The sequence below is a fragment of the Setaria viridis genome, chromosome 3 (assembly GCF_005286985.2).
Source record: "Setaria viridis chromosome 3, Setaria_viridis_v4.0, whole genome shotgun sequence".
NCBI lineage: Eukaryota > Viridiplantae > Streptophyta > Magnoliopsida > Poales > Poaceae > Setaria > Setaria viridis.
Genome location: NC_048265.2, coordinates 9789343 through 9926463, shown reverse-complemented (window position 1 = coordinate 9926463; position 137121 = coordinate 9789343). Strand labels below are relative to the sequence as shown.

Genomic DNA, 137121 nt, shown 5'->3' with positions numbered 1-137121 from the left:
AGGGGCGGATCTAGGGCCCGGGCTGCAGCCTGGGGTGAGCCCATGTAGTCCCTTTAACATATGTGGTATTTAGCCTAACAAAAGGAGGTTTATGAGGCAAGATTAGACTGTTTTATCTATGATTCAGCAACTTAGCCCGAGGTGCAGCCCCATTTTGGATCCGCCCCTGGTCTCACGAGCGGGTGAAATACAAGCCGTGGAACACCTAGCTCTGAGCCTACCAGCTCCCTCCACCGTGTCCACCCCCCACCGGAGGCCACAGCCTCCCACCAGCGGCCACTCCAGCGTCGGCGGGCACCCACCCACTAGGCCCCCACCCTTCTTCCCCTGACCTCACCCTCTCCGCGTCCATGCCGGAGTTCATCCAACTGGATCTAGATTCGAAGGATTTGCCCCCCACCGCCCCCTCCCTTCGCGACCCTCACCTCCGGCGGGACGTTGGGGTCGCCGGGACTTGGGTCCTCTGAGGCAGGCCCCTCCATTCCGTCGGCTTGGGAGATCTGGGCGTACGCCGCCTCTGGATCACCCACCTCCGGCTCGCCGTCAGCCGCCTCCCCATCACGCTTTGCTCCGGGTCGCTCTCTCTCCCCCACCTTCAGCGAGATCTTCCACGGCTCGGGCATCGCCGTCCCGAAGTGGATGCCCTTACCTTTGCCGGCTCTCATGAGACATGCTGCTCCCCCCCCCCCCCCGGTGACGTCTGCTCCGAGGGCCGCAAACCCCCACGCTGCAAGGTCCTCGGCTGCCGCCCCCACGGGGCGCTCACCCCTCTGGTCACCCGGACAACCTGTCGCGCTGACCGGCGGGCGCCAAGGTCATGCCTTCCCATCATGATGAACCTTCTACGAGGCGTCAGGTCGCTCCACAGTCGTCCACGGGTCACCCAGGGGACCAGGTGCGTCGGCAGACGGCTGCACGCTCTAAGGTCGTCCCTTTCTGCCATGGCGAGCCCTCCCGATGGCATACCTCCCCGCCGTCGCCTCGCCACGTCGTTCCACCACTGGTGGGTGGCTTCATGGCTGATGCCAGAAGGAACCACCCAGCTCGGGTCGCCAATCCTTTCGCGGCTGAGGATGGCTAGGAGGACAAAGGTCCTCGCAAGCGTAGGCCCTCCCGCTCACCTCCGTGGCTATGCAGGCCGGTGCCGGCAAACTTGGGTGGGCTCTGCTTCAACTGCTTTGGAGACGACCACATCGCCACCAGGTGCCCCACCGCTGCACGATGCTTCCCTGCCACTAGATTGGGCACCGCTTCGACGAGTGCCGATGGCCGCGCATCCCGCTGGCTGCTTCGGCTCATTGGGGTCACCGCACGCCGGCCAGGGACCATGGCGGGTGCTGGGCATGGACGGGCTCCATCGTCCCTCCTCCCGACTGGACTTGCCGCCGCCACCATCGCCACCTCCCGCAGGCTGGGCTCCTGGGGCGCCTCAACAACGCTAGCCCCAACATTCTATGGCGCGACGGGAGTGCTCCTCTTCGGCTTCCACGGCGACTGGCTCGGCCGCTGTAGGACCTACCCCGTCTCCACCCAACTCTCCTCCTGGTGGCGCAGGATACTCAACGAGCCATGGCCGAAGATGGTGGGCACTCCTCCACCCATTGGCGTGCCATGCCGATGACTAAGGGTCGAGCTTTGCGTCATCCCATGCATGGTGGAGGTGGTTGCAAGTGAGGTCACACTCGAATGATCTTTGGCCGCTGTGGTCGCAGGCACCTGACCGGCTTCGTCAACAGCTAATGTCCAGGATTACCTAACAGGTTGCGTTGGGATTGAACCAAGCTCCTTCCTAGTTCATCCTCATTACCCTGAGGATTTCCACATCATGTTCAGGGATTTTGACACAATGATCCAAGTTCTCCATGCGCCGGTGCCAGAGGCCACCGTGAGATTTATTTTCCAACGATGGCAACACGATAGCTAGGCAAGCGCGGCCTCCATGAACTATCGCTTGCGGATTGTCATAGTCGGGGTGCCGATGCATCTGTGCCTGCATAGTAAAGCCCTGGAGATCCTCAAGTCTTCCTACAGTGTCATCGCCCTCGCGTTGGAAATGGAATCCAAAGCCACTCTCAAGGAGTTCTTCATCACTGTTGGGTGCATCCACCCCGACCTCCTGCCGGTCAAAAAGGTCACAGTTGCGCCAGTGCCGACTTCCTCTCCTGACGTTCAGCCCTGCCTTCGGTACAGGGCTGTCATCAACATCTTGGAGGTGATGGACTTGAGCCTGACTGGGGGCTCCTCTACTTCGGTTGCTAGCAACGCGACCCCGCGGCATGGCCCACCCGCTGACCACACGTCAGGTCTTGCTCTTGGTGGCGCTGGGCTACCCCTGCCGCTGGGCCACCGCCCGCTGGTGGCTCGGCCGCGAGCTCTGCGGGCGGCCCTGATGCTGCCTCCGCCAGATCTCACATCCATGGAAGGGCCAACTTTGGGGCTATGCTTCCCCCGTGCTATCGACCCATAGCCCAAGTCCTTCCCCACCTGGGGCCTCCAAGGGATCCACCAGCCAGTGGCGGCACAGGGATGCCCCACTCGTCTGTCCGCCACAGCGCCGCCATTCACCCCACCCTCCTCGACCACGGCCTCTTCTCCATTGTCGTGGCAGGTTGTGCCGCCCATGATGAGGCCTCCCCGCATTGCCGCCCGCCGGCGCTCACGGCTGCTGACACTGATGGTTTTTTCCCCCGGATTCTGATTCCCGAGCGGGAGGCTAACCCAATGATCTGGGAAGCCGGCATTGCTTACCACCCCCATGAGGTCACTGTGTTTTCTCCCCCCACGGACACGGCTCCCTCAAGTGGATGACGCGATGCGGTGCACGGATAGGTTGACACCCCGTGGCGTGCGGTCGACACCCCGCGGAGTGACATCCCTATGCGCGTGATCTTCTCCAGGTTGTTGGCACCCCTCTGTGCACCCCTCGTCGAGCCCAGCAACCCGGCTCGCCTCTCCACAGCTGGGCCGACGCTCGAGACAGTGCGCTTCCCGGAGGTTGCTCTACCGCTTGGGGATCTGACACAGCAGCCGGAGGAGCCGCAGGTGGATGACCCGCTGGTGGACCATCCTGCTCCTCTACCCCTTCCTCAAGCAGGGGTCTCGCCAATGTCACTACTTCCAGAGGTGGCTCCCCTACTAGTCGGAGAGCTCTGGTCACAGACTTCTCCTCCTCTCTTCAAAAGATAACACCAGCACCGATTCTGCCGGTGCGGCCACAGCGAAGGTGCGCTAAAGCCATGCCACCCCTCTCCTCCCTACGTTGCAGCAGCCGGATTGTGGCAGCCTCCAAGAATCGACGCGCAAATCCAAACACGGCAGGGCAGAATGTGATCATGCGCTGATTGGGCCTGGTCGAGCGTGATGAAGCGCTAGATGCCACCTCATTCCTAGAATACATCAGGCTGTTTGCTATTGGCCTCTCTGATGATCACTGTGTGGCTATCCAGGAGCTTTTTGGGGTCAAGATCAACGGGTCTTTTTAGGGCACTATCCTGGAGGACGACGAGCTACTTGCCACGGCTAAGGAGCTTTTTCCCGAGGAGCCTGTGGTCGATCGGATCCATCGGGAGTGACTCAGTCCTGTCTTAGGTCGTTCTGGTCATTTTTTAATTGGTTGTAATGGATGTGAACTTAGCTGCCTGGAATGTTAGAGGATTAAACCGTCGCGCTCGACATACCGTTGTACGTGAGCTTATAAGGTCGGAGAGAGTTTCACTTCTGTGCCTACAAGAGACGAAATTGGATGATGTAAATAAGACTATGATTCTGGACATGTTAGGCTTGGATTTTGACTATGTTGCGCTCCCAGCTGTTCACACCTGTGGTGGTATTTTGGTCGCCTAAGACACCGGTGCGGATGTCTCATGTCCGATTATAGGAACCCATTCGCTCACTGTTAAGGTTGCTACCCGCAATGACTCAACACAATTCTGGTGGCTCACTACCTTCTATGGGCCGCTGGTGGATAGTGAAAAGGTCGCTTTCCTCCATGAGATGCGCTCCCTCTGTGGAGCACTATCCGACCCTTGGGTGCTCTGAGACGACATTAACTTAATCTACTAGGCGGTAGATAAAAATAATGGCCGCCTCTATAGACGCATGATGGATCACTTTAGATGTTTTCTTAATGATTTAGAGCTCCTTGAGCTCCATTTGCATGGTCGCCTCTTTACTTGGAGCAATGAGCACACACACCCAACCCTGGAGTGCATTGATAGGATGTTCGTCTCCACCGACTAGGAGCAACTTTTCCCTAGATGCTCCTTACATGCGCTCGCGACGAGCTGCTCAGATCATGCCCCCCTGCTTCTTCAGTTTGACGATGGCTTCCACCCCAAGAAGCATTTTCACTTAGAAGCGTTTTGGCCGCAATTTGACGGGTTCTTGAGCGCGGTCCAGTTCGCTTGGAAGGGTTCGCGATCGGACGCCGACCCACTCCAAACCATTGACCATCTTCTTCGCGAAACTGCCAAAGATCTTAAAAGGTGGAGTGCCAAAACTGTGGGTAACATCCGTACCCAGATTCAAGTCGCAAGGGAGGTGGTCTTCAGACTGGAAGCTGCACAAGACTCGATGTCACTTTCCCCGGCAGAACAGTCTCTCAAAATTAGATTCCTCAGCCTCACCTCTCTCGAGCGTACTATTGCTCGGCAGAAATCAAGCATGAGATGGCTACATGAGGGTGACGCTAACACTAAATTCTTCCATCTACATGCGAATCATCGAAGGCGTAAGAATCACATCACATCGCTAGAGGTCGAGGGGGCTATTCTGGTCCACGAGGAGGACAAGGCTGCAGCAGCTTTTGACAACTTCAACGCGATCCTAGGGAACAGACACATCCGTGCCTGTGCCCTGGACTTCCAGGCTTTGGGCCTCCCGCAGCTAGACCTCTTGGACCTTGATCGGCCCTTCACGGAGGTAGAGATTTGGGAGGTCATTAGAGACCTCCTCCTAGATAAAGCACCCAGCCCCGATGGGTTCACGGGCCGCTTCTACAGGTCGTCTTGGTCGATCATAAAAGGGGGTATGATCAGGGCCTTCGATGCACTATCCTCGATGGACTGCAGGAGCTTCCATTATCTGAATGATCCGCTACTAACTTTGATTCCTAGGAAGACAGACCCAACCTCCTTGGGAGATTACCGACCCATCAGCCTAATCCATAGCTTCAGGAAAATTTTCTCCAAGGCCCTAGCTAACTACTTCACGCCCCACCTCCATGACCTTATTTCACCTAACCAGAGCTCTTTCATCTAATGTTGCCTAATCTGCGATAACTTCAGATATGTGCTTGGGACGCCTAAAGCGCTAGCCATGAAAAAAGTTCCAAGATTAATGTTTAAGATTGACCTAGCAAAACCATTTGACTCTGTTAACCGGATATTCCTCTTTGAGCTCTTATCTGCGGTCGGGTGCCCACGTACGTGGACTAATTGGATCTCTACTATCCTTGCCACGGCAAGCACTAAAATCATTCTTAATGGGGTCCTGGGGAGGAGGATTTGTCATGGTCGAGGCCTGAGACAAGGGGACCCCCTATCACCGATGCTCTTTGTCCTGGTCATGGAATGCTTTCAAGCCTTGATCAAAATGGCTGACGATAAAAAGTTGTTCTAGCCTCTTGGGCGAGACACGATAAGATATCGTGTTTCTTTGAATGCAGACAATGTGGTCGCTTTCTTCTCTCCGATCACCCAGGCTCTTATCGTCATTAGAGAGATCCTCTCCCTGTTCGAGAAAGCCACAGGGCTAGCTGCTAACTATACCAAGAGTCAGATTTTCCCTATTCATTGCTTGAAGGACCACATTGCTTTGATCAAGGATACCCTAGGCTGCCAGATCGCGGACTTCCCCTGCACATATCTAGGTGTACCACTATCAATCAACAAGATCCCTAAAATAGCGATGCAACCCTTGGTCGACAAGGTCGCTAGGCGCCTTCCACCTTGGAAAGGGAGATTGCTGAACAGGAGCGGCCACCTTATTCTTGCTAAGTCCACCCTTGCTGCCATCCCTATCCACATCTCCATGGCAATCTCGGTCGCAACTTGGGCTACTAGAGCCATTGAAACTCTGATCCGGGGATTCTTATGGTGTGGTACAGAGGTCGCTTCTGGTGGCAAATGTGCGGTCGCTTGGATAAACGTTTCTTGCCCCACTGATTTTGGAGGGCTGGGCATCCCAAATCTTCAAATCATGGGGACGGTGCTGAGGTTAAGATGGTTGTGGCTGGCCCATACTGACTCGACAAAAACATGGTCGGGCATAAAATTCTCGCATGGAGCATCCGCCAAAGCTTTCTTTGATGCTTCGGTCTTGGTGGATGTGGGTAACGGAGAACGCGCCCTCTTTTGGATGGACAACTGGATTGGAGGGTGCTCCATAAGGACCCTTGCGCCAAACCTTTGGGAGGCCATGTCGACGCGCATTAGGAACTCCAAGACATTGCAAGATGGTCCCCTAGGCAAACGCTGGGTACGGGACATCACTCATGCCCGTACGGATCAGGTCGTAGTTCAGTTCCTTTGTGTATGGGATCAGATACGTGGGTGGTTGTTCAACCAAGAACAAGATAGATTCATCTGGAAATGGTCGAGTTCAGGTGAATTCTCCTGGGCATCCGCCTACCATGCCCTCTTCCTGGGCCGCTGATGCTAGGGGCCTGACAATTATGGAAGGTGCAAGTCCCAGGGAAATGTAGATTTTTTGGATGGCTGGTATTTCACGGTCGCTACTGGACCAAAAACCGACTACACCCATGATCTACGTGATAGGGATGACTGCGTGCTATGTGCTCAAGAGGTCGAAACCTTAGACCACCTACTAACAGGTTGCGTGTTTAACCGGGAAACTTGGTTCCGCATATTGAGGTGCTTTCAGTTGGATGGGCTGGCTCCCCAAGCTGAACAGCCGTTCGCCGAGTGGTGGACCGACACTCGAAAACAGGTCGCTAAGGTGCGCCGCAAAGGCTTCGACTCCATTGTCTGGTTGGTGGCTTGGTTGATTTGGCGCGAAAGGAATAGAAGAGTCCACGAGCGATCAGCCCTGCAGCCGGTAGCTCTGGCGCCGGTGATCATGGAAGAGGCAAGACTGTGGGCGCGCGCAGGATTCGTTGCCTTAGCTTCTTTGTTAGGGATTAGATTGTTTTAGGGACAGCTTTTGTTCTGTTTTTTTTCGTCGTTGTATCACCATTGTACTCGAACTTTGTACTCTAACTCTCTCTTTTTAATGAAAAACGTGCTATGCACATCTTAAAAAAGGCAGGGTCTCACAAAGAAAAAGTTTGTAGGCAAGGTGTCTAGCCAGGTCCAGTGTCTAACAAACCTTCTGGACTGGCACAGACAGGCCGCAAAGCTATCTGCTTTGCGTCAGCGTCCTACTTTTCTTCAGATACGGTCATGAGAGTACTGCATAACCACAATGATATGCTACATGTCTATAAAATGTAAAGAACATATGTGCGCTCTTCGTGAATGAAATGTGGTGGCGTGAATTTCTGACAAAATATCATGTATTCATAAGCCTGCTCATTTTTGTTTTTCGTCTCATGTGCACAACTAGCAAGAATAGTGTAAGATTTCGTGATAATGATCTGCAGATCTCATCATGATTCAGGCATTGTAGGATTAGGTCACCACTCAAAAGAGACCACTTTATTCTGATTACAGTATTATTATGTTATCATATCCTAATCTGCCCATTTAAGCTAAAACATTCGCAGCCGCAGTTGCAAACATTTTCATTTGCCCACGATGGATCAGTTGAGATTGCTTGAATAGCGGGCGAGAATACAAAGATTATGGACACCACCACCTCGATCCTCGACGTGAACTAGTGAGATTTCGGTCCAGCAGCTGGGCGTGTGTCCTCCCGGCCCGTCACCCACCAACTCCATGCCTGCATGTTGGACACCAATAATCTCTGTGCATGGAGATGTGCAAGATGCCTCCCCCCTCCTACAATGTCTGCTCGCAAGTTGCCATCTCACTTCAAAATTTTCATCTTTTTTTTTCCTTTTTTTAGTGAAGTAGCCATCGCTTTAGCTCATGTGGTTCTCACTGGAAAAGCAGGAGCCGGGGAGGCAAAAGTGTTGGACAGGCTGACCAAGCTGATGAGGGAGGGATTTGCATGGCTTAAGACGATGATCTGAAAGCTGAAAGAAAGGTTGTAGTAGTTGGTAATGGGAGGATCTGTTAACGAGTCCCTGTCAGTCGCAGACAGGGATGGTCAAGAGAGTTTTGCTGCACCGTCGGAAAGCAAACAACTTTGGCACCTTAATCGAGTGCCCAATCGATCGAGCATCTCTTGTTTGTTCGGTTGCCATTGGATTTTGTGTGTAGCGTGTTTGAGGTTTCTCCTTGCAGAGCTATGCTACGTGCCTTAGGTGCCGTGACATGCCGGATACGGTATCTAGATTTGGAAATGAGACCGTACCCCTGTATTTTTATGTAGTATAGGCGAATTATTGGCTCTGAGATAACTGAAGCACTAGTGATGCCACTGCACGCAGTCTTATTGTAATGGCCAACCGGCCGACCAGCTCAGCCTTCTTTTTAGTCTTTTCTCTGAATGAGATAGAGGGATCATGCTGCACATATGTGCAGTGGCCACATGCAGGACCAAGCAACAGCTCAGACTTCAGAGACTGGAGAGGAAATGAATCCAGAAAGGACATGGATTTGTGTCGATGCGCTGCGTTTGTTTTCTGCGAGTGCACTCATTGGTGATGGGCCAGCGCGCACTCGAGTCCACCCCAATCGAGTGAGAGGAAAAGAAAAGGCGATGGACTTGGGCGGCCATGCGATTTCCATGCCGTGTGCCACTATTCTCTGCCGACCCTCTTTCAACCTTCAAGTGGTGCTGAACTGAAACCACCCCTGTGAGTAGAACAGTGCCCCTTTTACCTCGCAGGAGTTTGCACAGACAGAGTTGACATTTCAGAATTCCAGTGCTACGTACGCCAAGTGATCATTTCACTGCAGGAAAAATCACGCTTGTCTGGTGTACAGTTATACCGATCTCTCATCTCGCCTACATGGACCATCTCGCTACTGCGGCTTCACCATGACCATACCACTCTTTGCCAAGTTCGTTACAGCTGGGTCACTGCTAAATGGAATCACCTGACTGTTGTCACCGCAATCATGCCTCTAATCTGCTTTCCAGCAACCACCATTGGGCCAATTATCAACGCGAAAAAGGCGCCGGAATAACTTAAAGAGGTAGGAGTAGCTGCTAAATAAAGCCAGCGAAGGATCACCTGGATATGCTTCCGCAAGCAGCCCGAAACCAAACCGTGGACGTATCATCAGTGCACCCTGATTAGCCGTGGATGAGCTTTGCTAGCTTTCGGGTGGTGGTTAGGTAGTGCTATGGCCTGACGTAGGTAGCAGCCTCTAGTGCGCCCGGCTGCCATGCACATGAGCACATCCGTCCGCCGCTGATGTCGCGTTGATGGGATGCAAACGTGTTGCACGTCCAAAGGCGCATCATTTTAGCAGGAGCTCTCAACCGTGCTCCTCTGCCTGCCGGCAACAAGCGGCATCACCGGGGCCTTCCAGCTTCCCACCTTGGGTTCAGCAGCAACTGCCTGCAGCTTCGTCCATGGCGAATTGGCGGTGACGGCGACCTGTAGCCGCTGCCAAAACGGTGCGTGCCTCCGGCGACGGGGATGACGGCGAGCTTTCACGGTTCCTAGTGTCCCTCCAGAACCACCAATTGCCTCTTGCGAGGACCACGCCCCCGCGCGCCTGAACGGCGGCGCCAAACCACGGCAGGCCGGCGCGCCACTACGGCGCCGCCCGGCCTGACGATGATTGGGGGTTGGCAATGGCGGAGGGAGGCGGGCGCATGCAGCAGGAGAGATTCGGCGGGGGAAGGGGAACGGGGATTGGGAGGAGGAGCGTAGCTCCGTACGCGACGGCGAGGCAATCGCCGGAGCGGCGCGGGAAGGGAACCCATCAGCAGCCACGGCGGAGGGACCATTATGAAAATAAGTAGGGGAATTTATGTAAATAATTGAATCGCGATTGTTAATCGCGATCCAGTTTAGGGGATTTTATGTTTTATGTAAATGTTTGGATCGCGATTGTTAACCGCGATCCAGGGTTATGTAAAGTTTTGGGTCGCGACTATTAATCGCGATCGTTTTCGGAAAAACATTGAACGCCGCCGCGACGGGCTGTCGTCCGATTCCGGCGGCCTCCGCACCCATCTCCATTCTTGGGTTGCCTCCGCCCGACGCCCCGCCTGCCAGGCTCCACCCTCAAACCATCGGTTGCACACTCGAATGAGGAGACGGCAGCCATGGAGGTGGAGGAATGAACTTCCACGCCGCGAGCTCCGGCCCAGGCGGCGCGCGTCAACGACGCACGCAGCAGCATGTAGGCATGGATGAGCAGGCTCTCCAGCCTTCCTCCCTCCCCTCCGGTGGTGATTTCGTGGCCAACAGGAGGGTCAGCGATAGCAGATGAGGATGCACGGCTAGCGGAGCTTGCACGCAAGAGGAGACCATGGAGCTTCACCGAGGTTCTTCCACTTCTAGCCACGGCCTAGCGCATGTCCGCGGACGGGCGCGACGCCGTGGCGCGCACCACGTGGACGGCGGCCCTGGCGTAGACGTGGCAGCCGTCCTCGACGTACCGGGCCATCTGGCTCGTGGTGCGGCGCACCTACCGCGGCGTGTCGGCGCCTGGGCCCTGGCTCCGGCGCGCGTGGTGGAGCCGCTGCGCCTCGTCGTGGAGGCGGCGCTGTTACGGCCGGCGGCACGGGGAGGAGAGCGACCAGGAGGCGGTGGCGCTTCATAAAAGGAGGAGCAGCAGCAGCAGATGATGGATACATTGGCGGAGGCGGGCCATTGGAGTGTCAGCAACAATGGTATGCTCCGAAGAACAGAGAGTAAATCACTGCCGGGTCAACAAAATTGTTGGGGATCGCCAAAATGTTGATCACCCTCAAACGACGTTCGTAGGTTTCGAGCCTTAACCTCGCAAGTCGTGCACCAAGGATAAATGGAATGGAGTTCCTTAGCCTCGCATGTTCACACAAATACAAATACGGAGACGATCCTTAGAATAAGCTTCAAATCCTCGCGCGTTCTCAGTCTCCGAAATGTTTCGAGGGTAAGGAGTAACAGCAATAACGGCTAGTCCCTCTTAAACTAACCCTCGAGTGTTCGGGAACACTTCGAAACACCGGTTTGTCCTATTTTGCTCTTTACACAGGAATCGACATGGAAGGGAGTTAACTACTCGAGGTCAAGGATTTTCCTCAAGGTGATGCGAGGCTGGTGTCTCGAGGGTAGGCGTTCGCTTCAAGTTGCATATGAAGTTCCAAAGTTAGGCGGCGTGAGAAACGTGAACATGTGGAGAAGTTCAATTTGTACATGTGTTCCTTAACGACCTTTATGTACGGCATATTATAGAAATATAGTGGTTGAGTAAGGGTATTTTAGGAGTGTAAAGTAGGCCAACCGTCACTACAAAAGGGGAGCCCTACTTCATTGTAAGGGGAGATCACCTTTTCAATTGAGAAGGAGTATTGTTTCCATTGTAACCCTAATTCTGTTTCGTGTCAAATTTATTTGAGATCAACAGAGGCGCCCTCCGTGTTCTTAGCCACAAAACAACCCACGATGCCACAGATGAAGAAGAAGAAAACTGTGTTGGCACATGGAGCCATCGAGGGTGAATGGGAGAACCCGGCGGCTCAAGAGAAGAGACTGATTGTCGTCGATCAAACAAACACCAAGACTGATTGTCGTCGATCAAACAAACACCAGCGATAAAGAGAAATTTGAAAGAATCGAAGCTAACTTGAGAACAAGAAGTAAGAAAAGAAGAGCCGAGGCCGAGGCAGTGAACCAAGAACAGCCCGAACCTAGCACAAGAAACGATCAAGTCGGTGCAGTTGAAAAGGAGTTAGCCTTGGTACTAAGGCAACTCTGAGACCTTAAGACAAGCAAAGGAAAAACTTGCTCAAGAACTAAAGGTGCAGCATCAAGCAGCACAAAAAAGTAGCAAAACTAAACCAGGCAAAACAACAGCTCGCAGCATTGCAAGAAGAATTGGATGAATTGTACTACTTGCAAAACACGCCTCAACAACCACAACGACAACCTATACCCTCAAGACAGCAGCATGCTGTGAATCCCTCAAATATCCTGCAAGTAAACCCAAGCTTTGTAGGGCACAACGTGCCAGTGATGATAGGGCCTACGTGGCAATCGACTCAAGCTCACCACTATCATTAGGCCTGCAAATGGCTTTGTCTTGTTTCACAGCCAAAGTTCAATGGCCAGAATGACCCTTGTCAGTTCCTCGTGAGCTACAAAGTTGCATTAGCATCAGCTGGAGGAGACGACGTAGTCTTAGCCAAGTCCCTAATCATAGCCTGCGAGGGTGCAGCGCTAAACTGGTACTCTTTGCTTCCACTGCAGTCAGTATACAGCTGGATCGATCTCAAAACAAAGCTAATACAAAATTTCCACGATTTCCATCGTGTAACGACAGACTCACATGACTTGTTCCATTGCATCCAGAGAGACAAAGAGCCTCTAGCAAGTTATGTCAAAAGATTTGTCTAGTTGAAGTCCCAAACCCCAGAGATGTGGATGAAAGTACAGCTATAGCAGCTTGCATCAAGGGGTTGACACCAGGGCAGACAATCTCGCATCTAACGAGAGAAAAACTTAAAACCATGGAAGCTCTATTTAATGAGTTGGAAAAATACTGCAGGTCAGATGAGAACCACAGGAAAAGAGTAATGGAGAGAAATCAACAAAGGCAAAGCCAGAACAATCAAAATTGGCCAGCTCCAAAATACAATTTTCCACAGCACCAACAGCCATATCCAGCTCACCACGTACTACCGATCGACGGTGCTCAACCCTTGCAACATCAAAATCAAAACCAAAGTGGGCACCCATCGCAGCGACAGCAAGTGAACCAAGGCAGTGGGTAGAGAGGAGGCCACACTGGCAGGGGAAGAGGCCGAGGCAGACCTCCGAGGCCAAGCAATCAAAGCAGCCAATCTCGAATGTTTTATTGCACCTTTCATGGCAAGTAGCTAGATCATGCAACCGATTTCTGCCCAGAGACAAAAAAATAGAGGCCGAGGAGAGAGGAGACCACACAGGCAGGGGAAGACGCCAAGTGGTTAAAATGTACAAGATCCTCTGGAGAAACCACACCGAGGATGAAGCAACGTGGGAAACAGAAGAGTACTTGAACAAGCTTTTCCAAGGTTTCCTTTCCAACCAAGGAGGTAAGGACTGCACACCCCCACCGGTTACTTCTACATCCGAATCTCGGGATGAGATTCTCTTTAAGGGGGGTAGGCTGTGACGACCGACCCCAAATCTCATGACTTAATCTTAATCCGAGTCCCAAGTCCCCCACCTCAGCTCCCCGAGTTGCAACGCTCAACCTCCAGTCCGGTCCTGACCCCTGAGATCCGACCCCTCTCCGCTGGTTCCCCGTTCCGACCCCGCCGACCCCAACTCACCCGCCGAATCCTTCTAAGTTTCCCGCAACATCTCTCTCTCTCCATCTGAGCAGTGGACCAACCGAGACTGACCGGTGGACCCACAAAATCTCTTCCCCAGATCTCCCGCGACAGACGCACTCGAGTAGCATGCCCGCTTCAGAGTTTCCCTGCCGCGTGGCTCAACTTCTCCGACACCCGCCGCTCCGCCTCGTCGCCGGCCACGACTGGATGGATTCTCGCGCCCCCTTCCCGAATCGCAGCGGAAGCCCTCTGCAACCCTTTCTGCAGCACCTCGCCGCCCGCGCCCATCATCACCCCGTCGGACCCCCGGCTGCGGAGCCCGATGCCTCTCGCCTTTTTCGCCGCCCCTCCACAGTCGCGCTGCCCCGACTGTGCTACGCGACGATTCCTCCGTCGCCAATTCAGACCCCGGCCGCGACAGTCCCTCTCCCGCCTTGTCAGAGTAGTGCCCCGACAGTCTATTGCTTCGCGCTCGCCCGCGCGACCACAGCCGCATGTCTTCTCACCTGAGCAACCTCGCTTCTAGCGCCGTTTCCCCGGTCACTTCCATCAGATCCACCGCACGACGACGCCCGCCTTCGCCAAATCTCAACCACCGGCAAAACCGCGCCTGCGCCGCCCCGTCCCTGGTGCCCAATGACCGCCGGTGTCATCCCCGAAGCCCTGCTCCGCCGCACCGCTGCTCAATCTCCGCCCCGGCAGAGCACTCGATCGCTTCTTCCCGATCTTCGCGCCGCTCCAACCTTCTCACTCCTCCGCGCAGCTATAAAAGGGAATGCCAGAGCTCCGTCGGAGTTTCCTTCGCCATCGCTGCCCTTCCGCCTTGCTCTCCATTTCGTGCTCAAGCGCTACAGCCTAAAGTCCCTGAGGAACTCTCCTCTCCGCTCCACGACCCGTCCTTCCAATCCACCCAGCCGCTTGCTTCTCCGTGCTGCGCAAGAGCTTGCTTGTGGTCCACAAGAAGCACCGCCATCGCCGGAACCCTGCCGGACCTCGCCGCTGTCCAAAGCCTTAGTCCTTCCGCCCAAGACTGCTTCTTCCCGACCCCAAGCTTCACCTGTGAACTGAAGGTAAGCTGCCGACCCTTTTTCCGTCTCGTCCGACCCCTCTGTTCGTCCGACCCCTTTTTCCATCTCGTCTGACCCCTCTGTTCGTCCGACCCCTTTTCCGTCTCGTCCGACCCCTCTGTTCGTCCGACCCTTGGTCTTGTTCTCTATCCACTGAAGCTTGAACCTCCACACTTTTTCTGTAGCTTTTGCTACCAGTTTCTGGGCTAAAAACTTGCAAGTGTTGCTGTTAAAATAACCGTCTAAGTGCTAACTCTTGCATTTGCATTCGTGTAGAGTTGAATCTCGCCGACGGCGTCTACGAACTGCACCCGGTGCAAGAAGACGGAGCAGTAGCTGAGCCGCCGACCGCAGGAGCTATAGCAGAGCCCTTTGAGGACCAGTTTCCCTCCCCTCCGCTTGAAGGCAAGCCCTGGAGCATGAACCCGTTTTCTCTAAACTTACACATGCCTTCCTTGTTGTATGTGCATTTAAGTGCAGGAGTTGTGTGAAACCATAGATGCATGACTTAGTTTCCCTTGATCTGAACACTAGCCGATGAGTCCGAGTAGTGGCATTGCTTAATAGGACTCGGTAAAAGTCGAGTGATTTCCTGTCACTCGCGAGTTATAGGAGTTGGTTGTTCTTCTTCTGGTTACAACTATAAGGACGATGGATGGGGCACGGCATGTTGAACTCTTTTGGTGGTCGGTGGATTGCCCTGTCTATCTATATGAAGTTGCTAAGGTCGGAAAGTGTTGGTGTTCGTGATCAAGTGTTTGAAAGTACTAATCTCATACCTAGTATGGGATGGGGAAGCCTAGTACCTGATTGAACTAGGGCGTGGCTTATACCCCTGCTGTCCCTGGAACGAGGTTCCCATGGTGCATCATGTGGGTGCAAGTGCGGTCACAGTACGGTAGAGACCGGGACTGTGGAGCATTGTATGCCAAGGGAAGTTTGGACCTGACACGCGCCTGGGAATTGATGGGCACGGCCAACACAGGAAGCGACCTTTCTGGTGCGCGGATGTCGTGAGATTAGGTTCGCCATGCATGGTTAAGAAACTCGAATCGATTCGTCTGCCTCTCACAGTTTGAGATTGCTTGATCGCTGTGCTACACTGAGTAAAAAGATGGAACATGGTGATGCTATGAACCTGATGCTTGTTCTATACATTGTTGTTGAAAAACTATGGTTGTTTAGAGTAAGTTGCCAACATAGACCGGTTAATGAACTTAGAACTTGAGCTAAAACTTGAAAGCAAGGACCCACTGTAGCGCTTTTGGCAAACCAGCCCCTCGGCCAGAGAACCTTGCATGTCTAAGTGTGGTGAACTAGTTCACCACCGGTCGGTTAAGTGTTGTTGAGCTTAGCAGCTCAGCCTTGTTTGTGGCTTTCTTTTCAGGTGAAGTTGCCACTCCCGAGCTTATTCCTGTTGGCACTTGGCCGCCCCAGCTCCCTCCGGGTTGGACGGTCGAGTGGGATCCCTCCTCGGACGGCGAGGAAGGGGATCACTGATGTCTTGGCTGGCCTCACCAAGGACGTTTGACCCCTACGTTTAGCTTCCGCTCGTTTTACCTTTTGTTGTTTTCTTTCAGAACTTGTTAAACTCTGATTTGCAACCAAGTGTGTATCAACTTGTTAATCTTTGGTGGACCTGCTGTATTCTCTGGAACCGCTCACCTTCGTGTGAGTTTGCTAATTCGGTCCTGTTAAGTGGTCAAATCGGATGAAATCCGATGGCATCTCGAGTTAGCCTGACTAAGGCATGAGTGTCGCATATTACGCGACTTAACCGTACCTTAATCAGGCTAATCCGAGGTGGATCCGCCACACCGAGGCAGACCTCCGAGGCCAAGCAATCAAAGCAGCCAACCTCGAATGTTTTATTGCACCTTTCATGGCAAGTAGCTAGATCATGCAACCGATTTCTGCCCAGAGACAAAAAACAGACCTTCGAGAGAATAGCTGAAGAAAAAAAGAGCAGCCGCAGCTATGGCGGCAGTGGCTAAAACTATCAACCACACTTCATTCTGGCCACAACAGCCTTATTGCCCAGTTTACCCTTAGCTAAACTCCAACGCGGTTCACACATCTACCTCGCAAGTTGATTTACCAATCCTTCATTCAACTACCAACCCACCATGATGTGGCAATGTTGACAGCTATTAGCACGCCAATTTGTGAACCGCAAGCGCACGGATCAGTTGTAACTCTTCCCTCAGAGTACCCCCAAGGTTTATCATTCCGTGGAACTTATAGCACAAGATCTATTTTAACTAGCAATGTTAGTATGGACTTGGTGTTTATGAGAGATTCAGATCCAATATACTAAGCATGTATAGACAGATAACAGATAGAGCAGAGATAACCAATCTAGAGCAACCTAGACTATGCATATGTTGTAATTCCGAGCATGGATAGCAAAGCAACACAGATATGATCTTAGTAAAAAGCATCTTTAAATCTACACCTCCGGTCAGTCTCCCGAAACCACCCACCTTACACAAGCCAGATCCTGTCACGATCCTCTTTATCAGCGCAAGCAAGTTAAGGGCACGATCAAAAGAACATGTTATACTCATCGGTAGATCAGGCATGCAAATCCGGTTACCACGACCACAAGAACACCCTAAGCAATCTATCATCGATTCATAGATTGAAAAGTAAGCAAATCAGATGGAGCATAAAACCATAGAAGGAGATACTTATATCGTTAAGAATATGAACACATCTAGTACTTCACTATGAATGATTGTACATTATAAGATCACCACCGGGATCCTACCTTAATCTTGATGACTCCTAGCTCCAGAACTCCGACGTAATCTTGCTCGCAGGGTGAAAGAAATCCATTCTTTCTCTGTTGCTCTTTGTGATTGACTTGCTGGTAGCATTGCCGAGTTATGCCATTGCCTTTTCTCTGTTTGAGACCAGCATCATATATGCCGACCGGACTGAGAATATCCCCTTTCTCTGATAGTGCCAGGCCCAGAAATCTTCTTGCCGCCGTGTGCATATCGGGATGTTGCTGATCACCTCCCTGTCCAGCGGTGCAAAAAACTTTTCGAGCATCTGCTTATCCCATGATGCTGTCGTGGTCCGTGGAGTCAATCGAGTTCGCTCACAAACTGTGGTGGATTCTCAGCTGCACACGCCACCGGCTTGAGCATCCCGTCTCTCGGCAGCCAGTTAGCTGACCAGATATTGGTCGCTTCTCCGGTTCCGATCCTTCTGATGAGACCCTGAGCTAGAACGTCCCTTCCTTCAATAATCGACCTCCACACCCGCGAAGGCGCAGACCCCAACTCTGCTTCCATAAAATCATTGTCAGGAAAGTAAATTGACTTGAGCACCCGGGCACTCAACGAAACAGGGTCTTGTAATATTCTCCAAGCTTACTTGGCGAGAAGGGCCAAGTTGAAAAGCTCTATATCCCTGATACCCAAACCACCCAGAAATTTTGGCTTGGTCATGTCCTCCCAAGCAACCCAGCATGTCTTCCTTTTGCCTTCCTTGCTGCCCCACCAGAAGCTTCGCAGCAAACTGTCGATGTGCTGTTGGGCCTGTTAATAATTCAAAAAATAGAATTGACAAGACAAGCGGAACACAGACAACTGAGCTACAAACACATAACTGAGCCACAAACATGTGAAAACAAGCCGTAACTTGGGCCACAACGCCAGCAGCAAACAGGTTGAAGCAAATCAAAACCCGTTATTGGGCGCGAAACAGAAAGCAATGCCCGACCCGGCCTCGCTGTTTGCGCAGAAAAGCAGAGATTAATATGTTCAGTTGATTCACCATCTAACGGCTGACATAGGTGACTTGTACAAAAGCTAAATTTCAGTCACCTTAGGAGGAGATACACCCATATAAGTACTATATACCAAGATAGGGTTGTGGATCCATGAAAAGATAAGGCTAGCTAAATACTAAAGTCGTAGTTTGTATAGATCAAGTTCGACTAGTCATAACTGTGTGTAGCCAATCAGTACTAGGTGATCAATTAGCTGATCACTTGATAATACTATGTATATAAATTAACATTCATTTATATTGCTACAAAGAAGTGTTTACATGATCTTTCATGTGCGACAAATGCTTCAAGTGCAACTATTTGTATATAACTGAGTACAAACCACATGTAAAGCATCCCATACATCGATGAGTTCAGTTAAGTGACTTGTTTCGACCACTAGTACGTACGTTATTAGGGATCTCCAAAGATAAAAAAAAAATGGGGTCACACCAAGATAGAGTAGTAAAGAGAAGGCTAGCTTCTCATCTCCAGTAGTAATTTGTACGTATAGATCAAGTTCAACTGGTCATAAACCATGTATAGCCAACCATTAATAGGTGACTTTTTTTATAGAGAAGTCATAGGCGGGACAAAAAGTCCCCGTCTGAATAATTTTCTACTAATACCGACAGGGCTGGAAATGAAGGCGCCAGGGGCCAATACATGGTCAGGGCACAACCCTAAAAGATACAAAGTATGGGAGATGGGAGGAGCACACAAAACACCAGAGTACAACCATGGCGCGCAACAAGAATAGGTGATTAATTTTTAGCTGATCACTTTGATAATATTATGTATGTATAAATATTCATTTAGGTTGCTACAGAATATTTACATGATCTTCGACAAATGCACCAAGCACAACTATATATATATTTGTGTACAAACGAAGTACAACCATGTATGTAAAGCATCCGATGCACAGGTGAGTTCAGTTAAATGACATATTTCGACCATTGGAATCCTATGTTACAAATCATCAGCATCCGACGAATGAATTACACGGTGTCGCTGTTCTCAAAATGACGATCATCAGCGTCTGAACCTGAACTTACTGCTGCTGGTCTGAACCGAGAGCTGCAACACTGGTACGTACGTGGGCGTGTGGCGTGTGGTCTGTAGTCGCTCCTGTTCCGTCCCCTTCCAGGGTAAAAACAAAACACACGATGATTATTTATGTTCTTTCCTTAGTTTAAACCGATTGCAAGATTAAAGTGCGCCTTCTGAAGTTATCAAATCAATGTTGACTCTTACAAAATGAAAATCTGATGATTTTGCTGAGTTTTAAGAAATTCTGCCAAATCCTTCGCGGAAACGTTGATGATGAGAAACTTGAGGCTGACAAATAAGATGGGATATAACTTCGACAATGATTTCTTGCTCACCAGTAAAAGTTAGCTATCTTGAAAAAGAAGACAGAAGATTCAGAATCAACTAACAGATTGCTGTCAGCCGAGATTGAGAATTATAAGAAGGTAGCACATGACACTAAAGCACACATTCATCAACTGCTAACATTTACAACAGGTTAACATCAATACTTTACTTTGTGGTTTGAGCTTATGTCATGGTTGTAGATTTATTATGCTCTGTTCTTTGTAAGACAAATATTTTGTAGTCTCTAGAGAGAACAATAATTTATTATCTTGTATACATAAATATGTGTGTTACATTTATTATTTATTTATGTGTCATAATATTTATATGTCTGTATTTTGCCAACAAGATCGGAAATGAATTGAAATCCATTCCCTTCCCCGATCACAATTTATTAGTAATGTGAATTAGATTAAAATATTCGTAAACATTATTTGGGCTTAGCCCACATATAATTTGGCCATACCCCATCTGCCGCCACCCCTCTTGCCCTTTCGGTAAGACCGTTTCAAACTAGATTCTCTAATTAATTAGCCAAGATCAAAGTCATGTAGTCCTTGTGGTTGCACTATTTTCCTGGGTATTTCTCCATATTCCAATGAATGCATGCATGATATTCTTGTAAATAAGCACAGATAGAAGGATGGTTAGGGACACTTACCTTTCTCCCAAGAAAAGTTACTCTTACTGCTCTTCAACTCTTGCTCTCTTGAAACTCTTAATCTTCAAATCTTTCGAACAGCGATCCTTTTATGCGCATCAAACAAGTACACACAAGCAAACAAAATACTAAAATAAGAAAACATTACATTAGCCAGTAGCAACAGCAAAACTGGACCATAAAAGTGTCAACACGAACTTGTAGGCCCAAGAATCGCTTAAAACGGATTTAAAACGCTAAAGATAAGAGCTAAACCAGGTTTAGGGGCATAATTCTGAGAAAACTAAACTTGCAGGGACTAAACTTAAAGAAACGAAGGGCTAAAACCTATTATACATATAAATAGAAGGTCTAACGTGTAAAAGAATAGACCTACGATGGCGGGCAGGATTTTATAAAAGAGCAGGGGCCTAAACAGAAGAAAAAGGAGTTAGATCTAATTACTTTTGAACTACGCAGGACCTTGGGTGCAAAAACTATAAAACTCAGGGATTCTTTAGCAAAAAGAACAGAGCGACGGCGGGGTTGACCGGTATTGACTCGGGTCGGATCCGATCTGGGCTGTCGGCGCTCGATCGGACGGCTGCGGTCGGCCGGGATGGTGGTAGCGGCGTTGCAAGCTGGCGGTGCGCGGTGGCGACGAGCGGCGGCCTCGCCGGAATTCGCTCAAAAACGAGCGTCCGGCCACCGTTCGTGATGGGGTTTGGCTCTGGAGCGAGCTAGGGAGATGACGAACGCGACTAGGGTGTCCTTGCGGTAGTTTTGGTGGCGACGGAGACACGCGGCTCGAAGAGGTGGCTCGGCGCGGCGGCGGCAACTTCGGCAAGCTCGGGGATGCGATAGAGGGAACGGGAGCGCACGAGAGGACCTCCGGCGGGTTCCTTACCACGACGCGAACCTTCAGGTGACGATCTCGTCGACGGCAAGGTAGCGGCGGGAGAGATTGATGGCGGTGGGTGTGCGCTAGGGTTCGAGCTCGGGTAGCGGCGGCGCTGGGTGTGAGGCGAGGGGTTTAGGGTTTGGTGATGGGGGCTTCGGAGGTGGTGGGTTTTATAGGTCCGGGAGGCGAACCTTGGCGTGCGTGCCAAGAATCGAAGGTGGGCACGCGAGTAGCCGGGACTCGAGCTCGAGTCCAACTCGGTGCAGGCGAGAGGAGGGGGATGATAGGCCGGCCCCGGCGGTCAGTGGGACAAGCAGAGGTAGGCACGGGAGTGGGCTGGTGGAGGAAGCGGGCCGCTGCTAGGTCGGCCTGGCATACGAGCTGCTGCTGAAAGAAGAAATGGGCCAAAAGAAGAAAGAGAAAGAGAAAGGTTGTCCTATTGTTTAAAAAGGATCAAACAAATGAATTCAAATACAAATTTGAATTCAAACAACAAAAATCAATGCACCAGCATGAATGCAACACACACAGAACAACCTTATTTGATTTAAAAAATAACCAATTGTTTTCCTATACTAAATTTTCTGTCAAGACAATAAATGTTGGAAAAATTTTAAAATTATGAAAAATTATTGTTTAATTGTTCTTTCTAATCACATCATGAAATTCAAAAATTTCAGGGTGTGCATCTAGATACGTAGCAAAAATCATGTACCTAGAGAAGACAAAACTAATAGTAATTTGTGCATCCAGTATTCTTTTAAAAGTACCATGGTAGTAGAGAAATTACACTTTCATAGAGCTAAGGTATCTATTGTAGCCAAACATCTTACCATTTTTTATACTATTGTGCTGTATTAGGAGAAACCAGGGTATCGACCAAACACTTTTTAAAGTTAAAATACCTTGCGTCCAAACAAGCAACTTCTGCGATCCCCCCCTCCTGCTCTCATTCTAAGTTGTGCTTCCTTTTCAGGTTTAAGAAGGACGGTGAAATGTGCACTTTCTACCCATCCAAAATTTCTTGGCTGAAAGAACGAGGATGCCCCAAGTTAACTGTCGACTTCAATCATATGCTTCAAGATATGCAGGACTGCGATTTGGCTTTTGCTTTATGCAACTACAAGGAAATGATCCAAAGCAGTGTGAAGGAAGCTGCAGCAGCAGCAACAACAACATAGCCTTTCAATCCCAAGCAAGCTGGGATAGGCTAGAGTTGAAACCCAACAAGAGCCACAAATTAGGGTTCGGGCATATGAATAGCTATTTTCCAAGCACTCCTATCCAAGGTTAAATCTTTGGGTATATTCCATCCCTTCAAATCTCTTTTTATTGCCTCTTCCCATGTTAATTTTGGTCTTCGTTTGCCTCTCTTCACAATACTGTCACGTCTTAGGGTTTCACTATGCAGCGGTGCCTCTAGAGGCCTTCGTTGGACATGTACAAACCATCTCAGCCGGTGTTGGATAAGCTTTTCTTCAATTGGTACTACCCCTAACCTATCATGTATATCCTCATTCCGTACTCAATCCCTTCTCATATGACCACAAATCCAACGCAACATACGCATTTCCATAACACTTATCTGCTGGACATGTCGTCTTTTTGTATGCTAACATTCTGCACCATACAACATTGCAAATCTAATCGTCGTCCTATAAAACTTGCCTTTTAGCTTCAATGGTACCCTCTTGTCATATAAAACTCCTGATGCTTGGCGCCACTTCATCCACCCCGCTTTGATTCTATGACTAACATCCTCATCAATATCCCCATCTCGTTGTAGCATTGATCCCAAATATCGAAATGTATCCTTTTTGGGCACTACTTGCCTTTCCAAACTAACATCTCCCTCCTCATGTGTAGTAGTGCAAAAATCACATGTCATATATTCAGTTTTAGTTATGCTGAGTCTAAAACCTTTTGACTCTAGGGTCTCTCGCCACAACTCCAGTTTCCTATTTACTCCTTAACTTTCATCAACTAGCACTACATCATCCGTGAAGAGCATATACCAAGGGATATACCGTTGAATGTCCCTTGTTACCTCATCCATCACCAAGGCAAATAGATTAGGACCCAAAGCAGACCCTTGATGCAGTCCTATTCTAATCAGAAAGTCATCTGTGTCACCATCACTTGTTCGGACTCTAGTTACAACATTGTTGTACATCTCCTTAATAAGTCTAACGTACTTCGTTGGGACTTTATGTTTATCCAAAATCCACCATATAATATTCCTTGGTATTTTGTCATATGCCTTCTCCAAGTCAATGAAAATTATGTGTAGGTCCTTCTTCTTCTCCCTATATCGCTCCATAACTTGTCTTATTAAGAAAATAGCTTCCATGGTTGACCTTCCAGGCATGAAACCAAATTGGTTCGTAGAGACCCATGTTGTCCTTCTCAAATGATGCTCGATAACTCCCTCCCATAGCTTCATAGTATGGCTCATCAACTTAATTCCTCGATAATTAGTAAAAATTGAATATCTCCCTAATTCTTGTATATTGGTACCAGTATACTTCTCCTCCACTCTTCTGGCATCTTGTTCGACCGAAAAATATGGTTGAACAACTTGGTTAGTCATACTATGGCTATATCTTCAAGGCATCTCCACAACTTAATTGGGATACCATCCGGGCCCATTGCCTTACCACTTTTCATCCTTTTTAATGCCTCTCTGACCTCAGATTATTGGATCTTCCGCACAAAGTGCTTGTTGGTGCCATTAAAAGAGTCATCCAACTGCAAGGTTGTGTTCTCATTCTAACCATTGAACAATTTGTCAAAATACTCTTGCCATCTATGTTTGATCTCCTCCTCCTTTACCAAGATGTTCTCCATTTCATCCTTAATGCACTTAACTTGGTTAAAGTCCCTCGTCTTTCTCTCATGAACCTTAACCATCCTATAGATGTCCTTCTCTCCTTCCTTCATACCTAATCGTTGGTAAAGATCCTCATACGCCCTACCTTTTGCCACACTAGCCCGCTTTGCGATCTTCTTTGCCTCATTATACTTCTCTATGTTGTCCACACTCCTGTCATGGAACAATCGCCTATAGCATTCTTTCTTCTCCTTAATAGTCCTTTGGACTTCCTCATTCCACCATCAAGTATCTTTATTTACGCCTCTACCCCCCTTGGTCACTCCAAGCACCTCCGAGGCCACCTTCCAAATGTAGTTTGACATCTTCTCCCACATGTTGTTTGCATCCTCTCCTTCCTTCCAAGAGCCCTCTTTGATTACCCTTTGCTTGAAGATCTCTAACGTCTCCTCTTTCAGTTTCCACCACTTTGTTCTTGCAATCTTGGCTTGTTTATCCCTGCATGCATGCATCTAAAAATGAAAGTCCGCCACCACAAGCTTATGTTGAGAAACAACACATTCCCCTGGTATCACCTTGCAATCCAAGCATGCCCGTTTATCCTCTCTTCTTGTGAGGATAAAGTCAATCTGGCTATAGTGTTGGCCACTACTAAAAGTCACTAAATGGGACCGTCCCTTCCTAAAGAAAGTGTTCGCTATCATCAAGTCAAAAGCTACTGCAAAGTCCAAGACTTCCTCTCCTTCCTAATTCCTACTACCATACCCAAAACCTCCATGAACCACCTCGAAGCCTACACTTGTTGTACCTACATGCCCATTAAGATCTCCTCCTATGAAAAACTTCTCACTAGAAGATACAGTTCTAACCAGGCTATCTAAACCTTCCCAGAAAAGCCTCTTAGCACTCTCATCGTGGCCTACTTGGGGGGGCATATGTAATAATTACATTCAGGACTGAAAGGATCTAGAGTGTTGCCTAGAGAGGGGTGAATAGTCGAATCTGAAAAATTTACACTTAAAAACAAGTTGATCAGACAATTCTGGAGATTTCCGGAGGTTGTTCCGGATTTCAGAAATTTCTGGAGAAATCTCCGGATTATTCCGGATTCCTCCGAAAACAACTACAGCTCAAAGAAAAACCTGTTAGAATTTAGATCGATGAATATAGGTTGTTCAACAGGTTGTTCTAAGTCTATTCAGCAACAAGGAACAGCTCCAAGCAACCTAGAAAATTAGATCGAGTACAAACCCTAAATGTGCGTTCTATGCAAAAATATGTATGAAAACAAGAACAATAAGCAAGAGTGACACAAGGATTTGTTACCGAAGTTCAGCTTCACACCGCGAAGCCTACGTCTCTGTTGAGGACCCACAAAGGGTGGGCTTATATCATCAAGCCACTTTCCTCCCTCTAGCGACCACAAAGATCAAGCTAGAGTTACTTACTCAATTGTAGGGGTAATACAAACTTCCCGGGGCTGCCACAAGCTTGGATGCTCATCCGGGGGATGCCTAACTGGCTAGGAGCTTGAAGCTCCAAGAGTAACAAACACGAATCACCGGCTTGACGAAGAACGAAGGTGATCAAGAGATGGAGTTGCAGCTCACTAGCACAATCCCTTGCCCACTCACCAATCTCTCCTCAAATCCCCAACAAGTCTCACAAGAAAGCTAAAGAGGAGCAAGAGAGGAGCTCTAGAGTGTTTCTGCACCTTAGAACAGTAGAGAGGCAAGAGAGGGCGCAAGGAACGGGGTGAGGGGGTACTTATGCCCCTTCACTCCAGAACTAGCCGTTATAACAAAGATTCCGGAATTTTCTAGAACTTTCTCCGAAGATTTCCGTAATCTTCGGAATTTTTTGGAAAAACTTCTGGAAAGATCCAGACCTCCGGAATTTTCTGAAAAAACTTTCGGAAACATCCGGACCTCCGGAGACTCTCCGAAAACTCTCGACTTCCGGAATATTCCGGGAAAACTTTCGGAAAATTTTGAATTTCTTTGGTTAGCACTTCTAATTATCCCCATGTGATGTTCAAGTACAAATGGTGTCTCTCATAGGTTTTGTTAGGTCATCTTTAGCACCTTTTTCATCATCAAAAATAGTGCGGCTTTCCTATACTCAAAATCAAACCGAAAATAAATTTAAACTAGATAGGATGCCGCTTCATATTTCATTTCCTTTTGAGGGGTCTGTCACAAGTGCTCCATGACCAATAATCAATTTAAATCTGCTCATGCACTTGAAACTTTATTAGTTACTTAAGCTTTTGTCATAAATCACCAAAATCCACTTAGGGGGCCAAGATACTTTTCAAGGACCATATAACCAACGACAAGCCTAACTAAGATAATCCTATCCCCTTGCCTTCTCAAGTCCACCACTCCATCCTTAAAACTCTTGTCAATTAAAACTCCCGCTCCATTTCTATTTGCAGTTGTCCCTATGTACCAAAGTTTGAAACCGGTATTGTCAACCTCCTTCACCTTCTAACCCTTCCATTTTGTCTCTTGAATGCATAAGATATTTACACGCCTCCTAGTCGGTACTTCAACTAACTCACTTAACTTACCTGTAAGAGACCCTACATTCCAACTACCTACACAAATCCTAGTTGGTTCGACTAGCTTCCTCGCCCTTCGCACTTGTCAAGAGAGATGTGAAGACCCTTGCTCATTTTTCACTGCACCCGGACGCCGATGTAGCGCGCCACTAAGGAAATGATGACCCAATCCTTTCTCACTTGACACCATGCCCAGATCGTGACACGACACGTCACTAAGGGGGAGACGACCCGGCCCTTGCCTATTTAACACCATACTCGGGCTCCGATATAGCGCGTCGTTTCGAGGGTTACGCCCCAACGAATTTCTCTTGGGTTTCATGTAACAACCTAGCCTAATTAAACCATGTTTAATCTTAAGTAAGGTCATTAGAGCATAAGAGAACAATTGGCAGCTGTGAATACAAGTAAAAAAAAGACACTTTTGCCCTCACAACCTAAATAACTGTTTATGCCATAACTCAAATTTTTGCTAAAGAACTTAAAAATCTGTCCAACTAAGAGTTGTATAACTCAACTTCCCTAACAACTTCCCGGGTGAGCGTTTGAAGGTTCACCACCGGGCTCACCGGCGAACCGGTCTGACCGGTCCATCAAACCGGGTTGATCGGCATGTGCAAGGCGCTGCATCAAGCTCCTCCACGCGCTGCACACTCGAGTGCTTTCGTGTGTTGGCCCCAAAAAAGCGTCAACACATTTTGGCAACTCCGTTGGGGAAGAAGGAAGATCAATCAGCTGCCATGGCCGGTGAGATACCTAAACCTGCTGAGATCGACGCCGAAAACATACAAAGGCCGAAGGTGGATCAACTATTGGCCGAGGATCAGAAACCACTGGATGAGATCAGAAGGAAGATCCGTGAGAACAAGGAGCAGGATATCCGGGAGCTGGAAGAAGAAGCTACGAGGCAATACATGTCATAATTCTCCATGGATTGACAAGGGAACGTCAAGAAGGACAAGGATGTCATCATCGATCTTCCCCAAACCAAGGTTCGATCCGATGCATCTCCTAGTGTTAATTAAAAAAATTGCAAATTTAGTTGACACTAGTGTTGCTGCTCACATGAACAATAAGTTCGATGCTATGAATGAAAATTTTGCAAAGCTTGTTGGTCAAATAGATGCTAAAGTTAACCTATTGATTTCTGGCAAAGATCCTAATGGTTCTACTTCCAATGCCGAAAACAATAAGGATAGTGATATTCTGAATACTCTGCCTATACCTAAGATTCCCATTGGTGCATCACCAATAAATCACATACATAGCCGTACTACCATTGGTAATTCGGCTGGTGGAGGGAATGCAATGAATGTTACTAATGCCTTGATACCGCATACGGTTGAGTATGGTATGCCCCCAGTTAGTACATATGTTCCTTTGCCCAATGCTAATGGTTCGTTGCAATCTTCAATGTCGAATCAATCGCAGCAGCATGGTACATATAGTACAACGCCTTCTAATATTGTCGGTGCTCACAACGTTGCTTCTAATCGGCCTAGGGCTGATTTGGAAGAATTAAGGGGGAGATGTTTGAGATGTTTAAGCAAATTTTCGGTAGAGATCCTAGGATCCCAAAAAGAACATATCAAAAGCCTTACCCTTTGACTTATGAATGTGTGCAATTTCCGCAAGGGTTTAGGACTCCAGAATTTACTAAGTTCACCGGTGATGATGATAGGACCACATTAGAACACATAGTACAATTTATCATACAATGTGGTGAAGCCAGCTGCAATGATATTTATAGGATAAGGTTATTTTCTTTATCTTTGTCGGGTGCTGCATTCACATGGTTTGCTTCATTGCCACCTAATTCTATTCGCAGTTGGGCTGATTTAGAGCAAAAGTTCCATGATTATTTCTTTACCGGTGAATCTGAATTAAAGTTGTCACATCTTACATCGGTTAAGCAAAAGTTGCATTAAATTGTTTCTGAATACATTAGAAGATTCAGAGATACTAGAAACCGATGCTATGGTCTGACAATTTCTGATAGAGATTTAGCTGATTTAGCTTATTTTGGTTTACTTGAATTTCATAAAGAAAATCTAGAAGGGCAAGATTTTCTAGATGTTGGTCAAGTATTACAGAAGGCTCTGGCTAATAAAAGCCGAGGTAAGCTCGCAAAAGGCTAATGAAAAGGCCAGTCATCCTGTTTATGCCGTTGATTATGCATCTGGTGATTCGGACGATGAAGGCAATGATGTTTTAACTATTGAACTTGTATGTCCACACAAGGGTAAACCTAGTCCTTGTGCTTCTCTCAAGCTGGTCCGAAAGAATCGGCAGGAAGATGTGAAATTTACTTATGATATAGCCAAGTGCGATAGGGATTTTGATGAGTTGCATACACGTGGGGAGATTAAGATAACTCATACCATGCCATCGCATAAAGAATTGAAAAGGCGTGCATATTGCAAATGGCATAATTCCTATTCTCATGCAACTAATGACTGTTATGTGTTTTGTCGGCAAATACAATCAGCTATTAATGAAGGTCGTTTGGTTTTTCATGAAATGCAAGTTGATTGGAATCCTTTTCCGGTAAATACTCTTGAATTGATGAATCCCAAGGTGCTTATTCAGCCGGATCAAGCCGAAAATGCTAAAGGGAAGAATGTGGTCGTTGGTGAAGAAAGGCCTGAGGAAAAGGTGCCACTAGAAAAGACCCCTCAAGTCACAACAAAGACCTCTACGCTCAGATTTGATTTGCGCGACTGGTATTTGGCCGAGTGCAACAGGGCCATGTCGCGCGCCTCATCGAGCTGATCTTGTGCGTCTTCGAGCGATGCCTGGTTCCCTTGTTCGTCGTATGCCTTGACCCTCGACGATCCGTATTCCAGGTCGGTGGGCAGGATGGCCTCGGACCCGTAGACCATGAAGAACGGGGTGAAGCCAGTCGCCCGACTGGGGGTTGTCCTCAGGCTCCAAAGGACCGCGGGAAGCTCGGCGACCCACCGTCCGCCAAACTTTTTGAGGCGGTCGAAGATCCGTGGCTTGAGTCCCTGGAGTATCATGCCGTTGGCTCGCTCGACCTGCCCGTTCGTGCGGGGGTGTGCCACGGCCGACCAGTCTACCCAGATGTGGTGGTCGTCGCAAAACTGCAGAAATTTCTTCCCAGTGAACTACTTGCCATTGTCGGTGATGATGGAGTTGGGGATTCCGAAGCGATGGATGATGTCGGTGAAGCACTGTACCGCCTACACGGATTTGATTTTCGCGACCGGTCTTGCTTCGATCCACTTAGAGAACTTGTCAACAGCGACAAGTAGGTGGGTGAAGCCCCCGGGCGCTTTCTTGAAGGGCCCGACGAGATCCAGCCCCCAGACCGCGAACGGCCACGTGATGGGGATGGTCTGGAGTGCCTACACGAGCAGATGGGTTTGGCGCGCAAAGAACTGGCAGCCCTCACAGGTGCAGACTACTTGGGTGGCGTCGGCGACCGCCGTCGGCCAGTAGAAACCTTGCCAGAAGGCGTTACCAACGAGGGTTCTTGGCGCAGCGTGGTGGTCGCAGGCTCCGGCGTGGATGTCCTGGATCAGTGCCTTTCCCTGTTCGATCGGGATGCAGCGCTGGAGGACACCGGTGTGGCTTCTCTTGTAGAGCTACTGATCGATAATGGCGAAGGATTTGGCGCGACGTGCGATCCTACGGTCCTCCGTTTTGTTCGCCGGGAGCGTGTCGCGGACGAGGTAATCGAGGTATGGGGCTCTCCAGTCGATTGGGGGGTCGGGCCCCACCGCGGGGTCTGTCGCGATTTCCATGACCATGGGGCTGGAGGGGTCGGCTTCCGGGGCCGAGTCAGGCAAAGCGGTGCCAACCCTGTCGGGGCTGGCACCCGGGCCTAGGACAAGTGGCGCGCTGCCGACCACCCCTAGGTCGGGACCCGAGCCCGGAGCTGGTGGCGCTTCGCCGACCCTCGCCGGTTCTTGGTAACGAATTGAAGGCTTGAATTGGTCGCTGATGAAGACGCCGTCGGGGACGGGCATTCGGCCGGATGCTGCCTTCGCCAGCTCGTCGGCGACCTCGTTGAAGCGCCTTGCGACGTGGTTGAGCTCCAGCCCGTCGAACTTGTCTTCAAGCTTGCGAACCTCGTTGCAGTAGGCTGCCATCTTGGGGTCGTGGCAGCTCCACTCCTTCATAACTTGTTCGACGACTAGTTGGGAGTCACCCCGGATGTCTAGCCGACGGATGCCCAGCTCAATGGCGATGCGAAGCCCGTTGAGGAGGGCCTCGTACTCGGCGACATTGTTGGACGCAGGAAAGTGGAGGTGGATCATGTACCTGATGCGCACGCCTAGAGGAGAGACGAAGACGAGGCCTGCTCCGGCACGGGCCCTCATCAACGACCCATCGAAGTACATTGTCCAGTACTCCTGCTTCTCCGGCGCCGATGGCGTTTGGGTCTCCGTCCACTCTACTACGAAATCGGCGAGTACCTGGGACTTGATGGCGGTGCGGGGGGCGTAGGTGATGCCCTGGTCCATGAGCTCGAGCGCCCACTTCGCGATCCGTCCCGTGGCGTCCTGGTTCCAGATCACTTCGCCTAGTGGGAATGACGAAACAACCGTTACCGGGTGGGAGGTGAAGTAGTGGCGCAGCTTCCTCCTCGTGATGAGGACGGCATAGATGAGCTTCTGGATCTGCGGGTAGCGTGCCTTGGACTCGGACAAGACTTCGCTGACAAAGTACACCGGGCGTTGCACCTTGAGAGCGTGTCCCTCCTCTTCTCGTTCCACCACTAAGGTCGCGCTAACCACCTGGGTGGTCGCCGCGATGTAGAGCAGGAGGGGCTCGCCGTCGGTCGGCGGGACCAGGATCGGGGCCTTCGTTAGGAGGTCCTTGAGTTGGTCAAGTGCCTCTTGGGCCTCGTCCGTCCATTCGAAGCGGTCAGTCTTCTTTAGGAGTCGATAAAGAGGAAGCCCCCGTTCGCCAAGGCGCGAGATGAAGCGGCTCAGGGCCGCTAAGCATCCCATGACGCGCTGGACTCCCTTTATGTTTCGGATTGGCCCCATGTCGCTGATGGCCGCTATCTTCTCCGGATTGGCTTCGATGCCGCGCACGGAGACGATGAAGCCTAGCAGCATGCCCCTTGGAACTCCAAAAATGCATTTTTCGGGATTGAGCTTAATACGCTTATCCCTCAGCCTTTCGAAGGCTAGTTCAAGGTCAGGGACAAGCTGGTCACCCCTCCTGGATTTGACTATGATATCGTCAATGTAAGCCTCAACGGTCCGCCCGATGAGGTCCCCGAAACATTTCAGCATGCATCGCTGAAACATAGCCCCCGCGTTTTTGAGGCCGAATGGCATCTTAATGTAGCAGTAGGGGCCGAAGGGGGTGATGAAAGAGGTAGCGAGCTGGTCGGATTCTTTCATCGCAATCTGATGGTAGCCGGAATACGCGTCAAGGAAGCTAAGGGTTTCGCACCCGGCAGTCAAGTCGACTATCTGATCTATGCGTGGCAAAGGAAACGGATCCTTTGGGCACGCCTTGTTGAGGCCGGTATAATCAACACACATCCTCCATTTCCCATTCTTTTTTCGTACAAGAACAGGGTTAGCTAGCCACTCGGGGTGGTACACTTCCTTGATGAATCCGGCCGTCAAAAGCTTCTGGAGCTCCTCGCCGATGGCCTTGCGCCTCTCCTCGTCGAAGCAGCGCAGTCCTTGCTTCACTGGCTTGGAGCCGGCCTTGATGTTCAAGGAGTGCTCGGCGACTTCTCTCGGAATGCCGGGCATGTCTGAGGGCTTCCACGCGAAGACGTCGCTGTTTGCGCGGAGGAAGCCGACGAGCGCGCTTTCCTATTTGGGAGATAGAGTAGCGCCGATCCGCACGGTCTTAACGTTGGAGCTGCTGGGGTCGAGGAGGACCTCCTTGACGCCTTCGGTGGCCTCGAAGGAGGTGGCCGACTGCTTGGAGTCGGGCTGGTCCTCGGCGCCCTCCACGAGCTGGACCGCCAGATCCCCCGTGAAGGTGATGGCTGCGGCGTACTCGCAGCATTCCACGTCGCACTCGTACGCCTTTTGGAAATACGTGCCGACGGTGATGACCCCGTTGGGCCCCGGCAGCTTGAGCTTAAGGTAGGTGTAGTTGGGGATGGCCATGAACTTCGCGTACCATGGTCGCCCCAAGATGGCGTGATAGGTTCCATGGAACCCCACCACCTCAAAGGTGAGGACCTCCTTCCTGTAATTGGAGGGGGTCCCGAAAGTGACGGGAAAGTCGATTTGCCCAAGAAGCATTGCCTATTTTCCCGGAACGACGCCGTGGAACGGCGCCTTGCTGGGACGGAGGCGGGAGCGATCAATCCCCATAGCGTCGAGGGTCTCGGCATAGAGGATGTTGAGGCCGCTGCCTCCAACCATGAGAACCTTGGTGAGGCGCGTCGTGCCGACGATGGGGTCGACGACAAGGGAGTAGCGTCCTGGATGCCGGACGCGTCCTGGGTGGTCAGATCGATCGAAGGTGATGGCCGATCCCAACCAGTCAAGGAAGGCCAACGTCGCAGGCTCGGCTACGTAGACCTCGCGGCGCTCCAGCTTCTGACGGCATTTGGAGTCGTACGCCGCCGGGCCGCCGAAGATCATGAAGCAATCGTCCACCTAAGGGAAGCCGTCTTCCTTCTCTTCGTCGCCCTTCTTCTCCTCATCGGGCTTCCGCTTCCGGTCGCCCTTCACTGGGTTGCCTACAAAGTACCTCTTCATGAGGTTGCAGTCCTTGTAGGCGTGCTTCGCGGGGAACTCGTGGGTCGGGCACGGTCCCTCGAGCAACTTATCGAAGAAACCAGGAGTGCCCTCTAGGGGCGATTGTCCTCGCTTGCGCTCGACAGCAGCTACAAGGGGGGCCTCGCGCCGCTGCTTGCCTTTCTTCTTCTGCTAGCGGTTGGAGGTGCCCTCGTCAGCATCCTCCTCCCGCTTTGCCTTGCCTTTGGAGCGGTCGAAGATCGCTCCAACAACCTCTTCGCTCGAGGTGTAGTTGGTGGCAATATTGAGGAGCTCCTCCGTGGTTCGCGGGCCTCGGCACCCTAGCTCGTGGACGAGGGGTCGGCAGGAGGTTCCCGCTAAGAAGGCCCCTATGATGTCGGCGTCCGCGACGTTGGAGAGCTCAGTGCGCTTCCTGGAGAAGCGTCGGATGTAGTCCTGGAGGGACTCGTCCGATCCCTGGCGACAGCTCCGGAGATCCCAGGAGTTGCTAGGGTGCGTGTACGTGCCCTGAAAGTTTCCTATAAATATCTCCTTCAGGTTGTTCCAGCAGTGGATCCATCCCGAAGGGATATGTTCTAGCCAGGCTCGTGCCGAGTCGGCCAGGAAGAGTGGTAGGTTGCGGATGATGAACAAATCATCGTCCGCCCCGCTGGCTTGACATGCGAGCCTGTAGTCGCTGAGCCAAACCCCAGGGTTCGTCTCCCCCGAGTATTTGGCTACGTTCGTCGGTTACCTGAAGCGCGGCGGAAAAGGCGCGTTCAGGATGCGCGCGGAGAAGGCCTGGGGCCCCGCCGGGTCGGGGCTCGGGCTGCGGTCTTCCTCGCTGTCGTAACGCCCGCCGCGGTGGACGTGGTAGTCGCGATCTACCCCGTCCTCCCTATCCACGCGGGAGCGCCTCCGCGCGTCCAAGGTGTCGCGGGCGTCGCGGACAGGGCCGACGCCTCGATGAACGGATCGAGCCCCGCCTCCTGCGGGTGGTGGTGTCCGCCGGGCGGACGCGGCCTGGTTTGCCCTAGGAGGAGGTTGGTGGACAGACTCCCCCCGTCTCTCCGGGGGCGCGTCGGGCGCCGCCCTGCTGGCGTTTTGTCCGCGTCGCCAGGACGCGGAACTTTCCGCCTGCTGGACGGCGGCGCACTCGAGCAAGTCGTGCACCTCTTGGCGCGCCCGTCACTCCTCGGGCGTCGCCGGCTCGGGGAGTCGCCGGAGTAGGGCCGCCGCGGCAGCGATGTTCTGGCTGGCGTGAGCGAAGAGATAAGGGCGCTCTTCGTCCCCGCAGATGCGCTGCTGGACATCGCGCGCCCGTAGTCGCGCTCCGCCTTCGTGGCGGGGGCGTTCGACCTCTTGGCGGGATGCCGCGCGCACCTCCGGCTGCCGAGGGTGCTCCGGAGCCTTGCCAAGAGCCCCGGTCGTAGCCGCGGCGCGCGGAGGAGGAGTCCTCTGTCTCCCTCCGGCGCCGTCATCGTTGGACCCCTCGGAGTGCACGTCGGCCATGAAGCACTCACGTCAGGGGTGGTGGCTCCCGCTGTCGGAGCCGGCGTCGGAGATTGTCCTCGCCACGCCTGCGAGTTTGTTGCTCGCGGGCGACATGGTCATGGACCGCGTCAGGAGGCAACCGTAAGTCACCGCGGTATTGCGCAGCCCGAAGAGCCGACCACCTGGGAAGGGCCCTCCGGCGCGCGCCTGGCCGCTCGCCGCTATCCCAGCGGTGGAGCCGGGGATGGCGGGACGAGCGGGCAAGACGAGGAGAGGGATCAGCTCGATCCCCTCCCCGGTGGCGAGGAAGTCCAGACTCCCGAAGCGGATCAGGGAGCTCGGAGCGAAGCTGGTGTCGTGGCTGGCCATCCGAAGCTGGAGATGTACGAGCAAAGGTCCCCTACCTGGCGCGCCAACTGTCGTTGTCAAGATTTGCGGATCAAGACTCTAGACTAGTAAAGAAAAGACTCTAGACTAGTAAATTTGTTTTATGCATGTAAGGCTTCGGATGGTAGCGTGGGAGACACGGGGTTAGACTGGTTTGGGCAAAAGGAGGCCCTACGTCCAGTATCGAGGCTGCTCGTGTTACCCACGCGGGGTTCTGTTGTAGGGGTTACAGATGGGTGAGAGAGGGAACTGATCCCAGGTCTCTTGAGTGTGCTTGTGCTCTAAGGGAGTGTGAGTGTGTACTGTTTTCTTGAGAAAAAGAGTCCCCGTCTCATGACCCCCGGTCCTCCTTTTATAGCGCAAGAGGGAGCTCGGGGTTACAGTTGAGACAGGCGTCAGGAGAAGAAGCAGGAAGGATAAGCCAAGTAGAAAAATAATACAAAGGGAGGGTCCCAAGGCCGCCGCTCTTGCTCCGGCCTTCGGTCCCTGTCAGCACGTCCAGCGAGGGAAGGCGATTTCTTCCTGATCTTGTCAATGATCTCCCTGGTCGTCGTCGCCATCGTGCATGATGATGAGCCTCAGCCTCGGCATCCGTGCCCGCCGGGGAGGAGGTCTGATTCTGTTGCCCTGCCGATTACCGTAAGACCCGGACGTCGCATCCCTGAAACTATCGTTGGGAGCACGGGACGCGAGAGCAAACGATGCGCCCTCCTGTGTCGTTCGGCGCAGCTCATGAGTACTCTGTGGCGAATCAGAAGGAGCCGCGGCCACTGCAGCTCGCGCCGCACAGTCGTGCACCGGTATTCGGGATTGGTTACGTTGGGGACGCCGCTCCCTTTCGGCTTGACAGGCCCGCGGCGCATTTATGGCGAGGTCGATAGGGGGACCCATGAGATCGTCATCCTGATCCTCCAGTCCGCGCCCAAGGCAAATATTCGTCTTGTGGACCCGAGCGAGTCCGACCCCCGCGCCAAGGGTCGGGCGAGGCGGAGTTTCTGTGGTGGGGGTCGGGCGAGGCGGAGTTTAGTCTCCAAGGGGTCGGGAGCGTCCGACCCCGGGACTCCGGGTCGGGCGAGGCGGAGCGTGGCCTCTCCCTTTCATATTGGGCTGACGGCAATTTTGCCACCCTAGATGGGCCTGGGCCTTTAAGTTCTGTTGATTTCGTGGGCTGGGGGAGATCGTTGATATTTCCCCCCAACACGTCGTCACTTCATCGTCGACACTCCCGAAGACGAGGTTGTCGTTGCGCCCTTCAGGCTACTGCGGCAACGCTCGTGATCAAGCCATCCTCGTCGGCGACGCCACCTTTTCAGGCGGTGGCGCCACCCATGCTACTAGTCCTCGTCACACTGGCTCTCGGTCTGAGTCTGCAGCTATTGCCGCACGCTCGTGGACACCGCCGCCAATGCTGCTGAAGGAAGATGCAATTGCGCTCTTTAGCTGCACCATCTATCATCACACTCGACTCATTGTCCTGCTGACCCTGTCGACAGGAAGCTGCTGCTTTTGTGTATTCGGACGCCTTCACTGATGCTTCAAACCCGCGCCCCCAACCACAACATCTGCGACGCATTGACGGTTGCGACTGCAGAGGAATGTCATCTTTTCAACTTATTCTCCAGTCTCATCGTATGCACGCTCCCGTTGTGACTGCAGGGAGATGTAGTATATTAGGCAATCTGCGACGTATTGACGGTTGCGACTGCAGAGGGATGTCATCTTTTCAACTTATTCTCCAATCTCATCGTCTGCGCGCTTGCGGGGAGATGTAGTATATTAGGCAACTCCAGATATGGTTAGTTTAGGATTGATTCTAATTATGGGATAACCTTCCTTATCTCTAGAAGATGCTAAGCCATGTACTCCTGTATAATCAGCCCAAGAGGCTCAAGCTACATATCACACACATTATACATAATCTTTCACATAAACCTGCCAGTAAGCATAGGGTTTCTTTTTAACCATGATAGGGTTACCTTGCAAAAGATACTGACAATTCCATCGATATAGATTATAGAAACATATGCACGATAATTTACATCACTGAAAACCACCTCGATACACAATTCCTCGAAGGCTAGACACTGCAAACACCAGGTATTACTACCATGTCGAGACTTGCAACAGAAACCCTATCATCAGTGCCTACAGGTACGATGAAATTTACATCAACCAGACTTCCAGGACTATAGGAGGCAGCATAACAAAACTGGTGACTGGCCTAAAGACACAGATCCCGCAAGTTGGAACGAAATCACTTCCGGCCTGTCGCGATCCGCGGCTTTCCTTTGACCTCAGATTCCTATTTGAAAAAGGGGATGTTCAATGCCAAAATAAATAAACCTTGCAGGGATGAATGCTGTAAGCAGAACTTACCTGTGGACTGTGGAGGTAGATGGATGTCTTTGCAGCTGCAGGGTTGTGGTTTTCGGCCCCACGGCTCCAATCATAGCAGACCTATTTTGTAATAGTGATGGTTACTCCATTGAAGATGTAAAGCAGATAATGGAAATACGTTGGTGAATGCTAGCATTGGTAGCCATCGAAAAATGTTGCTGCATTACCTTCTCCGAAATACTAGAACAGAATTATTAATACACACTAACATCCCAGTTTGTCTATCGATAACTTTTTACCCTATTAGATTTTGGAGTATTTATCTTGATTACAGTAGCATCATTAGTCCTACATAAAAAAAATATGGTAGAAGGGCTAACAGCACTTCATTGCATTGATTCAAGTACGATAAGAAAAAAAATTCTCACAACACCAAACCAGTGCAGAAGTAAAATCCAAAAATTCAATTCGATCACACAACTTAGTTTTGTAACTTTATACTCCCTCCGTCCTAAGTTACTGTTCGTTTTGGCTTTTCTAGGTACATAACTTTTGATATGCATCTAGATATATAATATGTCTAGATACATAGCAAAAGTTATGTATCTAGAAAAGCCAAAACGAATAGTAATTTGGGATGGAGGGAGTACATGATATGATATTAACTTTCTAACAATAGTGTCAAAATTAGCATTATACTAGATTGTAAGCTACAGGGCATAAATATATGCGTTTTAACGGTCTCTAGCATCTTTTGGAATCATGATGATTCTACACATCTACTGCAATAAGGGTCTCTTGCCAAATCAACCGCTACATGATCTGTAATTGGACACAAAATTTGTGTAACTCTTCCTACCTTCCTCCTTTTATGTTTCAGCCATGTTAACCCCACTAGGAACACGAACTGAAACTATGACCAGAGAACACATTTTAAAAAGCAATTAAACTGGAACATTTATTCAGCCTAACCCTAAACATGAACTTCGGACTGAAAGGCCATGAATTGATTTGTGCGTATTTAATACATGTATCAGGTTGTCTAAATCAAAGGCAGATATTTTAAAGCTCAAAACTCATCAAAAACATGGTGTGAAATGTGGTGGAAAAAACCTTAGTTCTTACAGATAGACACTCGATCATCATTTGCATAGTAGACTTACCGCATAAGCAAATATGGAACCATCGCTGTTGAAGGTGCTGCAAGGAATGGGAAGTGGGCATCTACTAAAAGCCTGTACAAAAATGGTATTTTTATGAAATGAATGAATGTCCTCTAGAAAATAAGGAAATGAAATGTATGAGAAACTGTCAAACTGAGCATAAAAAAAACAACCGATTCCTAGGCACCAACAAAAAGGCAAAACACTCACATGATAATGGATTCATGCCATTAGGTGAAAATGTAACTTGCTTTCATTAAGATTAAAAAAAGTACTAATAGATATACTAAGAACAGGAAAAAAAATAGGATGTCATTACAAGATTGGACAAGTGGGTAGGGCGAACCCTATATAACCCTACTAATAAATGTTCTTGCTCAAGATTTCATTGTTCTTGCTCATGACCTGACCACAGTTTCATTTTCCCGCTCTACAATAAACAAATACAACAACAACAACATAGCCTTAAAAAGTCCCAAGCAAGTTGGGGTAGGCTAGAGTTGAAACCCAACAAGAGCCACAAATCAGGGTTCAGGCACATGAATAGCTGTTTTCCAAGCACTCCTATCCAGGGCTAAATCTTTGGGTATATTCCATCCCTTCGCTCTACAATAAACAAATATGGTAGGACATTAAAGGGTACGAATCAAAGTTGCCAGAAACTCAGGGTCAACGAGCAGTGCCCTGGGATGTGGGTTCTGGGTGGCTTAAAATGTGGGTCAAAGAAGGGCACTGTCCTTTGAGATGCTAGTTCAGGAAACTGGACAAATCTGAGTTGAGGAATCCAGGTTAATGGATCAACTGCAAATATTTATTGTTAAAGATTAAAAAATATGTTCATGTAATCAAAGTATATCGGAAAAAAAAGAGAGAGAACCAATGAAGAAAGGGGGAAAGACAAAGAAGTAAGCCTGGCCCACTCTGCACCAATCTGTTTCTTTCCCTTCCCTCTGCTCTCCCAATCCCTTGACAACTCACTTGTTACTCTTGACCACAACACTGCCCATACCTCAATCCAAGAACTTTCACTCTCACCACTATCCCTCAATCTCCATCCCGTCACCTCTCCCCCATCCTCCTTTCTACCCCAACAGGTCACAACCATGGTGCATTCGGCAAACAGCAGCAGCAGCATCGATGGCCACAAGGAGAAGCAACAATAGCAGCTGAGGTCAGTTTCTTCTCCCCATGTTTTCCCTCATAACCACCTCCCTCTGTCATCCCTAAGCCCATTGATTCATGAAATCATGAGCCATCGTGTGGTGGCATTAAAGCTGCTTACCAAGATCACATAACCTTGATCAAGGATGTCGGATCTAAGGTCATGGATCACAGGGGCGGCCCACTACCCGTTACTAAGGTACACACACTTCACAGAAACAAGCCGCAAACCATCATGAGATCAAGAACAATCAAGATAATAGAAATCAACTGCTATCCAACAAAACTGAAAATCAACAGAAAGAGCCATGGAAATTGTTGTACCTTCAGCCTCTGCTTGCTGTCCTTATCCCAGAAGTTGAAAGCACCATCAGATCCAGCAGTTGCAAATGTGTGATGGACCTGCAGCAAGTGGTATAACAGATATGAATCCCTAAATTTAACATCAGCAACTACAATGTCTAAGCTTTGAACCAACTGCTATTCCCAAATTTGGAAATTCTCATAAGAAAGTGGGTGCTGCTTGTTTCATTGAAATGCCTACAAGCACAACCAACTCAATTGGTATACTATATCATTAATCAGCCATACCAATCCAATGGTCAAATAGCAAAAAAAGAACATAGCCAAACAATCAACACTGTTCTTAGATGTATATTCAACTGGTATGATAAAAACTGCTCAACTAAAGTAAAAATCTGTTGAAATGTTTTTGGCAGTCCGCATAAATCTGTATGGACAGTGAATACTTTGCATCATTCATATGCCTATGATTGCAGTGTATGGTTGTAGATAACTTAAACTGCAGCATAACACTGATTTTTAGGCTTTAGCTCAAGACATTTTGTGGAAGGCAAGAATTTGAGCTTATGCTATTCAACAAATCAACTGAGAATGGAGACAAGGTACTAAAACCCAGCATGTCTATTGCATCTGTACGCTTTGTAACAACATATGTTAAGCAATATAAAAAAAGAACCATAAGCCCCACATATAATTAACAAATGAGTAAGGAGACCAATCTTACAGGATGGAAGTTCAGTGAATTGACAGAGAATATATCATTTCCTTCCCTGTGACATTTGAAAGTGAAATTCTTGCTTTGTTGTGAATCATCGATATGATGAACACCAACTCTTCCTTCTATCGAACCAACCTTTAAATGCAAACAGTGGGTCAGTCACATGGAAATCTAATGTTCTTAAAGTCATATGGAAAGTATTTAAAGAAATAAAAACAGTATGTCTTGACAAGTACCAACCATTTTATCCAAGATGGTAACACCCAATGTAAAATAAATCAAGCACAAAAAAAGGAAAGAATCGAAAGTCAGCACAAAAAGGAAAAATAATTTTATATCCAAATTGACTCTAACAGAAACAATCTAAGACACCTTCTAGTGACCAATATTGCGTCAAAAATAGCCGGTTTCCAGGTATGGTCAAGAGTACGAAATATACACTTTCATGAAACTATCTCCAATTAGAATAAAGCAAATCTATCATGTAACTGTGTGCATCATGAACATGTACATTTAAGGGTGGTTTAGATATGTTTTAGTTCATAGTTTGGTTTTTTATAGAAGTCCAGTTCGGTTGTGATCTGGTTCTAGGGATGAGTAAGAGCACAAACTAGGCAGCGTGGATGGTAGGTAAGTTTAGGTACAGTTTGCTGCCAGTGACAGACTAGGAGACTAAATCCAGGCCCTCTAGTGAGTCATCCCAGCAATTCAAAACACAACAGCAGCAGTAATATTGATATATAATTTATACTTCAAGTAGTTAGAAAGTCCACATGCAGATTTCTGAGATATGCAGCACTCATTAGGCCAGGAAAGTGAAACTGATATGGGGTCAAAATCGCAACCCCACCCATACCAAGCGCTGATTTGAGTAAGGTATAGGTTCTGCAGAAAAATTTTGAGTGAAGAAACTCAAGGACTAGATGAAGACAAATCAAATGAGTATATATTTGTCTTCGTTTAATAGAAATTGTGATGCACAAATGATAAATAAATGATTTGCTGGTGAAGAACGGTAAAAATAGGCATATTCAGTTCAAACAGAGGAGTGAGAGTAAAGGACATGCAAATAATTAAGCATTACCAGAAATCCTTGTTGATCAGGGAATGCAGCAAGGCACCGTGTCTGGTATTTTAGTGGTGACTGAATACGCTTGAACTCCGTCTAATGATCCAAACATAGCACAATAAGTCAGTTGAATAACACAAATCATCAATGCCCAACTGAAATTAAAGGAATCAACATGTGCATAACTAGTAATGACAAGACAATCACCTGAGGATTCTGCAAGTTGAAGACTACAAGGTTACGATCAGCAGTTCCCACAATCATAAGGGGGTAATTCACTGTAAGAGCATAGCAACGCTCTGGAAGTTGCTGGATATGCACAGGATTTGCTTGTCTTGTGTCCCAGTACCTATAATGAGCGTATTGATCAGCATTGAAGGTAGATAAGAATAAATCAGTCATCATAATTAGAGGGTATAATGTCTAGGGATCAGAATTAATAGACTCCACAATAACAGGATGAAGACTGAATTTCACAATGTTTCCTAAAACAAATCTGAAACACATGATGAAACCTACGACCACGAATGCTAAAAAATCTGAAATAATATTATAACAGCAATCACATCATGTAAACTTCATATTAGCACTAGCTACGAAGTCAATGATTACTTATATATAGCCTCTAACATGGAGCATAAATGCATAATACATTGCAGCTGCAAACATAACATATGATAGGATCACAGGAAATAAGCATATGATGGTAGTTAAACCTTGAGGTTTATAGAGGGTATTGAGATTAGAATGCAAAGATAAACAGGAGGGGATGCATAAATCATTTGCGGTAGTTGACATAAGGAATAGCGGTAGTATCTTCTCAATTGTGCAAAACTAGTGTTCACAAACTTAGGCAACATAATATTCCTTTTAAAGAACATGTTATAATGATAACCAGCCATTGCTAACAACATAAGAGAATATGAATCAGCGATATGGATTAAACTTCCAAGTGAAAAAAAGATAAAGTTAAGAGAGCAACACAGTGGACTTGTGCACCTTAGAGTCTTATCCCAGCTTCCAGAGACAAGAAGATTCATCTGAGGAATCCATGCGATCTCCTTGACGGGCGCATCATGCATCGCAACCGTCTGAGGCTGACCACCTGACAGCAGAGGCCACATTTTGACCTGCTTGTCACAACCTCCAGAGAAGACAGTAGTTCCATCATCCTTCCAAGCGGAGCAGAGGACCTGAAATAGGAAATAAATCAATTGGCACACAAGATACTAACTACTTGGAAGTCAAATACTACCAGATCAAGGAAAACACTGAGACTGTACCGGCTGATCATGCGATATGGACGCCTTCGGCTGACTGTTCCCGCCAACAATCTCCCAGCACCTCACCTGCACAAAACACAAAGCCAGCCAATCCAAGTAAGATACATTATGCATCACATTAACAAACAACAACTGCGAATTACAGCATAAGCAAAGCTACCTGGTTATCCCAGGAGGTTGCCACCAGCAGGTTGCTCTTGGGGCTGAAGCTGAGGCTCGAGACTGAGTCACCCGGGTTGGGCAGGATCTGCATTTCACAAGCAAACGTTAATGATTCCAGATTCTACAGTAGAAACGTACCCTTCGTAGTATCACATCGAAATTCATAGAGCAGCACACCTCGAATGACTTGTTCGGATTAGGGTTCGCGGCGAGGCCGGTTAGACTAGCCATCTCTCTCTACGCCTTGTTCCTGCAAGCACTAAAGTGCATCACAACCACAAAAAACACAAATCGGCAGCAAACTAGGCGGATCGGAGCACCCACGCGGCCCAGGAGCCAGGAGGAAACGAAAATCCAGTCTCGGATTCGAGACCTCGCCACAAGGTCGAAACCCCCGCGGACCGTACAAGCGGCCCGCCCTTCCAAACCAAGCAAGCAAGCTAAGCTAGGGTGGGGCTGGTCGGCTGGGCGTTCTTACCGAGTCGACAAGGCAGAGCCGCGTGCTTCGGCGTGGAGGGTACGGAGTGGAGGGAGGATCCGTCGGCAACGCGGAGGGGCGTCTCGGTCGATTGGTCGCCTCGCCGGTTGCCGCGCCGCCGAGGAAGGGGAATGGGGAGGTTCTCGAGGTTTCCTGGACTGGATGGGACAAAGTTCTGCGTGAGATGTGAGATGTGAGATGCACGCGGGAAGGCGGAGGTGGCGTCATCGCCTCCGTCCAAACCAACGCGAGCTTCCCGTGCGGAGCGCGGAGTACGTGTTCCTTGCAGGAAAGCGGAGAGTGTGAATCCGTATGCTATCGCAGGAGGCGGTGTCCGCGGTTAGTGTTAGCGTTTATTTTAAGCCGGACTTGCGTCGTAGGCACGCAGCACGCTGCCACGCTTTGTTGTTTGTTCAAGCCTAGAAATTTTTTCCCCGAATCACACAGTCTGTACTTAGATTCTCACATATACGAACGCACAATCGCCCCTATAACCACAGGTCTACTACTTTGTATACATACCCTCTTTCCAAATCCACACCCACTTCAAATGGAGAGTGTATGGGTAAAAAATTATATACCCATTAGAAATGGTCAGGGTAGGGTATAGGAAGGGTACAATTAATCAATTAGATATGTTTATACATGTAGCATAAAGTTAATTATCCATTGGATATGGGTGGGATTGGGGAGGGTAAGGAATGGATAATAATTATTTAGATTTAGTGGATAATAATTATTTGGATTTGGGTGTGAACAAGAGTGGGTTTACCCATACCCTCTCCAATGGCAGGCCTATACGAACACGTGCGCGCAACCCTACCCCTATGAGCACCTCCGAAAAATGAGCTGGTAAATTCTCGAGATTGACAAAGTCACCACCGACACCTCCCTGTCGACGGGTACGTCGCCTACCACTGAAAGAATAGCGCCGGTTAATAGAATAGCGCTGGTTAATTCTGAAATAAATGCAGAAAAATACGAGTAGTCTATAAAAAGCCTAGAACTTTATACCGAAAAGGTGAAGATTTTTAAAATAGATAAAATGTATCTTTTTCATTTCAGAAAAGGAGAAAGATGATCTTCACCCTTCATATAACTTCCTACCGTTGAACTGCTATTAAACCGACTCCGCTATGCTATCATGCCATAAGTTTGCAACTTGATCACATAGTCACATAATCCACGATGCCATGCAATGGCGGTTGCACAAAAGCTCTATGATGCTATCAAAAAAGGAGAGGAACATCACGTGTCAAATTAATTGAACGTGCTCTAGGCAAGGCCCCTCCATCGTACATTTTTTTAAAAAATGAAAAGTGTGTGGTCATACAATTTTCTTTCCGTTTCCGTGCTTTCCTCACTTGTCCCACACTCCAAACAATTTTTTTCAAAAATATTCTTAAAAGGTACTTTAAATATTCTCGTACTGATCTTTTTCCAAATAAAATTTCTAGATCATTTTAAAACTTTTTAAACAAAAGTTTTAAATACGTTTTGGACTTGTGTTCTAAAAACTTGTCTAATTTTTTTTAAAAAATATATAAAAATACCAGCTTAGTCATTCTCGCTAAGTGCATATATCACGATTCGTTGACCTCCGACATATGAAGCACATTCTCTGTCACGTTACATCCAGAGAGAGCTGAGTGCCTCGCCACCGCCGTCGCTCCAAATGTTGCAGTCGCCGTCACCTGCGCCTGCCCAGAACGGACACTACGATGGTTGCCTGGTTCCCACGGGCGCGCCGCCTAGAGCGAGCTAAGCGCGCGCAGCCGCTGGCAGTAGTCGGGAAGCGGCCAGGAGCCCCCGCGCCGCCAGCGGCAGCGTCAGGATCTTGTTCATGTTCTGCAGCGTCTGCTGCCAGAGATGATCCGCCTGTGCCGACAACGCAGAGGTTCAGAACTCAGAACAAGGACGACCCAGATTTGCTTGCTTGCAAGTTGCAACTAGCTAGGCAGCGGCCGGCTAGTCACCTGCAGCTGGTCCACGAAGCTGACGAGGTCGTCGAGCTCACCGACCGCACTGGCCATCTGCCGCGCCGTGTACCCGCCGCCGGCACCGGCGGCACCATCGTCCGGCGCGTCGACGGTCAAGAGGGCGTCGACGAGCGTCTGCTGCAGCTTGCCCGTGCCCTGCGATAGCGTGTTCTCCAGCAGTCCAGCTGCCTCGCCGTGATCTGCAGGCTGCAGCGCATGCACCGCCGACGCCTGCCACTCTGCCAGCGGGTCCAGCTGCAGCGCCAGGACCTTGAGAAGCTCCCTCCAAGGGCGGAACGGCGGAACCCGCCGGCGCCGATCCAGAGGAAGAAGCGCTCGGTGACGGACCAGGTGGGTTGTTGACAGAAAAATCAGAACGCCCTTTGCGGGGGGCACGCAAAAGGTGACAGGGAAGCTAAGTACGGAGTATCATGCAATCTTTTGGATTGCAACATTACCAGGCCAAACATCAGGCTATATCAGTACATACTTTTCGGACTATATAACAGATCAGTCTTTTTTGGGGGAAAGGAACTAGGAAGACTGAAAGGATGTTGCATTACAAGTTTTTTATTTATCCATCATTCCATGCACAATGAGGGGCAAACTCTTGCCAACCTAATCCAGATCAGAATAGCAGCATTAAGGGGATGACTGTGATGCAGATAATGGCCAAGGTCGCAATAACCGATCCCTGCTCAAATGCTTTGCCTAGACCTCCCACCCTGGTGAAGTGCTGAAATGCGAGATACCCAGCTATGGCCAATGACAGCACTGCACCGCCTTGAGTTCCCCTGTAACCAGAAATTGGGAATCAGAGAACACGAGCAACATTACCTTTTTCTTCTAGCAAAGATCAAGCAACAACTTTCATAAGAGAACGAGAATATGAAATTCTGCATGTGATGCTTCAGAACATGCTACCACCACAAGTCGTAGTGATTTGTGGCCTCAGTATGCCTCGTAATCAGGACATTAACTGAAAACAAAGAAAATGTGGACTGCTTCTCCATCAATAACAGTTGATCAGAAAATGTGGACATGCAACATAGGTGCTTGCTGCTATTCACACACAACATGGTTCAGTTCTATGATGCAAATGTGGTTACTTGGCTAGTTGCACCGAAAACGTTAGTTGACAAATTTATTTCAAAAAAATTAGTTGACAAAAGGTTGTGTAAACAAAGGCCATAAGAATATGCAACAGAAATGTTAGTAATAGCAGATGAATACAGGATCTAGCTATTGCACTTGCAAAACAGGGGTAATGTTGAAATGTTACACACCTCAGATTCATCAATTGGTAAGGAGCAACACTCACAAGCAGCATTGTTGACAGCGGAAGCTCCAGCTCACCTATGATAGTCAGATGTAGGTATAAGCAACTGTAGACTTTATAACATAAGTTGATTCAGAGTCTACACTACAAGATGTGAACTGTCTTCTAATTTGGTCCAATAGAACTATGATCTAATTGTGTCCTCATTCCTCCTATAACTTCTGCTTCAACTTTGTATGAATACTTGCAAAAAGTAATGGAATCCGTTCATGTTGGCCATAAGGTCTGAGTTGTTCCCGTAAAAGAACTGTAAATGTTGCATTACCTGACAAACAATGTGTGAACTTATTTATTAGCATGACAAGAAAGAAACTTCACCATGAATGTTTTACAAATGGTGTTTGTTACTCTACCTGGAATGAAGAAGAACAAGCGCACCAACAGAGCAAGAAAAGCAGTCCATTGGCCATAATCACTCCTATAAACAGATGTTGGTAACATAAAATTAGGAGGCGTCAATATAGAACTTTCATTGAAACCAAGAAACATTATAACATATTGCAGACAAAGGAAGATTAGAAAACCAAGGTATGAATTATTCTTTCCACATATAGCAACATCTTACTTGATCCATGAGATTATGCTGCAAGGTGCTTGCAAAGCAAAAAACGGCACAAGGAAAGATTTGTGTATGGCTGTTCCTTTAGCAAGCAATAGCACTCTGCAAAAGACAAAAGATTGACATTGCTCAAATAAAAATCTTACATGGTACTGCGAAATTATACTGTGTAGGAGTATGTGTTCCACAATCCCAGGTATTATGCGGAAATCACTAAAAAGTTAGCAGTAGCTGAATTTCTAAACAGACTATCTTTCTCCCTGTTTCATTCCATTTTTTTACATTACTGTCCAAGTGTCCGTCCTAGGGAAGAATATTATGGATTACATGAACAGCTCTGATAAATCATCAAACATCTGAACGAAGATTACCTTTGCATTAAATCAAGTTTTGCATGTTAGTTCATTCTCTTCACAATATGAGCATGTCTAGTAACTTTTTGAGAGATCAGAAGCATAAAGCAGATACACAAGCAAGCTAAGTGGTTATGCCAAGAGGACCAAACTCTGGTACCATTAAACCAAGTCTACAATATTTGCATCATTTTTCAAGACAATCCAGCAATATCTTTCCACATGAAAAATAAATATCATAAATAGGACGACATTTGTTTTTCACTGGAGTGAGAACTAGCTACAATGGTGCCAGCATCTGCTGATGCCGTGTTCTCTAACCCCTGTATCAGGACCAGTGTGTCAGCACTAGCTAGAGTATATGATCAGCATAACAAATGTGTCTTGCCCTCCCAACGACTAACATGCATAAGATCACAAATCATATCATGGCACATGTCGCAATCGTATACGGTTACCATACCCAACATTTCCAAATGGCTCAGGATCCTCAGGGGCACAATGGCGAACAGATGCAGGGCAAACGAACAAAGCACATGGTTTTGAATGTGCGGGTGGCATCCACCCAACTAGAGAGTAGGGAATGAGAGCTTTCCTGCGTATCACCGAGAGAAAGAGAACGGAAAGGGACTTTCGAGTGGCGTGATAGGAGGCACTCACGCGCTGGCCCCGGCGGAGATCCACTGCATCGTCCGCGCGCTCAGGTGCGCCGACGAGTGGCACACGGCGGCCGCCCCCCGACGCCGGCTCGGCTGGTCCGCGCCCGCGGCGAGCGGCTGCGGCTTCAGGGGCAGCGAGGCGCATCCCCTGCAACAAATCACGTCACCACGGCAGCTTGGATTAACCAGCTGGAACGGAATTTTACCGAGGGCGGGCAGAGCCTCACCTGAGCGCGTCCGTCTCCGTCCGCAGGGCGACGCGCGCGGCGGGAAGAGAGCCCGCGTTCCCGGCCGCCCGCACCCTCAGCCGCGGCGGCGCCACGGTCGCGGCGGGCGCTGGGATCGCGAGGCGCATCGAGATGGACATTTCGCGTAGGCGGGTTGATTGCCGCTGCCGCTGCTCGCAGTGTCTCTAGAGCCTCGGAGAAGCTGTTTCGTCTCGCTCTCGGCTGTTGTCGCGGAGGAATGGAGACTGGAGTGGAGAGGAGCGGCAGGCCTGTGATGTGATGGATGCCGCTGCGTTGCGTCTCGATGGCAAGCGACGCGCAGGCGAGGCGAGAGCGAGCCGCTGAGATTAAAAATCGGCGGGCGTGGGAGTCCGCGGCCGGCCACGTGGTGTGGAGGGCCTCCCCGTCCCCGGGCCGTGCCCGCCGCGGTGAGCGGGGGAGGCGACGCTCCACGAGGGGTCGCACGCTCCCGTCGCGCGCCACGAGGGCGAGCGGACTGACGGCGCCCGGTGCTCTTGATTGCCTTGCCCGGCTGCTGTGGTGCCGCGGTGGCTCGTGTGGGACTCGGCTCGGGGCCTTGGGGTCGTGTGGGACTCGGCTCGGTGCCGCGGTGGGCCGATCGCGCGCCAAGACAAGGCCTGGCCGCCTGGAGTCGAGTGACGGGGCTTCATGGGAGAGGTCGGCGCGAACGCGTCACGCGTCAGGCTAGTTGCTGCCTTGCTGGTTTTGGCGGTGCTGCCGGTTCGGTGGGTATAAGGCGGGGGTTTGCTGCGATCTGGTGGCCAAAAGGGTGCCTTTTCCACATGCCGATGCTGCGTGTGGTGCACCGAACTTTGGAACGCTGCAGCTCGTGACGACGAACTGATAGAGCCGGAGGTTTTCCGGCGGCCTTGCCACGGGCGCAAGCGATGTGCAAGTGCAAGACATGAGAGTTAAAGTTTTGGTGTTCGTGTGATGCGATTCTAACCAGAGTTTCTGAACTGTTAGATCCAATGGATCCGTTTAGTCTGGGGATTACTTTGCTAAATTTCTTTCTTCCTTCTCCTTGTGGTTGGTCTGCTCCTCCATTGCAGAGATTAAAAGGTTCAATGTGACCTCAAGGGGTTGCTCATTTTATATTCCTGTAGCACCTATCAACTAACCTGCTCTTACAGGATGGGCCATGTGTGGATCAGTTGTTTGCTTATTGCTTACCTTTTTGTTTTCTTTCCAAGTTTTTAAAGCTCCTCTCATGTGAGGTTGTCAACAGTTGGACTAATCAATTTAACACGGTAATGCTTCAGGCATCTATGGCAATATCTCCTTATGAGCTCCTGCAATTAATGTATATGGCTCCCTGTTCATCTTTGCACCCTTTTTTTGGCTTATTTATTCCTAAAGAACACTAGCTTCATTTTTGGCTGTACCTGCAATGTGAGTTTACTAACATTAACTGTACAAGCTCCTTTTCATGAGATTATCTTTGGTTTTTATACAGGATTACCAGCTATGAGAAAACTTAACTATGGTGGGAGTGCAACATTATTCCACATTCTTTCTGCTCCAAACAATGTTAGCACTTGATGTGCCTTTTATTATGCCCCTTCTGTTTTGCAAAACAGCACGGCTGTTCCTGTCGCAATCTCTGAAATGGAATATACGATGGCCAATTAGATATATCATCCTTGCAGCCGTATTTTCAATTGATTTCAGTTATTGTTGCATTTTCTTCATAACTCCCAGATTCTTATGTATGTGATGCATTATCAAATTCATCTATTCAGGTCGGCATCTCAAACCTTTCTTCTCGTTTTTTTTTCCCAGAGTGGTTGCAAATTCCAACCTGGTGAAACTTGATGGTGTGAAACTGCATATTGGCAAAGCACCAACAAGTGTTGAAGTGTTTCTCATCTGGAACAATTATGTTGTTTTTGATGTCAAAAACATTGTAAAGTATATTTTAAGTACTTTTTACTCAAAGACGACATTATTTACGAATCCAAACATGTTTAGTGTATTATAATGTATGTGCAAATTTGTGTGTTCGAGTTTGCTAGCCCGCGCAAGGCGCGGGTGTTCCTACTAGTTCTGTCTATTCCTGTGAAATATGGCATGGAGGATATACTAGCTTGGCATTATGACAACAAGGGCATCTTTTCTGTGAAGTGATGCGATTCGCCCGTGGATGCAGCTGTAAAGGCCTTTGGACAGATCCAATTGCAATCGTCCTGCAGTGTGGACCTCCGCGGTATGGCCCACCAAACATGCAGTAGACTTTCGGGCCTCACATGAAACACGAAGTTAGGCCCATCATTTCTAGGACTTTCCTTGGCCCAAGATTAGTTTGGGGCTGGAAGCATCTGGAAACCTCTTTTTTTTTTTTGCTTTGTGTGGTACGACGATTCGTTCGTTCGGCCCATGGTCGCTGGAACATTATGCTTTTGCATACACTTGTACGGTCTGAACACCGATATCTGAGAGTTACTGCATGTACTGTGTTTTTTTGTCGAATGAAGGAGACATGTATCTACTTTGAGACGTACAGACTCCTTGCATGAATGTAACGACAATAAGGAGTGTTTGATACGAGGTGGTGTCACATCCGATATTCGGATGATAATTAGAAGAAATAAACATGAGCTAATTATAAAATTAATTGCAGAACCTTATGTTAATTCGCGAGACGATTCTATTAAGCCTAATTAATCCACCATTAGCAAATGGTTGTTGTAGCACCACATTGTCAAATCATGGACTAATTAGGCTTAATAGATTCGTCTCGCGAATTACACTCCAACTGTGCAATTAGTTTTGTAATTAGTCTATATTTAATACTTCTAATTAGCATCCAAATCCGATGTGATGGGTGTTAAACTTTAACAGGTTGGAGCCAAACAGGCCCTAAATACAACACTGATGAGGATAAGGGTATCCAAATGTTCCCACCAATCAGGATAATGGTCGGTCCTGATAAATAGACCCGTTAGACCATGCCGTGCGGGCCAAGGCATGAAGACGCATGGAATACCAGTTAGGAGGTCGGGCGAATCAATTTAGCTCGAATATCATGGGATACTTATTGTAAACCGACTCAGATTGCTTTTCATATAATAACTTACTAGGATTAGATTCTATCGCACTTGTAACTCTCGATCGTAAATTTATATAAGGCGGCTAGGGACACCCCATGAGGGTAACTCACCACAACTCATCTAACATAAACCATTCGCACTCGCGATCAGCAATACAATCCACCAGAACACAGAATGTAGCGTATTACTCTCCGGAGCCCGAACCTGTCTAAATCTCGCGTCTCTGTGTTACCATTTGAGTTCTTAGTCTTGCGATCTCCCCCGCCTATAAATCTACACTCGAGTAACCTTCTGGTGGACTGCCGGTCACTAGATCCGATACTGTGTTACCATTCGAGTTCTTGGTCTTGTGACTCCCCCGCCTATAAATCTACCACTTGAGTAACCTGTCACTAAATCCGACAGACAGCTATTTAATTCGTCCAAAAAAAATATGGGTAGATGGCAATTATTTTGAGTGCGCAAATTTCTACTGGATGTAAACAGCAACACGTAAATGTCGATGGTCCATTGATGTTCAGAAAAGTGCCAACTTGCAGTAACCGCTAGCTTGCCTAGCTTGAAGACCAGATTGCTCCCCTTGTGTCACTGAGTCTCTGTCACTAAGACAATCTCTTTCAAGAAAACCAATTTGGTTTCTTACCGTTACTCACGGGTGAACACATGACTCCCAAGTGACTGGGCACTGACTTGCAAAAATATCAACAGAGGACTGGGATAAAGTAGTGCATCGGCGGTATCCAGAAGAAATGTGAAGAAAAATCCACAATCACCACAAAATCCGGAGCGCCCAATCGCCCTTCTCCAAGGAGATTCCTAGCCTCAGCCACAGCTACCTCATCGGCTTGAGGCTCCCATTGCGCCAAGTGTGCCAGGATCCTCGACGCACCAATGGCATCCGAGCAACAGATTTTTTTGTAACTCTTGGCAACATTCAAGATAGATTGCCACGCACCAGCGCTTCCCTCAATCGCTTTAAATACCTTCGTCGTCTCCAGACATCGCAAGCCATCTGCAAGCTCGAGCCTCACTCTAAAACCGCAGGACACCACCGGTGATAGCAGCGCAATGGCGACCAGCACCATGGCCCTCTCCTCCACGGCCTTCGTCGGCAAGGCTGTCAACGTGCCATCGTCCCTCTTCGGCGAGGCCCGCGTGACCATGCGCAAGACCGCGGCGAAGCCCAAGCCGGCCGCCTCCGGCAGCCCATGGTACGGCCCCGACCGCGTGCTCTACCTCGGCCCGCTCTCCGGCGAGCCCCCGAGCTACCTAACCGGCGAGTTCCCCGGCGACTACGGCTGGGACACCGCCGGGCTCTCGGCCGACCCCGAGACCTTCGCCAAGAACCGCGAGCTGGAGGTCATCCACTCCCGCTGGGCCATGCTCGGCGCGCTCGGCTGTGTCTTCCCCGAGCTGCTCGCCCGCAACGGCGTCAAGTTCGGCGAGGCCGTCTGGTTCAAGGCGGGTTCCCAGATCTTCAGCGAGGGTGGCCTTGACTACCTCGGCAACCCGAGCCTGATCCACGCGCAGAGCATCCTCGCCATCTGGGCCTGCCAGGTCGTGCTCATGGGCGCCGTCGAGGGCTACCGCATTGCCGGCGGCCCGCTCGGCGAGGTCGTCGACCCGCTCTACCCCGGCGGCAGCTTCGACCCGCTCGGCCTCGCCGACGACCCCGAGGCCTTCGCCGAGCTCAAGGTCAAGGAGCTCAAGAACGGCCGCCTCGCCATGTTCTCCATGTTCGGCTTCTTCGTCCAGGCCATCGTCACCGGCAAGGGCCCGCTCGAGAACCTCGCCGACCACCTCGCGGACCCCGTCAACAACAACGCCTGGGCCTACGCCACCAACTTCGTGCCCGGCAAGTGAGGCGTCGGTGCCACACCGTTCGATCTGTAGGGTGTCCGGATGTGAGCGCGCACTGGTTTCAGTTTGTACCATGTAAATTACGAGGGTTCAACCGAGAAGGAATTGATGTGTTCATTGCCTGATTGTGTCCCTTTTTTTACCGTCGATTTTGCTTGAGCAATGGGTTGTTTGATCAGACAGAGCAATTGGGTGCACAAGCCTGGCCTGGTCGGTAAATGAGGTAGCAACCAGGGCCTGAATTCCCCCCACCGAAAAGGCGGCAATTTTGCTTTTGCGATGGGATGCGTTCAGCTGGAGTGTGCTAAGCAGTCAAGTGCATCATGAAATTTGCAACGTTTTCGCTCGAGTGTGGGCGGAGCAACGAAGCTGAGACGCTGCCGTTTTGTAGGTGACAGCTTGTGGTGCCCAAATAGACGAAAAAATCTTGTTAACCAGCATCATAGGGGATAGAAGGATCTATAATCTGCTCGTTTGATGTTTTCCCTTTATGCTGAATTACACGTCAGACATCTGCTTACCTGATTGTCAGATGGAGGTCGTTAGGGTTAACACCACGGATTTTTGCTGAACTTTTCTGGGTGTCAATCTTGTGGCCACAGAAATTCTGAAATTTTGCTCTCTGTGGGCTATGCAACCCATTCTTCTAACGATCATTACACTGAAAAAGGTAAAAGATCCCATTTTAGCTGACATCCTACATTGATTAGGAAAATTTCATCTGTGCATCCGGTATACAGCTGAAAAAAATCCATAATTTAAGCACACAACCTTTTAGATGTGTTGATGTACGGTTTAAGCAAGTTGATAATACAGACTCTCTTTTCGACGGAAAAACCGTAGTGTTCCGTGAATCTTGCGCAACGCCTGGCACTATCTAAATCATGGTGCGTTTGCGTACTAATCCGACGACAGACCATTCTGGATTTCTGCGCTGTGTTCATTCGTGAAAGAACGCCAGACGCTAGCTGCCATCACTCTTCAGTTTTCGACGTTTCTTTACACAGCTAGCGTCTGGCCTGGGCCTGGCGTTGCAGGAGTCAAATTCACGAGGTGTTTGTTCATGTGCGCGCGCAGCACGTCAGGTCTTCATCACTCTTCAGTTTTTTGCCTTTTCCGCACTGCAGGGCAGACCACCAACACCTCGCGCGCGGGCTCTCAGCTTGCTACACGGCCCAGACCCTAGAAATTGGAGGAGATGACGAGCCCCAAACGGCCCACCCTGTAAGTGGACCGGACTGCTTCCCGGAGCTCGGTGGAAGGTATTATTTGCTTCGTTAGCTTTAGCTTATCAGCCACCGTTAAGTATTTTTCTCTCACAACAAATCAGCCATTTCAGCTTTTCAGCCGGCTTATAAGTCCAGCCGAACAACCTCATTGGGAGGTATGAAGGTATTATTTATCGTGGTATAGAGGTATGAACCAAGAATCCTATGAAAAAAATTAATCTTGTTTACTCATCTACCCGTAATGTTATTAAGTGAACATTTGGTTTATTAAAAATGAAGTGGCAATTTTTCTACAACACTCGAGCTCTCCATGTATAAGTTGTCCATGTGGCTACTATGATCCTTCACATTTCATTCGTGAGCATGGAGGTTGTGACATGATTTGAGAAAGAAGTTCAAAAGAGGAAACCATCTTTAACTTTTGTGACATGGTTTGAGAAAGAAATTCAAATGTGGAAACCACCTAAGTAGGATGGTAGAGTCACAACATACAGTCGCACATCACTGAGTCATGACCTTTTTGTGATAAAGAGTTCAAATATGGTACCATCCAATGGATGTTGAATTCACGAAGCTTGTTGTTTCTTTTACCGGTGTGATTTTGGTATCTTATACGCAACAAATGTGTTTGTTTTAGAGTAAACTTGTGGTGGACATGGTTCGACCCTGTGGATAAAAAGTATTAATTGGAACAAGTGATTTTACTGTATCCCCATATTTCATCTAATATAATTTTTAGAGTTGAGAACATCTACATGATGTGAAAAGGAGATCCATGAGAAGGGTTGTTGCCTGAATTCCTTTCCTCCCAAATTTCATTTATCACCATGATAGTAATCCTCTTTAATCACTTGGTGTGTACCTTTGGCCAATGTAGATATTAATATAATTGATTCCGATGATTTTTGCACCATGCCTTAGCATGGTTTTCACTAAAAACGTTAAAAGGAGGAATATCGTTGGTTATTATTGGTCACTTCTAGTTCTATCACCGAAAAAGCGATTGCCACTGTGCCCTTAGGTTCATCGCTAGTTCTACCACCGCACATCCTTACTAATATCTATTAATATATAAAGTTGTAATTTCATAAACTCGGAAGAAGATGCTAAACCTCTCACCTTACAACGGCATGATTTTGGTTCACTTGTCTGTATTATACCTGGAATGGTGAGGGCTGTCCCAAAGGACAATGTCAGGTAGTATCCATAGCACCTAAGTTTTTGGAATATATGGGCACTGTAGTTAATGAGGAGTGAGAAAAAGTTCGATGAAACTTTGTATGAGACCTAGTTTCTAGCATCAGAAACAAGTTACAAGAAAACTACAAGAAACCCATTGGCCATTGGTTGCGTCTTGATGCTTCGAATGTACCTGACTCACTCATCTTTGAAGATGAAGAGAGCCAAATAAATAATTTTATTTTATTATAATGGTTTAGAAACTATGTATTTGAAAGTGTGTTTTGGTGTAACATGTCTCATTTAGACACGACTCATAGTTTTTAGCATCTGGACTATCCTGGTAGCAACGAGATTGCCAATTCTTTCAAACAATATCCTATGTTGCTATCTCTACTCTAGCGCATTCATTTATGTTTGCCCGCAGATGCATGATCCTCGTTAATAAGAAAAAATCCACACCTTAGTAGACGTTCCCTATTCTTGATGGACAAACTCAAACAATACACATACACTAGATATGATACGGTATATTTGTTTATGCATCTCCTTAAATGGCAAGAAATAACAAAACTATCAAATTTATCGCCAATCAAAATCTCCTTATGCCGATGACCACAAATTTGATACCTTAGTTATAACTTTCGAAATAACAGGTATGCAATCCTTGGTAACGAGAAGGCATCCACGCCATTCAAGATTACCTATTTATGACAGACAAACTCAAACAATACAAATGTACTAACACAAAACTATGGAGATATGACATCTGTTTACGCGTCCCATATATAGTGAGTAATAACAAACTTACTAAATTTCAACATTTCATTGCGCCAATGACTACAAATTTGGTGCACTCATTTATAGCTACCATAATAATAGATTTGTAGTAGTTAGCAACGAGAAGCCATCCGCGTCCTACAAGATTATCTATTTATGACGAAAAAAATCAAACAATACAAATATAATAACACAAAGTCACAAAGATATGGCATATCTGTTTACGCGCCTCCTCAAATAGCGAGTATTAACAAAACTACCAAAGTTGTCGTTAAACATCAATGTATCCCTACGGTAATGACCGCAAATTTGGTACACTCATTTATAGTTGTCCAAATAACAGGTATGCTAATGATAAGGTATCCGCGCTCTACGAGATTATCTATTTACACCGGACAAACTCAAATAATACAAATATACCAATACAGAGGAACAAAGATATGGCATATCTTTTTATGTGCCCTCAGGTGAGTAATAACAAAGCTACAAAATTGTTGTCAAACATCAACATCTCTCACATCGATGGTCTCAAATTTGGTACACTTATTTACACTTGTTCAAATAATAGGTATATAATATAGTTAGTAGTGAGAAAGTATCCACATCCTACAAGATTATCTATTTTCGATGGCTAAACTTAGACAATACAAATATACAAAAGCATCGAGAAAATGACACATCCATTTACGCCTCTTTTCAAATGGTGTGTAATAACATGGTTGCCAAAACCTATCGTCAAAGATCAACGTGTTCTTGAACCAATGACCCCAACTTTGGCTTATCATTTATGAGTACCTCAATAACGGGATGCGCGATAATCAGCAAAGAAAACGATTCTAAATATTTTCTATACAAAACAAAATTAAAAAAGAAGCAGGGGTACTCGCAAATCACACATGTGACCTGCGGTAATTACCGCGTAGTATCGCGTACGCCGAATCAAAGGCGGGCAGGAAAAGAGTTATGGTCCCGTGTTAATCCCTTCTCCGTAATCCACCCAGCCAGCCTTTCATCGAGCTATATAAACTTGCCTCAGCGGAGGGAGGGGAGGAAGGGTTTTGGAATTAGGGAGCGGCCGCCGTTGCGTGGGAGAGAGCAAAGCCGAAACCGAAGCTAGCACCACCACCACCAGCCGCCCACCGCAGCAGCGTCGGGCCCTCGTCTCCCTGTTCCCGCGTCCGAGGAGGGGATCCCGGCGGCGAGGATGAGCGGCGGCGGAGCCGGAGGGAAGGGGGCGGCGGCGCCCGTCCCGGCCGGGTCGAGGAAGCTGGTGCAGAGCCTGAAGGAGATCGTGAACCGCCCCGAGGCGGAGATCTACGCAGCACTGCGCGAGTGCGGCATGGACCCCGACGAGGCGGTCAGCCGCCTCCTCTCCCAAGGTTCGGGCGCGCCTTGCGCTATCCTCTCCCCACTCCCAGGATTCCGTGCCTGTTTCGCCGTTCGTTTTCGGGTTATTCCTCGGGCGCATGGTGGAGTTGGAGGGCGGCGGTGCTAGGGTTTATAGGGGCCTTAGACCAGGGGGTTCTCGTCGATCTGGGGCGATTCGCCGCTGCGAAGGTTGTAGCCTGAGCGCGCGGCCGGATTAGTGGGAATCGGATGAACCTGTATTGCTTTTCCCCCTTCGGCCCCTCGAGTTCATACTCGATTTAGCTATCCAAGTCGGTATTAGGTAGTAGTATTAGGTTCAGGTGGAGTGCTGTCACAAATGTCCTTTACCCTTTTAGGGTTTCTGCTTTAGATTTACTGCAAATGCTATTAGTGGTAAAGAGTTTCCTATTTTGGAGTAGCGCGCAACCCGCAGGTGGATTATGTATTTGTCTCTCCTGTTGTTGGTTCCGCCCTTTGTGTTTGTGGTGCAAATTGACAGTGTCAGCCAGTTACTTCTGGAGTGCTTGGCTTTTCGGCTGTTGCTTCTGGGGGGGATTTACTTCTTCTAATGGAATGTGATGATAGTGTGGAGAATGTGGATACCGGAAGCTTGGGAGAAAAGAAGACATGTATCATATTAGATTGGACCCTTTAGCATTTCGATGTAGGAGGTTAACTGAAATTAGTTAGTCGATTTGGTTCTTGAACGAGTTAGGAATAAGATATGGAAATAATGGCTGTGGCAAGTTAAAGTACTTGGTTTGGAAGGAACAGATGTGGTAAACTTAGCTAGCAGGTTTGGAAAGAGTGTAGCCTTTAGACTGGGGCAAGGATGTTTGAACAATACTTTTAGAATCTGTTTCGGTTTACCCCTGATAGACTTGGTTTCTTTTTCTTAGTTTTATTTCGTTATTTTGTTTGATATATCAAATATTTCCTAACGATACCTGTTCTACATTACATGTGCTTGTCATGGAATGAAATCTACTTCTTACCTGACGTTGAACATTAGCTTTGGTTATGAATATATTGTATTTTGTTGAAGGGTTTGCTGGCAATATAAATTTATGTTTTCAATCATCTGATCTTGCTACCATTGCTACAAATGCTGTTTGTATTCTATCATTAAGTTCGTTTATTTTTAATAGTTTGCTATGTTTATGCGGCAGTGACACAATGAAATGTTATGTCAATGGGTCGAGCTCATCTATGGACATTGATAATTTACCACTACATATTTTCTTTTCAGATACTTTTCAAGAGGTAAAGAGCAAGCGTGACAAGAAGAAAGAGGTGAATTGACACTGATTTTCTAACTTCAATGTGCCCATATCATTCTGCAATATGCAATTCGTTTGATGACTATTGGCCAGCTTTTATTTGCACTATTTATGAATTGGTAACTAGCTATTTTCTTTCACCTGGTTTTGATAGGTGAATACTGAAAATTAAATCTATCTGCGCTACTGATTTTTTTATACTTTGCAATTCCCTTGCACCAAAGTTAGCATATTCAGCTGCAGTTTTGGTTGATTCTTTATAAAATGCTCTGTTCTTAGTTGAACACTAGAACTGACAACTACAGTTGCGGGCATTTAAACAGATTAAAGAGGTTCCTGAGCCAAGATCTCGATCAAATACTTCTTCTAGTCGAGGCGTTAGAGGTGGCGCAGATCGTGGTGGACGGAGCAATTCTATGCACTCCAGCTCTACTGGTAATAGAATCTGCCATTTTTACCTTCAAGCCTATTGTTTCTGGCTATTGTTTCTTTTGACCCTCTTCATTGCATTATGAAAACTAGATAACGCAGCCTCAAGGCCACCAGTCTCGGGGCCTGGTGCAGCATCGAATAATTCCAGTCAGAAGCAAACAATTGCAAGGTAAGGTGAAAAACCCTTGTGCAATCCATTCAAAGGACATTGCCTGCTTTTTATATATATTTCTCTGTTGGCGCACTTCTGTCTACTTTCTCTGATTGTTTGTTATCCCTCTAATTATTTTGTTGTTAGCCTGTGATATGTCTATTTTATCACCGTTTTGCTCATGTCATGTTGAGAAAACATCCAAGGACAGCATGAGTCCTTTTTATTAAATTTCTTAGTTCTACTATTGTTATTTAGGTAGCTCATTTCATTTAACATTCATTTTTTTTTTCAATAATGGTTGCAATCAACACAATGATCTCCAGAGTTCAGATGTTTGAATGATGCCCTACCTCTGAAAACTTGAGAATCATTCTTAACTGTCAATATTTTCTGACCATTTGATTTTTATCTACATCTTGTTAATATCCTCTCTCGTGTCCAGCAGTTCTTCTGCAAACAAGCATATGGTTGCTGACGGGCCAGCTGTATCATTGCAATCATCATCTGGGTTTCAGCATGGTTGGTCTGGGACACCTGGTCTGTCGATGGCTGACATTGTTAAAATGGGTAGGCCTCAGGTTAAGGCTTCTAGCAAACCTGCGGTCACCGCTGACAGAGGATATGCCGGACAATACCCATCTTTGCCGAGCACCGCAAACCAGAATTTGAAACAATCTGGAAGCACAGTTCCGCCAACAGAGCTTGACAAGGGGTTACCTCCTGTGCAAGATTCTGTTCAGGTTAAGAACCACGGTCATTCTGCTTCTGACAGCAAGCACACCTATGAGAATGATTGGTCTCCACAAGATGAGCCAACATCAGCGAACCAATTGTCCCTCCCTGAGACATCCGGTGACCCATCCTTGTATGAGGCATCGTTACAGTCATCTACATTGGTTACTGATGTGGTTAATTCACATGAAAATTCACACTTGGATGAAAACAGTACCATTGCAGTGAGATCAGCGCCTGCCTCTGAGAGACACTTGGAACGTAGTGAAGGTATTTCTGAATACAATGATGGAATGTCCTATCAGCCTCAGAAGTACGCTTACACAGAACATGATGGTGAGTGTAAAACTAACTATACAATCTGCTGAGCATTTATTGGTTAGCCATCTTAGAGGTCAAATGGCCTTTTTAAACATCCTTCTAATTTTCTGTGTACATTAAGTAAGGATAAGCAAACCAACATATTCAGTTAGAAGATGCCCTTTGGTATTTGATTTAATAGTTTTGTAGGCTAATGCCATTGAGCAATCTTATTCAGAATCATGGAATAACTGGTCTATTGTAATTCAATATGGTAATGATTCCTAAGTCTACGTTGGTAATGTAACTACTTTTCTACCATGTATGTGGTAGTTCTGCCTCTGTATTTCTCGCTGGGCAGTGCCAACAGTAGCTGTAAACATAATCAGGAAGGTATTGGACACATAAAGACCCAAATAATCACGTTATCTGAACCGAGAGGGATCAAATGCAGTTATATTTTATTTTAAAATATAGATATTTTAGTTAAAACAGGTTTAAAGAACATTTATACAGAGCATACTGTTTTGTCTTCAATACTATGCTTTGGATTAAGGTTCTTTGCTTTTCATAAGAAAGGGGAGGCTATTTAATGCTTCCTAGTATTGCTAGACTTGTCAACAAGCATCCACAACATTGTATGCGTAGCTCCACATGTTGTACTGTTCGTTTGGGTATTTTATTAATCATGTTGGGCACTGGTGGCTTGGGTTCTTGTTTTTAATGTTGTATAAAAGTTGTTACCACCATTTTCCGCAATGAATTCTTATTCCTTTGGTAACTATGGTTTAGATGTTGTATCTTCTGATTGTGGCCTTTCCTTGCAGTTGAGGATTCCAGTGTTGATGTATCAGCGGCAGCAGCAAACTTCCAGAGTTTAAGCCTACATAATGATGAGTTGGTTGCAAAAAAGATTGCCGAAGATAACCCTGCAGTGATAATTCCTGATCATTTGCAAGTTACAAATACAGAATGTGTCAGTTTGAGCTTTGGCAGTTTTGGATCTGGTGCATTTTCTGGGCTGCTCCCACAAAAGACCACTGATAGCAATGTGGAGTTGCCTGTTCGAGAGGAATCTGCACCGGTAGATCAAATAGATGCAAGGTACACTTTACTGGTGTTCTTTATTTTGTGGCACTGGCACCTTTGGGAAGGAAATGTTGACATTGTAGAATTTCCTGTTGCAGGAACCAAGATTACTATGAAAGCGGTGCGGTGAATTCATCAGCAGATGGAAATCTTGAGGCCATGATGGGAGCTAACATGGAGAACGTTGATGCACCTTCTGTTTCACAGGCTAATGAGCACATGGCGGAAGTACCTGATCCATCTGATCTTCAATATGACATGCCATCAGTTTCAAGTCATGCATATTCAAATACGAACACATCGCAGCCAAATACAATGGAGGACCCACAAGGAAACAACCAAGCACATACTCTTTCCCATTTGTCAAACTTGATGGTATGCTGGCTCTTCTTTCTATACTTTTTCCCTGTAGATCCTTGGTAATTCATCTTACATTGCCCTCAATTAGTGTGTCCATTGCTATACTGTGCCTGCATGGTGCAGCATTTTCTGTTTGTCTTCACAGTCAACGGTATATATAAACTTGTATTACAATGTGGCTGATTGTGAGAATGAGAATAGATATAATTTGAAGGTTTGATTAAAACTAAAGCTGTATCAAGAAACCACACTTTTAAGGAACAAATTTTAGAGAACCACACTTCTGATTGTTTAGCATTTCACAAGACTACATTTTTAAGCATTGCTCTTACTTTTCAGTCTCCCAAAAGTTGAGCAGACTGAGTGCTTGGATAGTTGAATGTGTAGTTTTGTGAATCAAACTGAAGTTTGGTTCTTGAAGTGTGAAATGGGGTTTTGTGGAAAAATAAAATGCTGTTTTATGAAATACTGCTTATATTGCAGTTTTGTGATACATTTTGACATAGGCAGCATGAGTTGTGAAATGTATTCTGAGAGACTCATAGGATAGCGTAGTGTTGAGTGATGGGAGGTAATAGAAATATTATCACCTTCTGTAGGGCTGCGAAAACTTTGGGCATCACGTGGTTTTCATCAGCTGTTCGGTGTTTTTAATATGTTTGCTTTACCCTGTCGCATTATTTGATTATGTAGATTGAAGTGATTAGGGTGTATTAGGGAATTGTGTTTGCAAGTTCAGAAAAATTCAAGTATGGCTTTGTAAATTATCCAAATGTTTGTTAAGGACAGGTAGGTGTCGTGAGCATATACAGATGGTGGGGTATTTACCTAACAAAAAGATTTAGCTGCCTTTGATAAATAGATGAGTAATCAAGGGATTCCTATTTATATTTGAAATAGATAATACTTCGTGAGGCCCATCCTATTTTGCACATTCCCAAAACAACGCAGAACCAGTGATGGGTGGAATTATGATTTTTGCTGGTCTCTGGCAAGGTTATCAGTGTATGTAAACTGTGAAAAAGGAGTTCATAACTCTATTGGAAATATTGCTGCAAGATGATGTGTGCTAACATAACTCTATTTAAAGGAACTACAAAAAAGATGAAAGGCCTTTCTCGCTGTGTAAATTTTGCTGTATATTTCATGTACTGCTGTCCATTCAGGAATTCTTCAGCAATAACATATGGACGAGCAGTTTTGTTCTAGTTTCCTGTCCCTGGTTATTGATGTCATGCTTCATTCTTACTGAAATGAATTATTGCTAAAATTTATTTTCTCCTGCCTTTCTTTTAATCCAGCTGGTTTTGCTTGTCTTCAGTTCTCTCACTCTTGTCATTTCCCCCCAGGAAGCGAATCCTTTGAGCACCAGCAGCCTATTGGGGTCAAATCAAAATCATCCAACTCTTCATGGCTTAGAGTTTGATTTACCGCCTTATCTGGAAGGAAAATATAACACAGGCTCAACTGCAAATCCTAGACCAGCCATCTCCATGCAGGAGGTTAGTTAAATATTGAATTCACTCTCTCGCATCAGTGAGATGCATATGCAGTTTTTTGTATCTTTAGAATGTTACAGAGTGGCTTGTCTTCATATCCCACGTAAAAGTTGATATGTGGCTCTGCATAGTAGTAAGAAAAAAAAGGCTTCCAATACTTGAGCTTACTAGTAAATATGGATTATTAAGTTAACCAGAAAGCTTATAGAAGTACCATCCTAGTTTAGTGACACATCTTTATCAGCAATGATTTAAACTGGAAACATAGCATCTACCTTATGTAAATTCAGTGTACATTCTGAACTTTGTCTTGTACTCTTGTTTAGTGTCGTGTCATTTGCGTTTTACCTTTTCTAAGTTTGCATTTCATGAACATATTTTCAGGCCCTGAAAACTGGTGTTTTCTCCAACACTCAATCTACACAAAGTCTTCCAAGTACTAGCATTCAGACAGGGCCTCCTCTCCCTCAGCAATTAGCTGCTCACCCTTACTCTCAGCCAACATTACCCCTCACACATTTTGCAAATATGTTTGGTTATCCGACATATTTGCCACAGAACTATGCTACTTACCTATCTTCAGGCGCCTTCCAGCAACCATACCCGAGTAATGCACAGTTCCATCAGTCTGCGGCTGCTTTGCTCGGATCTGGTTTGAAGTACTCGACACCAGAGTATAAGAACAACCTGTCTGCTACAGGCCTGCAACAGCAACCGCAACAACAACCACCGCCTTCTTCGGTTATCTCTGGTTATGGAGGCTTTGGAAACTCAAGTAATCTTCCAGGAAATTTTGCCCTTAATCAGAGTACTGGCTCTGCATCAACTCTCGGGTTTGATGAAGCATTGAGCAGACAGTACAAAGATACCAGTCAGTACATGGCTCCACAGCAGGTAATGATCGCATACTGTTACCCCTGTAACCTTGGCTAACCTTTTGTCCTCTTCCCAATTATTGTCATCTCATCTGTATCTGCCCTAAAATGTCATCTCTATTTCTTGATGAAGGTTTTTACAGAAATGTTGATTTGTTGTTATCTCTTTCAGGGTGACAACTCTGCAATGTGGCTTCATGGCTCTGGTTCAAGAGCCACGTCAGCACTTCCGCAAGGCCACTTTTATGGCTTCCAGGGACAGAGTCAGCTGGGTGGCTTTCGCCAGGCGCAGCAGCCGCAGCCTTCCCAATTTGGAGGCCATGGGTACCCAACTTTCTACCAGTCTCAGGGTGGCCTGACACAGGAGCCTCCCCAGAACCTGGCTGAGGGCAGCATGAACGGCTTCCCTGCGGCACCGTCTCAGCAATCTCACACGAGCTGGCAGCACCAGCACACATACTGAGCCCTGTACTCCTTGTCATAGTGGCTCTTTCGCTGTTGCAAGACAAAGTTTCACGTGCTTGTGCCCTCACTCGTTGCAGAGTAAGCAGCTCGGATTAGCTGAGCTTGTAACTTGAGCGCTGAAAGGGTCCCAGGCATACAAAAGTTCTAGAGAGCGTTTTAACATGTTGCGTGTGTTGTCGGACTGATGCATCGTGATTTCTTTTTCGATAGTGAGTTATATGTGCGGAGGTGCAGTCCTGTAAAACTGAGACGTGATCACCTAACAAGGAGTCGCTTCTGATTTTCAACACATTGGACTGATGCTGCTTCGTTTGTCAGATGGTTGTTGATGTGCCATCGTGCGCCTAATGAGGCGGCCTAGCATGGTTATACATTTGCTGCAAGCTTCCTGCGGATTAAAATAAAAGGGAACTGGCGTTTCATACTGTTATGGATTCACGATTTTAACACTTAAATTTTAGGGGCGAACGCTGTCATGGATGTCATCAGCTGCGCGGCTTGGATTCGTTCGCTCCGTCGCGGCAAGGATACAGTGCGCCGAAATCCTTTTGTTTCGTTGAAGCCAGAGCCGGCCGAAGCCACGCATGACTCTGGAACATGCATCTATCAGTTTTCCGATCCGGCCCGCCGACCGCCGACGGGATGCTCGCTCGAACTAGGTCTCCCGGCCTGCTACTTTTGCGCTCCTGGCCTGTCGAATTAAGCGCCGCACCGCGACCTTGTTCCCTTTTCGTAGCGACTTGGCGATCTCCATTATCACAAATCACAAGCCATCGCATCAGATATACAAACTACTGACAATTCCGCATGAGTTCATCTGCCGCGTCGTCGTCGCCTTCCACATCCACGAACGAAATCGAAGTTCCTTAGCGTAGCCAGTGGTCGCGCTGTATATGTGGGGTGCATGTACTTCCTGCATTCGTACACAGCCAGGAATCGGCCATTCGGCGTCCGCTGGCACGGGAAGGAGGTTGCCTGCAATCTTCGATCGTCCCGACGGCGACAGCGAGACGCCGGGAAAGGGAAACACTCCACTTGCCGAGACGCAAAGCATCGCGTGCACTATTAGTTCTCGTGGCTTGGAGGAAGCTTCCTATTTAGGGAGACCAACCGTACAAATCGAAGATGAGCTCGAGCCTGTTCGGCTGGACTTATAATCCAGCTGAAAAGCTGAAACGGCTAATTTATTATGAGAGAAAAATATTGTTCGGTGGCTGATAAGATGAAGCGAACATGTTGATAAAACTACCGATCAACTAACCGTGGCGGATGTACAGATCCGTCAATTGTGACTTGGCGGATCGCTAACATTTTTGGCAGTGGACGGCGTTCGAGTCAACCAAACTGAAAACGACGTGCTCGTCGATCTCTCTTCTTCAAACGTCTGAAGCGAGAAAGAAGCGAACCGCATCACAAAAGCGTCCGTCCCCTTCGCCACAAGTAACCCCTCACTCACGCTGCTGCTCTACATCGCTCGACCTTTCGGTTCCCACCGGCTGCCTGGTCCGGATATGCATCCGCCGGATTCCGGCGCCAAAGAAGCAAGGAGATGCGTCCGGTGTTTTTCAAAAAGAAAAAGAAGAAGAAGAAAAAGGAGATGTGCCCGGCAGACGCTCTGCCTCTGTTTCGTCCTAACGTTACCTACTAGGCTACTACTACGGCTGCAGAAGAATCTGGTTACTTGGGCAGTTGCATGGCAGGTTCGCTGATGGAGACGCTGCAGTCCAAGAAGTTATCTCCGGGACACGCAGCTTTCATGGCTTTAATCTACAAAGATAGCAACGCCGAGAAATACCATATATGCCATGCTAGAATTCCACAGATGCATGCCACTAGGAAGAACGGCGCGCTCCGCCGCGCCCGTATAAGCAGCACGCCTGTATATAGGTGGATCGTCTCATGTGCAGTTATACTTCTGTAGCGTTTTATTGTGTTTGTTCGGGTTAAGCAGAAACGTGGATTGCTCAGAGTGGGCTGGGTCTATTTCGCCGTTGCATACGTTGCAGTGTAGCTCAACACCTCAAAAAACTGAAACTCAAAAGCAATGATATGGTTTTCGATTTGACATAGAGTCCTTTTAAATTGTATAATTAGCGCTGATATTTGGAAGACGAAGTATGTACCAAAAAAGTATATTATATAGTGCAACAAATTTTGTAAGCATCATTCCACAATGTCTTATATGGATAGCTTTGTAAGCATGCATATGAATTCTGATTGTCAAAGTGGTCCTGATGCCCTGGATAATGCCAAAGAAAAGAAATCGGCAGAAGAATTGCCACCTTACATGAGACCCTCATAACACTGGTGCTAGTGTGCTGAATGGTACTAATGAGAAGCATATGCTTCAGGGCTCCAATCTTTTAATACCAATCCTGCAGGAACCATGTATTAAAGATGTACTAAGCTGTAAAATGCAGCATAATCTATCCACAAAATTTATTTCAAAACAGAATTAGTCGGGCATTTATTTTCTTAAAAGCAATATATTATCTTCATGTTGTATGGCCATTTTAGTTATTGTTGTCCTACGTAATTACCATACATGTCGTGAAGGGCCTAACCACATTATATTAGACAATGATATTTCTTAACTTCCAAATATATTCTGGATCATTAGAAAACATGACAGGAGGTACTGAGATTTCATTTGGTATAAATACGTAAAGGTTTTATATCTGGACTGATGTACTATAATTTAAATCATGCAGCATCTTATCTTGAAAGAATTAGCAGGTATAAATAGACAAAGAGGGCCAATTTCAGTCTTCAAACATGCCAAAATAAACTTTCATTCTCAGTATCTGGGCAAATGTGCAAGGATTTTTGGTCTGCAATATTGACCTCATACCTGAAATGAAAACTGCAATCACTTTGCAGGCTAAACATCACCTACAGTATGCAACACAGTAGACATTCAGATCTGGTATCATAGAATGAGAAAAAGGATTCTACATGCTTATGCTAAAACACACCAATTTGCAAAATGGACTTTGAATTTACCAATTTAGTCTGAACCCACACAAAAGGCCACCAAAGGCTAGAACTGGCCAATGTCATGACTTTGAAGTGCTTTAGGTTGTCAGTGAACAAAAATTTGTACTGCAGCAAAAGTAATCCTTAATACTGTTACTGCAAGTCCATATAGGGTTCTCTTAGTGCAGGGACAGATATAGAAACAAAAGTAAGAATAAAAAGGTACACCGAGGTTACTTCATACTAATTTTGTCTCTAAAGCTGAAAAGGCAACATAGTTTTACCTGTTTGGTAACTGCAAGTCCATAGAGATAGCCTGATAGTTCTTGCATTGCAGGGTAAAAGGGCAGAAACAATAGCAAAAATCAAAAGCCACTCTGAGTTTGTTTTATACCAGTTTTGTTTGTAAAGCTGAAGAAGGAACAAAAACAACTTAACTTGACTACTAAAATGCAATTGCGCAGATGCAAATAGAAAGAAGAGGTAAGCTGACACGGTGACATATATGGTAGCTAATAAGAGGCAATCAGCACTGAAGATTAGTTAATTAGCCTCATGAATTAGGCCTGTACAAAGATAATAAACTAAACTATTATGTTCATTCTTCGGCAGGCCATGAGCAATTTAAATAAAGACAAATGATATATATACAATGAACAGTGGTGTAGGTCGCTCTCAGAAGAATAAAATTTAATATTGCATTCAAATTTTGCACTAAATAAACCTGCTGAAAGCAAGGCAATAATATGTAACATGTAGATACATGAGCATTATTTAGGAATTTCCAGGCAGCGCTTACCTCAATTCATATATCCTTGCCGAGAACCACAGGTGTTGCTTCTTTAGATATGATCCTGTTTTCAGTAGTAGCAGACAAAGAAATGGATGACATTGTGAAATTTAGAAGAAGCTTTGGATACATACACAGACAGAATTTAATCATCTATATCATATTAAATCACCGGTTGCTTTGATTATTAACTTGGATCAAATAATACCAGAAGATTATATCCTCATTGAACAATCTGATGTGAAATCGATATCTAGTTTAGGTGAGGATTACATGAATGATGAAATGAGCCAGCAGCAGGTACCTTGTTCTTTGCCGTGGCCATCAAACACTGAAAAGAGGAAAACTGGATAAATTATAATAGGAGAATGATAGTTAGAGTACCACGGAACAATCTGTATAATTTCGGCGGAAGGCACTGACCAGGGGACTCGACAATGATGAATCAGCGCTGAACTTGATGGGGGTTGGCAGCGCTGCGCAGCTCGGCCTTGCAACCGCGCTCCGCCCATAGCGTCGTCTCGCGGCTCGCACCTCGCAGGTGCGCCGCCCAGCTTGGCATAGCTGCCGTGCGGCAGGACCTTTGATCCTACCAGCGGCGAGCGAACTGAGTCTCTCCGACAGGAGCAAGTGGTGAGGCCAAGGGGAGTCTGGCGCCTGCTGCCACGTGGTCGCGTCGAGGACGGTAGGAGCGCGAAGGCCTCGCATCTGGATGGGGACGACTTGGAGCACATCCCCTACGCGGATCCGGCCTTCTCTCGCCGATAATGAACCGCAGCCGTGGCAGCTTTGACGGTGCGAGGTGCCATCGCGGCTCCACCTTTGCGCAGGGCCGGAAGGTGGCGGAGAGGAGGAGAGAAGCCACGGGGCTGAAGCGAACCGCCGTCTTTGAGGAGGCCGCTGACAGAAAGGAGGAGCCAGGGCCGGTACTGAGATTTTGGGAGGCCGGGCGAAATTAAAACTCGGACCACTTTAATATAAATATTATAACAAATATATATATAAAAAATTAGCAATAAATATTTAAATGTATTTAAAAATAATATTTATATCAAATTATTATAAATATATAATAGTTATAAATCAGTTGAGATTAAATAATTTGTGATAGTGAATTAATAATTAATGGTATGGAGAATTGAGAAATTGATAACCGAATCACCTAATTACAGAAGCGAATTGATGATCTCTTATCTGATTTCCGCTCGTCCACTATTCCACCTTAATACTATTCGAAACATAAGTATTATCTTTACTTCAAAAATTATGTTACCGCTAGCTGAGTCAGACTCCGTTTCCCATCGCGTGAATCGCATGCGGATGGCAGGACCACGTGGCACGAAAGAAGTAGCGTACCATGAGTTATAAGTTGGTTTGACCGTGCACGGTAACTTGATGTCTTCAGACGTGGCGCGACGCAACAGGCGGGAGCCGTGCCGAGGCTCTCACAGCTCTCCAAAACTTACAGCGATAGTATATCTCTACATATTCTCAAGGTGTCGCCTTCATTTTTTACATGTGCTTCGAGCTGAAGGCTCTAAGCTGAGACGTTAAATTCTACAAGTTCCTTATCTAATGGAGACCAAAACTGAGAACACTAGGCAGGCGTAGTCCGTGGATGATGACGACGCAGCAATTTTTTCCAAGGAATAACCGGAAGCTGACCTCGCACAATACAGTAGTAATGTAGCACGCTTCCTCTAGGATATTCACAAGGATCGCGTTGCGGTTCTTCAAGACGACAAAAGGCATGGATCTATAATATGTTTCCTGGACGACAGACAATGAAAGTGTTTTATATGAATATCATCGAGGAGCTAGCATCCTGAAGTTGACTAATTCGATCATTGAGCCCCTTTCCTTCTAATCTGACAGAGAGATATTTTTCAAAGCTCGCCATGTTTTTCTACTCCCTGAGTCACTGGCATTGTTAATCTCTACTAGCGGGCAATTACGGAGTTGTTTAGATACTAGGTGCTAAACTTTAGCATGTTTGGATGCTAATTAGGAGGACTAAACATGAGCTAATTATAAAACTAATAATTCGCGCCTAATTAATCCATCATTAGTAAATGGTTACCGTAGCACCACATTATCAAATCATGGACTAATTAGGCTTAATAGATTCGTATCGCGAATTAGACTCCATCTGTGCAATTAGTTTTGCAATTAGTCTATATTTAATACTCCTAATTAGTATCAAACATCCGATGTGACATGTAGCGGGTACACCACCTAAATAATTCTCCTATATGCTACTAAATTTGGAGGCAGTTCCAAGCCGTATAGGCTAAATAGCGTGTACTACTTTATTACCCTACGAAACATTATATATTTTTGTAAAAAATAAAATAAAATTGGAGGCTGCCCAGCTGCCCATGATTCGTCCACCTTATCGGCTCAACCAGGTGTGTTTGGTTGGGCTGTGGCTTTTGGAAAAGTTGCTGTGAGCCGTGGGCTATAGAAAAGTAACTGTAGGAAAAGTAGAAGGCCATTTGGTTAGAGCAGTTATGAAACTGTAGGCTGTGTAAGAAATACCTATAATGCCCCTAAAGGTCTGAGGGTCTATTTATATGCAAATTGCTCGTAACAAAATAATGTGTTCACTAATTCGCATGTAAATGACTATTTTAGAAAGGAAAAGAAATAAATTTTCTATATTTTTCATCCATCAAAATGATTGGTCCGCATAAATAGAACAATATCCATTAAAAAACTTATACAAATGTCATATATAAATAACCAAAGGATTCTGTCAGCAACATTTTTATGGATGAATAAGCCACTAATGAAGAACATTTTTCTGCATTGCCCCCTAAGGTTCTATTCTTCTCGCATCCGTACTCCTCCTCTCATCTTCTACCTCCAGACCGACCCATGCATGCCCGGCGGCGGCGGTGGCGGGTGGGTCCAGCGCGGGGGCGGCGATCTCCGCCCCAAAAACTACCCCAGCACCCTCCCCACATCCTAGCGCACCCATCCCCGTTCTAATCTTCACGAAACCTGAACTCTCGGCATGGGCACCACGGGTGGCGGCGCGACGCCGGCAACATGCTCGAAATTGAGTGTGGAAACTACACTAACATGACGGAACACCGAGCGTATGGGCACAAGGACCTCACCCTGGTTCAATTTGTGTGGTTTTTTTTACTAGGTTGGTCCGAAGAGGGGTCATCGACGATGAGATGGACGACGGCGGTTCGAGCTCGTGGCGGCTGGGGAAATGGCGATTCCTAGCCGAGGGTTGGACGGAGCGCGGCGGGGACAAGTATAGGAGGGAGCTCGAAGGGTTGGCTAGGTGGAGTTGTGGTGGATTTGGTCGGGCCAAGGGGACAGCGACGGATTTTTGCCGGCGGTGGAGGTTGGTGGTGTGGGCGATGGAAGGGATGGCGGGCAACAGTGACTAGGTACGGTGGTGGCTAGGGGAGTGGGTGAGGTGGTGGCGCGGTGGTTTGGGCGGCGATGGTCGGAGGACGACGCACTGCGCCGGCGATCGAAGCTCGGTTGGGCGCGACAGTGGTGGAAATGGCGGATGGGAGAAAGGAGGGAGGTGTCGGGTGGGTGCGGGTGACGGGAAGGGTCACAGACGGAATATTCCCAAAAGTAGATGGCTTTTGGATTTGTACTAGAGTGAAAGCTGTTTTTGGGCAAAAGCACGTATGATTTTTTACTCCTTTGGTTGGTTTTTAATGTTTGGAAGTCCAAAGGAGTAGGCTGAACAATCCGCTTTCTCTAAATCCAAGCACCACTAACCTATCAATTATTCGATTCTTTGCTTTGTCCCTTTTGGGCCTGGCATTGTTCGGTTCACACCGCGACAGGCCATCAGGTGCAGATATGAGATATTGAGACATGACTGAGCGCGACCTCGCGTTTTTGGCGTACACGCGAGGGGTGCGCGGAGCCGATCGGGAGCCCGCGCCGAGCAGCAAGGTTTCACTTTCCCCACACGCTACAACCCCCTCGCACACGGTACACTACGCACAGATCAGCACGCGCGAGAAGGCACAGACAACTACATGTATGGCTGAACTGACTGTCTCTGTTCGGTGGGTCCTCGGTCCTTCCATTGTACTTCCTCCATCACTTTTTATCTGTCAGGAAGCGTGCTTAGATAAAAAGTGACGGAGGGAGTAGTGAGCCCGGTATGTCGGCGAGACAGAGGATGTTCGGATGCCGGCGTAAACAGGTGTCACGCAAGCCTGACAAGGAGATTCCACGTTGCGCTCATGCATGTCACCTTCGTGGTGGCATCGATGATCCCGAGCCAGCAGTCACGCTCCCTCGTTCGAACAAGGAGATGACAGGAAACTTGAAGCGCGCGAGGCACAATAATTTTAGTACTCCTAATTTTAACAACTAAACAAAGCTAACTTTTGCTTTTTACCTGGCCGATGAAGAATTTTCGATACTTTATCCAAGACACAGGGGTTCAGAAGGAAAAAAAACACTTTTTATTTAGCATGCGGAATGTGACGAACACTTATTTTCTTTCTGTTGATTGGTAGCTTTAAACCAATATATAAATCTTTGAGCATGTTCGCTTCAGCTTGTAAGCCGGCTGAAAAGCTGAAACGACTGATTTGTTGTGAGAGAAAAATATTATTTGGTGGCTGATAAGCCGGATGAATAAGCTGAAGCGAACAGACCCTTTGATCCAATATGAGTGTATGACGCGCTAGAATACTGTAACGTTTACGAACTCGTCCATTACTTCAAGCCAAAGTAACTAGCAGATACTAGTCTTTTACAGGCACTGAAGTCTGAAAGCTCACACCACACCAGATGCGACCTGCCGCCCGCGAACAACTTGCAACCTCCACGCACGGGTCTCCGGCGCTTTCCCGGGTAGCTCTAGCGATTTTCGCTGTGGACCCGATGCCTCTATCCTCATCCAACGCCTGACTCGAAACCGACCACGGATCCGACGGGCCGCAGGGCGCGCGGCCACTCCCCGGTCCCCCCACTCTGCGTTATATAGGGAGCGCACAGCGCCCGAGCCGCAGTAGTGCTCGCTCCCTTCCCTCCTGCATCCGGAATTCTGGTGAGTTCTCGTGGACTCGCACTCTCTCAGTGACTGTGCCTCGAATTAGCGGTGGGTGGGATCGATCGGTGCTCGTGATGTGGGGCTTGGTTTTAGATCCGCTTCTTTTCCCCGTGCTCGTATAGTCGTATATGCAAATCCGGCTTCCTCGATTTATTTTTTCCGGTTTCTGAGCAGTTTTTGATCGGCTGAATCGACTGCTTTCTCCCAAAAAAATTCAGTCCATGTTTCTAGTTAGTATATACGTCGTACGCGCTACAGCAATCCCGCTCGACTTTGATTTTGTTTTTTGGCTTTGCTAAAATAGTTCAACTACTATGATGAGTTCACTGGCTTAACCCTCGATTCGGTTTGGTACGTTTCTAGATGTGAAATTCTGCGCCTTACTTCCTCCCAAATCAACTGCTAATTCAAGCAATTTTGTTTCTCATGTTCGTAACCGTTTCTAGAATGCATCGTACCAAATCAGTCGCAGCAGTATCAGTTAGGAGCACTACTTTTTGTTTCCAGTGCTTTCCGCATCAAGGATTTGTCCGATCTAAAGTACCCTTCAAATTTCCTCACTTCCTAGGGTTGATCCGTGCGCTCCCCCTCCAATTGCTGCAGATCGCGACCATGGGAACCCGCAGCGTCGCCCTGGTGCTCCTCGCGGCCGTTCTGCTCCAAACCCTCCTCCCCGCCTCGGCGGCGGAGGGTTTGGTGCGGATCGCGCTGAAGAAGCGGGCCATCGACCAGAACAGCCGCGTCGCCGAGCGCCTTTCCGCCGAGGAGAAGCAGCGCCTTCTCCGCGGCGCCAACTCCCTGGGCTCGGGCGGTGAGGGCGATATCATCGCGCTTAAGAACTACATGAACGCCCAGTACTTTGGGGAGATCGGCGTCGGCACGCCAGCGCAGAAGTTCACCGTCATCTTCGACACTGGCAGCTCCAATCTCTGGGTGCCGTCCTCAAAGTGCTATTTCTCGGTGTGTCCTCTGTTCCTTTGCCTCGCTGAGGTTTTTTAAGGTTCTCGGTGTGTTACTGTGTTTCGTGCTAAGACTGAGTGTGTGTATTTGTGGTGATGTGATGCAGATTGCTTGCTACTTCCACTCGCGCTACAAGTCAGGGCAGTCAAGCACTTACAAGGAGAACGGTTTGTCTCTTATAGCCATTCTCCCAGCACGCTAATTATTTTTCTTTCTAAATTTACTGTGAGTGTTTTGCATTTGTCATATGTTTTTTTTCCAACCGGTGCCTCATGTTACACACCATTATGTCATGTTAAAATCTTTCTTGGTAAGAAGGAAGAAACACCTTTGTTGTTGAAGAGATGTTAAGATGTATGTGGATGGAAAACTATAGATATCTAATGGTGGGGATCATAAGTTGAATTCTTAGACTGGAGATCCGAGCTAGGAGATTAGGTCCAAGCCATCATATCTAGACCAACGGATAGTTGGAAATTGAATGTCAAATTTTCTCTGTTGACTAAGAGCACAAATTTTCTTTTTGGTTTTGATGCTAAGATGTATTGCTGATAATTTAAAGTTCAAACTCTGTTCACTTCCAACCTGAAGAGGTCTACTACCTGCGGCAACGTCAAAACAAAATCGGTGGTAGCTGATGTAGATGTTCTGCAAATTGGTGTATGTGTAGCGACGTGTAGCCAGGATTCAGGAATGACACCGATGTTTCCCAGTAGCTGTCTTTGCTGAGCTTGATTGTCTCTTAAAGTTGGTATATATATAGCTTCAGCGCGTGTGACTCTACTCCAGTACTCACGTTTTTTTTAAGTATGGAAAAATCCATTTCTTCTTCGAATGTTTATGGCCTAGGAAAAGGCACCAAGAATCCAGCTCTGTATATTGGGCCTTTATGTATCTTTTCTGTTTGCTTCCTGACAATTGACCTGTTATCTTGTTTTATCTCACCAGGAAAACCTGCTGCCATTCACTATGGAACTGGTGCAATTGCTGGGTTTTTCAGTGAGGATAGTGTTACCTTAGGTGGTCTGGTTGTGAAAGATCAGGTTTGTTCTCTTATCTGTGTTATGTGTTCCAAATTCATCTATTGGTTATCTCTGGTGACATCTAACCACTTGGAAAATTTTAATATTGTTGGATTGCTGTTTTAGGAATTTATTGAAGCCACAAAGGAGCCAGGCCTTACTTTCATGGTTGCCAAATTTGATGGTATTCTTGGTCTAGGCTTTCAGGAAATATCTGTTGGAAATGCAGTACCAGTGTGGTAAGCTTTTTCTGCCCTTCAAAGTTCAATTCTTGTTTGTTCATTCCAAAGTCAATTACAGTAAAAGCAATTATTGTTCCTTTGTGCATATAGCTCGCTGTTGCTAAGATTCTTTCAGTAACTAGAGGACGTTGTGGTTGAGTTGTTCATAAACACATGATATCTACATTAATGACAGCATGCTACATATTTCATGGTTACTGCTGTGTAGAATAAAAGGTCATTCCATTTGTTAGGAGTTCCTGTTCCCTCATTCTTTGTCATGCTTGTTAATAGTGTTTTCTGGGGTATCTTAATTCTTACGTGTTCCCATGTTATTTCGTTACTTTGCTGTATCTAGAAGAATAGTAAGACGTGATTATGGTATTTGTGAAACTTTCTTACATCTTGGTGTATAGTTTTTTCGGGACATTTGATGGAAAATAAGTGTCTGATATGATTATGATGTACTCAAAGCTTCGCACATCTGGTCCCTAATGGCAAACAAAATTACAGGTATAACATGATAAAACAAGGTCTCATCAGCGATCCTGTTTTCTCTTTCTGGTTCAACCGACATGCTGGTGAAGGAGAAGGTGGTGAAATTGTGTTTGGTGGAATGGATCCTAACCACTACAAGGGCAATCACACATATGTCCCAGTCACTCAGAAGGGATATTGGCAGGTTAGTTGTTTTCCTTGTATTCTCTAGTAACTTTTTTGTATATATGTTTGGGGTTAAAATATACAATTGTTTGCTGCAGTTTAACATGGGTGATGTCCTGGTTGATGGGAAGTCCACTGGTACTCCAATGTTTCTCTTCATGTTTATTCTAATTTCATGTTAATGAGAATGTTACTGAATTCTGCATCTGTAATTATCAGGGTTTTGTAAAGGCGGCTGTGCAGCAATTGCAGATTCTGGAACTTCCTTGCTTGCTGGCCCCACAGTAAGTTTGAGCTTTTATCTGCATAAATGTGATGGGAGTAAACCTTTTAGCAACTGAAAATGCTGCTTAATTTTTTCTTAGTTCTGACTCTACATATAATAAGCATTTTTTTTTATATTTGTCGTAGTTTGGAGCAAAAGTATCCTCTTTGTATGTCCTGATGATCCTTGTTGAAACCAAAGCGTTGTTGATGCAGTTATATGTGCCTAAAAATGGCCGACTAACCACTTGTACTTAAGTGATGATGATATATTACAATACCCTCATACCATGGCCTTTGTTGAGAAATCTGCAGTCAGGTGCTTAATACTTCGATAACTATAACAGTTAGGAATTGTAGTCAGTTTGATTTACTGAGTTGCCCCTTAGAAACGAACCTTCCTTTGTTAACAAGACTTCTGTCTTATCCTTTTATACTATCTTTGTACATATGAAATGTTAAAAAGGTAATCCTTTTAGCAAGTATGATTTCAGCAATTCCCCAAAACTCTAGCATGTAGTTATCCAACGCAATTTTGAGAAAGAACACTCGCACTTCATGCACTTGGTTTTAATTTTGAGTGAATGATTATCATTCTCTACTTTTTCTGCATTTTATGTTTCACCCTGTGGTGCTCACAGGTTAATATCATCAATGCAGGCCATAATTACTGAAATCAACGAAAAGATTGGTGCTGCTGGTGTAGTGAGCCAGGAGTGCAAGACTGTTGTTTCTCAATATGGTCAACAGATCCTAGATCTGTTGCTAGCTGAGGTTTGTATATTCCTATGGGTTTGCTTTTTCGATTGCTGGTTTCATTAATTGTGTTTGCGCTACTCTGAAGTAACTTAATTTGCTTTCGGGTTATTTTGCAGACACAACCAGCGAAGATCTGTTCTCAGGTTGGTCTGTGCACTTTTGATGGCACCCATGGTGTTAGGTGAGAATGCTGACCACCCTATGGGTTTGCATAATAGAACGCTGACCATCTCATCATCCTGTACTTATATTATGCTGCTATACTATTACTCATTTCTTCCTTTATGCTCTACCAATACAGTGCCGGAATTCGGAGCGTTGTGGATGATGAAGCTGGGAAATCTAATGGTGGTCTTCGGAGTGATCCAATGTGCAATGCCTGTGAGATGGCTGTCGTATGGATGCAGAACCAACTTGCACAGAACAAGACCCAGGAGCTCATCCTGAACTACATTAATCAGGTGAGTTAAGAATTTCTTTAGTACAGGACGTTTTCTGTACCGCCTAGTACTCTGCTTATTAACTGTGTCATTATGACAGCTCTGTGACCGTCTCCCTAGTCCCATGGGAGAATCATCCGTGGACTGTGCCAGTCTTAAGTCCATGCCCAACATTGCGTTCACTATTGGAGGCAAAAAGTTCTCGCTGAAACCTGAGCAGGTGTGATTTATTCTCCATTGCCATACGCTCGGCTTGCTCCCATTTTGCGCCCAATCACCCCTCCCATTTCTCTCCAAAATGCGACCATCATGTTGCAGTATCTGAACTTGGTTTCTCTTTGGTTATGCAGTACATTCTGAAGGTTGGTGAAGGATCTGCTGCTCAGTGCATCAGTGGATTCACTGCTATAGATATCCCACCTCCTCGTGGCCCCCTCTGGTAATCTACGCACCTCCCTCTAAGCTCCTGATTCTGGCTTGTCGAAACTTGATCCTTGGTCGTAACTTTGGGCTACTTGCAATTGCAGGATCTTGGGTGATGTTTTCATGGGAGCCTACCACACCGTCTTTGACTACGGCAAGCTGAGGGTTGGCTTCGCGGATTCCGCCTAAGGAAGGATGGTTGGGCGCCTCGTCCAGAGGTGAACGCATGCGCCGGGAGAGACAAGTTTACCCTGTTTTAACTTGCGTATTTATCCGGCCGGCGATGTGTGTATATATGCCACATGTTTAGTAATGCTTTCCGAGACTCGAGATGACGACCGTCTGTTTTAATATGGCAAGGATATTTCTGGATGTATTTGCCATCTTGATTCGGCTTCTTGTACTGAACTGACCCCTGGTGAGGTGGCATATCTTTTAACCTTTGTGTTATGCGTGAGATATGCGCACTCAAACCTGATGGTATGTTTTTATCGCATGGTTAGGTAGTTTGTGATATCACGGTGTTGGTTGTTGATGTATAGCTGAAATCTTGCCCCCAAATTTCCAGACTTGCACGCAGCACAGCCTCTCCTATTACACCATAATAAAATCTCCTCCCTCCACACTCATGTTGGTGTGATCAATCTACCTTTTGAAGTACAAGTCTTTGGATGAACATAATCCCCTCCCTTCTCTCCCTGCTTTTGTTGTGCTCAATCTCCCTGCTTTATGTACAATAATACCTTTGTTGTGCTTAATCTCATATTAATCGTGATCGATTTGGTTAAAGTTAATATGCTACAAGTTGTTGCAAGCCTTGGTGCCTTCCTATGCCTGTATAAATTTAGAAACCGCGACTGTCCTCATCCCAACGAGGACACAGTGGCGGTACATGGTGATGACGCGCTCGTCGATCGCTAGTCCATGACCAAGGTCACCGTAAATGACAGTCACTCCCTTTCTTCCCCTGCCATTTCTCGGATCAGGAGCTGACCGCCCGACCGGTGCCAGTCTGCCAGGGCTGCTCCCTCCCATGGACTGGGCGAGTCCAGTAACGCAGATCATCTATGATGACAGTAAGCCATCTTGTGTGTACACTATTCTTTTCGAAGTATAAGTGCACTATAGTCGTACTCTTCACGTATATTGTTCTTTTCAAAGTACAAGTGCAATATAGTTGCACTCGTGAGTGCCCGCTATGTTTATATACTCTTGAACTGGCACAATTACTCACTCAACCTTAATTTGACATCATTCTAAATTTAAAGAGAAGACAACAACTGTATGTAGTCCTATTGTACATGTTACCCATCCTTTCTCCTCTATCTTTTTTTTGGCTAGATCAATGTTTATTTTGAAGTACAGTAGTTGTTTCGAAGTACAATTGCACAATAGTCGCACGTCTTGATGCCCCCATACATGTATAAATGTAGCCACAGTAAAAACTAGTACTATGGTGTACTAACGCGAATGCTCAGTCATACCTCAAACCACGACATCATTCTAATCCTTTCTTGGATGTACGGTCAATGTTCTCTTTGAAGTACCAGTATAATAGTCGTTGCATTAGCATGGAGCAGATGCCTACACGTGCATCTCATATTGATCGTGATCGAGTTGCTACAAGCAATTGCAAGCTTTGGTACCCCTATGCCTGTTTAAATTTAGCCACCCAACTGCCGCAGTTGCTTAGTCAATCTCAAACTACGACACCGTCCTCATCCCAAAGAGGACGCAGTAGCGATACGTGGCAATGACGCGCTGGTCGATCGCGAGTCCATGCAACCGAGGTCACCCTAAATGACGACTAGCCTCTCTCCTGTCTCCTCTCCCCCTGCCATCCGTGCCATTTTTCGGATCAATGCCAGTCTGCCGGGCTGACCATTTCCCCTGGCTGCCCCGCCCCTGCCCGCCCCCGGTTCGCGCGGGCGCAAGCCACAGCTCCGTTTCTCCCTCCCATGGACTGGGCGAGTCGCGAGTGCGCGACTGCAGGCGATCGCACCAGCTCTGGGAGCCTCTCTGACTTGACGCGCGACTGCATGCCAGCCATTCCCCTCTCCTCCTTCGCCCCCTGGTCAATGGTCACCAACACTGCCTATAAAGATGGACTCAGATCGGCGACAGGGGCCGCGGAGCCTCGCCACGTGTGCGCCCCCACCGCCTTCTTATACGCCCCCGCCCTCCCCAGACCCCAGCCTTCGATCTCCTTTCCTCCTCCCCTTCACCGTCGTCTCCATTGGCGCACACACGAGCACACCGTCGCCGTCCGCGTTGGTGATGGAGTCCTACCTGGGGAAGCGCAAGCTGAATGGCAATGGCGCGCCGGGCGCCGAGCGGGAGCCGTCCGTGGCGCCGCCGGCTGGGTTCCAGGCGGTGGTGCTGGGGTACCACGACGCCGGGGAGGAGGCGGCCGCGGAGGCGCGGCGGGTGGTGGGCGAGATGGACTTCTTCAAGACGGAGAAGAGGAAGGAGGAGGCGGCCGGCCGCTCGCGCTCCGCCGCCGGCGCGCCGGGCGATCTCAGCATCAACAAGGACGACCTCACCATCAACGTCCGTCGGTGAAACTGCTTCTGAATTCATGTCGACGACTCTCTGTTTTTTTCCCCTTGTATTTTTTCTTTTTCCTTCCTCGTCTTGTGGATCGGCGTCGGTTTTTCCTGACGCGCACGATTCTATCGGCCTTTTCAGATGGGCCTGCACGTCGGCAGGAGGAAGAGCGGGAGCGAGGATTCCATCGTCGACGACGGCGTGTCCTCCAACGAGGTAGATCACAGGGAAACCAAAGCTGAGGTGAGGGAATTACTCTCGTAAGCAGGTTAAAAACAAACTGAACGAGCCGTGATCCACGCCATGCGCTTGCTTGACTGCCAATAATATCGCCTTGTTCTTGGAAACTAGATTTCGGATGCGCCAATTAGTGTAGTCAAACCTCTCCACGTGGGGGGTATTACGTGACTGTAGTGAGAAACAAAAATTAGGATTGGTCTTGTTTAGTGTCTGATACAATACACTACTGAATACGTATGATCAGCTGGCATTGGCCAAATCCGAGATTGGGCGCCTGAACGAAGAGAACAAGCAGCTCAAGAACATGCTTGGCCGGGTGACCACGAGCTACAACTCCCTCCAAGTGCAAGTCCTCACACTGATGCAGCAAAGGAATAACCACAGAAGCCTCGGCGCTCCAAGCCATGAGGTAAATAAAACACACGAAAAGAGGCCAAGAAAACGTCGACCCATATGGAATGCAGTACTGAACTATTTGCGACCATCAGCTGAACGTTGATCCGGAGAACAAGGACCAGGACGGGAGCCTGCTCCCGCGGCAGTTCATCAGCCTCGGCACCGCGGCGTTGCCCGACGAGCCGCCGCTGCGCTCCGCGGGCGGCGAGTGCTCGGCGTCGCCCAGCAACACGGACGCGGCCATGCCGACGCCGCCGGACTACTTCCCTGGCAAGGGCAACGGTGTCGTGCTCGGTAGCAAGGACGTCATGCCGCTGCCGACGTTCGATCACCACCACCGCGCCCAGGAGCGGGAGCAGGGGGGCAGCAGCCCTGAGGACCCGCCGCCGCCGCACCACGTGTCGCAGGGATGGCTCCCCAGCAAGGTTCCCAAGTTCCTGCCGGCCAAGGGCTCCGAGCCGGTCCCCGAGGCCGCCACCATGCGGAAGGCCCGCGTCTCCGTCCGAGCCCGCTCCGAGGCAGCCATGGTAAGTCGTGGATGGTTCTTGGCTCTCAGGAGACTAGGCACGCTTGTGTTTGTTGAGTTGTTGAAATAATGTTATGTTCTTGGTGACACGCAGATCAGTGACGGGTGCCAATGGAGGAAGTACGGGCAGAAGATGGCCAAGGGCAATCCGTGCCCCCGCGCGTACTACCGGTGCACGATGGCCGCCGGCTGCCCAGTCCGCAAGCAGGTATGCTGCTGTGTGATCGGTGGAACTTGGAAGGCTTCAGCAATCTGATGCACGTATCATGGATTCATGGCACGTTTCGGATCTATATGTATTATGGTGTGTGATGGCAGGTCCAGAGATGCGCCGAGGACACGACGGTGGTGATCACGACGTACGAGGGGAGCCACAACCACCCGTTGCCGCCGGCCGCGATGCCGATGGCGACGACCACGGCGGCGGCGGCGGCCATGCTGCTGTCGGGCTCGATGCCGAGCGCGGACGGCAGCCTGATGGCGGGGTCCAACTTCCTGGCGCGCGCCGTGCTGCCGTGCTCCTCCAACGTCGCCACCATCTCCGCGTCGGCGCCGTTCCCAACGGTGACGCTGGACCTCACGCAGCCGGGCCCGGGCGCGCAGTCGCAGCAGCAGCCGCAGCAACCGGCGCGCCCGGACCCCGCGCAGCTCCAGGCCGCGCTCGCTGAGGCCGCGCGGCCGGTGGCGCTGCCGCAGTTGTTCGGGCAGAAGCTGTACGACCCCTCCAAGCACTCCGCCGTGCAGGCCGCGGCGGCGCCGGACGCCGGCGACACCGTCAGCGCGGCGGCCGTGATCGCGTCGGACCCCAACTTCCCCGCGGTGCTCGCGGCCGCGATCAAGTCGTACATAGGCGGTAGCAGCGGCGGCGGCGGAGGCGGCGCCGGCGGGAGCAGCGGGACCGTGCCACCACCGCCGGCTAGCGGCGGCGGCGACAGTAGTAGAGACGACAAGATAGGGGAGTAGGACAGCTGACGCGATCGCCTAGAGATCGACTGTTTACTTGCTTGCTTGAAGTTTTGTTCCTTACGTTAGTTTCGTTCAGAAGTTTCATAGTTGAGTTTCCTTCGTCTCCTCGCGGCACAGGAGATCAAAATTTTGCTTTGTTTTTCTACTCCTTTCGGTCGATTTTTATGGCAGGAACTGGAGTACAATTTTGCGCTTGCTAGATTATTTTTTTACTTAGAAAGTTAGAAGAAGGGAAGAAGATATGCTCAGTTTTCAGGCGGTGTTTGCAAATGCATTCAGACTGTCAGCGACCGTTGTGGTTTAGTGCAAGTAGAGGTGTCTGCTTGTCCGTGTCAATGCCACATTGTCTTAGGGTGTGTTTGGTTGCATGCACCACATGATGCATGCATGGATGATCCTGGATGGGGTGGTTCGACTAATTTGTTTGTACTATATGGTTCACTTTAATTAGTAGAATAATGTATTAAGTGGGATGGTCTCGTCCTGAATGAGCTGGTACAATTCGCCCAACCAAACAAAAGAATTATTATTATCTTGAATCATTTCATACATGAATCAAATGATACAACCAACCAAACACACCCTTAAATTACTATAGGAGTCGACCATATTTGTTGGCTTAATATTTGTGCAAGTGACGAGAATTCGAATCGTGGTTGCTATCTCTACTCTACAATATGCTAGCGGTAGAACCCATTTGCTACGTCACAGCATCCTTATTAGGGCCGGACGTCGAGCCAGCTCGGCAACAATCCAGCTCGGCTCGTTAACAAAACGAGAAAAAAGGTTGGCTCTGCTCGGCTTGTTACACTCGCGAGCCAGAAGTAAATTTGAGATTACCATATTAACATATATAAAATAAAAATAAAATATAGCAATTATAAAGTTCTAAGCCTCAAAAAATCATGGAACATGCACAACACAAATCACAATTATTAAGCAGTTGAGCCATGGCTACTCGCTCGGCTTAGCTCCTTATGTTGGACGGCTTGGGCCTTTAGCCTTCTGGCTCGTTTGGCTCGTGAGCAGCTCGCGAGCTGGCTCGAGCTAGCTCGTTAACGAAACGAGCAAAAACTGCTGCTTGGCTCGTTAAAAAATCTGTCGAGCCCTAGTGCTTATTCTATGGTTCAAAGAATCGAGGCAGAGTTCACGTCCCTGTTCAGAACAGAAAACTGACCGATCCATCCAATTCCAACTACGTGCTGACTGCACTTCGCCGGCGTATGATGCTTCGCGCACTTCTTAGGGTATTTCATATCATATCGGATGTTTACGTACTAATTATATAACTATGTCTAACTAGTTCGTGATTAGCCAATTTGATGCTACAGTAAACATGTCTTAATTATGAATTAATTAGGCTTAATAGATTCGTCTCACGAATTAGACCTTGTTTATGCAATTAGTTTTATCATTAACCTATGTTTAATACTTCTAATCAGCAGCCAAACATCCGATTTAGAACTTTAGTTCCTAGCATCCAAACATCCCTTTATTCTCTCCCATCTTATGAAAAAGCTATATGCATCATGCGCGTTGACTGCTAGCGCGCTGCTGCGGCGGTAGATGCTTACTTTGAACGCAGTGAGAGGCGCGGGGTCAACGTCGCGCCTACGTCGCCTCGAGCTGGGCCGGGTGACGCTTTGACTTTAGCAGGGCTGTGTGCATGTGGTCCGATGCACGGCCAGGCACGTCGCTCCGCAGAAGAATAGCAGCCGATCTCTCGTCACACCTTTGACTCGTTGATGGGGAAAAAAAAGAAAAGATAAAAACTGTAGCGCACCTACGTATGGCGGCATTATCTAGCGCTCCGTATTAATTCAACAATCAGCTGGGGCACGTATACGTGTTCAGCCGGTCATTACGTCAAGACCCAGCCAGTGCAGCTAGTAGCTGCAGAGTCCTTGGCCAAGTCAACTTTGCATCAAGTTTGACTCTGCACGGTGCATCCTCTGCCGTCTGCCCGTCTCGTGTCCACGGCGGTCGAACCGTCCTGCTCCGACGGCCGGCGCACGCGAGTCATCGTTTTCGGCGTCCTCGCCCGTCGCCGCACGCGGAGCGGGACGCTTGGCCGCCGCCTGCCGTGGAAACGTGTGATGCAACCGCGCAGGGGTACCCCGCACGTCCCGCACCGAGCCCGTTTCGTACCACGAGGCGCGAGCAACGCCCTCAGCTGCTCAAGGCTAGTGGCAACTGACAGCACACTGGAAGGAGTGATTTGATTTCTACAGGTTTGCCATGGTTTTCACCGTCCTAGACCATCTGCCACAGCAGAGCATAGCCGTGCCTCGTGCCGTGATCAGTTCCACACAACACATCATGACCACAAGATTTGCCGATAGGACCTCTCTAAAACTGCGCTAATTTGACCTTCAGTAAACTTCTCAGTCGCATCACCAACAAGAAAAGAAGGAAAAGAGAAGAAAAAGGAAGAGCGAATCCATTCTCCTACTCTCGACAGCCGATATTGATATTGTAGCACCCCCAGAGTCATAGCGCTTGAATCTCGCCGCCGTAGCCATAACGCTTCAGAAGACGTTCATCTTGCCGCCAGTTTTCCTTCACCTTGACCTCTAGCTGTGCAAGGAATCATTTATTGCTATTAGAATCTTCTCTAAAAAATACTGCAGAACGAGACGACTGGTAAAACATCAACAACACAGAGGGAAGAAGATGTAACCTCAAGGTAAACTTTCTTTTGTAGGAAATCCTCGATGTCAAGCCGTGATGCGGTTGCCAACATCTTTATGGCTTTGCCATCCTGCATCAATAGAGCAATATTAGGGGCATATTAGGAGTATACAATAGTACACGTTAGGAATCCATGGCCTAATTCCTTTTTTTTACGATGGATTTAATACCAGGTTGAAATGATTCTACCTTCTATCTCATGTTTTTCAAATATTTAGAGAAAATAACCTACACCATGCATAATTATGGTAATTAACTTTTTACCTTCCCAAGTATAATGCTTCTTTGTGATTCTTTCTCAACAAGGATCTCAACTTGAATGAAATCCTTGGCAGTAGGCCTGCTTTTGTAACTGACAACATTAACCTGTCACAAAACAAAAAAAAAGATTATATCAGAAAAAAAGGCTAGCAAAACGGAGAATATGCTGCATTAAACTGATAATAAAAGAACCAGAAGGTGTACCTGGCATGAATAAGGAATCTCCTGCCTATATTGAACAAAAATCTTTTCCCTCACTATTTCACCAACAAAAAATCTCTCAGGGTGTTCACTAGCTATGTCCTGAAACATGAACCACATCTAAATATTTGCAGAACAATAAACCTATTAATCTTAAAACATTCCAAGTAGAATAGCATCTAACAAACAAAAGGCGGGGTTCAAGTGAGGAAAAGCAAACTACCATGCCATCTACACAAACTGATTTGTCAGTACCTCCATCCATCAAACTAAGATTGATACTTTATATACATAAGATTTGTAGGATTCAACATTGGAATGGGCATGCCAAGTACAGCAATAATGAGATACAGGAGCACCAAGCACACTTTTGATCACAGCAACAAAACTCTTAAATTACACTGCTAAAGGATTTGATTCATTGAGGATTGAGGGGCTGAGGCTGAGAAAGAAAATCAAGATAAATAAAACATTCACTAAAATTCTCTGAGCATCTGAACCTGACTTTCTCGGTTTATAATATGTAAGGACAGTCAATAATATTTAACGGTAAACAAAACACATGCGGAGATGCCATTCAGAAAATATGAATAATATGTGCCAATACCTTGGGGTAGTAAGCAGGACCCAGAGGGAGCTTTGACAATATCCACTCCTTGATATCATCCACCCCATGACCAAATTTAGCACTAATTGGTATAGCATCATCAACATTAGTGAATTTTTGATACCACTGTCAAAAGAGTTGTCCAGAAATCAATATCATTTGCACCCAACAGAAAGCACAAAAGAAACGCCTTCTGAATTTTTTTATAAGGTTCATACCTCAAGTTTCTTTGCGATTTCTCCTGGTTTTATCAGATCTTTCTTGTTCAATACTAGCAGAACAGGTACTCCAATTCCTTTATTTCCCACACCTTCTTCCAGCATCTCATCAATCTAAAAGATCAGAGTTTCCAACATGTAAGGTAAAATGGTTGAATGTAAGGATTCATTTCTTTATTTAATACTGCTGGAAATACTTTTTCAGGCGCTTTGCAAGCATCAACAACAACAAGCACACAGTCTGCACTGCCAATAGCACTCCTAACATTCTTCATCATCATACTGTCCAGCTTGTGCATCTCCTTTTTAATGACACCAGGAGTATCATAAAGTATAATCTGCAAACTAAATGATAACTCAGATTAGCAGTGAAAAGCAACATGATCCCCTTGATTGTAATGGGGTCAGAAACTTGCATGGACCTTAATTTGCATTGAACTGAATTGAGTTATGCAAGTAGTATATTAGAGACAAAATTGATACCTGGTATTCTGGTTCAGAACATATACCAAGAATGCGATGCCGTGTTGTCTGTGGTTTATCTGTTACAATTGAAAGTTTCTGACCAACCACTTGGTTAATAAGGGTGCTCTTGCCAACATTTGGCTTCCCCAATACAGCAACATAGCCTGAGGAGACACTGTATTAGTGCAAGTAAATCATTCAAAGTGGATCAATTTTTTTAAGAACATATAATCATTTTTCTCTCAGGAATCTTAAACGAAAATGCGTTGCTAATTGCAACTTTGCAAGCTCCATCATTTTACTTTACCAATATTTACTTATTTAGCGAATAAAAATTCAAACTAAGAGCATAACCCCAACTCATCAGCTTAAACAATAGTAAACCCGACTAATTTCAAACGCAGAAAGCACAGAAGCCTAACCACTGCGGTGATTGTCGCAATGAGAGGTGCTCAACTCCTCCGACTCGTACTCATCCAGCAGCGCCAGGCTCCAGTCTGGCTTCTCGATAAGCTCCAAGCGCGGCCTCGCGTTCACCGCAGGTTCAGCCTCCTCCTCCTCCTCCTCTTCCAACATCTCCTCCTCTTCTACTCCTGAATAGGTCATACTCGCATTGGACACAACCCCAACTCCATGCTCTAGTCTCGAGGCGCGGACGCTTCTTCCTCGTAGCACACACGGGGAAAGCAAATCCGGCGGAAGAGCAAGACATCGACGGGAGAGACAGGGAGGAGGAGGCGCGACGAACCGGAGCGCGAGGCCAAGCTCCATCCCCTCGACAGTGGCAGTGCGCAGTGAGGTGTTCGCTAGCGTCCGGGTTTGGGGATAAGAGAGAGAGAGAGAGAGAGAGAGAGAGAGGAGCAAGCGCACAAAGACGACGAAACATCTTTCTTTTGGGCCCACGTGCAACGGCCCATGAAAAGAAAAGGCCCAGGCCCATGAGCACGTTACGACCTAGCCGCCTCGGAGCCCGGCCGTGACAAAAACGGACCAGAGCAGCAAGCACCCAACCGCCGCCGGAGCAAAACCACCTCCAAAACCCTAGCGCCCACCTCCTCGTCCTCGCTGAGAAGTCCCTTCGGCGTCGGCGGCGGGTGAAGCAGCGGGGCGGAGATGGGTAAGGCGAAGGGGAAGAGCCGGCAGGACAAGTTCTACCACCTCGCCAAGGAGCAAGGGTACCGGAGTCGCGCGGCCTTCAAGCTGCTCCAGCTCGACGCGCGGTTCCGCTTCCTCCCGACGGCGCGCTCGGTGCTCGACCTCTGCGCCGCGCCGGGAGGGTGGGTCCAGGTGGCCGTCAACCATGCCCCCGTGGGAGCCTTCGTCGTGGGCGTCGACCTCGTGCCCATCCGCCCCATCCGCGGCGCCCACTCGCTCACCGAGGACATCACCACCACCAAGTGCCGCGCCGCGGTGCGGAGGCTGATGGACGCTAACGGCGTCTCCGCGTTCGACGTCGTGCTCCACGACGGGTCACCCAACGTCGGTGGTGCCTGGGCGCAGGAAGCCACATCGCAGTCGGCGCTGGTCATCGACGCCCTGCGCCTCGCTACAATGTTCCTCGCCCCCAAGGGTGCCTTTATCACCAAGGTTAAGAATTACACAAAGAATAACTCGCAATTGTTGCAGTTGACATTCTGCATTGGCTTCAATATGTAATTCAGAATGATGCTTATTTTCGAAGGGAAATTTGAATGTATACTATCTTCTAATTTGTCCTAAATGAGTTTGAGAGCATGATATTATCATGTTGTCATTCATAGGCAGGTGTAACACTTGATCTTTTGTGTAGTGGCTAGTACACTGAAGGGTTTATAGTGGGTTGTTATTGTACAAGCAATGTTGTCGCATGCATTCTTTTGTTGTTTTTTTTGGATGGTTTTAACAGTTTATAGTTTCATGCGTTCTTACAGAGTTGATATGTGTTTTATTATTGACCTCTGTTGGTTGTTCAATGAGATACGCCAGTTGCAATTTTCCTTTGTGTTAAGTACACATTTAACCATTTGTTCTTTTGTTTCGACAGGTTTTTAGGTCTCAAGATTACAACGCTATTATGTACTGTCTTAAACAGGTGTGTGTTAATTAAATGTTTTGTAACTTTTTTTTTGTTATTTATCGTATTTAGTTAATAGAAACATCAAACATCATCTCCACTTGCAGTTCTTTGAGAAGGTTGAGGCAACTAAACCTACAGCAAGTCGGTCTACATCTGCTGAAATTTATATCATCTGCCTGAAATATAAGGCTCCCGCAAAGATTCAACCAGAACTCCTTGATATAAAGCACTTGTTCAGTGTGGTTCCGGATACGAATAAAGTACGTCATGTCCCTTGTCTGAATTATGTCTTGTTTCCTTTCTTCTATGTGCCAGCATCCCTTGATGTTGGAAATGTTGTGTGTTCTGCAGTCTAGGGATGTTATGGATGGTAGGCACAAGAGACATCGTGATGGGTAGGCCTCCTTTGTTACATTGCTGCTGTACCTTTTTCCTCTCTCATCGTTTTATTATTACTTTTGAAGTATGCATATTTTTATTTCTGTACTTAAGTTTTGTAGACTTAACATTGTGATTAGCTGTGATCACATTGCAGTGGAGTAGACTGTTTTACTTATATCTGATCTTCCATTACAATTCCACTTCTTGCGTTCAGTCTTTTTTGCAGTGTAATATTCCGATAATTACATTGCTCTTGACAAAAGTTGGCCAGTTGCTATATTATTTGGTGTAAATGGTTGAGCATGTTTTGATGTTTGTTCTCAACAATTCAGCATTTTTCAAAGTTACATAATCAGTTAGGCATTTCAAATCTGAGCAAGTGAAGTCTTTGCTCTTCTGCCCTTTGGTTAAGCATGAACAATAATTAAAATGAGCTGGATATTCTGATGCTTTCCTGCAGTATGTAGAATCTGGATAACAAAAACTCCACGCATGTAGGTATGAAGAAGGGAATACAACATTGCGGAAAGTCGGTTTGGCATCAGACTTTATATGGTCTGATGCCCAGACACCACTGGAGTTTTTGGGCTCTTACAATGCGATTTCATTTGATAATCCAGAATCTCTGCCCATAAAGAATCATGAGCTTACTAATGATGATGTAAGTAACTGATGCCTCTGCTAAGCATACTGCCTGGCTTACTTTTCCATCTATTCTAGTCATAGGTGCTGACTGCTTATTATTTGTTTGTGCCAGATAAAAAATTTCTGTGAGGATTTACTTCTGTTGGATAAAAATAGTTTCAAGCATATCTTGAAGTGAGTACCTTATCTGCCATTTTGTTTTCTTACGTAACTTATTTCCATTCAATGAAGTAGTTAATATAACCCAAACAAGTCTATAAGTTGAGCATGTGTAGAGGATATCAGTCTCATGTATCTATTGCATAACTATGTTAGATGGCGGATCCGCTTACGCAAAGCACTGGCTTCGTCATCACAAATCACCCCAAAGGTTGATGATGATGCAGAGACCACAAAGGTCAAGGATGATGATCAACTTCTCCAAGAGATGGAAGAATTGACAAGTGTTATTGATAGGAATAAAAGGAGAGAGAAAAAGCGCCTGTCAAAGCGTCGAGCAAAGGTATAAGCATACATCCTTTGCAATACGTAATGTTAATTTGAGTTTTGTGGTGACATGGGTCTCTTCATTCCAGGATAAAGCACGCAAGGCTACAGGAATGCAGATTGACGCTACAGGAGATGATTACGGTGATCCTGACTTGTTTTCTATCAGTGTTATCAAGGTATCATGTTATTTCTGTAGTCATGTCTTGTGCTATGTTTCCTTATTGGCTTTTCTTTGGAATCTTATTCTAATAGCTTGTTGGAAGACTTCAATTTTACATGAATATTATCCCTGTGAACACTATTATTTGTGATAATCTAATTCATTAGTTTCCATGCTCATTTTTCTTTTCCTTCTCTAGGGTGGAAAAGAACTTCAAGCTGTTGAATCAGCAGAGCTTGATGTGGAAGATGACATTGAAGACAGTGAGAATGAGGAAACTCAAGCTCGTGAAGTCTCTGATGAGGACATGGATTCTGATGAAGAACAACAGAGGTATTTTTTTAGCATCCACACCATCAGAACATGCAATTAGGTGGTCAAATATTCTATTTAAAAAAGCACTGTAATTTCAAAAGCTTGTAACTGATAATCATTCACGTCAGGTACGATGCACAGCTTGAGGAGATGCTTGATGAAGCTTATGAGCGCTTTGTAACGAAAAAGGGTGGTGAAGTAAAACAAGAACGTAAGCGTGCAAAGCGAATCAATCCTGATGCTGATGCTGACTTGTTAGAGGTAATAGCAACCTAAATTTCATGATGTTTTGACACAATGACAATTGCATCTGAAACTGAATTTTTGCATCAGCCAAAGGACCCAACTTCTACAATGTTGTTATCAATTCTTTTCTCTTGATTACGGTTACAGGGTTTGGAAGGTTTTACAATGATGTGATCTTTTAAACTTGATAGGGTAGTGAAGATGATGGTGATGACGTTGAAATGGATCAAGGTTTTGACGACGATCAAGATCCGGAGACCAATCCCCTTCTATTATCGCTAGATGAACACAAACCAACTAAAGAGCAGATTGTACAACAGTGGTACAGTCAGGATGTGTTCGCAGAAGCAGGAACAGACGCCGCTGAGCAGAGTGACAGTGAAGATGAAAGGGAGAATTTGCAGAGGAATATGGAAAAGAAGATGGACACTGGCAAAAAGGAAAAGATGGCTAAGGCACAGCATTTGCAACAAGATGATTTTGATATCGTACCTGCAGAACCAGTCCGAAATGAAGAGGATTCATCTTCATCTTCTGATGAATCAGATGAATCGGAGGAGGATCTCAATGATTACAGAAAGGCTGAAGTACTAGCCTATGCAAAGAAGATGTTGAGGAAGAAGCAGAGGGAGCAGATACTTGATGATGCTTACAACAAGTACATGTTTGATGATGAAGGGTTACCCAATTGGTTTGTTGAGGATGAGAAGAGGCATAGCCAGCCCATGAAGCCTGTTACACGTGAAGAAGTAGCTGCCATGAGGGCGCAGTTTAAGGAGATTGATGCCCGTCCATCCAAGAAGGTTGCAGAGGCCAAGGCGCGGAAGAAGCGTGTTGCCATGAAGAAACTGGACAGTGCACGCCAAAAGGCAGATGCCGTCGCAGACCAGAATGACATAAACGAGCGGTCGAAGAGGAAGATGATTGACCAGATTTACAGGAAGGCAATGCCCAAGAAGCCTCAGAAGGAGTACGTGGTTGCAAAGAAGGGGGTTCAGGTTAGGACCGGCAAAGGGAAGGTATTGGTGGATCCACGGATGAAGAAGGACAAGAGGGCCAGTGGGACTGGGAAGAAAGGGAAGAAGGGCGGCAAAGGTGCTAAAGGGAAGGGTGGCCAGAGAGGGAAGAAGGCTGGGAAAGCTCCGAGGTAAAAAGCTGAGGAGCCAGGCATGGGTGGGATGCGTAGCTGCTGAATTTTGTCCCGGTCCAACTACAGCTACAAAGTAGGCAGCTGTTTGAAGTTGTGTGATGATAAAATTAATGTGTTTAAAGTTTTGTAGCGTGACTTACATATTTCGGAACTGGTGAGCACTTCAGTATCATTAAGGCATAATTTACACATTTCGCATCAGTTATTGAAACTTCTACTCCCCTCTGGGGATCACATACAAATGTTAAGAGGCTCCATCTGTACTACGTAATATTTTGTGTGATGCACGGGAAGGCTTTCCGTGAAAAAAAAAATTCCCTCAGAGGAACTGAAGTCTTTATTTATGCCTAGTTTTAACCTTTGGGTATCGACTTGATGGGGGTCTTTCTGGCTGCTACAGGCGCCTTTGGTAATGAATTTCCTTTGGAACCCGCTTGCATTTCCTTTTCAGATGAAAAGAAGGGGCCGTGTGCGCTTTGAATCTCTAACATTGCGATGCACAGACCACCCTGGATTCCCATTCCTCAACTTGTCGATCAGAGTAGAATCGAATCCAAGCTTTGTGTGTAGGAAGATTTGGAATCTGGCTGATGCAGAGGCGGCCACAGAATCCCGGCTACTTGGTGATAATAGGATCAAGCAGCTGTCCAGATACCAACTAATGATGGCTCAGGTCTCACAGAATATAGGCAGTGAGCGATGGCTCACAGCAAAAGCCATCAGGAGTTATTAGTATTTAAATAACAGACAAGTTGACCGGTGCGTGCTCCGAAACTTCAACGTCAGAAGAATGGCAAGAACCGATCAAAACATCTCTGTACACAAAAAGCTATAGAATAACAAATTCTTCTTTTAAAAACCAATATTCTACTCATCTCAATACAATTCCCCCTTTCATTTGAAAACAACACAGCATACTCAATCCAGAATCTCTAATTTTACAGGGTAGGATGCAAATGGAGATTCAATGTTTGAAGTATCTTAGTCACAATCGATATGTCATAACAGCCCATACGAAGCTATACATACCAACAGTACTCCTAAACCTTCAGGAACGCTGGCAGATTGCATGAAAGGAGCCTCCATTTCACTGCCCAGCATCTCTCAGAAAGCATTCCCGCGTGGTTCAAAATATCAGTGCGAATCCTGCATCTTTCCAACGGCTTTGTGCAGATATGATTCCGAGGGAGCGATCTCCTGATGGCTCGATCCATGCCGCAAGAATCAAGACTGCAACTTGCTGCTCCGATGCATCCGATGGATGCAAAGCCTTCCACGCCAGTTCATCTGAATGAAGAAACGGCAGCCTGTGGACAGGTCAAGTGGCAGCAAATCAAATCTTCTTGCACGGGACAGTAAGAGAATTTCGCGAACAAGCTGGGAACAAAGATTGGAATGTAGTCAATTCCCTTTCCAGGATCATTGGAGATGAAAAGTTACATATACCCACAGATATATTCCTTTGGTCCACGGGAGCACTCACCATCTGCTTATCTCCTTTGGAATATGTTCTATGGATTGTACACCGGATGGCTGAGATTACAAAGAGATACATGGTGAAAAAGAATGGATGTTCTTAGCCCACATCCTGTTATCTCCATTCTCCAGTGAACTATAAATCATATTGAAAATTACTTCTGAAGACCTGCTTGTCCTAGTTCCAAGTACAGCATTTTGGGCATGTTCTTTTCTGAACCATGGATCAGGATATTAGGAACATGTTAGAGATCACTCTGATCAGATGCATCAAACTGATATGCCAATGAACGATGTAAATAATGGGCTATCAAGTAGAGGCAAAGAATCTAGGAACTATGAGGCGTGGAAGCATTCAATCAGAGTTTTGGTTTGCGCACCATTGCAGTTCTGACTTTTCAGGAAGCACGTCCTTCAGAGCATCTTGCAGACAGCCACACAGCCTATTGGCTGATACGCACATTTTACGAGCTATGTGTTATCAGACATCGACCTGCATGTCAGTCTCGTATTTCAGACACTATAGACAATGTGGGCCTCCATGCTGCAACCCCAGCATCTTACAAGAATCAGGCATGACCTAATAAATATTTACTGATGTGTTTTTAATCATGCAAAAAGCCAGCAAGCCGTAAGGGTAGCATTAGCATGGACCCTAGAGAACATATCCAATTCCCTCTTCCAAGGCCCTGGCAACAAGTGAAACGTATTCTCAGTCCGAAAGGGGCTCAACATGCCTCACTTTGGCACATATTCTTCCAATCTTGCATCCTGCATGGGGCATGAATACAGCACAGATCAAGCCGTTTCGGGTATACAAAAGGCTAGGCTTTAGATTTCCATTCACTCACCATGCAAAAGTTAAAACCCTTAACAGACCATCTGCCTTGGTGAAGACGACAAAGCACAAAACTGCAAACTTGTTCAGCTAACTCATAGGACGTGAAGATTTGACCAGCCACTTAAGGGGAGGCAAACCAAGGGATTCAGCAGTTATTACTTACAGAGCAAGGTCAGCTTGTAACTTAGCTGGGTTATAAGCGCATGCATCCACAGCACCATGCCTTTCTATCTTTTGGTCTCTGCAAGGATACGAAGCAGCCGCTGGATACAATGGCAATACCTGATCTGATAACTTATGTTGATGTTACCCTCTATGTCTGCCTATTTGTAATGTCACTGTCTTTGCCACCTGGAAAGTAGAAGTTTGATCATAGTTTGAGCCATATATTTTGGAGCTATTACTTTATCACTGATCCAGAGAAAGCTTCAACTCCTTTTATCTTTCGTACATGAAATCAGACGTGTGTATATGGCTGTATGCTTGAACCTCATATTGTTTTGACATCTTAAAAGGAGCAATGATACCATGCTATCACTTTGGACGTGAGGTGATATGTTGACACAGAACTCCTATTTTTTACACTAATAAGAGGCACTCCATGCTCACGGGGTCATGATGTGACTTACGATGAACAGCTGTTACATTTCCTCAGTAGGCTCAAATGGTCAGTGCCTGTGCATCAGAAAAGCAACGACATCTGAAACAAACTATTGGCATTGTTAGTGATTCAAAGGGCTGAGTGAAACACACAAGCAGACCAGAATCTAGCCTTTTCCCTTTTGAAACAAAATGCCCCTACACCTGCAAGTCAGCCACAAGCTTGATATGTAACATATGTTAGATAGGGTGACGAAGTGCATGCAAAAAGTCATCCAAACATCACCAATTTAACTTTAACAACAGATGAACTCACTGCTGCTATGAAGCTTGAGACACGAAGAACCTTTTCTCTGATATCATATCGAGCATCATGCACATCTCAACACAAAAGGCTTAAGAGGTCAAAAACCTATACATTATACTCTATGAATTCAGATCACACACTCTCCCCCTTGGCTCTGAAACCAACCAACCTTATTCTCAGCCACCTCTAATCAACAATCGTGATTCCATACAACTTACAGCTCACACACACAGCAGGCGACCCCAGAGCCTATAAATAGCAGACCTTGTGACTAGAGAGACCAAACCATAAGAGCTTCTGAAGAGCAAGACTTAAGTCTAGATACCAACAGAGGTTAGTATCTTACCAAGGATACTTCAAATATGTCTGGATCACGGAGCTCCTCTCCCAATTCCAACTCAGAGTGGAGCCGGAAGGAAAACAAGATGTTTGAAGAGGCGCTCGCCTACTATGGTGAGGGCACACCCAACCTGTGGGACAAGGTGTCCAGCGCCATGGGAGGCATCAAGTCTGCTGAGGAGGTGCGCTTACACTATGAAGATCTTGTCGACGACGTCAAGATGATTGAGTCAGGGCGTGTGCCGTACCCCAAGTACAAGACACAGGGATTCTGGACCCGAGGTAAAGTCCATGACCCTTCCAAAGCAAACTGGCAGCAAATAACATAAGACGCTTTCATTCTATGTTGATAAACTTTTGGTTAAGCATGCTAGTTAGTGATTGTCACAAGCAGCAAGTTGCAGCTAAGCATAGTGAATATAATCGATGACTATAAGCATTTTATGTTAAGCAGCAGGTTAAGCAGGTTGCTAGTTAGTGAATATAAGCAGGTTGCCATGCATGACTATGTCATGGATAGCTGAACACTTTAACTCACACAATCGATGAGCAAAGGGCATCCAAGTATTTTATGTTCTTTAGCTTTCCATTCATGATGGACCTCATCAACTTTCCATGTGCCAAACTACAGACATCCTTTGGCACTCAAGAAAAGGATCTGGTCTAATTACTTGGTCTTTGTACTCTGATGCCCACTAATCATGTGGGCTCCAATCCTAGTACTATCAGAAAAATCTCCTCCTTCCCTAGTGTGTCCAGCTTGCAGCCAACATGCAGTTCTCATATTAACAAGTCACAGCCTATTGCCAAAAAGTTATCTTCCTGGCTTTTCGACAGTGCGGGTGGCCATGCTTTGAATTGGGTAGTTTCTTTGTTTTCTTTCTTGTCCTTTTATTTTCGAGGGATAGTTTTGGACAAGTAATGCCTTACTAAAACCATAGACACAGCTGTAGCTAAATCAGTACAAGTAGATCTTGGTTAAAAATTAGAAGTAATGTTCCGAATTTAGATAAACTGACAAGCGTGTTTGTTTACTTTTGTTTTCAGGTTGAAGAGTTGGAAGCTCAAGTAGGCAGAAACAAAAGTTCTAAGAATCTATGATGGTCTTAGGTTCTAGAAGGAAGCAAAGTAATCCAACTCTGATTGGATAATAAAATGATGAAACAGTGTGTATGTGTATATACTAGTAGGTTATGAGCAAGGTTAAGTCTCCTTATTGTTGTAGGATCTAGTGTACATTCATAAACTGTATGTATTCATTGTCCTCTAGAACTAAGTTATGGAAGATGTAAACTCATGTATTTATGTTAAAAAAGTTGTGCCTGGTAGCATTCTGTTGCCTCCAAAATTTTCTTAGCTGGTCACTCTTTTTTAGCACCTGGCTCAAAAAGAGAGGTCTCTAGATCATGCTCAAGAACAACGCAAAGAACCAAATGCTAGAATCATGTACAATCGAGTCCACCAACAATTACTGTTAAAGAATCCTCCGCGCATAAAGTGAAATGAGATGGTGTAACTGTAGAATCAAGAACAGCAACACAGATTGGTTCGGGATCGTTATTCCAACTATTTTGCATCTACTGCTCTAAGATCCACAATCAAGTCATCACTGAATAAAGATATGGAATGGCATATATGAAAAAGCAGAAATATCATATCATTTCCAACCACAAAATCTTTGTTTCTCTAAACAAGAATTGGTACAGGAAACCCTTAAATTATTATGCTCCACAGTACAAGCTTACAAGCATAGTAGCATCAGTTTTGAATATCTAATACAACTACAAGCATACTAGCACTAGACTCTGAAGTCTGAACCTAATCGACTTCAGTTGAAACTCTGCAAGGACAAGGCAGCGTCCACAACAATTGACAAATCTGGGACACTATCTACACCAGAATAATCTAAATTTAACAGATTGGGACAACAGATACATAAGATCATCGCATAATATTACATACCTAGCTAAGAGCTCGCCTTGCCCTTCTTCTTGGCCGCAGCGCCCTTGCTCTCCATGAGGCGCCACATGTACCACGCGCCTACCGACCGGTACGGCCTCCACCGCTCGCATAATGCCGCCATCTCCTCTGGCTTGGGCAGCGCCTTCAGCTTGTACAGCTCCTGAACGCCCTTACGCACGCCAAGGTCGCCGCACGGGAGCACGTCGGGGCGGTGCAGCGAGAAGATCATGAACATGTGGACGGTCCACTCGCCGACGCCTTTCACCTTGGTGAGCTCGGCGAGGAGCGCAGACTCGTCCATCGCGGCCACGGCGGAGTCGGAGAGCTCCCCGGCTGCGAATCTGATCGCGAGGTCGTGGAGGTAAGAGGCCTTGCGGCCGGAGACGCCGATGGTGCGTAGGTCGGCGGCGGCGAGGGCAAGGACGGCGGCCGGGGTTACCGCGTCGGAGGCTGCGGCGGACGCAGAAGGGAGGAGTGCGAGGAAGCGAGCGTAGATGGCGTCGGCGGCGGAGGTCGCGAGCTGCTGGTAGAGGATGGAGCGCGCGAGGGCGTGGAATGCGGGGAGGGAGGGGGAGGCTGCGAATGTGAGGGCCTCAGTGGAGGCGATGACCGCGGCGAGGAGGGGGTCCGCTGCTTGGAGGTGGCGTAGCGCGGCCGCAATCTCGCCCGGGGAGGATAGCGCTGGCAGCACTGGAGGTAGAGGCGCCGGCACCGGTGGTGGCACGGCGGTCGTGGCGAGGGGTTTTCCTGGCGGTGTCTTGACGATTTTACGGGAGCGGAAGGAGATCTTGGCGGAGCGAAGTTCGGTGGCCGCCGTAGGCGTGCCGGTGGCCGGAGATCGGGAGCGCGCCGGCCGCCCCATCAAGGTCTCTCCGGATAGCGCGCGGCTGCGACGTACGGCGCCGCCGGAGTTGGAAGGTCAGAGGACGAGCCAACTGAAACGAGGATGAGGGGGAGGACAGTTGGAATAAATCTATGCGGCCCAGATAAACGAAGGCCAGCATGCACGGCCTACTCGGAGTTTCGGCCTACCTTAGAATAGCGCACGATCTAACCTGGGCCGCCAAATTTAGATCCCGGAGTAAGTAATCGCGGCCTTACGCCTTAGAATGGCTTGGCCCAAGTTTGAGGCCATGACTATTGACCATATTGGCCGTTCATTGGCGGGGAGAGAGCAGCTATGCCGGAACCGGAGGACTCTGCTCCCCGGCGGCGAACCCTGACTGCAACTCTGCAGCAAGGGGCCCTTGCAGGCTTGCGGGGAGAGGCACCGGCGGTGCGTCTAACGCCGTCTTCGTCTCTTCGAGGTCAGGGACCACGGCGGATGCAAGAGGATGTAATTAATCGGCTGATGGAAACGTCCGCCAACAAACAGCCCATCAACTTGTAATCGTGCGGGATCGCGACGGACCAATCACCGGGCGTGCACACTCAGGCAACCGAACACGCATCTCCATCAAATCACATGTCCTCCGGACCTTGGCCGTGGCCGGACGCGACGCGACGCGAGCGACCCCGCACATGGTCATTTCATCGACACGCTGCACGCGAGATCGAACAAGGAAAGCACGAGACGACAAGATCGAAGCCGGAGATGCAGCTCGTGCTCCCCCCCCCCCCCCCCCCCCCCCCCCCCCCCCCCCCCCCCCCCGTACGAGCATGACGTGGCCGAGATGAGCAGCTGGAGCTAGCGATCCTCGACAGCTCCCGTGGGTTGGCATCAACGTGCCGTGCGGTGCTTACGTGCGTATATGCCGTCTATATTCTAACAGAATCGGGACGCGAAGTTTTGTAATCTAGTGCGTGCAGCGTCGGTCTGCCGTATCTGTCGGTCAATGCTCCCCGCTTTTTGGAAGCCAAGATCTTGATATCTCAATTTCTCCGCTTTCTTATCCGTTGAACAAAGTGCATGTTTTAGTAGTCTCGTTTGGGATATATCGGCAGAAATGTTGTCGATCTGATCATCTGAATATGACCTCCCTCGGTTTACCATATAGTAGGCCCTTTCATGGCAATGAAACCGCAAGGAGAAGCTTAATAATGGATCAACATGCAAAAATGGCTGCAAAGAATGCTACTGTAACAATTTGCTGGATTTTAGATTCGTTGAAAACCGGAGATTCGGCTTCTTCCCTCCAGCTCAGAGTTCAGCGAACTCATCTAGGCCGCTGACCTGTGGGCCCCCACCGAGCTTCAGACAAGACAACCCACTCCCCCAGACGGCACTTCCCATTTCAACGGGACGACGGTTCCTCTGCGAAGATCGTGTCCTCTGTTCCTCTTCCTCCTCCTTCAGGGGGAAAAAAAAAATTAAAGCTCGCCGCGAGGGGAGGAACCCGGCGAGCGACGGCATGGGTAGCACCAGCAACAGGGGTGGAGGCGCCGCCGGCGAGGAGAGCGGCAGCGACCACGACGGCGGGCTGCGGAAGCCGCTGCTGGCCGTCCACACGGGCAGCTGGTACCGGATGGGCTCGCGGCAGTCCAGCGTCGCCCCCGGGGCCTCGTCCATGGCCGTCCTGCGCGAGTCCCACGTCTCCGCCTTCCTCTGCACGCTCATCGTCGCGCTCGGGCCCATCCAGTTCGGCTTCACCAGCGGCTTCTCCTCCCCGACCCAGGACGCCATGGTTCGGGACCTCAAGCTCTCCATCCCCGAGGTAACCCACAAGCTTTCTGTCGCGTCCGGACTTCCTGCTGAGTTCTGCGTCTCTTCGTGCCTGAGGATATTGACCGCACGCTGCAGTTCTCGGCGTTCGGCTCGCTGTCCAACGTCGGCGCCATGGTCGGGGCGATCGCCAGCGGGCAGATGGCCGAGCACATTGGCCGCAAAGGGGTGAGAAATTCGACGCCTTTCTTTCTTGGCAGTTATCAGCTGTTCTTCCATTTTATGATCAGTTTGTTACTTGTAAGCTGACAATGGAGAAGGGTCGACATCACTTCTTTTATTAGATACAGAGGAGGCTGTTTAAACTAACCAACAACAAAAGTCATCCTTTCCCGTGATAGAAAAGTCACTTCTTTGTAGGTGGGGGCTTTTTCTTCAGGAAAAAGCAAGTGGGATTTTTTAAAATTCGAAGTAAGTTATTTCCAACCAATTTTATGCTTGGATGCTGTGGAAATTTTTGGTACAGATAGCTAAATTGGGATTTGACACTATTGCTTCATGTTCGTTTGCTTTCTGCATTGTGTATAAGTCATGCAGTTAGTGTGGAAGAAAATGTGAGGATTGTGTAATCTGTACACAAGATCGGTCTCTTGTTCAATGTATGGTAATATTTCAGTAGTTAATTGCACTAAAGCTCTACTATTTTTTCTAACTGTTTTGCAAATATTTGCAGTCGTTGATGATTGCTGCAATCCCAAATATCATCGGTTGGCTTGCGATATCCTTTGCGAAAGTACGAAACAACTACATGTTCTCTGAGTTTATTTTCACCCATTGCTGCTTCTGTACCTGCCTGATAATGTCTGCTTTACTTTACAGGACTCCTCATTTCTGTATATGGGACGATTGCTTGAAGGATTTGGTGTTGGCATCATATCATATACGGTTCGTAAGAGAAGATTTCTTGACTACTTATTTTGTGCACAAACGATTCGTACTTTCGAAACTTAGGCACTAGTGCGGTTGTAAGGTGTTTGAAGACATGGACGAAAAGATCGAGTGAGATTCCAATAGTTGGAGACAAAGTGAACCGTGAACATTGTATAATTTGCTTGCCACCAAAAGAACATTGGATGTTTGGACTAGTTACATGACTAAATTCTTGGTATGTCAATAATGTGATACCAGGTACCAGTATACATAGCAGAGATATCTCCTCAGAACATGAGAGGAGCTCTTGGTTCCGTGAACCAGGTATGGTTTCTCACCAGAATCTTTTCTTTTCTTTTTCTGAGACAAATAAGACTTGGTCTTTTTATGTTGGACTCATTGCACAATTTTTCATTGTATAGTTGTCTGTAACCCTTGGTATATTGTTGGCCTATTTGCTTGGTATGTTTGTTCCATGGAGGCTTCTTGCAGTGATGGGTAAGATGCTAAACACTGATGTACTATAACTGATTTAAATTATTGGTGCTTCCAGTCCACACTTAACCTCAGATGTTTCAGTTCACAAGATCGGTAACTGCAATGTTCCCCCCCCAACATATCTATAATCGTAGAATATACTAGTCAGATATTTTAATTTCACATCTATATATAAGTGCAGATTAGTATGTGTGTCTGGAGTCAAGATAATTTCTTATCTAAATATCTGGGTTACCATTCTTGTAGGAGCCTTGCCCTGCACAGTGTTGATTCCTGGCCTATTCTTCATTCCAGAATCTCCAAGATGGCTGGTATATATATGCAGAAACTGGATATGCAATGCTGCATCAAACTGAAATCTTAGCGATCATTTTTCATTGCTCTTATCTCTAGGCAAAGATGAATTTGATGGAAGACTGTGAGACTTCGCTACAAGTGCTGAGGGGGTTTGAAACTGACATCACCACAGAAGTGAATGATATAAAGGCAATGACTTTCTACTTTTCCTCTGGACTGACTAAATGCAATCTATATGAACCATTCCTTGGATCTACTATACGCACCTCATTATCTTCTGGAATCACCGGAATCATCTTTTTTTTACCCTCATATTGCAGAGGGCAGTGACATCAGCAAGGAAAAGGACTACAATCAGTTTTCAGGAGTTAAACCAAAAGAAATACCGCACGCCCCTAATTGTAATTACCTTAACTTTGTTGGCTTAATGACTTAATACATGCCAAAATTGGCACCTATAGTATCTAACTGTGATTATTGGTCAACTTGGCAGCTAGGAATTGGCCTACTTGTACTGCAAAATTTAAGTGGAATCAACGGTATACTGTTTTATGCAAGTAACATCTTCAAAGCTGCAGGTAAGTTGTGTATTCTTTATCTTGTCTGAACTTTTTTGTTCTTAGTAGCTGTCATAAGTTTTAGGCACGACAGATTGGACACCTTTCAAATGTAACTGGAAATGTTGGAGATAACTAATATCATGGAGCAAACTATTAGTATCATTGTTTGTTTGGCAATATGCTTTCCATATGTATAGAATAACTTAGCAGACTACCGATTTCCAAACCACTAGAATTGTTCTAAACTAATTTTCTTCCTACATCAGCAAGATAAGACCATTTGAGATAAAGTTGATTCCTTTCTCTGGAACACACGTGCATTGTGTTCCTTACAGAGCAGCTAGGCCATGGGCATTTCATTGAATTTTGTACAACTAAAATTGTTTAGTGCTTGAAAATGAGTTTCTAAAACATCAGATAGGCCTATGTATTAATAGTTCCAGATCCTTTGTAATTCTCTTGAACGATGATAATATGGTCATTTTTTTCTTTAATTTTAATGTCCGAAACATCTCCAGGGGTTACAAACAGCGACTTGGCCACCTGTTCACTTGGAGCTATCCAGGTGCGTATCTAGGATGAATGGATGGCCTGATACAGTTCGTGTGTAATTTATTTAATGCTCACAGCATTTTGTCAGGTTCTTGCCACTGGAGTTACAACATGGTTATTAGACAGAGCTGGACGACGCATCCTTCTTATTGTAACTTTCTGTCCCCTGTGCAATCTCTAGTTTGCATGTTTTCTGCAACTGTGACTGAACTCTACTTCAAATGACAGATTTCTACTTCTGGCATGACTCTATGCCTGCTTGCTGTTTCTATTGTATTTTTTCTCAAGGTATGTTCAGGTTTCCTTAGTCTAGGATCTTAATGAGAAAGATAATAGTTATTGTACTGCGATCTTTGCAGTAGTATACTATTATACTAGTACCTGGCTCAAGCAGATTTTGATACGCAACATCATCACAGGGTCCCTCATCTCAGTCTAGTGATTTTCTTCTATTCGTTTCAGGATAATGTTTCGCATGATTCAGACACATACTACTTGTTAAGTATGATCTCCTTGGTCGCTCTTGTGGTATGTCTCGGTTATATTTCTTCTGAAACTTTGCATCCAAATGTGGAATCCGCGCCAAATCTTTTTACCTCGAACGCTTTGTTCAGGCTTTCGTCATTGCCTTCTCCTTCGGTATGGGTGCCATTCCATGGCTCATGATGTCTGAGGTACAGTACTTATCAACATTGTTTGAATTATCTCTGCTTGTAAAATTCCTACCTCCCAGTTTTCAATGGGATTTGGACTTTTTCTTATTTCGACCATTCCTCTATACGGCACCATTTTTCCCTGCATAACCATAGTTTTGGTTCAAGTATGTGAGTTTCACAACTCAGGTACATGATGTAAGTTATCTAAAGACTCAACTCAAACTTTGTATATGTTCAGATCCTCCCGGTTAGCATCAAGAGTCTGGGAGGAAGCATTGCGACACTGGCAGCCTGGCTGACATCCTTTGCTATAACAATGACAGCAAACTTGATGCTCACCTGGAGTGTTGGAGGTTCACAGTTTTATTTTATGCTTCTCGCTTGCCTAGGGATAGGACTGTAAATGGTATCTTATCCATGTTACTTTTTTTTTCCGGAAACTCAACAGGCACTTTCCTCTCCTATATGATTGTGAGCGCCTTCACTCTCGTGTTCGTCGTCCTTTGGGTGCCAGAGACAAAGGGTAGAACTCTAGAGGAGATCCAATGGTCGTTTCGCTGAGGTTTGCAGCATTGAGCAGATGCAATGATTTTTCGAAGTTTTCTCCTACAATGCAACGGTTGATTCCCGCAGCTGGAAATTTTGGGCATTCTTCCCTGCACAAGTACTAGGCGAAGGTCACGAACTCTTACTGTTCATACCACAGTTTGTACATTCTTGTACAATTCTGGGACAATACATGTAAATGCTGGGACAAGGTCTCTTATCAAATTGTTCTCTGCTTTCAGCGTTGTAAGATCAAGAGTTCATTGTCTGAAAGTTATATGTAAACATGAGTGCTCTGGCACTGACTGATCTGGAATCCTTCTGTCGGGGGCAACCCCTCCTGCCTCGTGTTTCTTTCAACAAAAGAAAAAATGTTTCCGCCGACACTTACAAGTGTAACGGGTTACAGTGTTCACCGTACCTGTACTGGATTACCAAAGGAATTACCAAATGGCATAACCTGGCAGACTAACAGCACGCAGGCGCAAAAAAGCGAAAATACCTGTGGATGTTGTTGGTTGACACTTCGCCCGCGCCGGCTGCCGTCCCAGTTGCTGATCACCTTCCCTGCGCTTGCTGGCTGCGGCTCCAACGACAGAGGAGGGCGTCGCTGGAGATGCAAGTCGAAGGACTGGAGTGAGCAAGGGCAAACTGTAGGGATGGGGATCGTGTACACCGTCCGATGGAGACTCTACGGTTCGAGGAAGGTTGGTGCAAACGGGTGATGCAGTGGGCTAGACCGGCTGCGGATGAATGCTGCGGCCCATTTGAGCCCACCTAATTTGGATCGCGGAGAATGATCACGATCCAATCTGGGCTGCTGATATTTGGATCCCGGGGGAAAATTTCGCGTCCTAAAACAGTAGGCCGCGCGGAGGCCCATTAAACAGCTCCAGAGCCCACGTTGTTTACGAGCATATCCCCGGTGGCGGCCGTCTGAGCGCGTGACCGTGGCTGCGGCTGGTGTGGTGAGTGGTGTGACCTCGGCGAGGAGCTCTTCGCCATCTCTATCCCGGCGACGAGGTCGTGGAGGTAGGGCGCCTGCTGCGATGGAGGCCGGCGCCGGTGGGGGGCTCTCCGCGTCGGCGAGGGGCGCGAGGGATCGGGTGCTACCAAACGGAGAGATCTTCCGGCGATCGATGCATCCCAATCATCAAAGTTCCGGATCAGAAAATCTGGTTGGCATGATCTGCACATGCGACATGTTCCTTGGCCTTTTCCAGCATGCGAGCAACCACACGTGGCTCTTTCGTAAGAGCTGTTCTACTTGTACCCTCCACGAGAAGCACGGCAGCCAGATATTAAAACAGCAAAAAAAAAATTATCCAAGAAATGCTTATTCTCGCATATGAATCTGACGTGGGTATGAGCAGCTCGCCAGCTGCCATCAACGTGGGTTGGCACAACGTGCGACCTACTTGGAAACAGGGTCTTCGCAGTGATAGCGTGATGCCGGAGCCGGCCACATCTGTCAGTCAGAGTTTCCCACTGACAAGCAAGACGTGCAATCATCAATTTGCAAGGGGGAAAAATATCTTTTCTCAAGTATGTCATTGTCTATCCGATGTGGATGGGTTTCTCCCCCTCTCGCAAAGGTCACAGGGTTATTTGATACTTAAGATGCTAAACTTTAGGAGTGTTCGGATGTTCGGATGCTAATTAGAAAGACTAAACATGAGCTAATTATAAAACTAATTGCAGAACCCCTGTACTAATTCGCGAGACGAATCTATTGAGCCTAATTAATCCATGATTAGCACATATTTATTGTAGCAGCACATTGTCAAATCATGGACTAATTAGGCTTAATAGATTCGTCTCGCGAATATGACTCCATCTATGCAATAAGTTTTGTAAATAGTCTATGTTTAATACTCCTAATTATTATCCAAACATTCGATACGACGGGCACTAAGGGCCTGTTTGGGAGCACTCCACTCCAGAAAAACCAGCTCCACTCCACCAACTCCACACTTTTCTAGCTCCACTCCACCAACTCCAAAAAAACATGGAGCTGTTGCACGTGTTTGGCTGATGGTAGTGCTCCAGCTCCAAAAACATGAGCACTTGTTGTGAATGGTCTATTTTACCCTTTGTGAACGGACCCACATGTCATACTCTTCTATTTTCTCCTCTCTTCTTCCTCTCTCTCCTCTCCTCTTCTCTTCTTAGTTTTAAACAGTGCTACATATATTACAAGAAATTATCATGCGAAATGTAGAACAATCTTGCTCATCAATCGGAAATGTAGAACAATCTTGATCATCAATCAGAAATGACGATGAGAACCAATCACAACTCAAACACCATCTCATCTACACAAGCAAGCAATTCATCTTTCTTCCTGTTTGCACATCGCAAGAGCAGCAGCACGGAGTCATCTACACGAGCAAGCAAGTCATCCACACCTTGGACATGATCTTGACGAGCGCGCGAGGGGCGGCCGGGGCGGTGGGAGGGGCGGCGCAAGGGGCGGCGGGCGGGCGGCGCGGCAGCGGCGCGGTGGAAGGCAGGGGCGGCACGGCGCGACGGGAGGCTTTTTTTGTTTCGCGAACCGGTAACCTGTGTAACGAGTGGCAATGGTGGGTAAATACCCACCAACTCCACGAGGAGGTCTGTAAATGGGGTTTTTGGAGCACCTCTTGAGGTACTCCACAAAAAACGTGGATCTACCTCCCTGCTCCACCTTTTTCCTGGAGCCGGAGTTGCTGGAGCTAGACGCGTTTGGCTGCGAAATTTTCGGAGTTGGTGGAGTGAAGCAATTTTTCGTGGAGTGGAGTGCTCCCAAACACCCGAGGTGTATCCAACACCCCTTATCCATCACCTGCGTTGCGTTGCAGCTTGATCGGTATCAGGAAAAAAGACCATTGCACATCAACACATCTCTGTCTGAACATGACCGCCGGCAGCCGGTAGTATAGGCATTTATGGGTACGAATTTAGGACGTACAGGTAGTTTTGGAAGAAGAAAAATATGTGCAAACGGCAAAACAACACCGCCATCATTTATCCATCCACAGGTAGATGCATGCGTGGATGATGAGCTGGCAGTTCTAGGAAAAAGAGTGGACTGGCCCTCCTGGCCAGCTCGGCTAAGCTGAGCAAAGAGCAAACGTTTATGTGTGTCTGACCGGTGGGGTCCCTACTCTGACCCGTGGGACCCTACGTCCCTACACCGCTCCGACAAGATTAGTCGAAAACCACTCCCCATTCAACGGAGGCGAAGGGGGTCTCCTGACATTCGCTTCGTCGTCTCCCCCCATCCCAATTCCCAACAGGAGAGGAAACAAATCCAATCTCGCGGCCAGCTGGCCGGCGATCGTGAATCCGGCGAGAGCGGCGCCATGGCGAGCAACAGGGCCGGCGGCGGCTACGAGAGCGGCAGCGACCACGACGGCGCGCTGCAGAAGCCGCTGCTGCCCAACAGCGGGAGCTGGTACCGGATGGGGATGGGGTCGCGCCAGTCCAGCCTCAACGCCGGCACCTCCTCCATGGCCGTCCTGCGCGAGTCCCACGTCTCCGCCTTGCTCTGCACGCTCATCGTCGCGCTCGGCCCCATTCAGTTCGGCTTCACCGGCGGCTACTCGTCCCCGACGCAGGACGGCATCATCCGGGACCTCAACCTCTCCATCTCCGAGGCGCGTGCTGACTCCGGCTGTAACTTCTACGTTTGCTTCACTCGCTTTGAGGTTTCTTCTTGTCTGAAATGATTGACCGTGCCCCCGCAGTTCTCGGTGTTCGGCTCGCTGTCCAATGTGGGCGCCATGGTCGGAGCCATCGCCAGCGGGCAGATGGCTGAGTACGTTGGCCGTAAAGGGGTGAGAATTCGCTCCTTTTCTTCATTTACTTCTTGCCTGAGCCTGACAGTTAACGACGGTTAATGTCACCTTTTCCTCTCTCTTTTTTGGTTTGGATAATGGTGCGGAGAATTGAGAGTACCATGCACTACTTACCGACTGAAATTAAAAGTGGATTAATTTTCTCTCTGGAATTTCTTGTACGGCTTAATCGGGTTATGAGTCTTATGACCTCAATTTTTATGCTCATAAATTCGTTAGTTATCTTTGCCATTCATATGCTCATCACCAATCATGCGGTTGGGCGGAAAAGGTATGGCTGAAGTATATTTTATACCAAAGTCCTGTCTTTTTTTTTCAACTTTTGGCAACATCAACAGTTAGTCTCACTTAAGATGTTTTTATCAATTGAAGAGATGTTTTGTGCTGAAGCTGTACTCTTCTACACTAATTGGCTTGCTAACTGTTTTTGCAGTCATTGATGATTGCAGCGATTCCAAACATCATTGGTTGGCTTGCAATCTCCTTTGCAAAAGTATGGCACTAAGTGTTTTCTTAGTTTATCTCCATACATTGCTTGACAGATAGCAACATAGACTTGATGGCTATTGATATCTGCTCTACAGGACTCTTCATTTCTGTATATGGGACGATTGCTTGAAGGATTTGGTGTCGGTATCATTTCCTATGTGGTTAGTATAGTAATACTCCATGCCTGATTTCTGCATAGTAGATTCATGCCTTAAGAGTTTGAATACTTGTGCTTTTTTAAACTGTAAAAAATGAAGAAGAAGATCAACTGAGATGTCAACATTTTTTAGATGAAGTGATCCGTCCCTATAAAGTTTATTTTATTGGCAGAAGAACAATGGAATCATGGACTGGTTAAAACACCTAATTTGATATTTGAATTTTGTGACTCCAGGTACCAGTATACATTGCAGAAGTATCTCCTCAGAACATGAGAGGAGCTCTTGGCTCCGTGAACCAGGTTCGCTCATGCTCACAAGCATCTTATCTTTTTTGCGAGGCAAACACTTTGGCTTGTTTATGCTGACGTCATTGTGCAATTTTTCATTCTACAGTTGTCTGTAACCCTTGGTATCATGTTTGCCTATTTGCTCGGCATGTTTGTTCCTTGGAGGCTTCTTGCAGTAATAGGTATTGTGGCTAACCCTGATACATTAATAAATCTGCTGTTGTTATTGCTGTTAGTTTGCACTTTAACTCTCAGCTGCATTGTCAGCATCTTCAAATGATTTTGTTGAAGTATAAGTGAATTGCCCATATTTTCCATCAACTTAGGCTTTTGGATTGAACTGGTCGGCGCATGCAACTCAATTTGTTATTAGGGCCATAAGTCTCAGGTTTGAATCCTATCGGGTTCAATTAAATAAAATAATTACAGCCGACTCCTATCTCCACATTTGAAGCCTAAGAGAGCCTGCACGGGAGGGGGAGTGTTGAAGTAGGCTTTTTGGATTGTACTAGTTGGTGTATGCAACTTAATAGATTTGAGCAAATAGATATTGAATAATAGAAATATATTAAGCAAATATTTTTATTTTAGACCCTGTTGCAGATAATTTCTATCCTAAAGTGTGTGATGCCATGCTTGTAGGAACCTTGCCCTGCATAGTGTTGATACCTGGCCTATTCTTCATTCCAGAATCTCCAAGATGGCTGGTATATACATGTGCAAGTTGGATAATGAACTCTAATCATTGCGGCAAATTGAAATTTCCAATGCCCATTATTTTTTCTTATATTTCTAGGCAAAGATGAATATGATGGACGATTGCGAAACTTCTCTACAAGTTCTGAGGGGATTTGATGCTGATATCACTGCAGAAGTTAATGATATAAAGGCATGCATTTTCTTTCGTTCTTCTAGGCTTACTAAACACAATTTATGTGAACAATCTTTGAATATTATTATTTTCTTAACACTGGGCACATGGCTCTATGTACTTCATTCTTCAACTAACTTTTAGCTTTGACCCCCATTGTGCAGAGAGCGGTAACATCAGCAAACAAAAGGACTACAATCCGTTTTCAAGAGTTGAACCAAAAGAAATTCCGCACACCCCTAATTGTAAATTAACTTTATGTGATGATTTCGTACCAAATTAGCAATTGCATTTCATAACTGTCAGTTTTTGACAAAGCTACAACTTCTTGCAGCTAGGAATTGGCCTACTTGTGCTGCAACAACTAAGTGGAGTAAACGGCATACTTTTTTATGCAAGTAGCATCTTCAAAGCTGCAGGTAAGCTGTGCACTTGTTTCACTGGCTTGCGTTTTTTATTACTAGTTGAGGATAATTTTAGGCTAGAAATTTTGGATAACTTGCGAATAATTGGCGCATTAGGGCCTAGGGGAAGTGTTTGCTAGATAACCATCATGAACATCTGATTGGCAGTTTTTTTCCAGATGTAGGAATAATGTAGTGGGCTACAAATATCAAAATAATGAAATTGGGATAAAGTGGCCTTATTGTTCCTAACACACTATACCATTTTCAAGAAAGCTAATAAATGAATCTCCTTGTAAGTTGTAACATGGTTCCTCATGGCCTTGAATCCTTGATGAATGATGCCATTTCATTGTTTATTGCAAAAGCATCATGTCCCCTCTGTCTTTGTCTACAACAGTGCTGCTGCAGTCAGTTTTAGCTTCTTTTTTTCTCAAACACGCAGGAGAACTGCGTATATTTTGTATTAAATACTTAGTTTTAGCTTTTGTATTTAAATATAACAATCAAAGTTCTTCAGGGCTCAAGAACAGTGATCTGGACACATTTGCACTTGGAGCTATCCAGGCATGTAACTAATAACTAGACAGACCTGACTAGTCTCTTTGTATCTTATATTAAGCTTCTAACAGCATTCCATCAGGTTCTTGCCACTGGTGTTACAACCACGTTCTTGGACAGAGCTGGCCGACGAATCCTCCTTATTGTAACTTCTGCTTCCCTCTAAAGCTATTACTAGTTTGTAACTTTTATGTAGCTTAGTTTAATGTCAGTTCACATTACACATTACAGATTTCTGCTGCTGGGATGACTCTAAGCCTTCTTGCAGTTGCTGTTGTATTTTTCATCAAGGTATGCTCATGTTCCTTTGTGATAAGATTCTGATGATAAGATAACAGTTCTTCTGTGCTCTTTGTCCTACTGCAGTATTATTGCAGGGTCTCTCATCTCAATCCACTGGATATTCTTCTTTCTTATCATGGTTTATTCGTTTCAGGATAATATTCCACATGACTCTGACTTGTATAACATCTTAAGTATGGTGTCCTTGGTTGGTCTCGTGGTATGTATGTCAATTACATTTCTTCTGAACATTTATTTCTTAGTGTAGAATATGTGCCATAAATTTTAACTCAAATACTCCTTTCAGGCTTATATTGTCGCCTTCTCCTTTGGTATGGGTGCGATTCCATGGATCATAATGTCTGAGGTATAGTACCTTATCGCATAGCTAATATAGCGCATAAGATGCCTCTCTCCCATTTTTAGGTTTCCACTGAAGAGCACTGTTCATAACACAGTTTTGGAGCAAACGCTCTTGGGCACATGGTGTAAGCAACCTGTAAGGCTTATTTCAAACTTTGCATTTTCTCAGATCCTCCCAGTTAGCATCAAGAGTCTCGCAGGAAGCTTTGCGACACTGGCCAACTGGTTGACATCCTTTGGAATAACAATGACAGCGAATTTGCTGCTCAGCTGGAGTGCTGGAGGTATACATTTGTGCATCTCTCTTATGTAGAGTAGGATCATACACAGGATTGTGAGTGCTTACACAGGTTACCTTTGTTCCCAAATTGTACAGGTACGTTTTCCGCCTACTTGATTGTGAGTGCTTTCACTCTTGTGTTCGTCATCCTTTGGGTGCCAGAGACAAAGGGAAGAACCCTCGAGGAGATACAATGGTCGTTCCGCTGAGCTCCAGCATTCATCAAAGTATGCAATGGTTCTTCGAGTTTTTTCTCACTTTAGATGGCAAGAATTGGTTCACATAATCAGTGTTCTTGGCTATTCTTCCGCAACTCAAATCACTGGATAAAGGCCATGCATTCTTTCTGTTAATACTTTGTTTTGTACATGAGATTTTACAGTGTTGTTTTAACTTTTCCTAAATAGACATGTAAATGCTTGTGCAGTGAATCTTGTATTGCTTTCGTTTCTGTTTCCACCTCAGACATTGTACGATCAACAACAGTTGTCAAAATAAAATGCAAATCTTGGTTCCCGAATACAATGTAAACACGAGCAGTTTGGTGTATTGTTCCTGATCAACCAGAAGTCCATTTCTTGAAGCCTGCCTTTGACATTTTATTCTGCTAGTCCCATTGGTACTTCTGCTAACTGACAGTGTAGGCCTTGTTCTGACAAGGTTTGGTGGGTCATTTTAAACAGGAGGCAACTCGAGTTGAAAACAGTAGACTGAATCAAAAGGAGGATCCTTTCGTGGGTCCCAAAATGTAAGCAGCCATGCAGAGCAGGTGATGATTGATCGTTGGAGTGACCTCACGCTGCGTGAAGGTGTGCAAACATCTCTGCCGTCGTCTATATCAACTCACCTTTTGGGATCAAATAGTGATGATTACCGAACAGTGAAAAGTTCTGTTAGTTAAATCGCAGGCGAGATCTAAAGAACAGGTAGGTAATTTGGCACGCGGGCTTCACTTCCAATCTTGCATGTTGGTCGCCTAGCACTTAGCAGTACAATACAACTTTGTGGTGATCTCATTGCTGAACTGATTAAGCTGGTAAAAGAAGAAGAAGTTACTACTAAACTACTCTTGTCAGTAGCCTAGTTCTAGCTAGTAGTACTGGAACAGGGTGGGCCTCTCCCGGACGGCGAACGCCGGCGAGGACGGCATCACGTTGAGCATCCACGACAGGCAGGGCCCGTCGGCCGCCGCGTCGACGACGTCGCCGCCGCCGTACATCCCGAAGGACGCCGACTTCGCCGCGGCGACCGGGCCGTAGCATCCCCACTGCGGCGGGGGCGGCTGCCTCGCGTAGCCGCCGCACGCGTACGACCCGTCCTGTGGCGCCGGCGCTGGCGCTACGGCCGCCGCGGCGCGCCGCTCTTCCTTCTTGTACCGGATCCCGCAGGCGTTGCACAGCGACTGCAAGCACAGGGCAAAAGAACTTGGTGAGATCAACAGCTTGTGATGCACATGCATTGCATGGCGTGGCGGCACGAACGAGGTAGAAGGTCGATGAGCGCGCGCGCGCGCGGCGCGCCAACGCACCTTGGGTCCCCGCGGGCCGTTCCGCCAGAGCGGCGTCGACGTGGTGTCGCAGTTGGCGCACCGCCGGGCCGGCGGCGACCCGCGGTCGGCGGACTCCTTGCAAGACGGCGCCGCCCCGCCGCCGCCGCCGCCGCCTGCTGCGCGCGCGCGCCCGCCCGCCTCGGCCCGGCGCGTGGACGGCGTGCCGAGCGACAGCGTGCAGTCCACCGCCCCGCCGCCGACGTATGGCGACCTGTCATCCTCCTTGCTGTAGTAGCACTGTTCCACCGCCACGGGGAACAGCATTGACAAGGCCGACGACGCCGCGGCGGCGCCCGCGCACCGGCCGCCGCAGCCGTCCCCGGCGTAGAACCGCCCGCACGCGCACAGCGCCATCTCCTGCAGCATCCTGTGCGCAATGCAGGTACTACAGGCTACGACTCACGCACGGCCCGGGCTAGCAGAAGCCCAGCTACTGCTTGCAGTGGCTGGCGTGGTATATATCGGGATAAGAATTGGATCGTAGCGCGCGGGCAGTGTGCAGCAGGAGCAGGAGCAGGGAGGTGATCGAGGGATTGTCGGCTCGAACGCTCGTGGGCACTGGCACGCAGCGGGCACGGCCGCGATCTCGAGCGGCTGCCGTGGTTGGGCGCTGTGTCGACTGGCGGATGGGATGAACGAAGCTGCAGCTGCTGGTGGTCGTGGGCTCGTGGCATGTGGCTCCGGGGGTTTTATAAGGACGGAGAGGGCGTCTGGCAGTGGCAATGCGAGTTGGCTGGATTCGGTGGTGGTGCGCGCGGCGCGGGAAGCGATGCGATGCGATGCGGTTGCGGGTGTGGCGCGTGTGCCCGCGCGCATGTCTGCCTGCTGCCTCCTCCTGCTGATGTGCTCTGCGGCGGCCTGCAGGGCGGGCGGTCAAGGGAGCGCGGCAGGGCGGTCAAAAGGGAGGGGAGGGCCGGCCGCGCGCGGCCACGTGAAACGGGGAGCAGTCTCCCAGGCGTTCCGACGGCCGCAGAGCCTGGGGACGCGGGGGCGTGTTGTTGCTGTACTTGGAGGACAGGAGGAGGGAGGGCGGAGCAGTGGAATCGCACGTCGCCGATCGCGAGGCGCACAGTCCGATCTGTTCCACCTATAGATAGGCCTCCACTGACTGAACATACGTGTGGATCCGTGGGAGGTGCCATCCTGAATCATCTGGTCTTTCGAGAGAGAAAAAAAATACTGAATCATCTGAAAATAAAATAGTCATTATGGACTTATGGTTCGACGGGTCTTAACCATCGGAACGAAATCAAACGGCGTATGGTTCTTCTTCGATCTCTGATCATCTCATCTCAGCTCTGAATTGTCAGGGGGAATGTATAGAGCAGAAACCATCCATCTTCCTAGTGGGCATATGGCACAACGGTTACGCCCCCAAAAACGTCGTGTCCCTGCTTTCCTTTGCAAAAATGAAAAGCATGTCCCGGCGTTTGGCTACATTATCAAACGGAGCAGGGGTGTTGGTGTTGCAAACTTCGGGGCAAGGCAAACAACAAAGGAAGAGCCAAACAAAGAGCCCCCTGCCCTGGGGCTATAAACGGGAAAGAGAAACAAAGGGGAAAATCGAAAGAAGCAAAAGGGAAAAGAGGCCGCAAACCATCCTTAGCTCGCATCCATGCAGCAGCAGCTGGGTAAACCCCAAGCTGGCTAGAAAAGACGTGGAGGTATAATTGCATCCTTGCATGGAAGGGAACGATCGATCGGTTTGCATGCATGGCCAAAGCCCCAGCCCCCAAGACGCCATATGCCACTCCGTGATGATAAGCCCCCCTCGATCCATCGGCCGTTCAAAAAAGCCCCCGGTCGAATCGAATCAGAATGATGGATCGATGGATATGATTTTTGCGGCCTCATGATTGGCTCTTCGATTCGTTCCATTTCCAACTTAATTCTTCGATCGAATTTTATCCCAATTCAGTTGTCGGGAACTGAATTCAGTTCGCGGCTCTTTAATCTCTGTCCTTTGTTCTTGTTCCTGCCGGCGCGGACGACTGGTTAGGTCAAAGGTGGCGGGGGGATCGGGTGCAGAGAAAGCCAAAGCCGATGGAGCCCACGATTCCGTTTGCCGCAGCCCGTCAGCCAAATTAAAGTGCCGACACCACCCGCCAGCTCGACTGCGTCTGCTGCGGTTTCTGCACGCATACGAGCTCTGGTCGCTGCTGCACACGTACGTACGTGGCCGTGGGTGGCTCTACCGGCAGGGCGATCGCCTCATGATAGCTTCGCTCGTGTGCGTGTGGCAGCGTGACCACTTACCACCACAGCCATCGTACGCTGGCTCCCGATCTGTGGCACGGTCGTATACGCACAATGCAAATGATAAAACTGTACCTATATACGCATACAGATAAAATCACTACGTATTCTTTTACTTATTCATATGGTCAAAGTTTTAAAATAGTGTTTTAACTTATTTTAAATATAAAGATATATTTTACTTTATTTTAAAACTTGTACGTAGAAGATGCAAGGGCAGAGTAAAATGCTGGTGCAGAGATCGGGTGATCAGGTAAAGTTTTGTCAAGTACGGACACCTGCCAGGATCTGTCGTGTGGCTGCTATATTCATCAGCTCGACCTGCGTGGCAGAGGTTTTGTAGCTTTGCGTCGCGCCTTGTGCTCTGTGCTGCTGCATCGATCTGCTGTGCATCTCCAGTAAACAAAAGCGACTGACTAAAGCTGGGCTGCGAAGTACGTACAAGTAGTGCAGAAAACCCAACAAGTAGGTGACATGCAATGCATGCTCAGATGTTTTACGCATGAGCTGAGAGCTTGAGAGCATATTCGTGTTGGGTGGGCATGGCCGTGCAGCCGATCCGGCCGAGGAGATCATCGTTTCAAGAAAGTTGCCCCGACACGGCCAGGGCTGGGCCTAGAGATTGGTGTCTCGTTTGATTGCCTGGAACACATGCATATCATGTACAGTACTAAAGGCTCCTGCTTGACCATGATCCCTTTGATTTGTGGGCTTTATTAGTTTTTTTTTTCTGAGGGGAGAAGTGGAGAGGACGACGTAGATTGAGGCAGGGCTAGCTAAGGTTAAGAGAGGTATCTTTCGGGAAGCGATATATGCTGTAGTATTTCGCTGAGCTCGTCTCTCTTCTCAAGGTTTGAACCATTCATCGATTGGTCTATGCTCTATACAAACTGAACATCAATGTTGTATATGCATGCACTAACCTGTCGCGTAATGTTCCTGACGTTCTCGGCTTAATTAACGATGAACCGCAACGCTCTTGTTCAGATTAAAAGGTTAACCTTCGTGTTCTTATTTCATAAACTTGTACAGTAGTTTTATATAGCACGCGCAAGACTAAGATGAAGAAATACAAACGGATCACGTGAGGAACTATACTGAAAGGAAAATGTAAATCCACGTGTACATATGATCATATGAATTATCTCAATCGTTGATTTTCTCTATCCAACCGTTGATCCACTGATTACCCGTGTACTTCTCACCCACACCAAAGCGCATGATGGTCGTTGGCCGTGAGCCCGTGATGAATGTACAATGCGACCGAAGAGGGGAAGATATCTGTACTCAGACGTACAGCCACCCATGTGCACACATACACTCAGACCGAAGAGTGAAGACCGAGATCTGCAGGTGAGACGGTCGAGCTCACTACGCTGATCACCTCCTATGCTTAGGAAACGCAGATTAGCTGCGTGCCGCGCGATACGCCACCCTCTAGAAAGCTGCGCCCTCTCGCACTGAAAGCGTCTCCTGCGGTTCACGTCGCCATCCATCGACGTCTAATCTCGGAGCGGATTACTGCTGACTGCCGCCGTCGCTGCAGTATATTTGGCGGTCGGATAACGGTAGGAGCTGAGGGCCCACTTGACATGACCCATCAGTGGTCCTGCCTTTGGAAACAGGATAAGGTACAACTTGGACGCCCGGCGGACCCCGCCGCCGGCCGGAGCAACGCCTCAGCACTCGCGAGGTTGACTGGAATCTGCCTCGGCGGCTCGGCCTTCTCGGGCTTTGCTGCGCGTTTGGATGCTGCCCGAGCTTGCTGCGAACAGCAGGAGTCTGAGCCACAGAAAAAACCGTGTACTGGCAATCTCACGGACTTGGTTCGATTAAAGACCGCTAAAAAAACAGATTTCAGGGCATATCCTAGTATCCTGCGCATTGTGGGCAGTACTCGGCCCACTGTATCGTTGGGGACTTGGGGCCTCCACTCACCATCCCACCCATGTCTATACTGTATTATTATTGAACTGCCGGACGGCCTATAGGTCGAATAAATAAACCAACAAATCAGCAGTATCCAAATGACGCGCTCAGGCTCAGCCCTTCCACCCCATGGGCGCCTCTGGCGGCCGCTCCAAGGAGCTCCGCTGGATGGACTCCGACTCCGACGACGACCTCTCCGACGAGGAGCTACCGGAGGCCTCCCCCACGCCGTTCCGCGACGCACTACTACGGCCCTCGCCCTCCGCATCGCCGACACTGGTGGACGACGACGGCCTCCAACCCCAGGTACGATTGGCAACCTCACGTCTGCAGATCCGGAACGCCGCTGAAGGATGCTCCCGCCCGCGCCGTGATCCTCCCCCGGCGGGCCGTCGACGCCGCGGGAAGCGCCCACAGCCCCAGCTCGTGCACGGCCTCCCCTACCGCCAGCGCGACGACCGCCGACCTCTTCCCCCGCGCTCTCGCGGACGCCGTGTTGATGCCGTCAGTTTCCCCGGCCACGACCGTCGACGCCGCCTCGACCCCAACGTCGCCACGCGGTGCATCCTCGCCGACGACACCACCATTTGCGATGATGGCCTCCCCGAGCTCGGGCTCTCCTCAGCGGCGGCCGTCGATTGCGAGGAACGCCCACGTCACTCGTGACGCACCTTCACCACCGGCCACGGCAACACCTCCGCGCCAGAGCCCACGACACATCGCCGGGCGCTCTCCATCCCCGTCCTCGACACCACGCGCTCCGGCAGCAATGACGACGGCAACCTAACCCACCACGCCGCCGCGCCGTCCCCTGAGTATCCCCGAAATCACTTCGCCGAGCTCACGTTCTCCAAGCCGGCGCGTGTCGACAGCGGCGACAACGCTGACACGGGCTCTACATTGTTGGAGCTGAACTCAGTTTGCAGCTCAGATCACGCACACAGGAACGCGAACGCGTCTAGAACTCGAGGAACACGATGAACACCAACACAACGTGAGAGAGTAGGAAGTATTTCGCTGCAGAATGTTGCAGCCTCGATGCCAAACAAACTTGTATTTATGCACCGGATTACATGCCTTAACGACCGAATCCCACGCCACACCACCAACGGTGCGCGACACGCGTTGTTGTCCGCGACACCCGCTACGTGCACGACTCAGGCTAACTCGTGACCTCTAAACGCCTAGCTAATTATGCAATGCACCTAAACAACGTGACAATGCACTACTGAACCAAAGAGAAACATGCATGTGTGCAACAAGTTATTCAACATTTCACCCCCTAATCTTGTTGCACAGCTACTGCTTCGAGCTTCTGCCTCAGTTCCATGAACTTGTTTCGCCCAAGAGCCTTGGTGAGAATGTCAGCCACCTGATCTCCTGTGCCGACGTGATCGATCTTCACCTTGCCTTCATCAATGCACTCACGAATGTAGTGATATTTGATCTCAATGTGCTTACTTCTCTCATGATGCACTGGATTCCTGCTTAGAGCAATTGCCGACTTGTTATCCACTAACAATCTTACCGGCTGAGGTGTACTACCAAGCATTTCACTCACAAGTCTGCTCAGCCACACCCCCTGACACGCTGCTGCCGCGGCTGCAATATACTCTGCCTCACATGAACTCAAAGCTACAATTTTCTTCTTCTGCGATGATCAAGTAACCAAGCTTGTGCCAAGGTAAAAAGCCACACCAGTGGTGCTCTTTCGGTCATCAACATCCCCAGCAAAATCACTATCGCTGAATCCAACAAGTACAGGGATAGGTGAGGTACCCCTTTTGTAGCAGCATCCATAGCCAATGGTGCCCTTCAGATAGCGAAGAATGTGTTTCAGCGCTGCCCAGTGCTGCACACCTGGAGCCTCCATGAACCTGCTAACCAGACTAACTAAATGAGCTAAATCTGATCTTGTATTCACTAGATACCTCAGGCTACCAATAATGCTTCTGAACATTGTTGCCTCCACTTTCCTCCATTTTCTTTATTCAGTTTGAGTCTGTTTTCCACTGGAGTATGCAAAGCATTGCAGTCTTTCATCCCTGCTGTTTCCAGTATTTTCAGAGCATAGGACGATTGACACAATGTAATTTCACCTTCACCTTGCTTGACTTCAATTCCCAAATAGTAACTTAAGAGACCAAGATCACTCATACTGAATCTCTTCATCATCTCCAGCTTGAATTCCTTGACATCAGTAGCCTTTGGACCTGTAATGATCAGGTCATCCACATACACGCCAACAAAATATCCTCCAGCATCCTCTCTGCGGTACACAGCGTGCTCATGCCTGCTCCGCCTGAAACCAAGCTCGATCAGTTCCTTGTCAAGGCGTGAATTCCAGGCACGCGACGCCTGACGCAACCCATACAATGCCTTCCTCAACTTAAGAACCTTGCCTGTCTGTGCATCAACAAAGAAACCAGGGGGCTGCTGAACATACACTTCCTCCTCAAGATCACCATTCAGGAAAACCGATTTCACATCCATGTGATGCACCTCCCATCCTCCGTTAGCTGCAAGTGCCAAGAACACTCGAACTGTTTCCATCCGCGCCACTGGCATGAACACTTCTTCAAAGTCTACTCCATGTCGCTGTGCATATCCCTTTGCGACTAGGCGGGCTTTGTGCTTGACTATATTGCCCGCTGGATCTTTCTTGACCTTGAAAACCCACTTGAGGCCGATTGGATGGTGTCCTGCAGGAAGAGCTACAAACTCCCAGGTTCTGTTCTCCTCGATTGACCGCATCTCTGCTTCCATTGCTTGGCGCCACTGTGGTTCCACCAGCGCTTGCTCGACGCTGCTCGGCTCCTCCACTCCTAGCAGGCACTGCCCACTGTACTCGAAGTGATGGATTCCTTCTGTGTCATCGAGAAGGTCAGATATTGTTCTGAACCGGAGTTGAACTCCGTCAGAATCAACATCATCTTGGCTCGGTGGTGTGGCCCACTGAATTCCGGTGGGACTTCCTCCCGCAGGTGCTGGTGATGGCGTGGCAAAAATTGGGGACGCGCCTGGGGTAGGGAGAGACGTGGCTGGTGTGTGGGGGCTCCCTGGCCCTGTCGATGAAGCAGTTCCGCCCATTGTCGGATGAGCTACAGTGGTCGCAATCTCCACCGTGAACTCTGAAGACGCGGCGACGCCAACGACATCGTCGCCCCCTAGCTCCATGGCCTCCTTTCGTCGAAGATGACATCGCGCGTGACGATGAGCTTGTTCCCCACCGAATCGAACACCCGGTAGGCCTTTGTCCCGGCCTCGTAGCCGATGACCACTCCAGGAATGGAGCGATCCGCCAGCTTCATCATGCCGGGCCCGACACGTTTTGTGAACGCTGTGCACCCGAACGTACGCAGGTGGCAGACACTATCGGTGTTTTATACCCGGCAACCTACCAAGGGGTATCCTGTGATAGTAGATTGGTTGGTGGGGGATTGCCGGACCTATAACTCGAAGGTAAAGGAAGGACACAAGGCACAGATTTATACAGGTTCGGGCTGCCAAAGTAGCGTAATACCCTACGTCCTGTTTGGGGTATTATATATTGCGCCCTACGCTTGGATATTGTTTGGTATTGAGGATTTGGTCCTCTGTTGTGGTTCTATACCTACCGATCTAGGGATCCCTGCCCTCGTTTATATACTCCAAGGGGTGGGATTACTAGTCGGTTACAATGTAGGAGTCCTAGTAGGATTATAGGATATGAGTCCTAATAGGATTACAGGGAAATTCTAGTAGGAGTCTGCCTTCTTCCTTCCTTGTGGGTACTGGGGATCTATCCCCAACAAGACTCCGAGCGCTTCATAGTCGAATGTAGCAGTCTTTGAGTACTTTTTAGATCCTCACCGAGTAGTTTTTGTGCTCCTCGAGTACTTTGTTTGACTGAATTTTCAAAGTTCCTCAAAGCTTCCATGAGGCTATGGTGTGCTCAAGTTCTTTATCATCTTGATATTGTAATCTTCATCTTTGGAATGTGATACGGAGAGCGGCGGAAGTCGCACTCCATATGGAGTAGCCCCCGAGCCTTAGGTTGAATCGAATAATCAAGATGACGGTCAATAAAATCTTGAATCTTCTTTCTTCGTCTTGAAAAAATCAATTGTTGGGTGTATCTTATCAGCCCTCAAGTCTTGGAATAATTAAATAATCTATCCGAGGGTCTTCAGTCTTCACAAAATTATCATCTGAGTAGTTTTGCGACGTCCAGCTCCTGAGCTTATGCGACAGGTGAGCCGTAGGAGCCATATCGAGTAGTTGTTGGCGCTTAGCCCCCGAGCTTGAGAGCTAGCGGAGCTACTGGAGGTATTCCGAGTAGTAATTGGCGCTTAGCCCTGAGTTTGGGAACTAGCTGAGCCACTGAAGGTACGCTGAGCGTCGTGGAGAGTCGTCACCAAAGCTTGACCTGAAAGGAAAAAAAGATGCATACATTATGTAGCATATTGTAGAATATTGAAACTACTGAAATTTATTCAGTGACAAATGTAATGTAAATGTTGTCTGTCATGCTCTTGTTTCGGCCATATTTTTTCCGAGTAGTTAGGTTATTATGTTTAGGCTCGTAGTCCCTATTTAGCCATTGCCACTGCGTGTGAGATATTTGTCTCGTGTACGCATACTGGTACTACTGCTATGGAGATCTTTATCTCGCGTCCTAGCATTTAGGCATGGCAGAAGATCCGAAACTTTCACGAATAAGCTGTGTTCTACTCGAGGACATTAGCGACCATTAAGAGTAGACCTTTATAGATAAGTAGTTGACATTGTGACAAAAATACCGCGCGATTGCGTGCAAAATAGTCGTTGAGACTTTTCTGCCTTTTTGGCGAGGAGAGCATGTGTTGTCGTGCATAAAATTTATCCCTCCTTTGGGTGTAGCCGTTGCGAGCCTCCAGCGCTCCCTGCACCAAACTTCATGGTGGAGCCTCCTAATTCGGTGTACCAAGCCTGTGGCAGAGCTTCTGAAACTTAGTGCACCAATCCCGTGGCGATAGTCTCTGTAATTCGGTGTACCAAACCCTTGGCTGTCGGTTAACATGCTCCATGAATAATTGACAAAGTGGAGCTCTAGAGGGTAATTTCCGTCGAGAGGTATACACAAATAAGTAGTCGGCGCGTTGCTTTGCATGCAGAAAACAAGCTGGGAAAATTATATAAAATAATTAAAAAAGTGACTTAGCTTGATTCGTGGACGATTATCGATGAAACCATGGCAATCGTCGTTGAAGCCGATACGGTTGTTGATGAAGCCAACTAGTCGGAGTCGATTCTGACTAGTTGTTGATCATGTGGAACCCGCCCTCGACGAGTTTGTAGTCGAGATGAGAAGTTTTAGGTAGTCGCTATGGTGTTCCCGAGCGTCTGGTGAAGCCAGCGCAATCATGCATGCTGAAGTCCCACGTGCATTTCATGAGTACGTGTAGTGAAGAGGAACAAATCTCCTGGTGGCTTTCCTGGTACGTGTAATGAAACTCCAAAAAGTATCCTTGCATGGAGAGTACTCGAGCAGATAGTTTCCTCGATTCGCGCACGAGCAGTAGATGTAATATTGATTAGCCTTCATTACTTCAATATAGGATTCAACAACTAGAGGCAATTAGCTTAAGATGCATCGTCGGTGACTTCAACTTGGAGATGAAAAAATTATTTTGCCGGTATTTTTCCTTCTCACGGGCGTGGAGCAGTAGCGGATCATCAGCGTTGAGCGACGCACGAAGCCACGGAGGATGATCAGCTATAGCAGTACGACTAGTGCTGCAGCTTTTTGCATACAGACGAGCCAACAACCGATTGATCTCCCGCAAACTTCTCGTATCCATTTCGAATTGGAACTCGATGACTTGCTTCTCATCGAGTAGATTGATTTTGAAGATGAGGTCTTTCAAACTCGCCCGATGATCTCAACGATCACCCCTACCTGGCATGCCAGATGCCTGTGTTTTATACCCGACAACCTACCAAGGGGTATCCTGTGGTAGTAGATTGGTTGGTGGGGGATTGCCGGACCTATAACTCGAAGGTAAAATTAAGGACACAAGGCACAGATTTATACAGGTTCGGGCTGCCAAAGTAGCGTAATACCCTACGTCCTGTTTAGGGTGTTGTATATTACGCCTTGCGCTTGGGTGGTTTTTGGTATTGAGGATTTGATCCTCTGTTGTGGTTCTATGAGGTTTTCACCTACCGATATAGGGACTCCTGCCCTCCTTTATATACTTCAAGAGGTGGGATTACTAGTTGGTTACAAAGTAGGAGTCCTAGAAGAATTACATGATATGAGTTCTTGTAAGATTATAGGAGAATTCTAGTAGGATTCCGCTTCTTACTTCCTTGCGGGTACTGGAAATCTATCCCCGACAGACACTAGGCTTCTTCTTGTGCCAGGCTTCATAGGGAGTACGGCCGTCGAGGCTTCTGGTGGGCACGCGATTGAGCGTATACACGGCCGCCGGTACCGCCTCACCGCAGAACTGCGCCAGCACCCCATACTCTTCAGCGTGCACCTTGCCATCTCCACAACTGTCTGATTCTACAACACCATTTTGCTGGGGCGTGTAAGGAGAAATGGTGAAGTGCTTGATGCCGTGCTCGTCGCAGAAACCCGTGAACGCGATGGAATTGAACTCGCCACCGCGATCTGTTCTCACCGCCTTCAGCCTTGCCTCCAGGTCGCTCTCGGCGCAGTTCTTGTACTTCTTGATGTAGTCAAGCGCCTGGTCCTTCAACACTAGGAGCTCCACCCATATGTAGCGGCTGTGGTCATCCACGATGAGGAGAAATTAGTTCCTCCCACCAGGCGTTGGCGGCATGATCTGCCCGCACAAATCCGCGTGCACGAGCTCAAGGGGCCGCTCCGCTCTGTACGCCGTTGCCTGGGGGAACGGTGCGCGGTGCCGCTTGCCGCGTGGGCGGCCATCGCACACCGGCTCAAGCTGATTAATTACCGGCATCCCCTCTGCCATCTCCTTTACGTCAAGTTCCCGCAGTGCCCTGAAATTCAGATGGCCGTAGCGGCCATGCCAGAGCCATGCCGCGTCGTCATTCTTGGCCAGCATGCACACCGGCGACGCAAGTGTGAGAGACACCTTGTACAGCCGGTTCACCGTGCGTGGTGCCTTGACAAGCAGTGCGCATTCACGATCGAGCACACACAGCTCTACATTCTCCATCATGATCTTGCACCCCGCTTCCTCCAGCTGGCCTAGACTCACAATGTTTCTTCTTAATTTAGGTATGAAGTACACATCCGTGAGTACCTTGTGCTCATCCTGGTGTCCCTGGATCACGACGGAGTCAAGGCCGCATATCTCCACCAGTGAGTCGTCGCCGAAACGGACCATTCCACGCACGGTTTCGTTGATCTGCGCCAGTGTGGAACGGCGTCCCATCATGTGATTGCTGGCACCCGAGTCCAGATACCACACGTTGTCGTCATTGCAGTCGGCCGGCCGCACGCGCTGTTCGTTGAGGTAGACGACGTGCAATGTCATGGACTCGTGTTTGCCTGTCGCTGCAAGCAGGAGCGCCGGCTGTTCGATGTCGACCTTGGCGAGGTGTGCCTCCTCCCGCCGTTCCTTCTTCTTCTGTGGCTTCTGGCACTCTTTGGCTCAGTGGCCATAGATGCCGCAGTTGTGGCACCGCCCCTTCCACCGCGGGGTGCCTTTGGTCGTCAGCTTCACTGGAGCGTTGCGGCCATCGGAGCGAGCACCGCACTGGATCTTCGAGGCTCTGAGCCTGTCCACCTACCTTCTCTCCGCTTGATGTAGCTTCTCCAGGGATCTTGTTCCACCACTTCGTGAGCCAATCCTCTTCCGCCATCATCAGTCGCCCGGATTTGTTGCGGATCTTGCCGCCGTCGTTGCCGGTAAACTGGTCCGCCGCAGCGCGCAAGCGCCCAACCAGCTCTTCAATCGATAACTTGCTCAGATTGAGCAGAGTTTCGATCGACAAAGCGATTTGGCCATAGTGCGCGGGTACGACACGAAGCATCTTCTTCATGACCCGTGCCTCCTCCAGGGTTTCACCAAGCATGCGGATGCACCTGGCGGGGTTGGAAATTCGCATGGCGAACTCGTCGACAGCCTCACCTTCCTTGAAGGTGACGTTCTCGAACTCCTGCAGCAGCTTCTGGGCATTGGCCGCCTTGACACGATCAATGCCGAGCCGCACGTCTCGATCGCCTCCCACGCCTACTTTGCAGTCTTCTTCTTGGCAAGGGTCAAGCGCATCTCAAACGGCACGGCGCGCAGGAGCGCTGCCAGTGCCATCCGATCCTCCCGCCGATCCATGGTGCCGTCATTGATCGCCTCCCAGAGCCCTTGCGCCTCATGATTCACCTGCATCACAAGAGGTCACTCGCTATAATTCGAGCGCGTCAGCTCCGGATACTTGATCTATCCGCCGATCTCCTTCACCACCCTCTCAACCACGACTTGCTGCGACCCGCCAGCGCCATCTCCGCCGTTCTTGGGTGCAGAACCGATCTTCATTGAACCGGCCTTGCTCTTGTCGTCGCCTTGAGCTTTTGTGGGTGACGGCGGAGGAGATGTTTCACCGGCCATGGATGAACCTGCTCTGATGCCACGCGTTGGAGTTGAACTCAGTTTGCAGCTCGCATCACGCACACAGGAACATGAACGTGTCTAGAACTCGAGGAAGATGAACACCAACACAACGCGAGAGAGAGTAGGAAGTATTTCGCTGCATAATATTGCAGCCTCGATGCCAAACAAACTTGTATTTATGCACCGGATTACATGGCCTTAACGACCGAATCCCACGCCACACCACCAACGGTGCGCGACGCGCGTTGTTGCCCGCGACACCCGCTACGGGCATGCCGCAGATGCTGTGGCAATCCAAAAGAAAAGGAAGACTTGGGGCCACGACGTGAACCAAGCACGCCTCAGGCTAACTCGTGACCTCTAAACGCCTAGCTAATTATGCAATGCACCTAAACAACGTGACAATGCACTACTGAACCAAAGGGAAACATGCATACGTGCAACAAGTTATTCAACATACATTCACCGTCGGCGGCATCGGCAGCACCAGTGTCGCTCAGGACCCCTCGGCGCTCCAGCGGTGGACACTCACCGTCCTCGCAGTCGACACCACACCATCGATCGCCGGCAACAGCTGCAGCAGCACAACCTGCCACACCGCCACACCACCCCTTACGCAACACCGACATCATTCCAAGCCTGGGTGAGGCGCAGCGCCTGGAGGACTTCGCCGCCAAGATGACAGTGCTCATGCGCACACCGCTGCTCCCCAAGCCGACAAGACCGCCGCGCGACGCCACGACTGCTGCTACTCCCGCTCCAACTCCCCAAGCGTAGCGAAAGACTGGCGAACCAGAGCCTCTCCCAGGTGCCTGCCTCCAAGCGTGGCGAGGCAATCATGATGCAGCGCTTTGGCATTGCAACGGACAACAAAGGTGCAACTACAGTTGACTCCAGGAAGGCGTACAACAAGCTCTACGGCCAGAAGCTGGACAACAAGCACCTAGACGCCACCAACGAGCTCTTCCCGTCCTTGAAGAGGAAGCAAGGGCGGCGCAATGAAATCGCCATCACGTCTTGATCTTACCCTTGCTGGTAAGACCGCACTGGAGAATCTACTCACGCCGTAGCACTCTTCTTTAGGCCCATAGTTAGATCCTAATTCAGGTCGACTAGTTCATGTAATCACAACAACCATGTAAACTGTGCCGAGTAAAGCAAAACAACTCTTCTTTAGGCCCATAGTTAGATCCTAATTCAGGTCGACTAGTTCATGTAATCACAACAACCATGTAAACTGTGCCGAGTAAAACAAAACAGCTCCTCTGATGAGCGTCGTTGTAAACTATTTTCTACTTCTCCCGCTTCTCCTGCGTATTTGAGAAAAAAATGACACGCTCAACAGCTGTCAAGTGTCAACACGAGGGAAATCCTATCCATCTCCGGATAGACAACTAAACATCCATAATCCAACGGTAGCTCAATAACTAAGCTCACAACGGTCCAACAGGCTATCTCAATATTTTAGATGAACTATCTCAATATTTTTTTAAGTTAAAAAGTTGGTAAATGTTAAAAAATATTAAGAAAAAAAATGTCGGCGAGTGAAAAATTGTTGAGCAATAATGTTGGTGAATGTAAAAATATTAAAGAAAAATGTTAGTATACATAAAAAAATGTTGGTCAATGTCAAGAAACGTTGGCAACAATTAAGCTAGACTTTTTTAAAAAAAAACAAATGTTGATGAATGTCAACAAATGTTGATGGATGTTAAAAAAATATTGTACATGGACTTTATGGATTTTAAAGATGAGTTGCTTATCTACCTTCTGGAAGATACATAAGAGTCCCCCGTCAACATGAAGCAGTTGCTTGCAGAGAGGGACTCGCCCTGTCTAGCAACCTCGTGCTCAGTGAAGTTCGTCTAGCTTTGCGATAGCGCCAATGTGATGAGAAATATTATAGGAGCTGGCAAGGGAATTTATGGACATATAGCTCAAGAGATTAAGGCTAGGGTGAGAGCTTTTGAATCTTTCAAGTTCGTTCACGAAGGTAGAGCTTCCAATGTAGACGCTCATAATTTAGCTAGAAGCTCGGTTTATTGTGAGTTAGGTAGACGAGTTTGGTTGTTATCACCGTCGGAAGTCATTTGTAACTCCGTACCCAAGTTGATTAATGAAGGGGTTGGTGCCAAAAAGATATGATGGTTTTCATTTCCTTTTCCCCGAAACGGTGAAGTTCTTTTTTTTTATAAAGAGTCGAAATGGTGAAGTCGGTAGTCAATATACTAGATGGCAGCTCACTCAAATGTTCATTGTTTAATAGGCACGTAATTTAGACACAAGACACCTAGTCGAGACAGCACAGTGAGTCTAGATGGTGTCGGGTGTCCAGTGTCCTTTTTAAAATAATCACTTCTGGCAGAACCCTAGTACAAAATCAGCAAATGACTCACCCTTCCAAAGAAAAGACCTAGAAACCAACGACTGGCACTTGGCAGCATTAGCATAGTTCCAACGGTTGGACGTTCACCCCCTCCTGTTTTCTAAAAAAAAACGGTTGGACGTTTGCTGGCCAGTTTATGAGTAATTGATTAATGAAGAAAATAAAGTACTTGATTAACAGCCTGTCTGTACTTTTGGCCAGACAAGATTACACATTGGAACTGGAGGCAGGCTGCTTCACTATGGTGTGGCCCAGGCCAGCACAAAGAACATGATGCACAGCAGTATCCGCCTCATCTTGGACCAAGATTCTTGGTTTCGCTGATTAAAAAAACATAGTATATGCAGATCTTGCCTTGTTGCACATGTGACATGCCTGCAAGGCTCGCTTTACAGATTTTGTTTTTCTGAAAGAGGGACAGAAGCACTCCCAGCTCTTCAAAGCAGCAAAAATAATAGCTTCACGTAAGTACGTAACAATGAGACAACAGCCAAAATGCCAGTGTTTCTTAGCAGCGAGAAAAAACACAAGAAGAAAGCAGTAAACGACTAGGCATTCTGCAAAGTGAATCAAGTGCCCAACCCTGAAGCCATGTCCCCCAACTTGTGCCAACTACAGTGATGCCCAAAACTAATGTGCATAATGACATAATACGTTATGCTTATTTTTTTCAGTAAAGTAATGAGCATGTTGCTTGTGTCCCTTTCTTAGCACAGATAAAACGATAGCTCAAGCAACATGGACCTGTTGAAGAACATGGTCAAAACTTCCACAAATTGATGACAATGCATTTCAACTATGAAAAAAACGGCAACAAAGATTTTCAACATATAGTGTCAATCATGAAAAGAAAGTGTCTGTGTGGCCAGTCATCCAAGCTCATCAGGCACCCGATTTTTGTATCATTCGCAATCTTGACTTGCTTTGCCCTCCGATCACCAGCATGGCCTCTGATGCCGGCAGTCTAAGCACCTTCGCCACCCCGCTTCTCATTTTTGAACTCAATGAGTTTCTTCTCGTCCCCAAGCCTTCCTCCTGGCCCCGACGGTTAAACCGTTGCCTCGCCGCACCCTGCTGTGCTGGGCCACCACCCATCGTCTGTCCAGCTGCTACTCGGCTTGTCTATAAGTTCGTCCCGACACTTAACAACCGTCAGAGGAGACTCCCGTTGCCAGAGAAGAAAGGCCGTCGACCATGAATCACAAAAATGAATGTTCTTACTCCCTAGAACACTAACAGGTTACCTTTTCCCAAAAATGAAGAATCATCACACTTTTCAACATCTAGTGAAGAGGCCAGTTCTTAATATCAATTTTTTTCAGAATTGTACTTAGGATAGCACCACTTATTTTCTTTTTTAAAAAATAATGACCATGGGCAATACCAATGAGAACTCCTGAAATGGAACATTTCTTTCTTGCATGGTACTGCAGTTGAAGTATGCCTATGTTTTCCAGCATATGATCGACACAGCAACTAGCTGACTATCTGATAACTTAGCCCTCATAAAGGAAATAAACAAGGAACTTATCAAGGCAAACTGATAGAGATAAGTGAAACAACATGTGCTGACAAGATAAACTGATAGGGATTTAGGAATTTGATTAACAAGACATACTGATGAAGGAAAAAAAATTATGATGCGTATATCAGCAATTCAGCATTCAGGTCATCAAGACCAGTGATATGGCCAAGAAAAAGCAAAATTTCCAAGCGAACAGCACAAATACTCACTCATCCATCCGTCGACACACAAAACACTCCTTTTCTCATCAACATGACCTTTTTGTAAAAATTAAAAGGAACGCCCCCTCCTCTGGAGTCTGGACCACTACCTAGTACTGGTAAATGACAATCGGCAGCAATGACAAATGTACATACAACAATCATCAGCACTACTCTGCTACTGCAAACTTACCACAGGTGCAGCGACAAGCAGGGGGCCCATGCTCTCTTTCGGACCGGATGATCCATGAAGTACACACCAAAGATCCAATGCTGACGAACACTTGGTTACAGGAACAGAACAGAGCAGACCTGCAGTAAGCCTAGAGATTCTTCCAATGCAATCATGCCCTGGAAAAGCAGCACCCATCGTGTCACTACTAGCCAGATGAGGACGAGGACTTGATCAGATCCAAGCTAAGATTTCTGTATTGGAGCGTCGATTGCTGTGGTCATGTGAATGCTATTGCTGCGCCTTATGTGTGGGGACGCCGTCGACGAGCTCCACCGGGTAGCGATCAATGCAGTCGTCCCACGGGCTGTTGGGCGACGGCTTGACATTCCGCAGGGCGTGCCAGACGGCGCTGTTACACTTGAAGCCGCTGCCGAACGCGATCTGCCAGATGCGGTTGCCGCGGCGGACGCGGCCCTTGGCCTCCATGTAGGCGAGCTCGTACCAGATGGAGCTGCTCGACGTATTGCCGAACCGGTGGAGCGTCATCCGGGACGCCTCCACGTGCGACGGGCTCAGCTGCAGGTTCTTCTCGAGCTCGTCGATCACGGCGCGCCCGCCTGCGTGGATGCAGAAGTGCTCGAACGCCAGCTTGAAGTCTGGGATGTAGGGCTTGATCTTGGCGTTGAACAGCTTCTTGGCGACGAGGGTCGCGAAGAAGAGAAGCTGCTCGCTCACGGGCAGGACGAGCGGGCCCAGCGTCGTGATGTTCGTCTTGAGCGCGCCGCCGGCGATGGCCATGAGGTCCTTGGACAGCGACACGCCGGTCTTGCCCTCGTCGTCCTGCTCCTGGTACACGCAGTTGAACGCCTTGTCATCCGCGCCCTTGTGCGTGCGCACGACGTGCTTCAGGCTGTACTTGGCGCGGCGGCGGTCGGCGCCGCGGTTGGAGAGCAGCACCGCCGCGCCGCCGACGCGGAACAGGCAGTTGGGGATCAGCATCGACTTGCGGTTCCCGAAGTACCAGTTCTGGGTGATGTTCTCCGTGCTGACCACCACCGCGTAGGTGTTGCGGTGCACCTGGAGCATGTCGCGCGCGAGGTCGATGGCGATGACGCCCGCGCTGCAGCCCATACCTCCGAGGTTGAAGCTCCGGATGTTCCCGCGGAGCTTGTACTTGTTCACGATCATGGCCGACAGGGACGGCGTGGGGTTGAAGAGGCTGCAGTTGACCACGAGGACGCCGACGTCCTTGGGCTTCACGCCGGTGGACTTGAAGAGATTGTCGAGCGCGCCGAACATGACGGTCTCGGCCTCGGCGCGGGCGTTGGCCATTGTGGGCTGCGGCGGGAGGGCGTGCATGGCCTCCGGGACGTAGGTCTCCTCGCTGAGGCCGGAGCGCTCCAGGATCTTGCGCTGGAACTCGAGCGCGTCTTCAGAGAAACCGCAGAGCTTGGAGTGGCTCATGAACTCCTCGAAGGGGACCTGGAGGTGGGCGGGCGGCTTGTAGCAGGCGAAATCGACGAGGTAGACGGGCCGCGGGCGAGTGAGCACATAGACGGTGGCGCCGAAGACGAGGACGGCGGAGAGGACGAGCACGGAGACGAGGTTGTACTGGAGGTGGACCCAGAGCTGGCGCAGATCGTTGGGGTCGGTGCGCCCGGCCTCGAGGAGGATCACGGCCATGAGCGGGAGCAGCATCAGCGTGAGCAGGTGGGTGATGAGGTAGTGGTATCCCAGCTTCACGTACTTGAGGTTCACGCTCTGGAGGAAGTCCGGCAGCCGCCGGTGAGGCGGCGTCGCCGCGGCGGCGGCCGCCGATTGGACGGTGCCTCCGTTCATGGTCCCTCGCTCCACCGGCCTAGATCTAGACGCGGAGTGCGAGTCAAAGATGGGGTGCGGCGCCCCTGATGCGTGGACCGGCTGAATGGATTCTTCCCGTGGTGGGAGGCGTTACTGGTCTAGTGGCTGGTGTGGTCGTGGGGTGGAGATGGTGCCGCGGCGGCCGCGAGGGTCGGAGCGGGCGAATGGGGCGAGGTGGTGGTACGGGAAATGGGCGCGGCCGCCGGAGGCGGAGGCGAATCCGGCGGCGGCGGGGGCGAGGCGGAGACGGGTTGTTGCGACTTGCAAGAGGGAGAGGGGACAAATAATGCGAAGGGCTCGGGAGGAGGGGTTTTTGGCTCTTGTGCTCCGTTTCTTCCTGGTATTTTGCAGGGGCACCCTCCTTGAACTCTAGTTTTCAATTACGAGATGACTGAACTTTATATGTAAACATCGTTACAAAGTTTTAGATAGGATATAAATATGTCAACTAGGTGTACCAGATATTTTGGTTAATATGCACTTCCTATCCCAAAGTATAAAGTATGATTTGATTCATTGTGGTCTTCTTGCTCACAAAAATACCATCAATAGAAATCATTTTATACAAATTTATCGAAACCACTTCCATAACATAAACTATAAGATACTTTATTAAACAATGAAATATAACAATTATCATCCACAATATGAAAGAAAAGGAATATTAACTATCAACTGCCGTACATTAACATCATCCAAGAGGACAACTCACATCATGCGACATAACTAGCCCTTGCAAACCAAGATAATTAAGGAGCAAAATGTCATCAAGCGTTGTGTCCTAGCTGTAAACCTTAACGTGATTTAATATTAGCAACCACTAAGGTCCCGTTTGGATACCGTCCGCTAACACCTGTCACATCGGATGTTTGGATGCTAATTAAGAGTATTAAATATAGGCTAATTACAAAACTAATTGCACAGATGGAGTCTAATTCGCGAGACGGATCTATTAAACCTAATTAATCCATGATTTGACAATGTGGTGCTACAGTAACCATTTGCTAATGATTTTTAATTAGGCTTAATAGATTCGTATCGTGAATTAGCACAGGGGTTCTGCAGTTAGTTTTATAATTAACTCATATTTAGTCCTTCTAATTAGCATCCGAACATCTAATATGACACTGTTAAAATTTAGCATCTGCTATCAGACATTCCCTAAACTTTTTTTCCCTAGCACACTATCGTTACACCGCTATAACCATTTCTGACTACTGCTACAACCATTCCTTACTGAATCCTGAAACCAAAAAAGGTACAAGCGGCTCTCTGCAAAGTTACCAACACACGCCGGAAAAGGGGGAGACAGGGACGGGATGCTGAACAGAAATCTGTGTTCTCACCGGGACTCGACCGAAAAGAGCGTCTGGAAAGCCAAAAAGATTCTCGCGTCAGAGAGAGGGAGAGGGGGAGCGCGCCCCCGGGGCAGGGCAAGCATCCGGTTCCGTGCCCAGCCAGAGCCAGCGCCCCCAGCCTGGCCCTCGTGCCCCGCCGGTCAGCACAGCGCACCCACCACCACCACCGCTCCACCTGACCACCTCCACACACACAAAAGAGGCTGGAAAAATAAAGGCAACTCGGCTCGCGGTTACCCACATCCGCGCCACCGTGCAGTGTCCACCAGGAGGTTTCGAGCAGCAGCAGAGAAGACAGAAGAGGCAGGGGCGCACGGGCGCACGGCCGCACGGGCGGGGCCTACCGCGAACGCCGCCGGGCCCAGGACGGTTTCCGCCCACCTGTGTTCTCTTGTCGCCGCGGGGGTTGGACTGGCCTACCGGGTTGCTGGCGATCCAGCGGAACGGGGCGGGGAGGGGGTGCCGCCAAAGCGACCGCGCGATGCCAACGAGGACGCTGGGGGGCGCGGGGTGGCGGAGCAGCGGTGTGGCGACGGGGATGTCACCCACGGCCACCGGGCCACCACCTGGTCCTGGGTCCAAGCCAGAAGACCACGGGGATCGTGGCGGACGGCGACAGCCGCCGGAGGAGAAACGAGGAGTGAATTTGCTTGGTCGACCGGGGGCGGGGAATTCCGCCGTGCTGTTGCGTTGTGCGATCGAGTTTCCTTAATTATGTCAAGAGGCGAAGGAGAAAATTGCCATTTGTCACGCAACAGTCCCTCTCGCGGCCAGCTCGTCCGGCTCGAGGCAGACAGGACTCGGAGCGTCCGGTTCCGGGTTCCGGCCGCGGGCGGCGTCTGCGATTTGGAAGCTTCCATGACCAAAAAAGTTTGGCCCCCCATTCAGCTTGTGGTGGCAGTGGCAGGCAGGGTAGTGGAGACGAGACCTGGCAGGAAACCATGGCCGCCTCACGCTCTGCCGTCCCGTCCGGTCCAACTCCGGCGGTTTCTCCTGGCCACGAACGTTTGGCTCTACAGATTCTAGAAGAATATAGCATGGGAAGGAAAAGGAGATCTGGCCGCGCTCTCCCGTCCGTGAGCTCAGCTGCATCGGCCGGCCCTACTGGCGCTTTCAGGGAGAAATTCCCAGCCACGGCAACGAGCGAACACGGATCGACGAGACGAGGGGTCCGAAACAGAGGTCGTTTTCAGCGTGAGTAGCTGTAGAGATTGTACTATCGTTGTAAAACTTATCTGGAACTGCTCGCGCAGGTCACGAGCCGCTCAAGAAAAAGATTGCAGTTTTCTACTACTACTACAGCTGCCAGCAGCAAGTGATCTGGTGACAGTTTACCGGCCGTTACAGACATATTACAGTTGGGGGCGAATGCATGTGGAGTTAGGCAGCTACTCCCACCTAAACCAGCCATCCGCCACGCTAAATAATTCTGCCAAGGATGACGCGAAACGATCGAGCTGGTGGTGGCTGGAGCCGGCGGCGGCATGAAATAATCGCTTGCGATGCGTCCTCTCTCCGCTTCCTTCCTCCTCCGTCGCCTCGTCGTCCTGTCCATGAAATGGTACAGGTGAAAGGGACACCGGGCTCCTACCTTCAATGGTCTCCGGACAGTCGCCCATGCGGCGAACAGTCGGCAGGTACGGAGATGGCCGGAGTACTGGTACCAGCTCTCTCCGAGAAGATAGGCCACGGAATGCTCTTCTGGTTATTAGTTGCGTTATTCAGCTTTTCGATCAAGAGGTGTTAGCTGAACAAACGATGCTCATATAGTTTGTCAGTTCAGA

General features: G+C 47.9%; 13 protein-coding genes, 1 long non-coding RNA gene and 2 pseudogenes across 18 annotated transcripts; 7 read left to right on the top strand and 9 right to left on the bottom strand.

Moving 5' to 3' along the window:
• Nucleotides 1–22518: 22518 nt before the first annotated feature.
• LOC140222146 (uncharacterized) lies at nucleotides 22519–23166 on the bottom strand (annotated as a pseudogene).
• A 14062-nt stretch (nucleotides 23167–37228) lies between these two features.
• On the bottom strand, nucleotides 37229–44116 carry LOC117850250 (protein RAE1). Its single transcript, XM_034732063.2, has 12 exons — nucleotides 43916–44116; nucleotides 43615–43687; nucleotides 43436–43522; nucleotides 43276–43341; nucleotides 42992–43185; nucleotides 42200–42341; nucleotides 42008–42088; nucleotides 40930–41058; nucleotides 40227–40304; nucleotides 38742–38813; nucleotides 37618–37698; nucleotides 37229–37543 (listed from the first exon to the last, which is right to left on the bottom strand). Exons 2-12 carry the CDS (start codon nucleotides 43666–43668, stop codon nucleotides 37496–37498), a joined length of 1032 nt encoding a protein of 343 aa, XP_034587954.1. The 5' UTR covers nucleotides 43669–43687; nucleotides 43916–44116; the 3' UTR covers nucleotides 37229–37495.
• Nucleotides 44117–46314: 2198 nt separating this feature from the next.
• On the bottom strand, nucleotides 46315–49539 carry LOC117847117 (cold-regulated 413 inner membrane protein 1, chloroplastic). Of its 2 annotated transcripts, XM_034728277.2 has the most exons (6): nucleotides 49032–49503; nucleotides 48806–48952; nucleotides 47799–47894; nucleotides 47587–47651; nucleotides 47181–47250; nucleotides 46315–46688 (listed from the first exon to the last, which is right to left on the bottom strand). In XM_034728277.2, exons 1-6 carry the CDS (start codon nucleotides 49169–49171, stop codon nucleotides 46523–46525), a joined length of 684 nt encoding a protein of 227 aa, XP_034584168.1. In that variant the 5' UTR covers nucleotides 49172–49503; the 3' UTR covers nucleotides 46315–46522. The 2 variants fall into 2 exon arrangements, with proteins under 2 accessions (XP_034584168.1, XP_072148774.1); XM_072292673.1 differs by lacking the exons at nucleotides 46315–46688; nucleotides 47181–47250 and adding an exon at nucleotides 47257–47498 and having other exon boundaries at nucleotides 49032–49539.
• Nucleotides 49540–53089: 3550 nt separating this feature from the next.
• On the top strand, nucleotides 53090–54084 carry LOC117850244 (chlorophyll a-b binding protein M9, chloroplastic). Its single transcript, XM_034732054.2, has one exon. It carries the CDS (start codon nucleotides 53171–53173, stop codon nucleotides 53963–53965), a length of 795 nt encoding a protein of 264 aa, XP_034587945.1. The 5' UTR covers nucleotides 53090–53170; the 3' UTR covers nucleotides 53966–54084.
• Nucleotides 54085–58192: 4108 nt separating this feature from the next.
• LOC117849528 (uncharacterized) lies at nucleotides 58193–65993 on the top strand. 2 transcript variants are annotated; one of them, XM_034731102.2, is made up of 10 exons: nucleotides 58193–58529; nucleotides 59768–59811; nucleotides 60122–60233; nucleotides 60321–60399; nucleotides 60830–61452; nucleotides 62244–62520; nucleotides 62604–62880; nucleotides 64215–64367; nucleotides 64749–65258; nucleotides 65412–65993. In XM_034731102.2, exons 1-10 carry the CDS (start codon nucleotides 58355–58357, stop codon nucleotides 65700–65702), a joined length of 2541 nt encoding a protein of 846 aa, XP_034586993.1. In that variant the 5' UTR covers nucleotides 58193–58354; the 3' UTR covers nucleotides 65703–65993. The 2 variants fall into 2 exon arrangements, with proteins under 2 accessions (XP_034586993.1, XP_034586992.1); XM_034731101.2 differs by having other exon boundaries at nucleotides 60827–61452.
• Nucleotides 65994–67822: 1829 nt separating this feature from the next.
• On the bottom strand, nucleotides 67823–70401 carry LOC117849531 (uncharacterized). The gene is made up of 5 exons (XR_004639038.2): nucleotides 69894–70401; nucleotides 69775–69801; nucleotides 68708–69534; nucleotides 68556–68596; nucleotides 67823–68079 (listed from the first exon to the last, which is right to left on the bottom strand). It is a non-coding gene; the product is annotated as an uncharacterized lncRNA (long non-coding RNA).
• A 3953-nt stretch (nucleotides 70402–74354) lies between these two features.
• Nucleotides 74355–79783, top strand: LOC117849529 (aspartic proteinase oryzasin-1). 2 transcript variants are annotated; one of them, XM_034731103.2, is made up of 14 exons: nucleotides 74355–74514; nucleotides 75121–75477; nucleotides 75584–75644; nucleotides 76426–76520; nucleotides 76626–76738; nucleotides 77234–77402; nucleotides 77482–77521; nucleotides 77603–77667; nucleotides 78308–78421; nucleotides 78523–78587; nucleotides 78708–78867; nucleotides 78947–79066; nucleotides 79197–79285; nucleotides 79374–79783. In XM_034731103.2, the coding sequence occupies exons 2-14, from the start codon at nucleotides 75130–75132 to the stop codon at nucleotides 79456–79458; spliced, it is 1524 nt and encodes a 507-aa protein (XP_034586994.1). In that variant the 5' UTR covers nucleotides 74355–74514; nucleotides 75121–75129; the 3' UTR covers nucleotides 79459–79783. The 2 variants fall into 2 exon arrangements, with proteins under 2 accessions (XP_034586994.1, XP_034586995.1); XM_034731104.2 differs by having other exon boundaries at nucleotides 74388–74514; nucleotides 75086–75477.
• A 150-nt stretch (nucleotides 79784–79933) lies between these two features.
• Nucleotides 79934–84544, top strand: LOC117849017 (WRKY transcription factor 42). The gene is made up of 6 exons (XM_034730630.2): nucleotides 79934–81819; nucleotides 81958–82059; nucleotides 82301–82465; nucleotides 82545–82979; nucleotides 83073–83186; nucleotides 83297–84544. The coding sequence occupies exons 1-6, from the start codon at nucleotides 81373–81375 to the stop codon at nucleotides 83939–83941; spliced, it is 1908 nt and encodes a 635-aa protein (XP_034586521.1). The 5' UTR covers nucleotides 79934–81372; the 3' UTR covers nucleotides 83942–84544.
• Nucleotides 84545–86138: 1594 nt separating this feature from the next.
• Nucleotides 86139–89229, bottom strand: LOC117847023 (GTPase ERA1, chloroplastic). The gene is made up of 9 exons (XM_034728159.2): nucleotides 88810–89229; nucleotides 88406–88551; nucleotides 88120–88260; nucleotides 87923–88036; nucleotides 87705–87830; nucleotides 87101–87199; nucleotides 86900–87001; nucleotides 86625–86705; nucleotides 86139–86521 (listed from the first exon to the last, which is right to left on the bottom strand). The coding sequence occupies exons 1-9, from the start codon at nucleotides 89156–89158 to the stop codon at nucleotides 86435–86437; spliced, it is 1245 nt and encodes a 414-aa protein (XP_034584050.1). The 5' UTR covers nucleotides 89159–89229; the 3' UTR covers nucleotides 86139–86434.
• A 147-nt stretch (nucleotides 89230–89376) lies between these two features.
• On the top strand, nucleotides 89377–94071 carry LOC117847022 (uncharacterized). Its single transcript, XM_034728158.2, has 11 exons — nucleotides 89377–89974; nucleotides 90411–90458; nucleotides 90548–90703; nucleotides 90795–90838; nucleotides 91323–91485; nucleotides 91582–91643; nucleotides 91785–91971; nucleotides 92045–92134; nucleotides 92318–92451; nucleotides 92562–92694; nucleotides 92871–94071. Exons 1-11 carry the CDS (start codon nucleotides 89501–89503, stop codon nucleotides 93828–93830), a joined length of 2451 nt encoding a protein of 816 aa, XP_034584049.1. The 5' UTR covers nucleotides 89377–89500; the 3' UTR covers nucleotides 93831–94071.
• A 590-nt stretch (nucleotides 94072–94661) lies between these two features.
• LOC117847026 (uncharacterized) lies at nucleotides 94662–95786 on the bottom strand (annotated as a pseudogene).
• A 1303-nt stretch (nucleotides 95787–97089) lies between these two features.
• LOC117847024 (alkylbase DNA glycosidase-like protein mag2) lies at nucleotides 97090–100444 on the bottom strand. The gene is made up of 2 exons (XM_034728160.2): nucleotides 99355–100444; nucleotides 97090–97702 (listed from the first exon to the last, which is right to left on the bottom strand). The coding sequence occupies exon 1, from the start codon at nucleotides 100214–100216 to the stop codon at nucleotides 99359–99361; it is 858 nt and encodes a 285-aa protein (XP_034584051.1). The 5' UTR covers nucleotides 100217–100444; the 3' UTR covers nucleotides 97090–97702; nucleotides 99355–99358.
• Nucleotides 100445–101590: 1146 nt separating this feature from the next.
• LOC117847058 (sugar transporter ERD6-like 4) lies at nucleotides 101591–106311 on the top strand. 2 transcript variants are annotated; one of them, XM_034728209.2, is made up of 18 exons: nucleotides 101591–102008; nucleotides 102095–102184; nucleotides 102377–102427; nucleotides 102690–102749; nucleotides 102836–102901; nucleotides 103145–103210; nucleotides 103309–103384; nucleotides 103631–103695; nucleotides 103778–103870; nucleotides 104002–104082; nucleotides 104175–104259; nucleotides 104760–104806; nucleotides 104882–104944; nucleotides 105022–105081; nucleotides 105256–105321; nucleotides 105408–105467; nucleotides 105688–105802; nucleotides 105898–106311. In XM_034728209.2, exons 1-18 carry the CDS (start codon nucleotides 101706–101708, stop codon nucleotides 106008–106010), a joined length of 1560 nt encoding a protein of 519 aa, XP_034584100.1. In that variant the 5' UTR covers nucleotides 101591–101705; the 3' UTR covers nucleotides 106011–106311. The 2 variants fall into 2 exon arrangements, with proteins under 2 accessions (XP_034584100.1, XP_034584101.1); XM_034728210.2 differs by lacking the exon at nucleotides 102377–102427 and having other exon boundaries at nucleotides 101592–102008.
• Nucleotides 106312–109202: 2891 nt separating this feature from the next.
• On the top strand, nucleotides 109203–114057 carry LOC117850107 (sugar transporter ERD6-like 4). Its single transcript, XM_034731896.2, has 17 exons — nucleotides 109203–109633; nucleotides 109724–109813; nucleotides 110268–110327; nucleotides 110419–110484; nucleotides 110718–110783; nucleotides 110878–110953; nucleotides 111414–111478; nucleotides 111568–111660; nucleotides 111807–111887; nucleotides 111977–112061; nucleotides 112567–112613; nucleotides 112690–112752; nucleotides 112839–112898; nucleotides 113044–113109; nucleotides 113197–113256; nucleotides 113422–113536; nucleotides 113629–114057. The coding sequence occupies exons 1-17, from the start codon at nucleotides 109340–109342 to the stop codon at nucleotides 113739–113741; spliced, it is 1500 nt and encodes a 499-aa protein (XP_034587787.1). The 5' UTR covers nucleotides 109203–109339; the 3' UTR covers nucleotides 113742–114057.
• Nucleotides 114058–114480: 423 nt separating this feature from the next.
• Nucleotides 114481–115891, bottom strand: LOC117850108 (GATA transcription factor 15). Its single transcript, XM_034731897.2, has 2 exons — nucleotides 115061–115891; nucleotides 114481–114934 (listed from the first exon to the last, which is right to left on the bottom strand). Exons 1-2 carry the CDS (start codon nucleotides 115445–115447, stop codon nucleotides 114623–114625), a joined length of 699 nt encoding a protein of 232 aa, XP_034587788.1. The 5' UTR covers nucleotides 115448–115891; the 3' UTR covers nucleotides 114481–114622.
• A 15949-nt stretch (nucleotides 115892–131840) lies between these two features.
• LOC117849652 (3-ketoacyl-CoA synthase 4) lies at nucleotides 131841–134277 on the bottom strand. Its single transcript, XM_034731276.2, has one exon. It carries the CDS (start codon nucleotides 133956–133958, stop codon nucleotides 132408–132410), a length of 1551 nt encoding a protein of 516 aa, XP_034587167.1. The 5' UTR covers nucleotides 133959–134277; the 3' UTR covers nucleotides 131841–132407.
• Nucleotides 134278–137121: the final 2844 nt, after the last annotated feature.

Excerpts from the sequence above, each read along its gene's own strand:
- LOC117850250 (XM_034732063.2), bottom strand. The coding sequence starts at position 43,668 with ATGGCTAGTCTAACCGGCCTCGCCGCGAACCCTAATCCGAACAAGTCA. Across the intron at positions 42,089-42,199 it reads TCAACTTGCAGAATCCTCAG|ACGGAGTTCAAGCGTATTCA; the intron begins GTGATTGTCTTG and ends TTGGATCATTAG. Across the intron at positions 37,544-37,617 it reads TCTACCTCCACAGTCCACAG|GAATCTGAGGTCAAAGGAAA; the intron begins GTAAGTTCTGCT and ends TTTTTCAAATAG.
- LOC117847117 (XM_034728277.2), bottom strand. The coding sequence starts at position 49,171 with ATGTCCATCTCGATGCGCCTCGCGATCCCAGCGCCCGCCGCGACCGTG. Across the intron at positions 47,652-47,798 it reads AGCATAATCTCATGGATCAA|GAGTGATTATGGCCAATGGA; the intron begins GTAAGATGTTGC and ends ATCTGTTTATAG. Across the intron at positions 46,689-47,180 it reads TACCAATTGATGAATCTGAG|GGGAACTCAAGGCGGTGCAG; the intron begins GTGTGTAACATT and ends TTCTGGTTACAG.
- LOC117850244 (XM_034732054.2), top strand. The coding sequence starts at position 53,171 with ATGGCGACCAGCACCATGGCCCTCTCCTCCACGGCCTTCGTCGGCAAG.
- LOC117849528 (XM_034731101.2), top strand. The coding sequence starts at position 58,355 with ATGAGCGGCGGCGGAGCCGGAGGGAAGGGGGCGGCGGCGCCCGTCCCG. Across the intron at positions 60,400-60,826 it reads CAGAAGCAAACAATTGCAAG|CAGTTCTTCTGCAAACAAGC; the intron begins GTAAGGTGAAAA and ends TCTCGTGTCCAG. Across the intron at positions 65,259-65,411 it reads AGTACATGGCTCCACAGCAG|GGTGACAACTCTGCAATGTG; the intron begins GTAATGATCGCA and ends TATCTCTTTCAG.
- LOC117849529 (XM_034731103.2), top strand. The coding sequence starts at position 75,130 with ATGGGAACCCGCAGCGTCGCCCTGGTGCTCCTCGCGGCCGTTCTGCTC. Across the intron at positions 77,403-77,481 it reads CTCAGAAGGGATATTGGCAG|TTTAACATGGGTGATGTCCT; the intron begins GTTAGTTGTTTT and ends TGTTTGCTGCAG. Across the intron at positions 77,522-77,602 it reads GGTTGATGGGAAGTCCACTG|GGTTTTGTAAAGGCGGCTGT; the intron begins GTACTCCAATGT and ends TGTAATTATCAG.
- LOC117849017 (XM_034730630.2), top strand. The coding sequence starts at position 81,373 with ATGGACTCAGATCGGCGACAGGGGCCGCGGAGCCTCGCCACGTGTGCG. Across the intron at positions 81,820-81,957 it reads AGGACGACCTCACCATCAAC|ATGGGCCTGCACGTCGGCAG; the intron begins GTCCGTCGGTGA and ends CGGCCTTTTCAG. Across the intron at positions 82,980-83,072 it reads CCCGCTCCGAGGCAGCCATG|ATCAGTGACGGGTGCCAATG; the intron begins GTAAGTCGTGGA and ends GGTGACACGCAG.
- LOC117847023 (XM_034728159.2), bottom strand. The coding sequence starts at position 89,158 with ATGGAGCTTGGCCTCGCGCTCCGGTTCGTCGCGCCTCCTCCTCCCTGT. Across the intron at positions 86,706-86,899 it reads GAAGCATTATACTTGGGAAG|GATGGCAAAGCCATAAAGAT; the intron begins GTAAAAAGTTAA and ends CTATTGATGCAG. Across the intron at positions 86,522-86,624 it reads AAAAGAAAGTTTACCTTGAG|CTAGAGGTCAAGGTGAAGGA; the intron begins GTTACATCTTCT and ends TTCCTTGCACAG.
- LOC117847022 (XM_034728158.2), top strand. The coding sequence starts at position 89,501 with ATGGGTAAGGCGAAGGGGAAGAGCCGGCAGGACAAGTTCTACCACCTC. Across the intron at positions 90,839-91,322 it reads CACAAGAGACATCGTGATGG|GTATGAAGAAGGGAATACAA; the intron begins GTAGGCCTCCTT and ends CCACGCATGTAG. Across the intron at positions 92,695-92,870 it reads CTGATGCTGACTTGTTAGAG|GGTAGTGAAGATGATGGTGA; the intron begins GTAATAGCAACC and ends TAAACTTGATAG.
- LOC117847024 (XM_034728160.2), bottom strand. The coding sequence starts at position 100,216 with ATGGGGCGGCCGGCGCGCTCCCGATCTCCGGCCACCGGCACGCCTACG.
- LOC117847058 (XM_034728209.2), top strand. The coding sequence starts at position 101,706 with ATGGGTAGCACCAGCAACAGGGGTGGAGGCGCCGCCGGCGAGGAGAGC. Across the intron at positions 104,083-104,174 it reads AATACCGCACGCCCCTAATT|CTAGGAATTGGCCTACTTGT; the intron begins GTAATTACCTTA and ends TCAACTTGGCAG. Across the intron at positions 104,807-104,881 it reads GTTCACTTGGAGCTATCCAG|GTTCTTGCCACTGGAGTTAC; the intron begins GTGCGTATCTAG and ends GCATTTTGTCAG.
- LOC117850107 (XM_034731896.2), top strand. The coding sequence starts at position 109,340 with ATGGCGAGCAACAGGGCCGGCGGCGGCTACGAGAGCGGCAGCGACCAC. Across the intron at positions 110,485-110,717 it reads TCGGTATCATTTCCTATGTG|GTACCAGTATACATTGCAGA; the intron begins GTTAGTATAGTA and ends TTGTGACTCCAG. Across the intron at positions 112,614-112,689 it reads TTGCACTTGGAGCTATCCAG|GTTCTTGCCACTGGTGTTAC; the intron begins GCATGTAACTAA and ends GCATTCCATCAG.
- LOC117850108 (XM_034731897.2), bottom strand. The coding sequence starts at position 115,447 with ATGCTGCAGGAGATGGCGCTGTGCGCGTGCGGGCGGTTCTACGCCGGG. Across the intron at positions 114,935-115,060 it reads ACGGCCCGCGGGGACCCAAG|TCGCTGTGCAACGCCTGCGG; the intron begins GTGCGTTGGCGC and ends CTGTGCTTGCAG.
- LOC117849652 (XM_034731276.2), bottom strand. The coding sequence starts at position 133,958 with ATGAACGGAGGCACCGTCCAATCGGCGGCCGCCGCCGCGGCGACGCCG.